This window comes from Corvus cornix, chromosome 1 (assembly GCF_000738735.6).
Source record: "Corvus cornix cornix isolate S_Up_H32 chromosome 1, ASM73873v5, whole genome shotgun sequence".
Taxonomy (NCBI): Eukaryota; Metazoa; Chordata; class Aves; order Passeriformes; family Corvidae; genus Corvus; species Corvus cornix.
Genome location: NC_046332.1, coordinates 28498169 through 28610297, shown reverse-complemented (window position 1 = coordinate 28610297; position 112129 = coordinate 28498169). Strand labels below are relative to the sequence as shown.

At 44.5% G+C, this 112129-nt stretch overlaps 3 protein-coding genes across 4 annotated transcripts; 2 read left to right on the top strand and 1 right to left on the bottom strand.

Annotated features, from left to right (window-relative positions):
• The first annotated feature begins 5805 nt into the window (after positions 1 to 5805).
• CLCN1 (chloride voltage-gated channel 1) lies at positions 5806 to 41638 on the top strand. Its single transcript, XM_019283893.3, has 23 exons — positions 5806 to 6112; positions 12382 to 12535; positions 13056 to 13187; positions 14692 to 14820; positions 14924 to 15057; positions 15852 to 15929; positions 19392 to 19470; positions 22224 to 22349; positions 25779 to 25863; positions 28302 to 28403; positions 30170 to 30254; positions 30658 to 30807; positions 32224 to 32293; positions 32845 to 32955; positions 33081 to 33294; positions 33994 to 34127; positions 34600 to 34814; positions 34936 to 35041; positions 36437 to 36519; positions 37275 to 37313; positions 37947 to 38051; positions 39870 to 39956; positions 40461 to 41638. Exons 1-23 carry the CDS (start codon positions 5900 to 5902, stop codon positions 40854 to 40856), a joined length of 3027 nt encoding a protein of 1008 aa, XP_019139438.1. The 5' UTR covers positions 5806 to 5899; the 3' UTR covers positions 40857 to 41638.
• Positions 41639 to 47855: 6217 nt separating this feature from the next.
• On the bottom strand, positions 47856 to 80329 carry FAM131B (family with sequence similarity 131 member B). Of its 2 annotated transcripts, none has more exons than XM_039560944.1 (7): positions 80248 to 80329; positions 62179 to 62288; positions 60733 to 60768; positions 58125 to 58218; positions 57327 to 57533; positions 56859 to 57002; positions 47856 to 56440 (listed from the first exon to the last, which is right to left on the bottom strand). In XM_039560944.1, exons 1-7 carry the CDS (start codon positions 80273 to 80275, stop codon positions 55896 to 55898), a joined length of 1164 nt encoding a protein of 387 aa, XP_039416878.1. In that variant the 5' UTR covers positions 80276 to 80329; the 3' UTR covers positions 47856 to 55895. The 2 variants fall into 2 exon arrangements, with proteins under 2 accessions (XP_039416878.1, XP_039416883.1); XM_039560949.1 differs by having other exon boundaries at positions 57327 to 57524.
• ZYX (zyxin) lies at positions 80250 to 109502 on the top strand. The gene is given in 11 exon segments (XM_039560909.1): positions 80250 to 80334; positions 80337 to 80423; positions 100522 to 100782; positions 104409 to 104608; positions 105591 to 105683; positions 105985 to 106491; positions 106807 to 106948; positions 107032 to 107201; positions 107359 to 107537; positions 107799 to 107919; positions 108314 to 109502. Coding segments are annotated over 11 exon segments (1941 nt in total). The 5' UTR covers positions 80250 to 80264; the 3' UTR covers positions 108425 to 109502.
• Positions 109503 to 112129: the final 2627 nt, after the last annotated feature.

Genomic DNA, 112129 nt, shown 5'->3' with positions numbered 1-112129 from the left:
GAATCACCAAGGGAATTGAGGGCTGCAATTTAAGAAGAGGGGCAGCTGTAGGGGAGGAGGCATCCAAGCTGAGGAGATATGGAAACAATCTCCTAGGCAATAGAGTGTAAGCACAAAATTTTAGCAGCTCAGAAGGTCATCAACTTAATTGCAACCAAGGTCACAGTGGGTGAGGGAGAGTTGTGTATAGACTATATATTTATTTCTGTGCTTCCTGACTTACATGCTGGGAAGTTTTCTCTATTTAAAAGAATCAAATAATCTTATTTTTATTCTACTAAGGGCTCTTCTGTTTTGAGTTTTGAAGCCTGATGGTCTTTACCTGAGAGCTCACCAGGACAGTCAGATTCACTTTAAAGCTCTGAATGTTTGGATCCATTTATAAAACCTAATTTTGCTGTCTTCTCTTTCATCTGTGAAATCTGTGATTTTCTGTGTCTTACTCTTGTTGCTGGGTTTGTTTAAGTTCTCTCTGCTTGTTATTTTTGCTCTGAGGTCTAACCTGTGACCACATTGTGGTGTAGGACAAGAAAACCTCAAGTTAACAAGTAATTTACCTGAGGTGGCATCATCGACAGGGATATGGTGCTCTGTGCAGACTGCCACAGTTGGGTTGTTTCTGCAACTGGGACATAACCCTGCCCCTTTAAAGCTCATTTGGTTTTTGACAAGTCATGGCATATCATATTGTCATATCATGTCATACTGCACTGCCATCATCCCCTACCCTGATCTCTTCAAGTTTCCTTCCAAATGCATCTATTCCAACATCTACTTCAATGGCTCCTTCAGGTCCTTGTGTTCCTGTAAGTATTTATCTGATCTCAGTTGTGAGATTTTTTTCCCCCATTCTGCCTCTTTCTACTTGAGTTATCAAAAGCTGATGATTCTCAAAATCTGCCCTGTTTCTGTCAATTCTGCTCCACTCAGTCTAGTATTAGTCAGTACATGTCCACTTGAATATCATCATATTATCTTGTTATTTCTCCATGATGAAAGCCCTTAAACTTTCTGGTCTTTTTCTTTTACTTTTTATTGTGAACTCAACCCTTCTTTCAAGTGTCCTCTGAGAGTTCTCTGTCATTGTGTCTCCATATTCAGCCTGGCTTACTATGTGCCCCTGCACAGCTTAAATTTCTATCTTTTGCTACTGGTAAAGCATCAGTCCATGATCTGTTTCTTTTTTTTTACTATAAAAGCTGTCTTTTCTTCCAGCCTCCCTCCCTCTTCCTAACCCTTTACACAGCATTCTTTCTCTCCCAAAGCTCTAATTGCCTCCTGTAGCTCTTTGAAGCCTCCATGGGTATCTTGTCTAATAAAATGTCCTAGTCAAGAGCTTTGTTCTCATCTAGAAGCCACTGCCTTATCTGACATCTACTGAAGTATTTTTCCTGCCTTTTCACTCTTTTTTGCTCCATCTAAAGGTATTGCTTGAAGCAAAATATGCTTGCTGTATCTTTTTCCTTTCCAGATTCCTATCCCCTCATGCCCTTCAGTGCTTTTCTTATTGCCTCTGTGTTTCTCTCTTGGAGATTGTGTTACTGTTAAGTAGTCATCCTTTTGTCACCTTTCTCCTCTTCCTCCTTTAAAACTCCCTTTTTCACCTTTACAGTTCCTTTTGTCCCATAGACTATCTTTTATATTATCTTCTTTGCAGACATGTGGACCTCTTGGGCTGGGCTTTCTTAAGCACAGAATATTATTTTTGCTTTGTTCTTAAAATGACTGTTTCCCTATTCTGCATGCAGGGTTCTAAGTAACAATAACTCTGCCTCAGCAAATTCCACTCCTGTCAGTCTGGGGTGGCAGAGGGCTCTGCATGATCATCTGCTGTAATGTCTGCATATGCAGTATTGGGGGCAGCTGAAAAATAGATGTGGTGCTTTGCTCCAGAGGAGCTGAAATCTGCTGGTGGGCCGTAAGGCTTGTATACAGTGAGGTCATGAAGTGGTCTAGATCTCTCAGGATGAACCTGTTACAGAACAAACCAAAAAAAGCTCTAGCATAAGCAGAAGTCCCAGAAGTTAATATGGTATCTGGTAATTGTGCGGGCAGGGCATAGGGAACATTGAGATTGTCACTGTTGATTAATAGCACTGGGATTTCAGGTGATAAATCTCCTGGGACCAGACCATGGGGGGAAATGTGAGTCTTCAGTTATCCTTACCCCCCTCCCTGCCAGCCTCTCAGAGCTTTCACTATAAAGGCAGTAGGGTGGGAAGGCTAGGAATTATATTTCTGCATCCTGAAAAGCATTCAGGAGAAATAAATAAATAAATGCTAATAAAGGGAGACCTGAGAGAAAACTGGGAAGAGGAGGGAGAAAAATAGATGGCTGACTGGAGGAGAACCCATCTTGGGTGACAGTTCTTCCAACTTCTTTCCTTTACTGTCACTTAGTAACCTAATTTGGACTAAAGCTGTATTTTCATCTATCACAAACATGTCCATCTTGAAACACAACTTTGGAGTCCCACTAGGGCAAAGGAAAAAGAAAAGGTGTATGAGCAGGTGGCGTACCTTTCCTCTTGCATGCCATGGGGGAGCCTAGAAACTTTTGTGAGCTTTTAGAAGAGGCTTAGGTGGACCTGAGGAGTGAAGCCATGTGTACAACTCATCTGTGTTTGTGGCTAGTGCAAGATGGTTACGACATCTTCCTCTTATTTTCACATCTTCCTCCAGCTCTGTGCTAATCTCCCGAGTCTGCTGGTAACCTCTGAAGCAACAGCAGTACTCCATTGATGAGTCCTGGTGGAAGTGCAAAGCAAGGCAATGGTAAGCAAGACAGAGAGGCAATAAAGAAAATATAAAATGAAGAGCTGTGGCAGGAAATTACAGGAAGAGTGATAGGGGAGATTTGACAGCAGTTACTGGGCAGCAGCAGTGCAGAAAGGCAGATTTTTTTTTCAGGATGTGCTCTGTATTCTGTGTTTATGGGACTCTGCAGATCTGAAAACATGGAAAAGACGATGAGTAGAGCCAGAACTTTACCTTTCATTAGGTCAGCGGTGCCAGCTGGAAAAAGTGGACAAGCTGTTGGTTCTACAAGTTCAAGTGTGAAATGGAAGCAGCAGATCTCAGAGCAAGTACAAGTTGAGAATAGCTGCTTTGAATTTAACTAGAGTAGTGTTAGTGAGGCTGGAGGCTGTGACAGAGATTATTGGTACATTATGAAATAGCAAGGATTGTTAATAATTTCCAGAGAGCTCACAAAGCACTTTCACCTCCTAGGGGAATTAGGGAGACAGATGATTTATAAGCTGAGTAGCACAGTAAGATTAGTGTTCAGGACACATGAAATACTGTGACATAAATCCAGTATCTCTACAGATTGCATATATTTTGTCATGCACTGAAATGATGAATTTCTTTTCCCTGGTAGACAATATCTGGGTACAGAGACTAGAGGCAGAGATATTGTTTGATGAGAAGTGGGAATTAGTTGAATACTAGGTCCTTAGCAAGAGATGAGCTAGGTCTTTCCTAGTGCATAGGTACCACCACGCACACAGTGATTGTTCAGGTTCAGCTGTGTAGTTATCACTCTACCATCCCATGCACTGGCTGAAGTGTATTACACTGTGGGAAGCACGAGTGAGGGCTCAGAGGGTTTGTAGGATGTCTTGCTAATGAGGATAGTAAAGGTGTCTTGTTCAAGTAGCATCTGGAGTCATTTGGTGAATGTTGGCCTTGGGGTCCTTCATGCTTTTATTGATAAGGTGAGTGAGGCTGGGGCCAGTTTGGAAGATGAGAGGGACAGTTCTTGGAAAAAGCCTTTCAGGGTAGAATCATCCTATTTTAGGCTATTATTATATCATTATTTCCCATGGAAATGCCACAACAATATCATGCAAGACAGACAGTAGTGTTTGATTAGCTGGCAGTAGAGGGTTCATTTTCATACTGCAACAATTTCTAATGCGCCATTCTTTTGCCTCTTGAAAAACAAGAGCTAGAAGAGGAGTGCACTTTCAGATAAAGGTTCTCATTAGTTTTCTGCAGTGGCTGTGATGAGTGTTCTCCTCAGTACATATAATAGTGACTGAAGATCTGGTGCTGTATTACAGCTTTGATGTTTGCTGGGCCGTACTGTGTTCAGTCTTTAGGCTTCCTATACATGATGTACCTTACATTTTAGACAGTTTTTTATATTTTATACACTATATACTATGAGCAATGCATCATTTTTTATATAAGCCATAGTGGCAATGGTCTTCCAAAAGCATCTCGATAGGTTGGGAGCAATTAATGCCTGTGTGATGGTAACCTGTGAGGGTATCCAAATGTGTTTTTCTGATTTCATAGGCACAGTCACTTAGAAACTCTTCTTTAAGGTGATTCATTACAAGTTTTGTCCTACCTATGGGGCACAGTCTTCCCCCAGAAAATAGTCCTTGTTGACAGTAAAGTGAGTGCTGGTGAGAATGAAACAGGAGAGCTGGTAAATTTTGGGGCAGCACTGATGTTGCTTTTGTAAATATTCAGTGCTTGCCTGGCCTGATACCAGTTGTGGGTTGTACAGACTAACCTTATCCACATGGATATTACTGCTAATGGATATCCATATCTTAGCAGGAACATTGGAGAAGGTGGTTTGTGGAAGAAATTAAGTGTGTCTTCCTCTTGGAGACTTTCTTTCTACCTTACTCTCAGGTTCCACGCAGACTAAAAAAAAGCAAAAGAAGAAATGTTTTACAAGGGTCTGCAAAATGAAATAAGGAGACCGCTATTCTGGACCCAAAAAAGGGTGTTTTGCTCTTCTCTCCACCCCATCCTGCCTGCAAATCTCTTACTCAGTATGAGTAGCTTGGCATGTGAGTTCTTTTTTCTTGTATACAGTTTCTGGGATCTTGAACTCTCTGCTCCTCCTTAATTAATAGCCCTCAGAAGACATATAGTTACAGGCAGCACACTGACAGTACTGGGAGGTGTCTCTAGGCCAAGTTGCTGTAACGTGCTTCTCATTCCTGTCGCTGGCTGGTAGCTCACTGGTGTTGGCTGAGCTCATTGCTTCTCTCCCTGGCTGAGAAACAAGTGGCAGAGTGGAGAGCAGAAGCTGTTGAATGCTCTAGTCTGTGGAAAAGTGAGCATCAAGAAGAATTACGTTTCTGCATACACCTATAATTGAGTACCCACAGAGTTGTTTGGTGACATTCTTCAAAGTGCAAAGTGTTCCACATAAGGACACGTGGGAAAGCTGAGATTAGACTGCAACATTCAGCAGTTCACAGGGATGCCTGACTTCTCCATTAGGGCTTGCTGATGTGGACTGTGGACTTGGAAAAATTGTCTTGGGACACGGAGTGAACACCCATGTCATTCCATCTCACCATAGCTGCTGGCATTTTTATGATTGTTGCTCAGTCTTTCGGACACCTGGTATCTCGGGAGAAAATGAGGAAGCCCACTGACCTTTGTTCTCATTGCAAACAGGGAGTGCGTGGGATGGGGAGCTGTGAAAGAAGAGATATCCTGGATAATAATGTCTGCTTCCTCCTGTCTGCTTTCTGTCTCTGTGCTTGTAGCTCTGTCTGTCATACCACCTCCTTCCCCCTGCCCCCTCCCTCTCCTTCAGGAGTTCCCCTGTTGCTCACACCTGATATTCAATCCCAGCAGAGTTATTGCCTTTTGCTGAGATCAAACACGGCACTGGGGAATCATGTGGCAGGGGAAGGTTGCTATAAATATAGTTGAACCCTTTGGGCAGGAAGGGAAGAAAGCGAGAGAGGCACAAGGACAAGGAGGAGGGGCAGAGAGAAAGAGAGTACAGGAACAGGACAAGTTGGAGTGGTCTGAGGAGAGAGAGAAAGGAAGGCTCAGCAGAGAATGCGGAGGCCATGCTCTCTGCCAGAACACGAGGTGGTTCTAGGTAAGGCCCAGAGCAGCAGCTCAGTTTCAGATGAGCGTGAGGAGGAGTAGAGGAATGGAGAGCTCAGAGAGCAGGACGCAGGAGCGCAGCTCGAAGCCAGCTTTGTGGGGGGGCACACCGCAGTACGACTATGTCTGCTTTGAGAGATGCACCCGGTACGGGATACCTGTGGAGGCAGGACACGAGGCCGGGGCGACAGGGGACGACCTGCGCTCCCTGGAGAACTCCCTCAGCTACCCACAGGTAGGGCTGGACAACGGGATATTTGTGGCAAGACAGGTCTCCCTGGGATCACACAGGCTCTGGGGCTCTCAGAGCAGCACTGGCAGAGCACACATCCCTGTCCATCCCCAGTCCTACCGGCTCTCCCCTTCGCTTGCTGACTCCCAGGTCAGGCTTTGACATTCATGGCTGTACTTCTACCTAGGAGCCTACCAGTAATTCAAGTCCGAGCTTATTGTCACCTGCCATGGATGCAATGAGACTTGGAATGGGCAAGCTGGGATGGGGAAAATTAGCCAGAGCATTAATGTGTTTGTAACAGCAAGGAGCAGCTGCAGCTGCCTTTGGCTGCATAGTGATATTAAGTAGAGCAGAAGAGTGAGTAAAATCAAAGAGAACAGTGAGGTATATAGATGGGTATCTGTCTGCACAGCTGTATAGATGAAGTAAAGCTCTCTTGTGACTTTTCTCTGACCATAAAGCACTTCATGGTCATAGATCCATACATGTATATTCGTATTTTTGGTAACTCTTAGTGGAGCTGTAAGTGAGGGATTTCCTAATCCTTAAACTTGACCTGACTCTTGCTCTGGTTCGTATAAGCACTGGTTCAGAAAAATGTCTGGGACATAGATGTACTCTGGTTATGGCTTTTTGTTCCACTATGCTCTGTATCTCCTTTACCTCTTCTTTTGGGACAGCCTCCTGTGAAGGAGAGGGTTTACAGCAGAGTCCTGGTGTCTTATTTCCTACCACTCTGCCCTGACTAAACTGACCTAAGAGAGCTGTGGTGTAATCCAGTCAAATTATGAGGAAGAGAGCATGTGAATGTGAAATTCGTAAAGTGGATGTTTCTCCTTAAATGAATACAAATCCTCTTACATGGATGGTGAATGAAGGAGATTGCATTAATTGTCTCCTAAAGATTACGTGATGTAGTGATAGGCAAAAAACCGTATTTGCCACCAATTCAATCTCTTCCAGTAGATAAGCATCCCAATGAGGATTGTTATGTGTCACACTGCAAAAGATCAGAGAATCAGTTCCATGGCCATATTCAGGGGTTTCTCTTCTGAAACTGCCTAAAATATACGAGAGTTTGCATGTGTCCTACACTAAAGTCTTCCAACACCACCCCACTGGCAGGTTTGAAAGCAGCAGCCCAGATGGACAGAGGTCTGACTGGAGCAGTTTAGGCTTTATCTGCACTAACGCAGGCAGTGCTTTGGCTGCAGCAGCCACGCCAAGAGGGTGAGCGTGGGGGTGGGATGGGGTGGAGAGGTAGGTATGCCCATCTGGGGCTGAGCTCCACTGGGGTCACACCTGCCCCATGGGGTGCAAACAGGGCTGGAGAGCTGAGGTGGGTGAAGGAAATGCACCTTTGTGCGTGTGCCATGAACCAGTAGGGATCTGGAGTGTGGGGAGCTGCGAGATGCAAACCCTTTCTCCAATAGAGCACATCCATGCACAGAAACATCCCAGTTCGCACATATCCACCAGATATGCCAGTCCCACACACCTAAAACCACTCTCCAGCAGGCACAGATGACACAGTGAGGCAACACCATCAGCTCTGTGCTCGTGGTTCCTGACACCAGAGTGTCTCTGTGCTCAGTTCCAGAGGCGTGATGGTCAGTGCATGTAGATAGATGATCTCACATACAAACAAGAAGGCCATCAAACCTATTCCCATGCATATCTTCAGGCAGAAACATCCCCAAGAAAGCAAGCAAGCATTTGTGAAGGCAATTTGCAATCTAAAAATCAGACAGTTGTATTTATAGTTTTACTGAAAAATATGTCCTAGAAATATTTTATTTAAACAGTCGTGTACACATGTGCATGTACATTTATCATGGAACTTTGCATGCAGACATATTCTGGCTGAGCCAGGCTTGCTGTGGATGTGTATATTTTGCTAGTCATTCATGCACATGCAGATAAATTATAAATATGCATGCCTACTTTGTACAAACATGCACAATTATTAGCATGTTATTAGCATGAAGAACAACCTGTTGCACATGTTTTCATCCACTTCCAAGCAGAGTAATCATTAAGATTTCTTTCCCCACTGTCATGTGAAAAAACATTTGACAGAGATTCTGATTCTGTTTTGCTCTTTTCTTTTGCTAGGTGTTGCCTTCTGTTGTACACAGGATTTGGTTTGGTTTACACAGGCCCCAGAATAGTGAAATCTTGGTCTTTGGCCTGGGACCCTCAGATAATTGATAGTCAAGAAACATATAGTCGCTAATAGATAATAACATAATTGTAGTAGGATAATAATAATAATAATACACATATATTTTTCACAATTAATATAACAGATAGTAGACATATGATAGATGATGTAATATACCTTGATAAAAATATGCATTATCATACACTCTAGGATTTTGTATTGTTTTCTTTCTGCATGAGAAAGAAGCTACAGCTGGTGAAGTATTTAAAAGCTGTGCTATTTGTGACTATAGAAAGGGTGCTCCTGGCAGGGAGCTCACTCAGCAATACACAGATGGGTGTAGTGGGAGGGATGTGCAATAAGAAGTCAGGCAATGCAGGAACACAGAAGAGCAGGCTCACAGAGAGAGGTAGGTGGGAGGGCCTCTGGAGCTTTCCAGCTCAAGGGCTGGCTCCAAAGGAAGGTCACCTTGTCCAGAGCTTTTTCTGTTCTGAACATCTGCAAGACTGAGGATTCCCCAGCCCCACTGGGCACCTGCTCCTGTGCTGAACTACCCTCAAGTGGGGTTGGATGGGGACGTTTTCCTTTGCACGGGCTTTACTTTCTTGCAAGTCGTGCTTTTTCCCTTTTGTCTGTCACTGTGCCCCTCCAAGATATCTCACTCTGATGTTTCCCTCCAAGCCCTCTCTCCCTTCAGGTAGCGGAAATGCTGTTAAATTTCCCCTTGGCCACCTTTTCTTCAGGAACAACTATTATTTTCTTGCTGTCCCCTGTCCCTTACTTGAGCCTCATTGGCTTTATGTCTAAGCCGTTGACCAAGACATTTCACTGACATTTAAATTTACTTAGAGAGTGCGTTTTGGGAGGTTTCACCTTTGAGGTCAAATATGGCTTCTCTTTGGTGATCCATCAGAAAAAAAATCACCTAAGGAAGATAATTTCAGGAATAGCAAGACATCTACAAGGCAGGAGTGAGAGGGATGAGAAGTACATGCCAAGGTGGCCTCAATGGCCAGGAGCAGCGGATCATAAACAGGATGCACTGGCCGAGCTGGGAATGGGGATTTAAGGACTGGAGTGTTCTGTAGGGAATGTATTGTTCAGTCTGAATGGCATGGGAAATATCCTAGGCTTTGGACTGTGGGAGGAGGGCAGTCTCATACAGGTGCTGACCCCTCAGAAAATAGCTCCCAGAAACGTCTTGAGATTGTGGTGTATTTTTTCTCCTGAGATTCTGTGCAGCTTTTCCTCTGTTACTCAAACAATGAAATTTCCCCAATTTTTGGAAAGACAAACTCTGCATTGATAAATGCTTCTTCTCTGAAAATGAGCTTTACCTGGTTGTGCTTTCTCCCTGGATGGTTTGGTTGGTTTTTTGGTGGGGTTTTTTTTGTTGGTTTTTCTGGGGTTTTTTTTTGGGGGGGGAGGGGAGGGGGATGACACGATAATTGTATATTCCTCCAGTCTATCCTCAGTGGTATTTATACCTTCAGCTGTTTTTTGCACCATTTTGATGCTCTCTCTCATCATTTAGCCAAGTAGGCATGACAGTACCTTTTCTGGTTCAATCCTTAGGTGGTAACTGAGAACTTATAAAATTGCCTTCATTTTTTCTGGTGCTCAGAAATCCTGTGTTCCTTGTGTTAGGGAGCAGCAGAAGAAGGAACAGTCAGAGTCCTACTGTGTTATATTTTTAGATTTACATCTTCTAGTGGAGTGGATATTTCTTGCCTAGCCTAATTTTGCTGCAAGGTCATCTGCTGATTTCTGGATTCTTTCTGTCCCACAATCTCCTGCCATTTTAGATACTTCCAGAATCCTGGAGAAGCAAAGCACATGTGTGAAGCATTCTTTAAATGCTTTGAGACTACCTGGTTTGCCAGTACAGCAACTCCTTTTTTACTCCTCCCATATCCTGAGTGCACCATTTTCCAGCCAGGCAGAAGCAGTGAACTAGGATACCATATGAGGGCTTTCAACATTCATGCTATTATACTGTCACACTGTTCTATCTGGCAGATGGAAGATTCTAATTTGAATCTCATACTTGACATGGGTTTTAGCTGTATTTGACATAAACCCATCCGTCATGACCATTTAACAGCAATGAAACACTGCCTAAGGTGATGTGAAGGTGTATTTGTCTAAAATCTGCTAGTACTTGGCATTTTTGTCTGAAAGACACAGGAAAAGAAGAAATGAGCAGTTTGCTGGGTAGGAGTGCATTCTGTATGTGGCAGCTTACCCTGTAGATTAAATTCTTCAGCCTGATGTTTCTCTGTCCTGTCTGTTTTAAGGGGGTCAGAGCATGGCCATTATTCACTGCAAAGAGTCTGCACTGCTTAATTCACCTAGAATGTATTGGTAATCATGTGGTTAACAATTGCATTAAATTTGTGTAGCTTCCCAATACAGTGATGAATGGAAGAATACTTTCAGCTGTTCAGATAGGGTCAATCTGTTTAAGAGGCAGCAGGTGAGCCATCTTTAGAACAGGATGATTTTAAAAAGCATAGATACGTGTTCTGTGGAAAAAAAAATCACTAGGATTTCCAAAGGGAGCTATGGCTCAGGTGTCTCTTGAGGAATATGTGCAAATAAATAAAATACTTAGGACCTTCAGTCATATTTGTTATGTTGAAATATTAATTGGTAGAGCACTGAAACAGGTGCTCAGAGAAGCTGGGTAGTTTTTACCCCCTGGAGATGTTTAGGAGTTGCCTGGACAAGGTCTTGAGTAGCCTAATCTGGCTTACCTGGTTTTGGAGTTTGCATGCTGTGGGCAGAGGCTTGGACTAGAAACTTCCAGAGGTGCCTTCCAGTGTAAGTCTTTCTGTGAGTCTCTGTATCTATTTTATCTCAAGGGAATGGGAACATCACTTTTGCTACCTTGAAAGGTGGAGGCAGGAACTGTCAAATAGAAATGTCTCCTAAGTGTGTGGTAGTGCTTTATCTCTGTCATGCGTCCCGTCATTCTCCAGCTAAAGTGTCTGATTTTGCTGATCTAAACATGGCTCATTCTTCTCCTGCCACTCAGAAAATCTCAGAGAAGCAGATGTTGTACTGCAGAGGGAGCAAAGGGTCACCTTCTCACAGGTGGGAAGGGCATCAGGTGGTAACCTGGTCTGAAGTAAAGCCAAAACTGGTTCACTGAAGGACATGCAAGGAGGAGAGGCTTATTCTCTGCTTCTCAAATGCACACCTTCCCCACCCATACTCTGAAAGAGTGAGGTGTGATAGCTGCTCTTAAGGGAATCTGGTAAACAAACATGGGGCACAGTCAGGGTTCTTCAAACTCCCTTAAGATGTTGACAAGACAGCACAACTGCCCAGTTTACTACAGACCCATGTAAGAAATGTCCTTGGTAAGCATGTGCAGCTGGTTGTGAATTGCATATAACCAACTGTGTTTAGTATCTGAAGAAAAAGACTAGATTAAGCAATTAGGAAATTCAGAGGAATTGGAGACACATGAGGGCTTAAAATGCTGATTTGCGTAAATAATGGTTGGAGGTGTGCAGCAGCCTGTGATATTTCTGAGATGATGCTGCTTCTTTTCCTCCACAGGCACCATCAGTGGCTGTGTGCCCAGTTAAGCATTCCTTGGCAGCAGGAGGAACAGATGCAGGACATTCCTGCAGCCTGTTTGAGAGTGTAATGCCTCTCAAAACCTTCAGAGATGTTTTACAGTGCTGCTGAAATCTGTGAGACAGCCCTGAGGATGGTGGCCTCATGTGAACTACTTTGACCTTCTTTTGTACCTCCAGAGAGCTGTCTCTTAATGTTCAAATGCTGTCTCTTAATGTTCAATCTCCCTTTTTTTTCCCAGGACATTAGAAAATAATGGATGATCTGTGGTCATATCTTGTACTCCGAAAAAGGAGGTGAAAAGGTTTTGGGGAGATTGGAAAGAAGGAACTAGAAAGAAAAAATAAATGAGCTGCATCTGTCTGAGATTTTCTGTGTCTCAAGCTCCCTGCTTGGGTACATTTGGGTCTGTACCTCGGACTGTTGGTAGATCTGCCTTGTCATCCTTAATGCTGTTTGTGAAGGAGCATTTGCCTTACCTTTTCCTTGTGATCCCTCTTGTTTTCTGCTCCTCCAGCTTTATGGCCGATACGCGGATCAGATAACGGATAACATTTCAGAGAAGGAAGCAGCAAAACTACTGGAGAAACAGGCCCAAAGGAACAATGGAAGAGCCCTGAAACGTGACAGTCAAGTCCAGATCAAAGAAGAGCACTATTCCAAATGTCAAGGTACGGACAATTCATCTTTCATTACCCTATGACACGATATTGGGTAGGCCAGCAAGAGAGGAGGAATTTAAGCAATTGTGACTGGGGAGATGCAGAGAGGGAAGCAAAAGGAATCAAACCTCATTGGGTTGAAAAATCTTTTCTAAATGAACTTTGATCCTAGAAAGAGAAAAGATATGTTTGGAATAAAAAACAACCCCAAGTAAATAATTTTTTCCACAACAGATCTCTGTAATGGGAGGAAAAGGACCCCCTTATGTCAGACTTTTGCTGCTAGTGTACAAGATGTTGAATTCCACCCTGTGTGTCCTGCACACACACACACCCTTTTTAAAATGTTTTTTAAACTACAGAAGATGTTACAGAACTGTGTAAGAGAGGGATGGGTACCAAGCCTTCAACATGAAGCCCATGATGCTTCCAAATAAATCCTTGTTGTAATCAGTCCTCAGCATAGGAGAGACAGACACAACTTTATCTATGCTCACTCCATTTTTCTGGTCCACTTTTCCCTCCACAGACTGTGCTAAACGCGTCCAGAAATACGTTACCAAGAAGCTTGGAGAGGACTGGATTTTCTTGGTTCTGTTGGGTCTGGTCATGGCGTTGGTGAGCTGGGGAGTGGATTATGCCAGTGCAAAGACCGTACAGGGTGGGTCCCATTCAGATGTTGCAAAAGCAGCCAGTAAATGATACAAGTGTTTTACAAAGCCCAGTGACCAGTGTTGCTCATCCTTTAATATCAGTGTCCCATCCTCAACCCTTGCTGCTTGGGAAGTTTGAAGTTCTGGCAACACAGTAGAGCAAAGGTTAGCTAGGGAGAGGTTCTTTAAAGGGATGGCAGGGGAAAATTTAGAAGTAAGTGGGCAGAAACAAGGGATATGTGTATGATGAGTCAAAGGCAAACAATTATTTTGAATCCCTTTCCTTTCTTCTCCCTTGAATATAGAGGAGCACAGGGAAATTATACTGTGGCCTTTCCTGTTATATTGCTTCCCTTTCTCCCCAGGAATACTAAGAACATGGGGCATGGGGAGAGGAAGGGGCTCTTACATGCCCTCCTGACACTGTTTCTACTTTTTACCTCATTTTTTCTTTTCCAATTTTTACTTATACACTGCCCTGAATTTTTCTGCTACCTGGGCACATAGTGCTCTTTCTTTTTGCCCTTTTCACAAAGATCTCATATTCCCTGTTTTATATCCCTTCCCTGCATTTTTCCTGTGATCTGTCTCCCTTTGCCAGCTATAAAAATTACAAGACCTTTCATTCCCCCATCCCGGCGTGCACACATACACCCCCCACTGCCACATCCTGTTAACTGCACTGTTCCCCTGTCCTTACCCTCAGTGTCCCAATCCTGACTGGCAGACACATACACCAACCTTTTCCTCTTGGCTGCTGATGTCCACCAGACACTGCAATTCCTCACAGCCCCCAGCATTCCTTCAGCCCAGCATTCCTCCCTCTAGAGCTTCCCCATCTACCAGTCTACTGGCATAACCTACTCTGAGGTTTCCTGTCCTTTATGCTCCCTGCAGCTGAGTCCTTTGGGTTTTTTTTTCCTTTGCCAAGTCTCAGCCTCTGCTAAGGCTGTGTGGGGAGTCAGCCCAGGCAGGGAAGATGCACTTGCAGAGGAGCTGCAGCTCAGTTTGGATTCTCAGCAGCTCGTGCTGTTGTACCTGTCTGAGCAATGGTACCGCTGCTGTTTTAAAAGCTGCTGGCACAGCTCCCTTCATGCTGCTGCTCTAGAGGGGAAATCACAATCAGAGCTTTTAAACTAGTTTTTATGAAGAAATGTTTGGTGGACCACTTTATTGTCCTCCAGGACCCACACAAGACCCTCAGACTGCCAAATGAAAAGACACTGCACAGTGATTTGTCCTCACAAGTGCATGTAACACACCTCTTTTTATGCCATGCTTGTGCACAGATATTAGTAGTGTCTTCTATCCATTCCTGCAGAATGCCTGCTTTATTGGGGAACTCGTACTCAAAAACGTAACAAGGGCTGTCTTAGGAAAGGAGCATTAGGGTAGCATTTCTGAAGGAGATTTAGCATGGGCACGTTTAGCAAGTGTGTGATTCTCTGATGTCTACCAGCCAGTTTGGAGCAGCTGTGATTCCTGACAAGTTCTTTGTTCATATGTTTACAGCCTACAAGTGGACATACAGAGAACTGCACCCGAATGTCCCTCTGCAGTACGTGGTGTGGGTTGCATTCCCTCTTGGTCTTATTCTGTTTGCGGCCAGTTTCTGCCACTTCGTCTCTCCACAGGCTGTTGGTGAGGGCAGAAGGCATGGCAAGATCTGTTTCTGTCTGTCTTGTTTTTCTTGTTCCATTTGCCTGCGGGTTTTGTTCATCCCCGGCTCTGCTGTTGTTTTCAGGGTCTGGGATCCCAGAGCTCAAGACCATTATGAGGGGAGTGGTCCTCAAGGAGTATCTCACTCTCAAAGCTTTTGTGGCCAAAGTTGTGGCCCTCACAGCTGGGCTTGGAAGTGGCATGCCTGTGGGGAAAGAGGTAAATATTGCTGATTCCATGTGCAGTAGTGACCAGGGTCTGGAAGGTGGGAGTTGTCTGTGGAAGAAGAATCTATAAATGTTTTCTTACTTTCATCACCATTCCTCTTCTCAAAACTCTGCTTTTTCCAGTAACACCTATCTTTCACTGGCCATTTTCCTTCCACTTTCAAAGACATGATATAGGAAACATCAAAGAACTCAAGTCAGGTGGTCTTTGAGAGGGAAAAAATTAAATGGAGATCAGAGAACTGAGGAAGATTGGAGGGTCTGGAGCACAAGTCTTATGAGGAGCAGCTGAGGGAAAAAGGGTTGTTTAGTCTGGAGAAAAGCAGGCTCAGGGGAGACCTTCTCACTCGCTACAACTTCCTGACAGGAGGTTGTAGCCAGGTGGGAATTAGTCAGTTCTCCCAGGTAACCAGGGACAAGACAAGAGGAAATGGCCTCAAGTTGCACCTGGGGAGGTTTAGATTGGATATTAGGAAAAATTTCTTCAATGGTCAGGTTGGTGGTCAGGTTCCAAGACACAGGTATTGGAACAGGCAAGTGGTGGAATCACTATCCCTGGAAGTGTTCAAAAGGTGTGTGATTGTGGCACCTGGGGGCCTGGTTTAGTGGTGAACACGGTGATGCTGCATTAAAGGTTTGGCCCAATGATCTCAGAGGTCTTTTCCAATCTTAATGATTCTATTGCCAACTGAGATGGCCAAAGAGAAATCATGAGGCCTGCAGTAGCTAAATGGTTGTCAGTAACCAGCAGGCAACCCTCTCTGATTTTCTCCTCTTCTCTTGCAGGGTCCTTTTGTGCATATTGCCAGTATCTGTGCTGTGGTACTCAGCAAGTTCATGTCAATCTTCTGTGGGGTGTATGAGGTAAGGCACATGTCTCTGCACACAGCTCTTCCACAGGCTGAGCTCCTAAGACACACAGGATAGTATGGATAGGCCACAGAACACAGAGGAAACACATGGTTTGAAGTTCCCTGTACTGCTACAGAGCAGTAAAATACAAGCTGAACAAAAGTAGTGCAAGGCCAGACACACAGTCCAAATAACTGGTCAGGACCACCAGTGTTACCCAGCAAGTACACAGAGACTGGTTAGGAGTATGTGTTTGAAAAGTTTTCAATCTCATGATTGGTACCTTTGCACTGTGATCATTGACTGTATAAAAAAATAGCTGCAGACAAAGATCAATTTGTCTTTAAGCCAAGTTTATACAGCATTGCTAATTATAGACACTGACGCCTACGCTCTTGCTATCGCAGAACAGCCTCTGCAGGCTGATCGCCGTATTGACTGGTTGTATAAAAAATCTATTAACTGCACATATAGATAAATGTAGGAACTCCTTTATGTGCAAGCTCTTAGCAGAAAGTGACTGTGTAATACAACTGAAGGTGCTGTTTTACTTGAGGGGATCCTGTCTGTGCACAAGGACCAGGTGTCACTGCTGAAGACCAGCTGACAGTACTAAAGACTGCACTAAAGCGTCTAGAGCCTGCTATTTGTAATAGCAATGGCTGACTGTGCTGCTGGCTGTTGCTTATTTTCATTGTTCTGGGTCCTAACCCCCGGCTTTGCTCCCTCTAACCCCAGCATGCCCGGCGCTGGCTGCACTCCCTGTTCCAGAATGTGCATAGGCAGCTCGACCTCCTGGTGCCGGCTTGCGCAGTTGGAGTCGGATGTTGCTTCAAGGCCCCTCTTGGAGGCAAGTGTCTTCCTATATGTGACATTTAATGTACAGTTCCTTTAGCCTCTTGCTGGGAGACTTCCTGCTGCCATGGAAGGTTCTCCACAGATACCTCTCCACTTTAGCAACACAAGTTCTTTCTTTTCACGTGTAACTGGTGGCAGCAAAAGGAAGGGATGGTTACAGGAAAAGTGACACCTATTGAAGTGCTGGTTTCTAATGATGCAGCTTGTTCATCCCTGCCAGCCATGAACATTGTTCCACCTGGAGAGTACCAAAGGCTGTCCACAAAGTCAATAAGGATCAAGTAGAGAACAGAAGTAAAAAAAAAAAACCTTGCAAGAGGCAACAGGCACAGATTGCAACAAGGGAAATTTTGACTCTGTTCAAGGAAATTATGTTCTTCTCTCCCAAGGGTGGTCCAGAAGTGGCATAGGTGTTCAGAGTGTCCAGAGAATTTCCACCCTTGGAAATGTGCAAGACTCACCTGGACAAGAACCTGATCTAGCCTTGGAATTAGCAGAATTAACAGCTCTCTGAGCAGGGAGACAACTTCAGTGGTTCCTTCAAACTTTCCATGATCCCACCTGGAGGAGAAATCTGGAAATTTATGTGTCCCCCATGCACTTATACTAGTCTTGTGATTCACAGAATTTCTTTAAACAAGGGCACATGATAACTTCTTCCTAAAGCAGTGGAAATATATTCATAATTAATTTGTCTTTCATTTCACTTCCCTCTCTCCCCATATGCTGCCCTGAACCTCTTTGCATGGTTATTGTGCCCAAAAGTGTAAGGAGTTTTAAAATTCTATGGGGTTTTTTTCTAAGCTGGCTTTAGTTCTTCCATGCCCTACTTTCCTGTTAGCCTTCAAATGGATGAGTTAGCTGACAACTGTAACATGGTCTAGCATCAACAGTAATACTGATCTTTGTTGTGGGTGACTATTAAAAAAAAAAACAACAAGGAAGGAACATAGTTTGTCAGCTACAGATTAGAGGTTCTTCAGCTGGTAACTTGAGAAAAGATGCCAGGAAGAAAATCAGGCTAAGCAAGAGAGAGGCTGAGAACTGTGCGTATGTGGGCAGTCTAGCAAGATGTAGACAGCCTGAGCTGAAGCCTGAGGCTTCAAGGCAAAATTTGTCAGTCTGCTAAAAGCCTTGAGAGAAAGCAGTTTCAGAACCAAGGATCAGACCAGAGTCAGGTGGAACCATTGGTAGTATACAGGAGAATGGTATCTGTTTTAATGGTAAAAAATTAAAGCAAAAAAAACCCCAAACCCAAAGACCTCTGTGGAAGTCTGTGCTTCTTGTTCCCTTCTCTGTACCTGGAATTAACATAGTCTCAGAGACTGCAGGATTCATCATACGCAGTTCACTGGGAGATGCTAGAGAAGAAAAGAAAAGGGTAAACAGGGAGTGATCTAGCTGCTGCCTTTGGGAGCTGAAGGAGATGTCAGACAAAATAGCCAAAGTCTTCTCAGAGAACGGTGAAAGGACAAAGAGACAACAGCCACAACTTGAAACAAGAGAAATTCTGTCTATGCATGAAAAGAATTTCTCCCCTTGTCCCAAAAGTGGTTCAGGGTGGCACAGGTGTCAGGAGAGGCTGGGGAATCTTTGCCCTAGGAAGTGTTCAGGGCTGCCCTAGTACCCTGATCCTGAGCACTCTGATCCTTCTGCCCTTGATCTAACCTTGGATTTAGCCCAGTTCTGAACAGAGAGATAGAGAAGCATTCAGAAACACAGGACTAAAACTTGCTGTGAGTCTGTGATAACATTGTAGTGTGGGAACAGAAAATTATCATAGTTTCTGTAGCCCTAGTTCCTCTATTGGATTTACACCAAATTGCCAAATGTGGTTTCCATTACCTGGAAGTCTTGTGATCTTCATCTGACCTTGGTCCCAGATATAGCTCACAGTTTCACATCATATTGCCCTGGTGCATAACTTCTGGGTGTTGTTGCAGGTAAACACCACCCTGTGTATTAAGAAGGATGGATTTGAAAAGCCAGTTTAGCCCTTGACAAGCAAATGGTGCCCAGCCTCTGAGAAAGACTCTCCCTTTTATACCTTCCAATTACTTTTATAATGATGACAGTTTTCACCAGGACAGCACAACGCTTTACTGGGTGATCTGTCACCCACTCACCCACCCAGCGTGGAAGGACCTTCAGGACCAGTCCACACTCTGTTCTGGACATGCATGTGCCTTGTGCACACTGACTCACGGGGAGGTTTTTGGAGGCATTCTGTGGCACATGTGCATCCGGAGATTCCCTGCCAAAGTAAAAGAGATGGAGCGAAACCTACTTATGCTCCTTCCACCCTCTGGAGGAATTTCCATGAGACATTTCATTTACAGTGACAGGAATGTGTATGTTTCAAAGGAAAATGAGATGCTGCCTTCTTCACATGTCTTGAATGTGTGATTCCAGGTATATGCCTGTCCTGTGCCAGGTCTTGCCTTTTCAATATTTTGAAGCCATCCAGAAGTAAGATAAACCTAGCTATAACTCTGAGACTGGTGACAGAGCTGGGTGACATCATGCAGTCTTACATGCCAATTTTGTTACTCACTCTCTGCTTTCTTTCCTTCTTTCTTCTGTTTGTCTGTCTCTCTTTGTCTCTTTCACCAGTAGCAGCCCTATTATTACACGGATGTCCTGACTGTGGGGTGCGCTGTGGGTGTTGGCTGCTGCTTTGGGACACCACTTGGAGGCAAGTGGCTGTTCTGTTTCCTTTTCCCCAGGTATCTAAATCCTCTCCTGCCTAGTCCTCTTCTCCTCTCCCACTCTCCTGCACCACATTTTTGATGTGACATTTACTTTGGACAGAGACACCTACCTCTAGCATTTTCAACCTCCCCAGCATCTTGACAGTCTTTTTTCCACGTTGTCCACTTTCTGGAAACAAGAGGAGAAGGCTCTCTAGAGCAGTGGTCTCCAAACTGGGGTGGGGGTACCCCATGGGATACACAAGGTGATCTATTTGGTGTGGGAAGGAAATACTTTTTTTCTATTTTTTTAATATAAATTTCTATATTTTTTTAATATAAAAAAATAAATAAATTGAACTTCACTAGTATTAAGTATATGTATTGGCAGTGGGGCCCTAATATGTCACATGGCCACTTGTCACATGCAGTGCATGAGGTGTAGAGGTACTCCCAATGCAGAGGGTTGACCATGGTGCCCTCAATCATTTCCTCTCTTTCAGCATATTCCAATGAATTGCAATCAATATGTGCCCACACTGGATTAAGTGGATTTATGGATTATATTATCTAGTGTTAACTACACTAATCCTCACAAATAGGAAAAGTGGCTTAAAAAGGTTGCTGCAAAGAGGCTATGGATTGAAGATAATACTAATAATGTGAGCGAGAGAAATGACAAGAAAGTGGCAGAGCTGACACTTCTAGAACAGGCCCTTATTCAGTCCCATTACAAATAATACAGTACAAATAATGGCCAGCTAATGAGATCTGAGAGGAAGTTGGACAAAAAAAAAAATTAAAACTATCAAAGGCTATTTTAAATGTGGATCTATATCTGCTATCATTAACAATGAACCTCACCCCATGTGTGTATCATGCTTTGAGAAGTAATGATGGTATTAAGCTATCAGAATTAGCAAGACATTTAAAATCCAGGCACCCAGAACATGAAGACAAACCTCTACGTTTTTTCAGCGATGTTTCAAGCCATGTGACATTCAATTCAGTACTTTACAAAATTTCACTGGACCTAATGACAAACGTGTAGAAGCCTCCTTTGAGGTCTCTTGCTTCACAGCAAAAGAGAAAATGCCACATCCCACAGGAGAAACATTTGTATTTCCTGCCATTAAACATAAAAATAAAGCACAGAAAGCAAGAGAGCAGCAAATTAAAATGTAAGCACTGCTGGAAGACACCTAGCGGACATTGCTTAAGGTTTGAAGAAACCAGCATCTGTACAAATTACACAGTGGGAGCGGCTTCCTGTGCAGCTGGATTAAGCACAGATGTTTCTAAAATGCCTCAGATGATGGTATTTTCCAGATTCTGTTTCAATAGTGAAAGGCAGAACTTCTTTCTGTGAGACACTGAAAGGAAGCTCTATCACAGAAGCTGTATTCTCAACAGTGAATTACTTCTTCAATAAAAAATGTTCTATAGAAGAGCTGTGCAAGTGTAACAACTGGTGGAGCAGAATAAGAGAAGAACTGGGTGGTAAGGTTACCTAGACAAAACTACACCTGGGATTCGTGCACTGCAGTGTTCACAGACGAGCTATCGCAGCAAAGAAGTGGGATCCAGACATGCACAAAGTGCTACAGGATGTCATTGATGTGGTTCATTTTGTAAAAACAACACCCTGAAACAGTAGAATCTTTACAGTACTTCATAATGAGATGGGAAGTGACCAAGAAAATCCTACAGGCAGTTGCTGGTGATCTCATAGCCACTGAATTTAATGTCCAGTTGCACATTTTTCTTTTACAAAAAGACAAGTGTTCTGAATTTGCTGGTTTTTTCTGTGATGACAAGTCTCTGTCAGTAGATTGCTACCTAGTAGTTATTTCTGAAAAAGTAAACATACTTGATGTACTTCAAGGTGAAAGTGATGTTCTAGCAGTGGGTGAGAAACTGCTTTTCAAAAGAAACTTGTGGAGGTTTTGTGAATCTGTTGCCAAATACAATGTAAGTGTCTTGGCTACAAAAATGCTCTCATTATAGATATGCTCAAAAAACTTGAAAACAAGAATTTCTACCTGTTTAAAAATCGTCAAGATTATGATTTTTTTGTGGGTTTTAAACCCACTTGTTAAAAATATAAAAATTCAACATCTTCTGATCATTTTGCAAGAACAACTGATTGACATCAGGGAGGATGAAAATTTACTATCCAACTTTCACAAAATTCTTTGCATAGGTGGTGGGTGGGATTGAAAAAATAGTATCATGATTTAGCCAGCACAGCCAGTAATACATTTCTTGCATTTGGATCTATGTGTCTTTGTGAGATCCTCTTTTTAGATATGACAGCCATTAAGACCAAGCATCAAAATAAATTGAACATAGAACCAGACCTTTGAATCACCATGTCACAAAGCGTTAAACCCAGATTTTAAAAAATAAAGTATATTACTATTTCAGTGAGAACAATTTTTTTTGTTCCATTAATAAATAAAACAAATAATCTTTAAAATTACGTTTATTTCATCTTTATCTCATCCTTGTTTAATTTCTATTTTTGTGCATGTTTTATATTGTACACAATATTTTAGTACAGTAGTACATGCGTATTATATTTAAATAAATACACATAGAGGGGAGAGGGTACATGCTCAAAAACCTTTTATGGGTAGGGGTGCATGATCAAAGAAGTGTGGAGACCACTGCTCTAGAAAGCTAGTTAGAATCCTCTCTCATGCTTCTAACATGACACTTCTTATTTTAACTTTGCTCCCTTTCCAACTCTTTCTAGGGGTTCTTTTCAGCATCGAGGTTACCTCTACCTACTTTGCTGTGCGCAATTATTGGAGAGGCTTCTTTGCAGCTACCTTTAGTGCCTTCGTGTTCCGAGTCCTTGCTGTCTGGAACAAGGATGCAGGTAAGCTAAGAGCTGTTCCTGCTCTCTTTGTACAAAAGTTCCTCTGTTAATGCATTATTTTCCATCTTCCTCAAAACCACGATATTTTTATGATGCTTGAAACGTCTGCCACAACATGTGACTTCCAGCAGCACAGAAGGAAGGAGAAAGGGAAGTGTCTTGCCATCTCGTCTCTTGTCTAGCCCAACCTATTCCTAGGAGTTCTGGGATGTATCTAACTGACAAATGACAGAATATGAGTCCTCAGCAAGCAAAAGGGACCCTGAGGTGGGATTTTGTTGCTTCTGCTCAGAATAGTGTCCAGGCTGCAAACACAGAGATATCCTCTCACAGAGGATGTAGTCCTTGCTGGAAAAGCCATGGTCTGCTTTGGTCACCTCTTGACTGAAAATGTTAAAACAGATAGTCAAGAAAATTGAGATGATTAAATGATTAGGAGGCTACAGGTTTGGTAGGATCTGACTGAAGGTCCTGAAAAAATAAAGTGTGTCAAGTGACTGAAAAGCATAAGAGTGACATTTGTGCAGACAGAAAGAGCACAAGTCAGGCTTGTTCAGTAGAGCATCTCAAACACTGTGGGAATAGAATTCTGGTGCAGAAGGCTGCCATTTCTTTGTAAACTTCTTCCTTATAATACCTTTATCTTTTATTCTTGCATCTATTTTATTGAGCTCCATGTGAGCAGTTTACTTACTTAAAACTGCTATAACATGTCTCTCTTGACTTCAGAGGGATGGATTTTTTGGGGGGTTGAATATTCTCTGGAATATAGAAAATGACTACACCTTCTACCTGAATGTAGAAAGTGGCTACATCTTTCTTTATGTAGCACTGCCTAAAAGTAAATCTGGGGTATTTAACCATTAGGTCTGTCACAAAAAACCCAAACCCCATATCTGTCTGTTCTTTCCAGAGAAAAATATAAGAAACTCAAAGACATAACAGGAGATAACTTCCTTCACTTTGTCTTTTCTGACTCCCTCGTTGATCTCTCAAATCACTAGAAATCACTAGAAATTAGTTTAATTTCAAATGACTAGAAATTCGCTTAATCCTGAAACTTCTTGACTCCTGTCCCTTCTTCAAAATCATCCAGACAGCTTTAATACCGATATTAATGGCTCCTCAAGTTCTTCTTCATTGACAGTCTCGGTTAAAAACTTCCATGATTCAATTGGCTATGAAAAATTGTTCCTTTTCACAGTTCTGTATTTTCTTTGTGTTGTCAGTCTCCTTGTCCTTGCATTAAGGAACTAGAAACGTTTACCTAGCTAAGTCATTCATTATTTTATGATCTTTTATCATTTCTGCTCTAACTTGTCTTTCATGTCTTTTCTTGCTCATTTATTTCCCTTGGAAAGTTACACACCCGGTCTTCTCAGTCTTTTATCATGCAAGGTTCTTCTATTATTGCCTGCTACCAGGAAGAAGCAGGTAGGGAAGTGATCACATCAGAGTGACAGATGCAAATAAGTTGTGTAGTATCTCACCAAAATTCTTTTATTTCTTAGACCCACATAATCTTTACTGGCTTCTTGTTACTCATGGCTTTGTCAGCTGGCATTACACCATTATCTGTACTTTCCAAATAACATCTGGTTATTTGCCAAACCACTCTGGTTGGTTGCTGCAGCTTGAGCCCTTCTTTGCCAGTCATGGAAGGCTCGAGTTCTGCAATTTGCAGGATTCTTGTTTTACCATGTCCTGGACTTTCATCTTATTTGCCATAGGGTTTCATGCCTTGCCTTCCTCCTGCTCCTTCTGATCTCTCCTACACATGGCTCATTGTTATCTTAAAGTTCAAATCTATTTTTAAGTAGACTTCCCCATTAAGAAGCCTTTCCCACTCCTTTCTACTTCTAACTTTGTAAGAATTGGACAGATACTCTAGTACAGTTTGTAGCCAATGGAGAGAAAAGGGCTTAGACATTCAGTTTCAGAATGGCTTAGTCACTGGGGAAAGAGGATGAAGATAGGTGGGATGAATCTTTCTGTGGAAATTTTTTTCTGTCCTGTGGGAGTAGAGGGGGAACCTAGAAAGACTCAGACTAAGCACTGTGACTGTTTCCCTTTGCTCTGGTCATCTATGCTGCCCTGTGGCAAAACTCTTTGAAAATGGGCCCTACTATACTTTTTTAATGCTCTGCCATTTAGTGGCTTGGACTATCTGTTTCCTTAAACTAAATTGAGATGATCCCTTTCTTGGGCTGATCTAACAAAAAAGAGGACATCCTGCTTTTCATCATCTTCCATCCCTGACTGTTCTTCTACCCCTGCCTTGTACCATCTCTGCGTTCGTTGTTCCCCTTGATTCAACTCACTTCCTTGGCAGAGGAGTAACCCAGGGAAAGAGCAGATAGGTTTTCTGGCAGGTTTTAATAAGGCAAAGGAACTCACAGAAGGCTGTGATGTGCCAGAGTGGGCCCAACGGGAGAGGAGAACAATAGTACAGCCGGGAGGGAAGGAACAGGGGGAAGAGACAGGGAGCAAGATCATCCCAATTTGGATAGTAGAATGTAGTTTTAGGCTTAGCTATCTTAGGTAATGTAACCCACTGAGACCTCATTAAATCATTACTCTAAACCTAGTTCTGTATGACCAAATAACGAGTAGTCAATGCCTCCTGTTATTATCATATAATGCTAGATTTTCACTGCTTCTTTTATTTCCTCATTGAACAAATAATTCCTTCATCAAGGGCAATTTGGGATTTATATCCATCCTCATCCAGCTGCACTTCCACCCTGTATTAAATTGCTAATTTATCCTTCACCTGTTAGCATACAGGTGTTTACTGTTTCCACACAATAATGCACCTACAGAGAAAAGCAGGACAGGTTTTAACATTTCATTGTAGCAGGGCAGCACTACCAGGAGAGGTGAGCTGGAGAAGATGGGGCTAAGCTGATCTTTTCCATCTCTGATTTCTAAGCCTTTCATTTTTTTGGTACCAGTCAAAAATTTTGAAGCTGTAACTTCAGAGAGGATCTGTGTTTTGTTTCTGGAAGGCAATCACAACTATGAGAAGTGACACAGCTTCTTCAGATGTGCAGGCACTGCCCACCTCAGCAAAGAGACCTCTCATTCAGTAAGGATACTGGGAAGAGCTTTTTTTTTTAATAGGGAATGGATGGTAGAAGACAAGAAAGAAAAGAAAACCCTTTAAAAAATCAGGGATTGTAGCTAAAAAAAAAAGCATACATTTTCTGAAAACAAACCTAGGCTATCTAGAGTGCCAGGATTGCAAGTGCTCAAAAATAGGACCTACTAAATCGGAGCAGTCTGCCAATCTGTAATAATGTATATAATGTCAGGAAACCACACAGGAGCATGTATAAACTAGTTTCCTTGTCCCTACCCCTAGCTTTTATTATCTTTAACTTCTCAACTCATTATTTTCTTTCCTCCTCTACCTTTCTTCTCTCACAGTTACCATCACAGCACTGTTCAGAACAAACTTCCGTATGGATTTCCCCTTTGATCTGCAAGAGCTGCCAGCATTTGCTATAATAGGGTAAGTTCCCAGGAAACTAACTCCTTGCTCTACAAAGGTTATAGTATGATCTGTGTTAGGAATTCTTCTGCGAAAAAGTTTCCATACATCACTTTTAGTCACTTTGGTTGTAGCAAAGTGGGTTTCTGTTTGTTGGAATTCTTCCTTCAGAAATGGTGTCCACGTATCACAACAGCTAAGGAAGGAAATACAGGTATTATCAAGCTGTTTGTTATTTCCTTTCCATGTATCTTTTTCAGAAATTAAGCTTGGAGGTAAAAAAAAAAGTAAGTCTAAGTTGGTCAAAGTACTGGGAATAGACTTACTGAATGGCCTTTTAACTGTTTTGACATTATCCCCAAAAGAACAGATCCAACAGGTACCCTTTTCACATGACCAAAATGGGACAAAAGATTTAACCTGAAGTTTCATTTTCACAAGGTCAGAATGATTATCCTTTTTGAGAGAGGTTGGTACACCCAACATGGTGACAAGGGTAGCCAACCGTAATTGGACTCAGTAAGAACAATGGTTAATTTGGAGGAAATGAAAGAATGAACTTAAAAAAAAAGAAAATTGGGAAATACTAGAGAAAAGATGAGTATGGAATTACTGTGAGGAAACATCTTTGGTTAGAGCTTGAGAGAGGCTCCAGGGAAGTCACTGCAGAGCATAATGAAAGGAAAACACTATAGGAACAAAAGCCTGTGCTGGTGTTGTGAACATACTCTGTTGCAAAACCTGCATTCAAGACCAGAAATATATTTGTGGGTTTTTAGCTTCTTTTAGTAGGCTGCCCTCCTATTAATTTACTTGACTATGAACTCAAGTGGGATTTTTTGAAGACATCAGATATATTGAAAAATCTATGAATACACAGGAGTTTTTGCTAGTAACAAGTATTCACTTAGTTCTTCCCCTTAAACAGACTTGCCTAATGAACTTGGCGGAATCTATTGGTTTAGATTGGCAAGGAAAAAAATGTAATCCTTGCGATTTACAGCTGGTTGTTAGAATGCAAAACTTCTTGTCACCATGTTTTGGACAGAGTTGACAGAGCTGGCATTTTTCAGCCCTGCACATAGGCTGGGAAAGGAATATATGACAACTGCAAAATGCTTTCAAATGCCTGGGTGTCCAACATGGTATTTAAAATAAAAAACAACCCTAAAGACTTGGATAGTCTTGGATAAAGTCCCGATGCCAACTTGGAATGCTCCAAATTCTCTTAACATTAAGTCTCAAAGTTGAACTCTGCTTCTACCCAACATATTTTTTCACTTTCAGGTAGGGCAAGCACTGCCAATAGGTAGATCTTGTTTTTCTGTGTCAGCAAATGTTAATTTGCATAATCTATACAAGAGGAGCACTTCCAGTTTATTGATAAATTGATAGACATGAATGGAGAGATCTATATTTTAATATGAAGTATTACAAAGCAATTCAGTTCACGGTGCAGTCTTTAGGCTTATATTGCCTAAGGGACTGGTCTATTTTAGACACTGTTCTAATCAGTTAAAATACTTAAGAGTAATTCATTGGACATGTTTTTCTGTGAAAAGCTTTCTATTTAGTTTAAGCATGTTTCTCTGCAATTTTTAAATTATAAAGCAGGATTATTTTCAACATACAATGTTTTAAGTACACTAAATTAATCATTGAATGAGATTTGGCAAAAACATGCGTGACATATAACAAAGCAAAAGTCCATTAATTTTAGAAATTAATAGAATGAGAACATTAACAGTTTATCCTCTGTATTATGTGCATTAATTACTTGCCACATACAATAAGGCTTCCCCTTACCAATTCTAAATGCAGTCTTTTTTCACTCTTCCTTTTTTTTTATTTCACATTCGAGTATTAGGCCCTATTTATCCAAGTCTTATTAAGCTACAGAGCCTAAGGATCACACCAATTCTTAGACAACTACACTTTTTTTCTTACTTTATTAAGATCAGGAACATAAGCCTAAGTGATTAGGATCATAGAGATGATATACTTTGCTTTAGGCACAAGAATTCCTATTACTACTAGTATTTGTTGTAGGCATATAATTTTACTGAATCAGACTTATAACTCTCTTCCTTTTTACTATTTGCTCTTCCAACCTGATGTTTAAGTACTGACAATACTGGTCTTTGCCCAGTTGCTCTTCACGAGCCCCCACTGAGAACTGTCAGTCTCTTTTTATGGATTTTTTTAACAGATTTTTATAGATGAGATTTCCCCCTCTCAGCAAGAGAAAATTGGTAAAATGGTAGTGTGTATGACAAAGAGGTCCAAAATAATTTCTCCCCTTTCATCAGATAGGGAATATCTTCAAAGGAGCTGCTGTAGGAGTAATCCTCTAGGTGACATTTTAAAGGCTTCACAAACAGCTGAAGATTAAACCACTTAAACTCATTTGCTTGGTTGATGTTGTTTGTCATGCTTTTACTTCTTTTTCTCCATTTTAGCATATGTTCTGGATTCCTTGGAGCCTTTTTTGTTTATCTCAATCGCCAAGTGGTCCTGGGCATCCGACGTCATAAAGCTCTGAGCCAGTTTCTCACCAAATAGTGAGTGCTTGTGAAGATACTCTCTTTAGGGACCAGATCCTTACACTCCACTGGTGTTGCATAGTAACAAAAGCTTTCTGGGAGATAGTAGAACTATTTCAAGTGTAAGATCGTAAAAATATGAGAAACTGCTCCTATATGAGAGTAAGATCTCTGCAACCATCAAGAGAATTTTTCTCACACTGTATTTTCTTTTTGATCAGCCTCAATAGTTTCAAATGGCTTCTTGATTTAGAAGGAATACTCTGCAATATTTGTTAGGAGGACAAGGGAAACTATTCATTGGACAGAAGATGTTTTTAATTAGAAAGTCAATGATCATGCTTCTTAAAATCCTGATGTTTATGGCTTGTTTGGGTTTTTTAGGATCTGTGAAAAATTCTACATCATTTATATTTCAGGAAAATTAATTACAGCTGAAATCTAACTATGTATTTAAAATCTATATATTTGTTTTTTCATCAAAGTCTTGGCAAAAATGTAAGGTATGTGCTGCATACTTATGAACCAAAAGCTGAAACCTAGTAACCAAATGGTGTGAAATGCAGCATGGAAGAGAAATGCAAAATAAAATCAAAGTCTTGACAATGAAGTTTTCACAGGACACTTGAAGATACTGTTTTCCCCTCTCTAATAAAGTCCTAGCCTCCAAACTTCATAACCTGAAGTGGTGGATAACTGTAAATGTCTTCAGTCTCTTTACAGAAAAAGATCTGATGCTATGAGAATTTTTGATGTTGAGAGGTGTGGAGGACCTTATTTCTTATCAAGTTGCAGACCTGAGCAGAAGAAAACCACTAGATAAAAAGAAGTTCAAACTAACTTAGTTTCTTATGTGGAAGAAAAATTGTCTTTCTTCATCATGTAGCCTTACCCACAAGCATCAGCAGTGCTATCAAATCGATTTAATAGAGAAGTGGAGCAAAGCCTAAAAAGTGGGAATTTACTTTTCACTTATTTCTCAGAATTTTTTAAGTCCTTAGACTGAAACAAATTAAACATTATATTTTGTCTTCCTAAATCTCAGCCAACACTTCCTGTAGGAAACAGTAACTTGCCAAGTGACACATGACAGGATTAGCCCAGCATGTGGAAGCAGTTTAGGCTCAGGTTGTCTTAGTGCTTGTGAAGCGTCACAGTTTACCCAGAAACCCATCCCGGGACTGGACACAGCAGCAGGAAAACACAGATGGCTTCAGCCTCTGTCCAGCTGTGTCCCACTGGCCTGGCACTGCTAGACTCACTGGCTACCAAGGACACCTTCTCCAAAATTGTGACAGCCAGGAATTCAGTGGGAAGAGAAGCAGTTTTTCCCATAAGAATTAATCCAACAGGGGGTGCCTGCAGAAATGTATGAAAAATCCTTACATTTAAATCCACTAGGACAGGATACGTTGCATGGGGGGTGAAGACTGTCACAATCAGGACAAATGGGGAAAGTAGAGGCTTTTGGCAATAGGTCACCACATCACTGCAAACACACATTCCTCCCACATATTCAAGTTTGTGCACGTTGTACATCCCTCTCTTCCTCCATCCCTCCCATTATATTCATTCTGATGGGAAAGAGGGCTTTGCTGACAGGTGAACTTTATGAATTATGATGATCAGTGGAGCAGGGCATTAAAACGCCAGGAACAGCACTCCAAAGCCATGGCTACAAATACAGAGAGGCTTCACAGTGATAGCATTCCTAGTCCTGGATTGATGGTGCTACAAGAACAGAACGTGAGGCCGTATTGATACAACTTTTTCCTTCTTTACAGCCGACTGATTTACCCTGCGGTTATAACCTTCTGTATAGCGTCTGTGACATTTCCTCATGGATTTGGGCAGTTCATGGCAGGAGAGGTGAGACTGGAAAGCATATTACCAACTCTTTTCAGTTCTATGGAACATTATCTCCTTATCCTGAGCCCCAATAACCTTGTGTCATGGAAAAGGGAAGAATGAGATGGAAGGAGTTTGGTTTGAGGAGGCACTATATGATCTCTGCTACCTCCCTCATAGAAAACTTGAAAAAGATCCACTCTTCTAAGAAAATAATAAGGAAGATGTTACCCCATGTGTAAAAGTAGTTATCTTTTCACCTGCTTGAGTAAAGTTCCCTCTGTCTTCCTGAAGATTTAAAATGTGGATTAAGTCCCATAGTCATGAAATACCACAGTAAAAATCTCCTCTGTTTCCTTGTAACAGAAGTAGAATATTTACTCCATCTAATCTTATGACTCATACCTGTTTTTTTACTGTTTAGTTGATGCCACGGGAAGCCATCAGCACTCTCTTTGATAACTACACCTGGGTGAAACACAGAGGGGACACTGAGATCCTAGGGAAATCTGCTGCCTGGATCCATCCTAAAGTCAGCGTCTTAGTCACCATCCTGCTCTTCTTCCTCGTGAAGGTAGGAAGCCCAGCTCACCATAGCCCTTCTCCACTCAGACTGAATGTTCTTGCCCTTTCGTAAAACAGTTTGTGAAGTGCCAATGAGGAGTTGCTGGGTATTGAATGAAGCACTACAGCTGCAATGGATTCCTACATCTTTTGATGTGATGTCTGTCTACCTTCAATGCAACATTACCAAAATTATTAGGGAATAGCTTCCTTAATTTAGTGGCCTCCTTTTCTGCTCCCTAGGTCATCCTCCTCAAGCCTCCTGCTGAATGACCTTTGGTATCCACAGTATAGTAGCTGGTAGGGAGGACTAAATTGTGAAAGATTTCTCAAGTTCCACAAAAACAAATACTTGACTAAAAAGTCTCCAATAATTTGTTTGATCTAAATGAAGTCTGATACAGTCTATTTTATATTCCTGACTTCAGATAGGAGACAAATAGGAATATGCAAGCACAATCTATAGTAGTGTGATGCTTAAGGATTTGCTAGCAGTACATCAAAACTTGATGGAGAAATGCAGCTGGAAACAGTTTTGCTCACTTCTCAGAAAGCAACAGCAGATTAAAAGTTCTGACCTGACATGGTCTATGGGAGTTCATGGTCTGTGCAACTGCTCAGCCTCTGAAAGGATCAGCTGTGCAACTGACACAGGACAGAGAAAGAAAAAAAGACATTTGAAAGAAAAAAACCCGTCATATTTCATGTAGCAAGAAAGAGGTTTTCCTAAGATGAAAAAAAAATATATATAGAAGGATAAAAATACCATAGAATAGGTGCTAATTCTTTTATTATTTATTTATTGCAAGGGAGCACAAGAGCTGATGCCACCTTGCAAGGTCAGTTGAACATTTCAGTAGATGAAGAATGGCTGCCAATGACTGATTGACACAACTATTTCCACCTAAAGTAAAACACTATCAAATTTCTGACAGGTAGTTAAGGGTTCTCCTTCTGTGATAATTCTTATTACAGTGTACCAAGCAGAAAAGCTCTTGTTTACTTGAAGAGAAGAGGGGTGGACTAGATGTTGTGTCTGGCCTGAGCCCATCTGTTTGCCTTTGGGAGAGCTGTATCCTCAGTCACTAGATGCATTGGCATTGTCCTAACTAAAGGCATTCCCTACTCACTAGATAACTGCTCGGAGCAGTCAGTTTTCTTCAGCATATATTCAGCATTGGGATAGACCACATCAACAAGAAACTGCTGTTTTTACTCTGGGCAAAGGCTTGGCCTGATTCTCCACTGCAGTATAGTCAGTTTTCAGCTGTATTTGGCCAGGTTTGGTACTGCAGAGACAGAGCTTGGTTAGCAGCACTATGCCTCTGCAGCTTTCTGGTATCTGCAGCCAGGCTAGGCACAGAGTGGGGCACCAAGAAATGCTATTGCTGTTCAGTAACAACTGCACCCTCTGCCTCTGTTCTAGTTCTGCATGGCTGTTATTGCCACCACGATGCCAATCCCCTGTGGAGGCTTCATGCCTGTTTTCGTACTAGGTGAGTTTCAGTTTTGCGTTGCAGCATATCCATCTGGCAGGTGGAGAGAACAGGAGAGACACTGCCTACACACCCAGTAGGGTTCATCTGGTGTATGAAGAGTCATCACTTGATGTCTGTGAAAACCTGATTAGCAGTCCACAGACCGGCCTCTGGGTCTCTGCTTTTAACATTTCCCCAACCCCCCATAACCAAATGCCAAGTAGGAAATCCCTATCCTTTTACATAAGGAAAGCCACACCTGGGGAGACAGTACACAGTCTGAAAATATGTCTTCCAGCCTGGGAATCACACGTACTGCTGTGCCTGGTGTTCCCAAGTGAATGAATGAGGGGTCAACTGTATTTACCTTAGTACCCTTTCTTCCTCTTGGAGTCTAACTCCTGTATTTTGTAACTGAGAACTACTCTTTAGTCCCCGGTGCCATTTTGACATAAGTTTTGGCTTTGTTTCTGTAAGAAAATATCCAAGTGATTGCCCAGCACACCTGCACAGCACAGACTGGATGGTCCTTAAATGTTGACTCCGTAACTGTCAGCAATATTTTTCAGGTGCTGCATTTGGACGTCTCATCGGGGAAATCATGGCATTGCTTTTTCCCAATGGGATCCTCTTTGATGATATTCTTTATCAAATCTTACCTGGAGGATATGCTGTCATTGGTGAGCCTCCATGTCTTCCCTTTTCTTCACCTGGTCCCACGGCTGTAATTGTCCTGGTTGACATGACATGCTGTTTCTATATGACAGTCTCCTCCTCTCCCTATTCCTTCTCCTACCTGGGAAAGGTGCAGCAGCTTTGACAGGAGCGGTGAGCCACACTGTCTCCACTGCTGTTATCTGCTTCGAGCTGACGGGCCAGATCTCTCACATCCTGCCCATGATGGTGGCTGTCATTCTTGCCAACATGGTGGCCCAGAGCTTGCAGCCCAGCCTCTACGACAGCATCATCCAGGTGAAGAAGTTGCCCTACCTGCCAGACCTGGGCTGGAATCACATAAGGTATAGTAGGTGGAAACAGGGAGTGGCAAAGAAATAAAGCAGGAGAGGGTTAAGACCTCAGGGGAATAAAAGGTTATGAAAAGGAGACAGTATTACAAAGGAATTAAGAAGGCAGAAAAGGCCTGTAGTAACAAAAAACAGGTATTGGAGTAGAATTAGGTTTCTTACACAAAAATGGAGAAAAGTCCTCTTCTTTTTTTTTTCACTGAAAGCACAAGTTTGAATGACCAGCAATGTTACTGAATTTGTATTAATATTTCCAAATTGCTTCAGCTTAAAAATTTAAAAATCAGTAATCTCATTTATCTAAATTCAGTGGGGTTTGGATATTTTTTCCCCAGCAAATGTTTTAAACACTTTATTTGGATATTTTGCTTGAAGCAAAATTCAGTTATTCCTATATATGTCTTCCTCTCTCTAGTATACATCACACACATAGGTATGTATACAAAAACCATCTATACAGGTGTGTATTTTATGGTGAGGGGTAATGGAGTGGAATACATCTGTGATGGAAATCCAGTTAATCTCTGTTTATACTCTTGGAAAGTCCTCTGGTTACTCTCACAGGAGATCATTTGGCAGCTGTATTTTGAACAGTTTTTAAAGAAGTGGTCATTTATGTATTTCTTTAGGGAATTTATCTGCTTGACATTTTTAATATGTTAACTCTTCCTCTTATCGTCCATAAATTCACAGCAAATACAATATCTTTGTTGAGGATATTATGGTCCAAGATGTGAAATTTGTTTCCTCCAACTGTAAATACCGAGACTTGCAAGCAGTACTCCAAAGCACCACAGTGAAATCTTTGCCTTTGGTGGACTCGCCAGGTAAGCAGTGTGGAGAAACTGGTCCTTCCTGAAGACTGCCTCAGCTTGGAGAAACTAGCTTTCAAATTGCACGGCGTGAAGCAGGCAGTGTGACCTGCCACATAAAAAAATAATTCTTAAAAATCTCCTGCTGTGGATGATGTATGGCAGAAGGCTGTTTCAGCTGGCCAGACAGGTAAGCTGGAGCGTGGGCAGTGAAGCAGATCCAGCACGTAAGGGAGGTGTGTGGGATCCTGCATGAGCCAAGAGCATGCCTCTGCTGTGACACTGAGGGGTGGCACAGCTCAGGACAGTGAGCTCCCTTCCCACAGCCTAGGAGCCACCACAGGGCTGGTCAATGACTCTTGTACAGCACTAGATGGTACGAGCCCGAGCACTCAGAAGAGGCTGGAAGGAGGAAGGTGTGGTGTGTGGAAGGGGACCTTCAAAACCTTGAGGTGGCTTGATGGCTTCCCTGCTCTGTGTTGTGCAGAGACCATGATCCTCCTGGGGTCTGTGGAGCGATCGGAACTGCAGGCTCTCCTCCAGACGCACATCAGCCCAGAGCGGCGACGGCTCCTCAACAGAGAAATGCAGCAGAAGCTGAATGAGGCACCCTACGATGGACCCTGGGCAAACCTGCCAAAGCTGAAGCACGAATCTTTCGCTTATGTTGATGAGGATGAGGATACAGATGAGAAGGGAGAGGTGAGGGAGAGAAGTGGGCAGACTGCAACACGGAGACTGCTTAGAAGCAGTCAGGCATTCGAGGAGGCTGAGAAATAAATGGCATTAAGGTGGACTTTATTATCTCTCCTTTCCATAACAGCTGCCTCGGCCCCCAAGTCCCACTCCCAGTTACCCAGAGGAGCCAAACGGCCCAACAAGTCCTCTTAAACAAATGTCTGAAACTTTGGAGCCCCAGCAACACTCAGGTATGGTAGCTTCTGTCATGGCTCAACCATAGCCAGCCTGGGGAAGCTTTCATGCTAACTCTGTGTACCTGCCCCTGCGAGGTGCTGGTTTCCCAGAGACTGAGAGAAGGAGCTTTCTCTGCTGTTCCTGTATGAAAGACACTTTGTTAGTGCACCTCAGCATCAGTGTAATGTACCTGGAAATACCTTCTGTCACGATCCCTCAGAGAGCATGGCAAAACTAGGCCCACTAAGGATGGTCTCTCTCTGTCTCCCTGCTCCATTCTTTGCAATAACAACTCCTTGGACATTTTCTGGAGAGTCTGCATGAAAGGGTTCCATCTCTTGGCTCCTTCACCATGTGAATGAATTTCCCTGGGGAAAGCACAGTATCTGAGAGCTAAACATCTGCACTAAGTTTTTGAGTAGCTTAGGCTTAGCTCAGCCATCTCCAAAACTGAAGGGCTCCTCCCTTGGACACGCATGTCTTTGATTCAGCTGCATTAATGTGATGGACAAACACTGATGTATTGTGTTCTTTTGTGTCACACCCCAGCCTGTATTAGCTTTGCTTTCAAGACTGTACTCATAGCTCATTTCTGATTCGTAAGTATATTTGATGCAGGATGGTGGGTTGTTTTTGTCCTTTATGCATCCTGAAATATGCAGAGAGTGAGTAAGCACAGAGATGTAGCCCAGTCTTGAGAATGAGGGCTTTAGCTCGTGCTTTTAGGCACCCAAAGGTTACATGCAACAGAGCATATAGCATATTCTGGTCCATTAACACATCTCATGTATGACTGTAAACCTCTAAGGCATAAAAAAGTCCACTTTATGCTTCCAGAGCAGTGGGGTGGTGGGCAGCCATCCACCTATCTTACCAAAGCAGAAAAAGAACCACATATGAAAACAAGGACGGTATGTGAAACATTTTATGTGAAGCTAGAACTGAGTGACCCAGGAATGACAAGAGGAAGTGAAACAGGAATGAATTCATGAGACCTTCCCTTCTTTTTCAGTTTGGCTCACAGCTATCCAGCTATCATTGTTTCTGATCAAACTTCCTCCAGAGCCTTGTTCACAACAGCACCAGGCTCTGTCTCCTCCTCTTTGCTAACTCCCTGCCTGGGAGTAGAATTCTGGTCTCTTCTATTCCCATCATTCCACTGCTGGCAGAACCCATGGACTCCTCACCCCTTGGCACCTGTCACATCCAGTTTGTTGATATGTTTTGTTGCATGGGAATATTCATTCTGGAATGTCCCAGACACCATTTTACAAACTGGCTCAGTTCTATCATGTCCCTCATAGTATTTCCCAGCCTGCCTCGAGTAAGAGGATGGGATAGGCGTGGGGCTTTGTATTTTTGTCTCTCACTTGTTCTTTCTTATCCATGTGTTTGTTCTCATCTTTCAGGCAGTTTCAGGAGTCTGAGGCAACTGATCCAGCACCTCTTGTGCCACTGCAGCCGTCCACATGAGACAGAGAGCACCATCCAGGTTAGGGCTACAGAGAACCTGGTAGTACCCTGAAGAAGGAAGGGAATGCACTGGAAATAGAAACTACTACTCGAGACATTCAGTATTTGGCTAAAGCATGGACACAATTACGAACTCTGACAGCATCAGTGGGGAACTCCCTCCAAGGAGAAAGTGTGTGATTACTGTAAGGGAGTGTGCATCTTCCTAAAGAGTCACCTGTGCTCAGCTGTCAGGCTACCACCATGACTGAGTTTGGGCATCTTTTCTCAGTGAAAAAAATTACTGATATTTTGGCTAAGATGTAGTAAAGAGCAGTTCTATTCCATTTGGCAAACAGTTTTGGACAGATGGATAAAAAGGAAAAAAATGCTTTTGGCTCTTGCCGTGTTAAATGCCCTTGGTTATCTGACACATCTGCACAAGGTTTGGGGATAACAGACAGAGCTTATGGGAGACCCATCCACTCCAGGGCAGTGGTTGGACCCCATGTGGGATACCCTGAGAGCATCTAAATCACTATTAGATGGCCATGTTTAGGCACCTGAATTGCTCCACCAGAACTCCATGGTGAATTGTCACTGGCAAGGGAAGCACAGCAAGGGCAGAGTACACTGTATAATGGATGAGTATAAAGGAAATCTAAGCCCTTGGCAATACGCTATCTGGAACAAAAAGGGGACTGCATGGGGTGAGGAGGCTGTGCAGATTTTCCCCTTCTGTATTCTGTGAAACTGTGGGTGTTTGGCTGTCCTGAACAGTGTTTTCTCCTACAGGAGCCCGTGGAGGTCATTGAGACAATGACACCAGAAGAGGTAAGACCAAGTGCAAAAAGGGAGTCAGGTCAAGTAAGTGCTTCTTTTACCCATTTCCTATCACTTGCAATACTCCAGGAACCTCAGTGATTGCCACGTAAAGCCATAGCCAAATCCATTTTCTTCTTGGAGTGGCACAGTGGGCAAGTCTCACCCATAAGAGAAGAGATTGTTTGGCTAGATGTGCTGATAAGACTCTGACTAATCTGATCTAGCTTTGAAGTCAGCCCTGCTGCAGCAGGGTTTTGGACTAGAGACCTCCACAGGTGCCCCCTCATCTTCATCTTTCTCTGGGCCCATGTTGTTTCTTCATTTCTTACACAAAGGATCAATTATCTTGCAACAACAAGGGGAAGATGCACTCAGAAAGGAAAGCTAAAGATGTTCACTCCCTCCTTAAGAAGAAGCAAAACCCCACCTTCTCAGAAAATCTCTGAATTGCCCTGTTTCCACAGGGACTGGAAATCTGGCAAGAAAGGGATGGGAAACCCGAGGGGTGAGACATAATGGATGAGATGAATGATGTACACAGGAAGGAAGAAGCATTAACAGGAGGAGGGGACTAGTTTGGGTACACAAGATAGCAACCCTGCAGGTAGCTGTAAGAGTGATTCCTCTTCTTTCCTGTGTCAGATAGATGCTTGGGAACAGGAGGAGCTGAACAAGAACGTGTGCTTTGACAGCTGCCGCGTAGATCCCTCCCCTTTCCAACTGGTGGAGAGAACTTCCCTTCACAAGGTGAGTGCAGATGTCTCCCTGAGGTATACATCATTTTTCTCCACTCTATCATTCCAAGTTCAGTCTATGACTTATTTCTTCCCCTTGTCTCCACCTACAACTACTATCACCATCCAGCTACAGAAGTGAGCTTGTTCCTGTAATCTTCTGTGTGTACCTCCAATCTCCTGCAAAATGAAAGGCTTTGTGATAAGAACTCTGAGACAAAAAAATCTGCTGCATTAAAAGTAGCACTGTGTGCCTTGCTGCCGGGGCATTACACTGAGATTTACACTCTGCCCTGTCAGTGTGCAGCACTGGAATGAGCACTCCTGGATTTCTCAGGGTGTTCTGTCAGGGTGTAGAATCTGCCTGTAGCATAGGCTCTTCATTGAAGTGAAGCACAAGGAAAGAGGAAGCTGGATCATACAACATCTAGAGTCGGCACAGGATGACTGGGAATTAAAGCAATCGTATATCAGGAGGAAGATAGGACTGGGCTTTCACTCACTGGAAAGGGAAAGCAGTCTCCTGAAGCAAAAGTGCACAGTGCATGCTTTTATCAATACTCATTTAATGTGAATGGTCAGCACAGGCCTTACATTAAAATAATTAATTACTGTTAAGATATCAGCCTTGAGCAAAATGAGAACAGGTTAGCATATAGTTCAGATGGGTTTTCTAAAGGGGTGGCTGAAGTAATCTGAAAACCACTAGCATTTATCTTTGAGAATATAGGCCTACAAGAAATCATACCTGAAGGCTGCTCATGGGGAAAGTTTTGTACTTGTCATACAAAAGAGTAAGTGAGAAACTCTAAAATAACAGACAAATCAACTTAACTTGGATGCGCAAAAACCCCAGGAATAAATAATCAAACTATCTGAAGTATGAACAGCTAGAGCTAAATGTGAGACTACTGCCAATGGCAAGAATATCACAGTTTATGGTGACCAAACCATATTTAACCAGTCTGGTTTTCTTTTACACTAGAGTAAAATGTCTTGTTCATGAGAAATCAGATTTCTCCTAGTTTACACTTGAACATGACGTTCAGTATCTCAAATGATGCTAAAAAAAAGGTCAAACACTAGCTGTGACAGAATGATTTCATGTAAGGCCACAGGTAAAAGTCCAGCTAGAGCTTGGCTTCAAGAACTTGAAGTCTGGAAATACACCAGAGATGAGCACTGAGAATGTGGAAAGTTTTAGAAAGCCAAATCTGTGAATAATAGTAAAATAATGGGGTATATTTAGGCTGAAGAAAAGAAGACTGATAGCAGTGTGGTATCTGTCCTTTCAAGGAGACTTTGTAAGAGAAAGGGAATAACTTGTTCTCAGTGTTCTCACTGCACTGGATAAGCAGCAACAAGCTTAAGTTTTCACAGAAAATATTCTGGGACAGGAAAAAAGAAATCCTCTATTGCTAAGGAAAGCACTGGAATAAATAACCTAAGTGGTTTTTGACTTTACATATTACTATACGGTAGTTCAGTTTCCAGCACCAAAATGAAATAGGATCTGCATAGGTCTCCAAATGCACAACACAGAGTGCTGTATGGGATCCTCCACCAGATGCAGGATGAGAATGACCTTGAGAATGTGCTCTCCATCACCAACACACTCACAACTACAGCTGCACAGCAGAAGGTGCAAAGCATAGTATTTGGCAGATACAAAAGGGAAGGAAGGGAAGACGTAATTTCTCACTGGCATAACTGCACAGTTGTGTGTCTTTCTGATTTCCATTTCCTAATCCCAAGTCCCAGCTCCAGCACCAAGTACTGTGTTACCATTTTCCAAAGTCCCTGCAATGGTCTTTTGTGGTTTTGCTCCTAGACGCACACATTGTTCTCGCTACTGGGCCTCAGCCATGCCTACGTAACCAGCATGGGGAAGCTGAGGGGAGTGCTGGCTTTGGAAGAGGTGAGTACAGATCCTTTGCCAGCCTCTTAAATAACTGCAAGTGTCCTGTGGATCACTGCAGTAACTCACAGGTGCTGCAAGTTCCAGCTGGGAATATATATAACTGCAAGTGCTACATTTTCAATCCAGGGTTGAATTCTGAGTCAGCTCTTTGGAAGCTTTGTAGGGGAATGGATGACTGCATTTCAGAGGAGGCAGCAGGTGTTGTTTACAGGGATGTTAGAAGGTTCATCTTTATCATGAGTGTAGGGCTCTTAACTGAGGCTTAATAGCCACTCTTAACTGAGTGACTATTACTGCTTCTGAAATTGGTGTGGAATTTGTTATTTACCATGGAATTTTTCATTACATCACCAGCGTAAAAGATTATCTCCAGAGGCTCCAGCAGCAGAGCTGTGACTCTATTTGTGATCCCTTTAACATGGGGAGTAGACGAACTTCTCCTGGGTAGGGCTGGGCCAGCCTCCCTTTCACTTTTTTTCTGAAATTTTACTCCTTTTCCAGCTCCAGAAGGCAATAGAGGGTTCCACCCGCTCTGGGGTTCGTCTCCGACCACCCCTGGCCAGTTTCCGTGACATCAACCGGACTTCCACCAACAATCAGACCGGGCAGGGCCCTCAGGCATGGAGCCGGGAGGACAACGGCACGGTGGCAGCACAGCCAGCAGCAAACCTGGGCACTGAGAGCCCTCTGCCTCCCTGCTCACACTCCCCACAGCCCTCACACTCACAGGAAGAGGGGGAAGTCCCCAGCTCCGCTTACGCCACGGATACTGAGTTGGAAGAGATGGAGTTGACAGGGCCAGTCGCTGAAAACATCTCAGACATCCTCAAGGACATAAACCTACGCACCACTGACCTGGATGAAGATGAGGATGAGGATGAGGATGTTCCCTTATAGCTGATGTGAGGGTAGTAGTCCATCACACTCTTCAGTGAGCCAGTCTTCTTGTGTTCGCTCCTCAAAGAGAAGCTTTTGGATGTTCTTTGCAATCCCCAGAGAGGGATGATTCAGCTGGGAGGAGGGACATCAGACTGAGCCCTTCTGCTGCTGCTTTCTCTCTGTGCAGACTGTTAGGCTGCTGGACTATTTGGGCGTGTGCAGGTGTCAGATGTGGACTGCAAGATGCCTGTGGCGTGCACTGTAACAGGACATGGACACTGCTGGACACAGTCAGGATCAATGTGCCATGTGGAAAGTGGAGGGGGATCAGCTCTCACTCGCTCACTGGTGCCATCCTTCCAGTCACACCAGGCCTGCACACAGCAGTGTAACACAGCCAGACCTCCAGCCTAGAAGCATACTGCTGCTTCTACCTGCCACCCTGTCCACGTTGCTGCAGCTCCTTTTCACTGCCCCTTATCTTGCACCCCCCCAAAACATTCCCATGTAGAACATTTTTATTCTTTCTCAATTTTTACTCTGGGATTTTCCTGGATGGGGATGCAGTTAGGAGCTTCTCCTCTGTCCTTGTAGCTGAGCCATGCCCTAAAAACAGATGGCAGGAAAATATTTGGTATATGTCTCATGTCTTGAATTCAGCCAAGACTTTAGAAAACACTGGAAGGGAGAAAAGCTTGTTTGTTTTCCCACCATCTCTGGGTTTTTTAAGCAGAATGGGAAAATCTTAAGTGAGGGCATCCTCAGTGCTGGGGGAAGAGGAGTAAAATAGCATATATGTACCTATATTTCAAATAACTGTGTTTGTCTCTCTGAATCACTGTTCACAATTTTCCACAGCTATAGTCTTAAAATACAAGAACTCAAGAAAAAAAATAATTATGGAGTATTAGCAGGCTGCCAAGAAATACAGCAGAGGGAAGACACATTTTCTACACTTTGAAAACAGGTTTCTTTCTGAAAACTCCTGCTCTCTTCCCTGGTAATTCTACCCTGCCTACTTTCCACATATTTCTGCATACCTCAGATCTGAGAATTCCAGCTCTCGCTTTTGCCAGCTTGTCTCTGTTGTGACTAACAGCAGAGACCTCAACCCTTGTCTGCAGCATCCCTCTGTATTCCAGTTCTAAATCTGGAGCAGATCTGCATCTTGCAAAAAGACGTCTTGTCAGTTCGTGTCATGCATGCAAAACCTTGGCATCCAAAGATAAGATGCTGCTTTGTTTAATTCACCGCTCTTGTGAGGTTTCCTCAGTAAACAGGCAAAACCAAATTCTGTGTATTCTACAGCTTCTTCTAACAGTCTACATCTCTTTCTACCATATTTTTGGTGTCTCATGGCACTTAGATGCAGGCCCAAGCAGCCTATTAGATGTGTTTCCACTTAACAGCAAGAGAGAAGAAATCCAGGCTCTGAAAATACGTTCTTGGGGGTATTCTCATTCCCTTTCCTGGTATTAGTAAATCATTATCTAACTTAGAGTGACCAGTTTCACTTCAACATGTAATTTTCCATAAACTGTCTCACGAGCAAGTCAAAAATATCATTACCTCTAACCCAGTCACCAAAGGAAAATTCCCTCCTGGCTTTAATTCCAAGGATTGACCTTGCACCAGTTCCTCTCTGATGATGCTTATGGGCGGGAGAATCTGTGACAAGCTTATAGTAGAAGGAAATCTTCCCCGCTAGTCTCTTGAAGAGAGAGAAATTTATTTTTGCTGTCTGGAATTCAGAGCCCACCAGGTCTGTTCTGTTTTTGGCACATGATCCCCCTTTATAAGCGAACTGGGGACAGCCTTTCCCTGCCTTCATGATCGTCGGTCCTCCGGGAGCCACCCTGCCCTTGTGAGGAGACAGTGCTGATCTGAGGGCAAGGCTCTTGCACACGACAGCTGCTTGCCTCCACCAGAGGGGCACGTTTGTGTCTGCCAGGCATCAGCACAGCCTCCCCACTACCTTTGTGTCACCTTCTGCTGCCTGCAGGGAAGAGGCAAAACAACTGCTTTTTTTTTTTTTCGGGGAACTGTGGTAGTCCCTTATATAAGCAGAGGAGAAAGGACATTCCTTTTACAAAAGCATAAATATGCAGTGAGTGACAACACTGAGACCAAATCTGATCTGAGGGTCCAAGCACACTCAAGAAGGATGAGTTTCTCCAAGTCATCCCCAGCCTTACTGTGCAGACTTGCATTTTACAGCTTAGCCACATGCTTCCACTGAGACAGATGAGACAAGGAGAAACTTTAAGGCTGGAGTCAGTACACCTCCCCCTCCTCTCTCCTGAATACTCTCCTCCAGTCCCACACTTCTCCTACGGTGTGTTACAGAAGAACTGGGAAGTGACTGGCTGAGAAAGCAGATGGGAGTCTAAATCAAAGCCAGCGAGCGTGTGAGTCACGACAGACAGATTGTGAGCTGGGGGAGATGAAGCTGGAACAAAAATGATGCACATGGAGAGGCTTGGGGAGCTTGGAGTGAAACACTGGCTAACCTGCAAAGCTTCTTGAGGCTCGTCACTTGAGATTACAAGAAAACACATGTGTGCCCATACATGCACACACAGGCATCTCTCCATTCCTATTACCTTTAGCTTTCCCAGGGTTACTGTGAGGAGCTGGACTGCTCTCTGGAGGGCAGCTGAAAGGTGGGGGCAACTGCTGCTCTTTGTAGACACTACTCAAGATCCATTCCAGGTATTGCCTCCACCCATGGAACAGAAGCAGTGTTCATCTGCACCATTTTCTCACCTGTACTCATACATGAAAATGCACAGGGAGCAGGATGGGACAAAAAAACACTCTGCAAAGACGGTTTGCAAAGGCTGAATTGTTTCCACTTCCATCTTCTCAATAAAATCTTCACTGAGCTGATGCCAAGTACATTAATAGGTGCAAAATGTGCAGTAAAATAATACTAAACCTACCTTTGTCACGGGAACTTAAAGTTTGTGCCCTCTCAGGCTATCCCACTACACCCCCTCAAAGTTTAAACTTGAAACCTTTGTCCAGCAAACAAAATCACACTGATCTGTCACTCTAAAACCTGCATCTCCCATCCTATCCAAACAGCACAGACTTGATTACCTACAGGGGAAAATCATTTTTTCACAGCCCAAAATATCCCCAGAATTTGTATCAGCCGTGAAGCCGTCCCTTTCAGATAGAAATTCACATCTAGCAAAAAATCGAATTCTTCCTTTCACATGGCACTTAGGGGTGAAAGCAGAATCTTATTTTTAAATGCATCAATATAAAGAATTGAAAAAATAGGGAAGACTTAAGGTTGGTGAGACGACAAGTAGGGCTTTAGGTAGTGATGACAAGGCTAAGAGACTTGGCCATGAGCCGCATAAAGGAGAAAACACGTGGAGATGGACTACTGAACAAGAAAAATCTGCCTCAACAAAGTAATGTTTTTGGTTGCCAAATTATTTGAGACTAAAAAAAATCTAGTTTTCTAAGCCTATGGACAAAACCCAATTAGTACAGGCAGAAATAGAGACACAGCTAGAGTTCATAAACATAACATCCCCCTTCTACCCAGTTATGCAAACACCATATAGAAGTGTGTGTTTTGTGGCCAAAGAAGTGTAAGACCAGCAATAACCAGCCAAGCAAGTAAAGATCCCTCTTTGCCAAACTAATCCAAACCCAGGAAGGGTATAATTAAAAACACGCCATTAAATATATGGTCACACCAAGCACTAAGTTATTCACAGCCACATAAGCAGGTGTCTGGGCACAGCTTGCATAAAAATTTAATCAACACTAGAGACCAATAATTAAAATTTGCACATAAAAGCCATGCCTGAGCATTAGGGTTAGGGTCTTCAGACATGTGATGCGAAACTTTTTAATGCTCAGTTTGTGGGAGACAAGCTTAAACTGGTCCTGACCATGAGCCACTGGACAGACAACCCTGTGCACGTGCACTCACACACACAAACATCACCTCAGGCAAATCACGGCTGTGCAGTAGCAGAAAACCCTCCAACTCAGTTTCCTGTGTCTTGAGCCACATCTCCCCTTCCCACAGCTTGCTGGACGTCACCAAGTCCCAGTGCAGCCTCATGGTAAGACAAACAACTAAAGACACTGCTGTGGACACTGCTGGGATTAGTGTGATGGCTAAATGAGGCAATCTCACCCAAACCTATTACTAGTTCAAGGAGCAGTATTTCAAATGAGCATCTGCTCCCATCCCAGCTTTTTGTAGTGTGCTGCTAGTGCAAATATCTTGTGCTCTGAAGTAAAACCAGTTACTGAAACGTATCTAGACAACTTGAAGAATTGCACCTGATATGGAGAACAGTGTCCAGCTGAGGAAAGTCCAGTAGCAAATTCATAACGGAAACAGAATGTAGAGAAATGAAAATGTGAATTGCCTACTTTATATGAACAACAATCGAAGCACTGCTAGTATCTGACTATTTACTGAATGGCTACTCAGTGTGAAGAACAGAAGGTAAAGCTAGAAGCCATACTGAGATATATTCATAATTAAAGTCACATAAAGTCACATAAAGTTAGAAGCTTTTCAGTTTTTTCCACACAGAAACAAATGCAAAAGACAGTAATGGAAGGTTGATGAGAAATACATTTAAAAAAAAAAAAATCTGCTTTTCTCTCCCTTTCTGTAGTGCACTTAAGCAAATGGGCTGTGAAAAGAAATGGGAACTGAAATGGCTGGATTATGACCAAACATGTCACAGAATCTTATGCTTAACTCAAATTTGCAATTTCTCTGGCACAGAAGATAGGAGCTGTCTGAGGAACTGTGTAGAAAATACCCTTGCAGCCGGCAAAGTGCAGATCCAGTGAGGTGTGCAGCAAGAATGCTCTTATGCCCTTTTTAGTTACTGTTTTCATTAATCACTTAGAAGTAACATATGAGAAATTGTAGAACAGTAACATGAGAGAAACATATGGCAGGTTTGCCATCTAGTCTAAACAGAGAAATAAGCAGAAAGTGGAGATCAGAGCCTCAGGCAGATACCATAGAATGAGGTTCATGCTGGGGCTAAGCAGCTAAATCCAGTGGAGATGAATTTAACTGAGGGGTAAGTCTAGCCTAGTATGATGACAAAAGAGTTCTTTTAGGAGAAGCACTCAGCAGCTGGACACCACCTTTGCAGCATAATGTGAAATTAAGAAAAAAAGACATTTTTCCTATGCAGAGGTATTGATGCCATGATGATTTTTGCCTTTTCTTTTATACTCCTGCTATACCTTTTTACAACTTCTGTATTCTTAGTGCTTTTTGCCTACATTTTTGGCCTTGTTTGTTCAGCTAGGAGACTAAACTTTTTAGAAGCTTCATAGTTAGGGATCAGTGTGCCCCAAACCCCAAGGTCCCCTCCAGAACAATTTGTAAACTAAGATAGAACCATCCAGGGGAAGGCTCCTTGGGGAGGGGGAGGCTCATTCAAGCCTCTCATTGGGGAATCTTTGATAGATATGCTAATTAGTAAGGCCTAAAATGTTATACCCAATCTTTTGGGGGGGGGTGCATTGTGGTGTGCATTGAGGTGCATTCGACCTGGATGTGTGCACCTAAGGATCCTTAAAATAAATACCAAGGTAAAACCCCTTTTTCCCTTCTAACCGTGTCTGACTCTTGATTTTAAGACCAAGAAAAGGCATCAGTATGGCTTCCAAGCCCAGAGACATTTCATTCCCCCAGGGACTCAAGTCTTAAATATACGCAGAATAACTGATTTCATTTGACACACTACATTTCAAAAAGAAAGTAGTGACAGTTTAGAGGCCATTTAGAAAAAAACCTACAACAACAACACCACAACCAAAAAACCCGAACAAAAACCAAACAAGCAAACAAAACAAAACAAAAAAACCCAACAAAAAAGCTGAACAAAATACCAGCAAACAATCAAAAAACCCCAAAACCAAAACAAAACAAACCACAAACAAACCAAGGAGAGAGTAAAGGGGGGACTTACAAGGATTGACAAAAATAAAATTAAAAGAAACCTCAAAAAACAGCCAACCAAAAACCTGAAGGAGTTAAGTAAGTGTGTCTTACGCAAGTCACAATTAATTATATGAACATAGTTATGCAGACATACATACCAAGTGGTGGGTGGCAATCTACTCAGTAGGAAAAGCAGCTAAACTGGAAAGAAGCAAATTAACTTCAAATAGAACACAGAAAGCAAAGATCAGTCAAATAGCTCTGTTTGTAAAATATGTTATGCCTTAAGCAGGGCAAGAGACACTGCTTAGCTCCTGGAAAAACCAGAGCTTGAAAAGCAAAAGTATCTTGACAAGGAAATAACACCTTTTATGGCTAGAATTTAAGAATCATATGGCAAACAAACAGCTACTGGATCTGCCTAATGTCCTACATCAGAAGCAGATGACACAACAATGTTGGAAGTGCAGAGATGTTTCTTTCCCTCTCAGTGGACCAATTCCCCACTCTGCTACGAGGACAGCAGGCTGAGAAGCATTTAAAACTGAAATGTGAACCCAGAGTCGTGCTACCCAATGTCAGTGCCTTTTACAACCTAAGCATCAGATGCCTTTCTGTGTACTGTCCTAAAGGGCTTTTGTGGAATTTCTGTCCAACTCTGTGCCAGATGTGTTTGCATCTCACCAGTATTGGGACGAAACTTGTATGTATCACCTGGAAAATGCTTACTCCGTAGAACAGGGAAACTCACTCTGTCCTAAACTAGAGGATTCTGTTGATGTGATGCTTTCTATCCTCAAATCCGGCCTGGGATTCATGTCCTGGTAGTCACAGACACACTTCAGATTTTAGCCTTGTAAAGTCAAGCATGTGATGTTCTCATCTTCTTAATGGGAAATCAGATATTTCCTACTCTGGGGTGCCTCTCCAAGCCACCGTGGATCCTTTTTGATGTGCTCCATCAGACTATCTCCTTGAAACCCACCCCCTCTTCCTAGGATCCTCCTTCCTCAGACGCAGCTCCCCTGGAACCAGTCCCACAGAAATAAAACACTTCCACCAGCCAGGAGGGCAAGACCACATTCTGTTTAATAACAACTCCATAAAGGACTGTACATGCTATTTTGAGCTACCTCCCCTCCTTTACTGTGGTTGCTGCCACATACAGGCATGGAGGTGTGTAGTGCCATATAGTTCTCTAAGTCTATATGTAATGTGTGCACGTGGATGTAGGTGGTTGCACGTGTATGTATTTATATATATCTTTGTAGAAGTGTTATCTCGTAAGTCACATTATCAAAACATGCGAAGTATATCCAACAAAAATTTTCAGGCAAACATGTTTTGGAGCTGGAAGACCAAAGGCAAATCAGACTCATTTTAGTTATTAAGGGCTAGTGTGGGACAATGTAAGGATGAAAGCTTTCAGTAGTGGGTCCCTTTCCCTTTTTGTTTTACTTCCATTCAGTACCTTCTCCCCAAACATCAATGCACCCCTGCAAACACTAGCTTGAAAGAATACATATAATCACCATGCAGCCTCCCCACTACAGAAAACACGTACAGGCTTGGGGGAAGCCCTTGAAAATTGCTTTGCAGCAACCTCCATTGTCCCATACGCTTATGCTAAAGTAGTTTCAGATACTGAGAATACAACGTCTGAAGAGCCAAGCCTTTAGTTATTTTTACACATGCTTCAGGAATCCATTCCACATGCCACCCCTGAGACTCCCATCCACCACCCTTGTACCTCCCAAATCCTCTGCCTGTACCCACCCACACCTGAAAAGAGCTGAAACAAGAGAAATCCTGTTCCCTGTAAAAGTACCATGAAGTCCCAATTTTATAGTGTAGGGATTCCCAAAGACCTCCAATCATGCACAACATCCACAAATCAGAGAAGAAAAATTAAAGCCAAACAAGAATATATACCTGCAAAAGAGCTTCTGGCTTGCTACATTGCTCAAGCATGCAGTGTCTGAAGAGAAGGGAAGTCCACCTACACCTGCCTCATGGGAACGTGGCAGAGCTCTGGAAGAGGGTTCTTAACCTTGTGGCCTCCAATCCAATCACAACTAGATTTCCATGCCAAATGAAAATGAATCCAGAAGGCCAATGAATCTGGACTACATGCCTTTATCTTATTAGAAGCAAATCTTGATGCACAATCTTGTTTCCATAATGGACAAAAGCCTTTTTAGATATTTTTGTCTTGCAAGCATGGACATTTGATCCCTCATGGGAAAGCAAAAACAAGACTAGGTTTCAGACGGCATTTAAAATGTCCCCAGCTGAAGGAGATGAGGAAGATCCTAGCAGGAGCATTCTTTCCACAGAATACTGCAACCCCTCTCTTCCTAGAAGACAGCAGCTACTACATATCAGTAGGTAACTCCTGCCCATGGCAGAGGGGTTGGATTTGATGATCTTTAAGGTCCCTTCCAAACATTCTGTGATTCTGTGGTATCTGCACTGAGAACATTCTTGAACAGGTCTTTACAGTTTTAGTAAACACACACTTTCTCAGGATCACAGACTGACTAAATTTTTCCTCTTCCAGCAATTTGTACCTGCACTGGAAAAATACATCATATATTTATTTTCTTTTGTGCAGACCAACACTGACAATCATAGAGCTTTTCATTTCCAAGGAAAAAGTAACACTTTGATCTGCCTATGCTGGGAAAAAATGTCAGTGCAAGTGTAAATAGACCCTGATGTTCCAAGTGCAGATCTTCCACGGCCATTTGTTAACAAAACAACCTTCATGCCTTACCCCGGTCAATTCATGGAGCTGGCTGTGCTGCTGAGAGAGGACAGTGTCCCCAGGCTCCATGACATATTCTGAGACAGAGAGAGACACTGATCTGGCACAGAAGTCCAGCTGTTCTGCTTCTGCACAGGCTCACTACAACTTAGCCTGGGAAAAACCTGTGGTACAAAAGAGGCACCTGACATTGACTTTACAGCTTGCAATCATATTTGGGACTGTGCTTTAATGACTGTAGGCTGTCCTACACATACATTTAGTTCTAATAGGCACTATTTTACTCACATTTTCCCTGTTTATTTTTCCTTTCCCTGAGCCATGGCATAGAAATCTTTCCCTGTCAGATTGATACAGGGGAGGAAAATCAAAGATGAAAGTATTACTTATTTACATTTTCCTAGTTGTAAAATGCTGATAATCTCTGTATTGGACTTAATTATTTTTTCTTTCCTTTCTTTTCTTGTTTTTCTTTTAGAAAAAGTCAAACATTTAGTTAAAAAGATAAGCCAGAGTTGTCTGCACAAGGAACACTGGAAAATCCACCTGGGAGAAATTAGAAGGAAGAGCTTAGACTTTGCCAATGTTGCTCTGCTTTTTATAGCATTTAGAGGCAGATTATCTGAGTTTCCTTCTCCTTCTAGGCAATTATCAATATAACAGTTAAGGCAAACTAAGCTGAATTTAGGTACTTTGGGTTTCCAGTGAGATCAGAACTCACATTAACTTCATTTGGGCACAGAGTAAGTTCTTATTTGGTGTATTTCTCATATGATTTCCCTGAAGAACTAAGCACACTGTGAACTGTTTTTTCACAATGAAAAAGAAGCTAGCAGGTACCCAAATTCAGGGAGGTCTCTTTCCTATCACTGTCTTAAAAAAAAAACCCAAAAAAAGCGTGGCTTGGACTAAGGAGTACCATAAGCTGCAACAATCCTGGATCTACAGCTTGTTTAGCAATTCTGTACCTCAATCTGCTGGGAGTCTGCCATGAAGCTTCTCACCTGTGTTGTGTAAACAAAAGGCATGAAGCTTTTCTTGACCTTTTCCCAAGCCTTTCTCACCACGTCTTTCCCTCTCTGGCACACACAGTTGTCCACAAGCCCGTACTGTTGCACACTACCTCGCCTCACCACCATCCCTCCCACCTCCGTCAAACAAAGAGATCAGTTTTGTTCTCCAGTTCTCTTCTCCGAGGCTGCAATTAACATTTCTCACTGTTGCTGTACACAGTACAGCATGCACAGACTCTGCCTAGGTGTGAAGTACTCTTCTGGGTCTCACACTAGACTGGAGCTGGCCTGAAAATAGGGATAAACATCACTTCCAACAGCTATGCTTCACTCTTGAAAAAGTCTCCTCTCCTGCAGTTACAGGATAAGACTTATCAGTATCTTTAGCTGCCACAGAGTGTAATCACTGAGTGCATACACAATTTGTGCATGCTAATTTTATTAATTTCATGCATATATCAAGTTACTCATGTCCTCCTGCCCAATTTCCAGGGTTTACCTCAAAGAGGCCTGTGGAAGGCAGCAGTGAGGGAAACAACAGGGCACAAATAACAAAGACCAAATTGGATAAGAGCATACTAGAAATTCCAAGGAAAACACTAAGGAAGAAAATGGGGAACATGTCCTTCCTGGTACCCCAGCAGGACTTACTCTTTTCAGACAGACATATCAAAACCAGCTTAAGCCAATTCAAGTTGCATCTGCAACCAGTCTTCCACAGGACCATCTACATGTTTCACCAGCCCTCAGAGATGCCTGCCTCACCAAGTGAAGCAATATGAAGAGCTCATCCCTCTGAAAGTTTTATTTAGGTAGGGGACTGGGTTAGTTTTCAGTGGGGCCAGTTCCTGAGCAGCCAAATGAGTGTTAGTGCTGGTGCTTTTTAGGCAGTAGAAGTACAGAGCTGGTGGTGGTGGAAGAAGGCAGGCAGGACAGCTCCTCTGAGCAGCTTAGACTCATCATGAAGATGCTATTTCAAAGTGCACTTTCCCAGTTTCTCTAACCTGATATAAAGGAAGGTCAGCTGCTGAGAACAACACTCTCTCTCCCTCTGCTCACAACTCTTCCCTCTTCACTTTTATAGCAGGGTAAAGTCCCCGGCTTGGTGTGGGTCAGCTGAGCATCAGCACCTGCACAAGGGTTGTGGAAGGTGAGCATGGTCAGAGCAGAGCTCCTCCTCCTTCAAAGCAGCTCACCACTGGATCAGCTTAGAAGCATGGCTAAACTCTGTTCTCTGCTGCAAGCCTGTCCTGAAAGGCGATCTTACAGTTTTTTAAAGGGGGAAAGCAAGTGGATGACTTGTCAGAAGCTTTCCAGAAGAAGATGATGATTTAGAGGCACAGAAACTGAAAGAAGCAGATTAACTTTTCTGTCCCAGAGCCTGAGGTAATGGAATTGGAGAGAACTCAGAAGGCTTGTAAAGAAAGCATCAGATTTATATAAAAGAAAAACTTATGAAATAGTATAACTAATCAGGTATGAGCAATCATGGGAAAAGGAACAAGAGAGAATTTTCTTGCAGTGGAAGATTTTAAATCAGGGTCACTTCTGTATAAGCCTTCTTTGATGTTTAGCACAATAATTCCGACAAGTTCCTACCGAAGACAAAGGTTTGGGGTAAAGATGGGAATCTTCTACCTCCACTACTTCAAGAATATCCAAAATTTTCTGTAGTAAAGCTTTGTTTTATACAGGGTTTGTGGAAACAAACAGCAGAGCTCAGTTTCTTAGTAACTGCAGATCAGGGATACTGAGCTTACCCCTCCTTCTTTTTTACAGCCTCACAAACACAATTTGGGCTCTGACTATTTGGCTGGACTCTGTCCAGCTCATCCCTCCTCAGCAGGATAAAGGGACTGCAGGCCAAATTTCGCTCACAGAGCACCTGTGCCTCCCATACGCTTGAATAGGTGTATCTATATAATAACAGCTTTTTCTCTCTCTGATATTGGATACACACATGCAGCAGGCCTGTTACATAAGAAAAGGCCAGATTATACAAACAATTTTCCACTTTCAAAGAGATTCAAACTGCCTCTCCAGTTCAGCTCAGGCTGCTCACTCAGCAAGTGTGGACAGGAAGACCTGCTCTCTCTGGTCAAACTCCTAGCAAATAGCTCTTTTGGATTGTGGAGAGGTATGGAAAACAGCCTTTTTCTTTCTTTCAGGAAAAGGCTGAGATTTTATTATTCACAGAAAGTTAAGACATTTATGAAAAAAAAAAATTACAGAATTTAGTAAGCTGGAAAGTTATTACAGAGAGTGCTCAAACCAGTCTGTATTCACAGAGAATGAGGCTATCTACAGGTTTCTAGACAGCAGGTCATGGAACTATACAGCAGGGTATAATTCTCTATCCCAGTTCCACAGAAGCTAGAAGAATCTACAGATAGGTTTTCTCTTCCTATTGGACTCCATAGAATTTTCTATAAGGTCAATTTTTTCACACTTTTATCTATGTAGATAACCCCCTGTCACTGCCTTCCATGGAGATAAGGAATATCTTTTAGACATCAATCAGACATCTTAGTAAATGTACCATACGTCCATATTAAAGAAAAAGAAGCCCTGGACAAGTTGACCTACTTGTCCCAGTCCTGTAAACAACACAGAGGGATCATTAGAAGCTACTCTGAAAGTTACTGTAAACATCCAGATTGGTCCTGGAGAGGCACATGGGAACAAAATGGTTTGGAGAAAGAAACAAGTCACCCAAATCTTCCACAAAGGTACACACCCCAACCATTTTTGTTTCCCTGAAGACCTCTTTGAAAAGAAATAGCTTTAAACTTACTCATTTACTCATCTGCTGAGGTGCTCTTGGCACTTGCCTCATCTCCCTTTTCTGGCTAGTGTGATTTCCCAGGCCCTGCTCCATGGCTACACCCAAGCCAATCCAGGACAATGAGCCACCACTGGCCCTGCAAGAACTATAGGAGATCATTTTTATCAAGTCCTGCTGCCCAGGGGAGGTTAGTACCTGAACGTGCAAACATCTCTGAAGGGATATTGAAATGTCATCATTCAGGAGAAGAGCCACCTCCTTAGAGAGATGTAAGCAAGACCAAGGAAATGCATAAAAAAAGATGGGTCTCAAAAACTTTTCTCGCTTACCTACACCAAATTACAAGTCTTACTTAAAACATCCCAAAGGTCCTTCATTTAGAGGTGCAATGGACAGGGAAGACAGATCTGCTTGAAGCAGACTTGGCTAGAAAGACTTGGGTATTGAAAAAGGAGTCCCTCTTTATGCAGCTGTGTCAGTGGGAAAAAGCTGAGTGGGGTGAAGTTCTTCCTGAGAGTCCCATTCCTACTGTTCACAATTCCTGGACATCGTTTGCTTTGCTTGCCAGGAGCTGTCTGAACTCTGAGACTTGATGATATTCCTTCAGTCACATTTTATTCTCCTTAGACATTCTTCCCTGAAAATATGCAGGAACTAAACCTGAAGCAGGAAAGGAGCACGTACCACTCTCCTGTCATCCAAAAACCACACCAAGCCTGAAGAGGAGGCAAAGAAGATACAAATGTATCATGAATTAAACAGAGCAAATATGAGTCAGAGTAAGTGAGAAAGAGTTGCTCCTGGAACAGTATGGCAGTGTCCAGGCAAATTCCTTTCTCTAGCTCATCAGATCCAGCATCTGATCTACATCAGCTTTGTTGATGTTTCCTTGCAAGAGGTCTTGCAATTAAAACTCTGCACTTGGGTAATCTCTGCTGGTTCTATTCAGTCCTCCAGCAAAATCAATAACCTTATACAGTTTTTGCTTTTGTCCCTGTTTATTTTCTGGTGAGAGCCAAAAGGAAACAATTACCTTTCAAAACTTCTCCCTCCCAAAAGGAGGTCTGTAAAAAAAGGCGAGGAATTGCAAGAGACCAAATTCCCCCTAATCAGAGAATCATGTTTTTTTTAACAAAAAATATATAACCCGTACAAATAGGGAAAACTCCTGAAATCAGCCTTCTCCACACCTGAAAAAGAGATGGGAGGGAAAAACAAACAGATCAAGTACTGAGCATTATTTACACTGCTTGGGGGAAGGAAAACAAAAGAAGAAAACATAGGCAGGAAGAAGAAGAAAAATAGGAGGAGAAAATTTCCTCTCACCCCTTTTCCTCCAGCTCTATTTGGCACTGCAGGAGTGGCAGAAATGGGAAAGGTGCAGTATTTCTGTTAAGTCATGACTGGAGTACAGGCCTTTCCTATCACTAACTGCTTTGTTATGAACACTCATCCAGCATATAAAAAGGTTAAAAAAAAAGCACAAAAACTGAAAACCCTATTGTAAACTACGTATCTGTGATCTCATAGCTGTACACACTGTTCCTGGATCTGCTGCCTACTCTCTGGGTCTCCCCATACTGCTGGCAAGAAAAAGACAGGACACAGCAGCAGCACCAAGATGCACCAATATGGACATGTTCTCAAGCCCCCTGCAAGAGTCAGCTTTTTTGACTGTCTCCGTAGCTGAAAATGCGCTTTCCACTGGCCTCCAGTGCCCACTGCCAAAAAGACACACCACTCGTGCCAGCTCCTGGGAAGGTAGAAATGTCAAAGAGAGAAACAAATAAATGAAAGAGACTAAAGCATGAATATCTGAGAGCAGGGTTAGATTCGTATCTGTATCCATTCTTCCAGGCCACAGCAGAGCCATGCCCACAGAGCCACACTGGCAGCACAGCCCGGGCCCACGGAGCGCAGTTCGTATCCATCAAACCTACAGCTTTGTATCGGGGTGCTATTGAGGATCTGGTTACACAGCACATCTCTCATCTCAGTACGATCTGTATCGAACACGGCCTGCTCCTCTGCAGCAGCCACAATGGCAATACTAGTGCAAGCTAGATTTGCAAAGCCACATCTTCATTTTAAACCAGTTTATATTCATATATTCTATCAAAGGGGGTCATGTCCACAGAGCAACATCCATTCTGCCAAGATGAATTCTAGCCACAAAGCTGCTCCCTACACCAAGCCTGTCGCATCAGCCACATCCCCAGTACCAGAAGAGTTTGTATCCACAGCCAAGACTTTGTATTAAAAAGATTTAGAAATTATTTACCAATCCAGATCTCTCCAAGCACATCACATGTTGCCCAGAGCAATGAAAATCCAAAATATGTGTCCATGGGGGAGGGGAAGAAAAGGTTTTTATGTCTCAATCACTTTGAGATTTTCCTCTTGTTTAAAAAAATAATTAAATGTCAGGTATGGAAGGTGTGTCTGCTTTGAAACATGGGGAGATGGAGAGAAGAATCCCTGTAATTGCATTCCTTGCCACCCCTCTCTTTGTTCAGCAATGATGAGAACTTCACAGAAAGCATCAGTTGTTTGTTTCTCCCTCTTCCTCATCAAAGGACTGCACCCCAGAGGAGGTGACATCTGAGACTTTGCGGCTCAGTGCAGCATGTTCCACCTCCTCTCGAGGAGACAAAGATTCCAGGTCCCGGCACACTGCATCATCCTCCTCTGGAGAGGGCTTCTTGTTTAGGAGAGGAGCCTTCTCCAGCCGTGGGTTCCCTTCATCCTCAATGTGGTCCTCCATGTACGTGCTGGACTCAGCTCCACCCCCACTCTGAGCAGTCTGCAGGGGCCACACGTGGACCAGCCCCGTGCTCTGGACGAAGTTCTGCTCCTGCCGCTGTTGCTGCAGCTGTTGCTGCTGGAGAAAGCTGCTCTGAAGCAAAATGCTTTCCTGAAGGTTTGTCTGGGATTCATCGAAATTCTGGCCTAGGTAGGAGCCGGTTGCTGGGGAGGCGATGAGGGACTGGTCACTGGCCTCCCAGGCGTCGGATGAACCTAAGCAATACATGCCCTGCGAGACGTAGGAGTGAGGCCAGCTATCATACTGTGTCTGGGCCATATGCTCTGCAAGCAAAGGAGACAAGCAACACACAGTCAGACACTCTCCCTAGGCCGAGCTGCCTCATCCAGGTAGCCTGTGTGCCTGTGCAAGGCACTGTACTGCACAGGGCAGATGAAGCCTTTACAGGGAAGGAGGGCAAAGAGAAAACACAGTTCTGGGCAGTAGGCGGGTGACCTGGATTATACCCACAACTGACTGTAAGAGCTGGTAGCTTTAGTTGTGCTCTAAAAAGGCAAAAGGAACTGGGCTTTGGAGCCACAGTGTTAAGATTAGATTCCCTGGACAGCTCCACAAACAGGGATGACTCTAGCAGATCTGACTGGGACTACAGAATAAAACAGGGCAGAGCAAAAGAGAGCAACGTGACAACAAGAGCAGGAAAGGGGTGTCTTAAGATTAGCAAGAAGCACTGGAGCTCACCTTGGCTCTCCATCAGCTCCTGATAGTTCTCAGAGTAGTTGCCTGCTGGATTGTCCTGATTTGAGTTTACACTCACATCCTCACCATCCATGGAGGACCAGGCCATGAGAGTCGCTTCAGAAATAGCAAATTGCTCCATCACTCCTGTGCCAAAGGAGACAGGGAAGGGAAGCAGAGATGTGTTAAAGTCTCCACTTCTCACCATCGTCCTTTACCCCATCTTCTGGTTACACTGTCCCACTCTGGTCCTGTCTCAGCAACACCCATCACCCACAGCTGGCCCTCACCCTTTCTACTTTGCATTCCACTGGCAATACTCCAACCATCAAAGTCTCCCTCTACTTCGGTCACCTGAAGCACCCATAGCCTCTCCTGAGTGGTTTTTTCCAAGCTTCTGCACTTTGGTCTCTCCACTCCGGGGCATCCCAACCCAATCCAATCCACGTGCCAACACAAAGGCATCGCTACCTGCAAGGAAGCGGGCCTCCTTCTCGCCGTCGCTGAGGTCCGAGTAGGCGTCGGCGTCCTTGCGCGCGGTCTCGTGCGTGTGCTGCTGCTGCTGGCTGTGGGCTTTGCCCCAGCCCTGCCACTCAATCATGTGCGCCACGCGGCCCTGGCCCATCGCCGTCGGCTTCGTGACGTGGTCCTTCATGCTGCGAGATATCCCTAAGGGACCAGACATTGGAAAACAAGGGAGGGCTATTACACAGCTCCAGCGCTTTCTGCCATGCTCTTTACCTCTCTTAGAAGTGGAGCTTTTCCCCTCCTTTCCTGGGCAGGATGCATGACTAGGGCTGGGTGTCTCCTACCCTTCACTGCATCACTCTCCAGGGGAGTTTCTCCATCTTTCCTTGGACAAACTCTCAGAAGGGGGAAAAAGGGGAACCCTAAATATGAAAGACCATTTCCTTCCTTGCCTAGAATCCATTTAGGTTAGAGTTGGGCATGAAGGATGAAGCCTGGAAGTGAACAAACTAAGAAACAGAAAATGGGGTTAAACCCAAGACTGAGGGGAAGCAACTGAAGATGTCTGAGCAGGGGTGCACAGTGAGAAGCCAACAGGAGTAAGACAAATCTGTTCTTTGAAAGGGCAACAACTGTGAGATTTCTGTATTTAGAACCATGGTGGTGGAGACTCCTCTAAGGCCATGAAAAGGCGAGAGCCAGAAAGGAGCAGTTGTGAGAGCAACAGAGAGATATGGGAAGAGGCACAAAGGCCTGTGGAGAGAAGCTGCCAAGGATAAAGTCAAATTTTGAGGACCTCACCAGAGAAAGATGATTTAGCCAAAGCCCCAATCCCATAAGCATTGGAGTTGCGTTTCAGCTTGGGGAGGATGGAGGTCGTATCTTCCATGGAGAGCTGAAAAGAGAGAGAATATGAAGAAATGATATACAGGAAGGAGAAAAGGAAGTGAATTGAAGTGAGAAAACAGTAGGTAGTTGGAAGATGAGGAGCAGAAGCAAGCAATAAGAACAAAAGAAAGAAAGGAAAAATTAGAGGCTATTTAACCAGGACTGGATATTGCACAGCATTGGGACTGAGGCAAGGACAGAGGGAGAGGCAGAAAGAGGCTGTGAGAAGCCTCCCATTGGCAGCTGCCCGTCCTCCACAGACATGCTGCACCATTCCCAACTCTTTGTTAGAGATGCAAGACATGGCTGAGGGACAATTCAGGGATCTTACAGTGGGGAGTTGTCAGTGCAATAGGCAAGACACAGCAATGTATCACATATGCATCATACTACCAATCTTTTTATGTCACTTTGGGGTTTTTTTTCTTCCTATATGGTCTTAATAAAATGAACATGACTATATCAGTGATGGGCCCTGTTTCAAGCACCTACATCTGCAAAGAAATGCGGTCTACAGCTCTGCTTAATTTTCTTGACTGTCTTATCTGTGTTTATCCTCAGACCCTGAATAACAAGGAGAGGGCACTACTGGGACAGGCAGCCGTCACAAACATCATCACAAAAATAATCTCCCAAGATGAATTCATCAGGTTTCTTCAGAGATGCCAGGAATTGCATATGAGGCTTAATTTTCACAACGGCTAAATAAGCATTGCTTCTGCTCTTCATTTCAACCTCTCTGAAAATCAAGGCCAGAATGTTTCAAACACAAAGTTACTCCAAAGTCGTGACTATGACACTGGAAATTTTAAATCCTGACACAAAGCAAGCATTTGGTCAGAGGCGCACACTTCATAAAAAGCGTGTGGAGCAATAACTGGGCAGTGAAATAATTGGAGGCAAAGGAAGGCATTGTAAAGATGTTGAACTGCATAGAATTCCAGTCAATTGCCAAAATATGAGAGGTGTTTTTTTCTGGAAACTGTATAAATGCAGCAGCTAAGGCATCCTGTAACTGTGGAGCCAGGAACACGCCATGTGTAACGTGAGCTGAAGAAATCAGAAAGCAGAGGAAGAACAGTAAAAAGTGAGAACACAGCCCTTGTTCCATGATGCATTTCCTTTGGTGATGAAGCTCGTTGGGGAAAGTCCATCTATGCCCCCACTGGTCATTCCTGTCTAGGTGCTGCTGCTCAGTATCCACCCACTTGTTCCAAGATGGCCTGGGGGCTGTGCTGTGAGCTGCTTCATGGAACCCATCCAAAAAAGAAAGTAAACTGCAGAGGGTTCCTACTACTGCAAGGTTGGAGAGCTGTGACATGAAGGCAGGAATGAATGGGAAGGGAAGGAAACTCATGACCCAGCTTCTGTACAAAAGAAGATCTATGGAATTACACTGGGTAAGAGCTGCATTATGAAAGAGCTCCATGGATTCTGTACGGGCTGGAAAATGGGAAACTGCAAGTAAGGAAACTGTCTTCTACTTTCTTTAAGGAAATATGACCTTGTGTACTTTGCTTTCAGCTAGACAGAGGTGCAGCGAGGAAAAAACAAATGACAAATTTCTTCCAGACAGTTGCTGCGTGCACCATTATTATCCCACACAACTTGTTCCTATAATTGATCCTAGGCAAAAGATCCCAAAATGTAAGTGCCACAAAGACAGAGATATCAGCAGGGTGAGAATTAGTTAAAAATATGTCCCCTTGATATTCAGTGTCCCAAGTGCTTTCAAATCACAGAGAACCAGAAAACTACAGGCATTTTAAAAGTTTTCAAAGTATCTGGAATTAGAAAATATTTATCCTACTCAAAATGGAGCTGCTAATCCTGCCCTTAAGTGTACAAAACTATAAAGTTAACTTACGTGAAAGTATTTTTTAAGTACCCTTAAAAAAAGTCCAGTAGAACAAATATTTATTAATCCTTTCTCAGGATGCTGTTTCTGCATTAGTGAAAAAGAAAAAAAAAATTTTTCATGGCACAGGTATTAAGAGCAAAAGGAACACGTGTAATTAAAATGTTTGCTTGTTTCTCATCTGCTTTTTAACTGAAGTTAACTGGTACTCACCATCTACCCTAGGAGACATTAAGAATACTTTTACCTCTGTGTGCAACTGAAAATGAGGGAGACATTTCTCCCAAACTACTGGAGAAGATCAAATGATGCTCTTATCAAGGACTACTGATTTTTTAAAACATGCTGGGCAGACACCTTTCTTATGTAGCAGTGCCCAGAATTCTCAAGAACAGAACATACAAAATGGCACACATTTGCCCCAAAAAGGATGAAAGCAATTCAATAGCCAACTGCAGACTGAAATACCTGCCAGACAGCAAAAGACTCAGAAGCAAACAAAAATCTATCACCATCCTCTGAATCATAGACAACTCCCAGAATTTCAGTGGCACTAAGGACTTTCAGTCATGTTCCCATTCTGGCCTCCACTGTATCCAATGTCAGACAAATCCTGGTCTTCCTGTGACTAGAAATTTGACAAGTGACACAGTGCATACTCACATTGATACCATCCCAGGAGAAATCTGTCCGTGTTTGCTAAAGAAAGCAAAGAATGGCACCAGATTAGTGTAACAAAGAACTTGCAAGCAGCCATGCAACTCCACTAGTTTGCCATAACCAACAGGCACTACTTTATGGTATGTTATAAAAAACGTGTGTCTTTCAGGCTGGTTTCATTCCATGCTGGTGATTATGGTGCCCTGTAGGCGTCACGGTGTTTGAAGGTGGAATAGTGAATGGCTGGAATAGTGACAGAGTAAGAAAGAGAAAAGCACCTTTTCACAAGGCTCCCAAGTGTGGGTTGCACCACTTTGAGGTTAACACAAGGAGGAGCTACACCACCTTTGTATTTTGAGTGTCCTACAGCAAGCAACAGAATTCTGCTGAAATTATTTCCTCCTGCAGTGCTTCGGTTTGTCCATTCTGGCTCACCCCACCCTTGCAAACCAGAAACATTTGCCATATCAGCCATCACAGTACCAACTCCCAGTGTGTTTCCCTCAGCTGGGAGGACTCACATCTCAGCATCTTGGGTTTGGGGATGAAGACACTCAAGGAAATTTAGATGACTCATGTTATACCTATGGTATCCATTCATATAAATCAAAATGTTCACTGAGGTGTAGCTTATGCTCATTGACTTTTAGATCTGCTTTGATTTGACTGAATTCTCCATACAAGATCAGGCCCAACAATTTCTGCAAAGACTCCATGAAACTCTAAGTGTCTTGAAGTTACATTCCAAGCCAGCAAGGTAGACAAAATAAAAATACCTATATATATATATACCTATTAACATTTTCCAAGGTTTTGCAAACTGTATGTCATTTGTTAAGGTTATTTGTGAACATTATTTGTGATTCTTCAAATACTACACATTCAAAATAGATTTTTTTTTTTAATTAAACATCATTGCATACCCTGAACCTTACAAAGCTGAAAATTCAGGTATCTAAGAATGCAGAAGCTGCAATAATTCAATGAACCAGCCCTTAAGATACTGCATGGTAAGTCAATTGGCAGTGAGTTACAGGTGAATGCAGCTCTAAAATTCAACATGAAGACAAATGTGCTTCTTCAAAAGATTTCATGGCTGTGCTGCTGAAGCTGGGACAGGACACAGTGCTGGACATCCCAGTGCAAATCCCGTGTTCAAGGAATGCAGACTACAGGCTTCTCAGAACTGTCACTGTTTTTCTCATGTTGTGTTCCACTCCCGTCATGAGTGGTTAAAAAGCACTTTCATTTGCAAATTCTCACTCACTATGGATCATGTGAAGGGACTGACTCAGCTCTGTTCAGAGCAAGCCAAACTACACAGGTATGATCCTCAGGAGCTCACTGGCATTCTGGTCCACTCGCAGATGATGCACAACACCCATTTCTGAACTCAGAATTCAAACTTCCTGATTCCCTTGGCCAAGTAGCTCTGGGCCACACACTCACCTCAGTGGAAGGTCGATGGAAGCTGCTGCCATGCAGTGAACTCGTGCTGTCCATATTGATTTGGTCCACATCTTTCAGTCCCTTCCAGTCTACTGCAATCACCTCGTTTCCTGTGGGAACACATCTGGTCAGGCTTCTTAATGCCACTACAATTTGTTCTAGCAGTCTTAAGCCAACTCAGCTAAGCAAGCAGGAGAATCATTGAGTTTAAGGCCACAACAGACTTAAATCAGACATTCTGTTTTTAATCAGACCACCTGTACATCATCAACAATTATATTTCACACAGATATCTCCATATGAAGACTAGTCACTCATGTTTTTCTCAGGCATGATGTATGCTTGGCTAAAGTACAGATTCATCCAGTCATGATGTGTGACTGGGAAAGAACCAATTCCTTTAATATCCCCTTTCAGTATCAAACCATCATCCCTTAAAAAGACATTTGTTATGGTTTGAATTGGTTGACATCAGCTTAGAGCTGCTGGCTCCTTTGCTTTGCCATTCTCAGCAAGATTAAACACCTTTTTAATACACTTCAAATTTTAAATATCGATAGCCAGGTAACCAGGACGGCTCTGTGCAATCAGCAATTTACTGTGCCTTCAGCCTGGGTGCCATCCTCAAACTAGGTTTAAAGTTGTTTGCTCCCATGTCACAGAGGAACAATTGTACTGTCCTTACATCTGAAGCTCCTAGAATCTGTCAAGAAATGTAACCCCCAAATGATCATCTCTTCCTGGGATCAATTCAGCTGTGTCTGCTCTGTTTGGATTGAATGTGAATGGTTCTACTTTCATCATCTTCTAACTTGTTTTTACTCTTTATAGCAAATTTCTCCTCCACAGGCATATGCAAAGCCCCTCGCTCATTCTAGCAGCTCTGGCACATTTATAGAGTGCTCATCACTGCACTTCCCAGGTAGAAATCTTCTGACAAGTGAGAGATGCTGCACTCCGCCCCACAGAGGCCTGCAAGAGCCATGGAGGCACTTAGGGGTGGGAAGCCTGAGGCATTCATCAGCTAGAATTCAAAATGCAAAAAACCTGATTTTGTCCCCTAAAAAGGCTAAACATAGCAATACAAAAAACATCAGAAAGACAATGCTATTTGCATATTGTGGGGTCCACCACACCTTCACATCTCAAATTTATGCTGTGCAGGAAGATCCCTTTCTGAAAGAACGAAGGGATGTTTTTTCCTTCACATCCAAAGTACGTTTCTGCTCATCAGGATCATTAGAACCAAGTGCTTTAACAGCATCCTCCACATGCTTCTAAGCAGGCTGAGTAAAGCTGCTGTTCTCTGAGTTGCAGTTCCTCGCAACTCATGGAACTCAAAAGAAAAAGGATTCCTGTACTGTATGCTACAAAGGTGAGCACAGGTCAGACACAGCCAGACTTCAGGAGGAGGCAGGACATGGCTATGATGAGCATGACAAACACCACCCTCCAGGGCTGTGATCCTCCTAACTGGTTTTCCTGACAAGCACATGCACGTATTGGGACTCACTGAGCTCTTGCTGGCTTCACTGCCACCGACTGGACTGGCAACCTTCAGTCCAGCAAAGCAAGAGAGGGAGATTTGGGGATTTCTGTACTCAAGCAAGAGGAGCAAGGGCTTAATGGGCCACTTGTGAGTTGCCTGTTACCACCGTGGCTGGGAACCTCTTATATCTGGGGTCCAAGCAAACCTTCTAGGACTAGAATCATCTCTGGCAAAGGGAAGCTGCAGGCAGAGCTGTGAAAGCCCAGCTGACAGTGCCAGGTGCACCAGCTGTAAGGTTTGGCTGTGGCTTGGAACGGAATATCTCGTACTCAGTCCCCCTGAACAGGGAAGGGGTAAAGGGAAGAAGGAGGGAGCACTACCGGGAAGTGCAAATCTGGAGAGGAAGGAGTGGAGGGGTTGACTGTTACAAGGGTGAGCTGAGGGACCAGCACAGGTCAGTGGGAGGAAAAAACTGGTGCAAAGAGCAGGGTGGGAGCCTGCCCCTGCATGCTGGGATCCAGCTGCCTCTTCCTGTCTGTGCTCCTTCCCTCCACCTGCAACCCTTCACACTAGAAGGGGAGAGCTGGGGCATTGCTGCCACAGAGATGAACAAGAGAGGGATGCTGGAGAGGCAGGAGAGATGTTACCCCTCCAGAGCACAAGGCAGCTTCTCAGAACCCTTCAGTGCAGGTAACAGTGTCACGCCTGTTTCATCTCCATTTACCTGAAGCCTTCCTCCTGTACTCTCAGCTCTTTCTGAGCATAATGCTGTGGCCCTTCTGTAAGTCTAGAGACACCCTGGCCCACATTGCAAACAGGCTGCAGCACCATTCTGGGCATGCACTGCAAAGACACCTCCACCCCAGCCAAAGAAGGAGGAGCCTCCTGCTCAGCACAAGTGACTTGACAGCCCCAAAGTTCAGCAAATGACACTCAGCCTCTGCTCTCAATGCCACAAGCCCACTGATGGTTTCCTTGGAGTGTTAGAATATGGAAAATATTCATAGAGCCACACAATGGTTTGGGTTGGAAGGGACCTTAAAAATCATCTAGTTTCACCCCCCTGCCACAGACAAGGACACCTTTCACTAGGCCAGGTTTGCTCAGAGTCTCATCCAACCTGGCCTTGAACACTTCCAGGGATGGGACATCCACAGCTTCTCTGGGCAACCTGTGCCAGTGCCTCGCCACCCTCACAGTAAAGAATTTCTTCTTATTATCAAATTTAAACCAACCCTCTTCCATTCTGAAGCCACTGCCCCGGTGCTATCCCTCTATGCCCTTGTAAAATGTCCCTGTCCAGCTTTCAGGCCCCCTTTAGGTACTGGAAGGTGCTATAAGGTCTCCCAGGAGCTTTCCCTTGTCCAGGCTGAATACTATTCTGTCAGATGGCAGCATCAAATGGCTGAAGAACATCAAACAATTATTTGTCTCAAAGTCCACACCTGTTCTGTAATAGTAGAACTAAAGACCTACAGAATTTATTTACTACTGTTTCTTTCCAGTTGAAACACCTCATCTACCTAGTTCAGGGAGAAAAAGTGAGTAATATGTGATTTTGCATGCTCTATAAAGACTGAATAATTATTGAAAATAAATTCTTGGTCTAAACAGTTTCATGAGTACTAAGAGAGAAATATATTAAGAGAAAACAACTCTTTAACATCTGTTACATGCTTTTAAATGCAGTCATATCTGCTGAAAAGTTACAACATCAGACTGGTTGAAAAGAAAATGTATGTGCTCTAACTGATGTTGCGCCTGGAGCAACATTACTTTCTCTTATTGAAAGTTCGGTAAAGGTTAGCGGCTTTTTTCCTCTTCTGCTAGAAATAGCAAGAGCAACATTAACCCATGTTAGATCAAGACATGAAAAAACCGAGTTCTGCTCTGACAGATGGAAGGAAGGAAACACAGAAAATCAGAAGAAAAGTATGGAGAGTGAAGTGGGAAAACAGAAACTGAAAGCAGTTCTTAGCAAATTAGTATTCTTTTTATCCAGTCTCCTGTCAACCTCTTTCTCCCTGCAATTAGCACAGAGGGTTTTTTTTCTTTTGTAATGGTACATTTCTTCTCCAATATAATTTATTTTCTCTTATTCATCTTCCATTCCAGCTTCTGCTAATCATCATGACTGTTCCATTTGTAATTCTATGATCAATCACCTCTCACAGAATAGTATTTGCTCTTCTCCGTATCGAGCTGATAAGAATTTTTAAATGAGTGGGTCATAAAGCTAATTTTAAAGTGGAATTTTTACAAACATGCTATCGAATTTCTCATTTAGATGTCCTGAAATGAGGTGATGAAAGTTGAAAGATAACTGGGTTTCTGATTTCCTTGTCACTGTTTCTGTATGGTGTGTATAGAAAGGATATAGAGGGGATTCATTTTCATTGAACTTTTAAAAGATGTCTTCATTTTATTTTAAAAATTATTATTTGGTTTGGGGTTTTTTAACATCATAGATTTCATCCTTGTTTTGGAAGAGTTAGTAGATGGCTGAGGAAAAAGGAGGAGGCTGATTACATGAAGCAGAAAGGGAGAACGAAAGCAGTCAAAATACATAAATACATTAAGCCAAATTCTTTCAGATCATGGCTGCTTTGTATTTTCTAACACAAATCAGATAAAAACAAACACTGCAAAAACACTCATAAGAAAAAGATGTCTCCATTACAACTGACATAACATTCCAACTCAAGTTGTTTAAGCCTTTGGGGGAAAGTATCAGCCCTCTTTCTCTTACACTACTCTTATGGCAAAAATCAAGACTTATTTTTAAGTCAAGCCTTTCTAAATAATAAAGATGAAAAACATTTAAAGAGGAACAAACATGGGGAAAAAAATACCCTTTTCCCCAATTCTTGCTTTATTTTGGTTTTTTTGGGCATCATAACTTTGGACTCTCAGAAATTAGGAAATGTGTGTAGTAAGCATTCAAAGCAAAGTGATCCTTTTGATCAATGCTCCAGAAAAATCAAACACCTGGATGACTGCACCTCACCTTGCTGATCACCTTGCTGAGTAACAAACTACTTCTTTACTACTTTTGTAGCTCATTTTGCCACATACCTTAATTTACCACGGAAACACAGAGTTTCTTAGTTGGACATATTTTCAGTTTCTTTGCATTTCTGTGATCGTAAGAAAATCACCTTGCTTTGAATTACTCAAAATTTAATCTAAACAAGCCCATTCTCCTTGGGTTTCCTCGACATTTTCTGGATTGCTGTTACCACTGTGCATTAATTGATTCTATACTTGGTACCTGTACCAGTATGTTGTTCATTTACCAAAGTCTATGCTTCAATCAGGCTTCTGCATCGATGGCTTTAAGCTGTATCTATAGCCTTTAATAATCTATTGTGTTGTAACTTCTGTGCTGGATGTTAAACATCATCTCCAATTTGTCTTCTCTATTTTGTTCCACACCAAGTAGATGAACAGAGTTTGAGAGTCTTGAATTTTGTTTTTCCCCTCTGAACATCATGCTGGTGAAGATCTACACCACATACCAAATAAGTATTTGTGTTATTTGCTTTCTGATGTGTCATGCCAATTAACACAAGAAACATTTCAATTAAGCAATGACTTTCCAGCACTGCTATTATCCCCTGTTAGCACACTTTCTTCTGTTTCTCAAATGTTACTTTCCAGCAGAGAGCAGAAACCTTGTCATTTGGTATTGGTAGCCAACGTTATTGTTGGCAAAGATGAATATTTAGAGTAAATGGTCCAATTATTCTTTTCCATTCCTTTTTTTTTTTCCCCAAACAACTAAGAAAACAACAAATGTAATTGCAGTAATTATGATCAGTCTTTGGATTGTTCTTTCCCTGATACCAATTTTCATGATACTCGTGGGAGTGTGTATCTTTGTCAAGCACAACATCATCGTGTCTTGTCAAATGTGGTTGAAATTAAAGCAGTTGAAGCTACCGGGAAGGACTAACAGATGGGTGGCTAGAATAACCATAGAAACATTTTTCTTCCCTGCCTGCTTTACACAGAGCCAATCAAAGCTACCCAAAAGGTCATCAAGGAAAGGAATAAACCTCTGTCACCAGAGCTGTCCCTGAGGTGAACCTCTGAAGGAAGCACTCAAATTCTCTCAGGTAAAGCTGAGAAATCTGTCAACCCAAGTTATTCACATAATTCCGTAAGAATTCTAGCTTGTACTGCATAAGGAAACATAAAAATTAGTTATCTGCTGCTGACACCTGCCAACAGGGTCACTTGTGGAAGAGAAACTGAAAAAAAACCCTGTTTTTGTGGAGGAGACAGAGCTGAACAGGTTGGTGCTCATCAAGGCACAGAAGTGTCTTGGTCTCCACAGAACAGATGCCTTTCAAATTTCTGATGAAAAATGGAAACACCTAAAGCTCTGACATGCCTGTAAGATTAGGAATCAGCTGGGCAGTTCTCAGGATCTTTGCTTTGAACTTGGGTAATTTGAATTTTCCAGACCATTCTGCCTCTCCGTGCAGGTAGGTCCCTTTTCAGAGCTGTTTAGGAGATAGAATTAATGAACAAAGCTGCAACACTTACATTTTTCTTCTTGACTGGAAACACTTTCAAACCAATACTAAAGGCTACTGCGTATCTTCAAGTAAAAGGAGATGAACAGAGAGCCTAATGCTAGACACAGGCAGCTCTGCTCTGAGAAGCCACCATGTCACTTGGGCTAAGGAGGTACTCCAAAACGAAACACATCCAATTAACACAAACTTTAAAAACCCCAAACCTCAGAGCCCTGCCTCATTTGCAGAACAAGTATCAGCCAGCATGAACAGCAGCGATGGGTTTATCCTCATTCTTCACTGCTTCTCTGAAGTGCAGAGAATGTGTCCCCAGGGGCCTTGCTCAGCACAGTGAGTGTGGAAATGTCAGTATGAACCAAGGTAGCAGCCCCTTCTGGCTGGCCCATAGCCAGCCTTACAGAAGTAATATGCAGCACGCAATTTCATACGTTGCTCTCCATACATGTTTAAATTTTAATCCTTCTGTAGCCAGCATGTCACATGGGCACTGTCCTGGAGCATTAGAATACTATTAGATGTGCCATCTTCATGCTGTAGTTCCCTCCTTAACAGTGGGGAAGAAGAACCACGCCCAGAACTCCTCAAGAGTCAACCAGCAGATCACAACGCACCTTTCTCACCTCAGGGATGCTCCTGGTCCCCCTTTGCGGGGTGGACAAAACAAGAGCCTGCTCCAAACACCAGCACATGGGGGCAGTGGCAGCCCGGGAGTTTCAGGCTCCACTCTCCTTACCTGCCCCACCTCAGCTGTAGGGTATCAGGCTGGCAGCCCCAGAGGGTACAGCCAGGAGTGTACAGCCAGGTGGCTACACCCTTCTCCACCACAGCCATCGTACACTTGGTCACAGCCCTCACCAAGCATTTGGTTTGGAACAGCAGCAGCGGTCAGAGCCAGCCAGGAGGCATTGAGGCTGCTGTCTCCCTGTCACCCCTCTCCCCAAAAACCTAAGTGCACACCTCTGCCTTCTCATCCTTTGTCACTGTTTTTCCCCCCACAACCCATAAAGGATGAAGATTCTCCTTAGCCCTCCTTTGGCTGCTTATGCACTTACAGAAACATTTTTATTGCCTTTTATGGCAGTGGCCAGACTAAATTCTGGTTGGACTTTGGCCTTTCTAATTTTCCCTCTGCACAACCTCACAACATCCTTGTAGTCTTCCTAAATGGCCTGCCCCTTCTTCGAAAGGTGATACATTCTCTTTATTTCCTGAGTTTCAGACTAAGCTCTCTGTTCAGCCAGGCTGGTCTTCTTCCCCACCAGCTCATCCTTCAGCACATGGGGATGCCCTGCTTCTGCACCTTCAGGACATCCTCTTGAAGAATGCCCTTCCTGGACTCCTTTGCCCTTTAGGACTGCCTCTCAAGGGACTCTCTGAAAGTCTCCTAAACAAGCCAAACTCTGACCTCTGTAAGTCCAAGGTGGCAGTTCTGCTGATGCCCCTCCTTACTGCTCTGAGAATCAAAAGCTCTCTCATTTTGTGATGGCTATGCCCAAGACAGCCTCCAACCACCACATGACCCACAAGGCCTTCTCTGTTCACAAACAACAGAACCAGCAGGTGCCTTCCCTAGCTGGCTCACTCACCAGCTGTGTCAGGAAATTCTTACACACACTCCAGGAAACTCCTAGTCTGTTTCGTCTCTGCTGTATTATATTTCCAGCAGATATCTGGTAAGAGAAACTGTTCCCAATCCTAGAAAGTCACCACCAGGGCTTCAGGTGTCCTCACCAGACAGAGCTCCACAGTTCCCTAAGCAATTGGGGAAAATGACAAAGAGCTGCTGGCACTGAGACTGCAGGGGTTGAGCTCACCAGGCAGAGCTGCAGGCACTGAGTGCCCAGCCCTGCACCTGCTCAAGTGAGGCCACACCTCACCATCACATCCACCCCTAATCCCACCCTACAATTTTCCCTGCTGTCCCTGAGGGCATCCACACCTGCATGGGGTACTCACTGTTCACAAGGCTCCTCTAATCCCCCCAAGGGCTACCCCACTCCCTCTGTTGTTTGTCCTCATGTCAAGGGAACAGTCATCAGTCTCTGCCAGGTACACAAATCATTTGTTCAACCTCCTCCTTAAGCCCAAACATGGGCTTAACAACCCCTTAGACCCATGATACATGGTTGTAGGACCACTCATTGTCAGAAGACAAAGAGGAACCCTCGTGGCCAGTTTCTACTTCGAGTTAATTGCATGGACCATGGGGAATATCAGCTGAAAAAATCCTTCACCAAGCAGAAAGCACAAGTTTCTTCACAGGACTCCCCAAGTCATGCCTTTTCTGCAGTCAAAGGGAGACTGGCACACCACACATGACAGTCTTCTGTCTCCTCCAGAAACTTACTATTTTGATTCCAACTGCACTTCTCACATCTTTACTTGTACAGTTTCTATCCCAAGACCCACTAAATTCTGGGTCCTCTTTATCAGCTGTCCTGTTTCTCACCAAGCTGGCTATGTCCAGCTCCAGGAGTTACCCAGTTACCCAGTAACTAACAGCACCATTTCTAGTCCCATGCTCTGGGCAGGGCATCACTGGGCAGCATCTACCAGTTCCTGGATATCATGGGAACACAGGGGTGCTCTGCTCACTGTTCGCCCTTGGTTCCCTGTTTTCCAGGTTTTAGCCTCTTAGTCTGTTCTCTTTCCTTATTGTTTTCTTCTTCCTGCCCCCCCCCTCCCCCCCCCCCCCCCGTGATTGGGTTTTTCCTCTCTGGTTTCTTTTCTTCATTCTTTTCTTTTGGGAAGTGGTGGGAAAGGAGTTATTTAGTATTTGTTTGGGATCAGTATCAGCTTGTCCCTGAAGTGCATGTGTAAGAAAGACTATTCAAATAGGGGAAACAGCAGCGATATTTTCCCAGAATATTTGTCCTAGCCTGTCACAATTTACACCTCAAGTAGTTCCCAAGACAGACATTGCCTCTGTATTTAGTCATCTTTAAAGGATTCATCTGTTCACTTCTAAAATCAAAAAAAAGCCTTTTAGTACCCGTAGTATCCTATGTCAAGTACTTCCACAACTGAATTCTGTGTTACATGAGGAAGCGCTGACTTTTGCTTGAAACTTGCCACTTGCTAGTTTCATTTGATGTTTAGATTCTGCTTTGAAATTGATAATGAAATAGGCTTCCCTCATCATTTTCTCCATGCTGTTCCTATCCCAGAGAAAATTCATGATTTTATAGATACGTCATATCCTTAACCATCTCATTTCCATACTTGAGAAATCCCTGTCTATTTAAATGGCTCCTTTCATATTAACCACACGATACCCTTGATTGTCTTTGCTGCCCATTTCTAAATCTTTTCCAGTTTGATTATGGCCTTTCTGAAATGGGAATAGACCATTAGGGACAACACATTATATTCGAAGTAAGGGCACCGTATGAATATTTGCATAGTAAAATGCTGTTTCTCATTTTATTCTCTTATTCTTTTCCTAATTGCCAACATTTGGTTGGCATTTTTAGTGGTACTAAGCACTAAGCTACACATTATGACCCCAAGATCTCATTCCTGCATGGTAATAGTAAACTCAGAACCTCCATCATTGCAAATGAAACACTAGAAATGCTTTGCCTGTGTGCATCACTTTACATTTATCCACATCAAATTTCACCCATAATTTATGTCATTTGATACTGTGAAATCAAATGACCTAGTAATTCAATATTGTGAAATCCTTTTTCAATTCACCACATGCAGTTTTCTTCCTGCTCCCCCAAATGATTATTGTTATTATCATCATTTGTTACCTCATTATGTAACCCCCCCCCCCCTTCTTGATATCATTTATGGATATGCACAGATCTGAAAAAATATCCCTATGAAAAACTGATGTTCCATGATAATCCTTGTTTCCTATCTTTACCCAGCTACTTGAGGAACTTCTCTGATTCAACAGAGATTCATGTCTTTTAACAGCCTGGGGTGAGTGACCTTTACAAATGTGCTTTGCAAATCCAAGTGGACTATTGCCACTGGACCTCCTTTGTCAATATTGGTTGTTGACCCCTTCTAAGACTTATAAATTGTGATATCCACTGACAACAGCACGGTTAACTCTTTCTCAGTACATCTTATCTGTCCATGCATGTACTAATTCTGTTCTTCAGAGTAATGTTTATTAGCTTGCCTATCTTGTTTACTAGCTTACAGTTTTCCAGATCTCAAAATCATTTTAAAAACTGGCATCACATTATCTACCTTCCAATCTTCTTGTACCAAAGTAACTGGAAAACATTACAGATAACAATCTGCAGTTCAGCTCTTTCAGCCTCAAACTTCCCCAGAAACCTTGCATGAATACCATCTGACCACTTTTTCTTCTACCTGCTCTACAGCCTCACTGAGGCTTTGATTTGAAACTGATCCGATGCATCTCCAACAAGGAAAAGTTCCACTGGATAAAATTCCACAACTTTTTCCACAATGAACAGATACAAAATTGTTGGGATTTTGAGGCTGGGGGCAGAGGGTGGTGATGTTCTCCTATGGTCTTAATCTCTCTGAGTCACCTGAAGCCTCTTTAGTAGTAACACCCTGCACTAAGTCCTCCTAATCAATGCAAAAGTCAAGTTACTTGCCTTTTACAGGTTCTTTGAATAGCTCCTGAAGCAAACATTTAATGTGCAGCCTGTCGAGGTTCCTGCCTTCACAGCCTCTTTGATCTTCCTCTGGCTGTCACAGCCTTCTTTCACCATCCTGGCCAGCGAATGTAAGTGGTCAGTAGTATAAACCCTAAAATTCTCTTTCCCATGTGGAATGTCAATCCACATGCTCACCATTTGAGTCACCAAACTATTTTCTGCAGCATGCTTTAGAGATTTTGAACAGAAACTTTCCCCGTGAGCCACATCCGATCATCATCTACAAATACAACCACATTCATTCCAGAATATAAAAATTATGTTTCATTTAAAAGTCTAGTATACTCCTGGACTTGGGAATATGTAGCTTAAACTGACAGAGAAACATCCTGATTGTCTATTCTGACCCCCTTAAAATAAGAGAGGCTAAAGGTATTTCCTTTGTTAATTATACTTTCTGTTGCTGTGCTGGAACTAGAGCATTTTTTAAAATCTTGATTTTATTGTGTTCATGTGACAGAGGGCACAGTACAACTCTTAGTAAATTATCCCAATAGTTCAGTATTTTTACTGTTTGATTTTTGCCTCATTTCCAATCTGAATGTATCTGCCATCCTTCCATCACATCTTAACAGTTTTCTACTTCTAAGATCTACAAATCTGAAGAGTCAGATGACTCCAAGGTGTTTTTTTTCTTCTGTCAAACACTTAAAGACTGTCATCAAGTCACTTCTGTAAGTTTTTATTCATGGTTGTGTGTTTATTTTCTTGTCATTCTTCAGTTTTGCAGTATTTCTCAAAGTGATAATAATAGAATTAGACAAAGTAGATGAAAAATATTTTTTTTCACAAGTGCCAAATGCAGAGGAAAATATGCTTTTCTCTCCTCCTATTCAATATTCAAGATCAAGGAACCACATCAGCTTCCTTGGCTGCAGCATCTCAGTAGTAGCTGTTGATCTACTGATTACCACTTCCAATATCTATAAGCTTATTTAGTGTGACTGCTTTCTAACATAAGAGCTCTGCTCCTATAAACACTATTCACACTCTGCCATTAGATATATGAACTGATATTTGGTTAGATTGGAACACACACTGTCTGTCAGTTCTCAAAACGAATCAAACTGTTCCATATCAGTGATTCATCACTTTCATTTGTTACTGTCATTTTCAGCAGTTCTTCCAGTCGTTCCAGATACTACCAAGTTTATCAGTATTTTTGACCTCCCTCAGGATTTTGAACAGCATGTTCAAATCACATGGTGCTTGGTAAAATTAGAACCACAAGTTTTTCAACAATGATTCTTTGCTTGTTACTATTTTGCCATCTATTGAATTTAGATGCACTTAAAATGTACCGTACTCATATATTGCTAGTCAAAGAATAACGTGGTGCTAAGCTGGTTGCTAACTGATTAGAGGTTTTATCTTTTACCTATCTCATATTTTACCTCCATTACCACAATTGTAAGTAAAGGTACTTCTATCAGACAAGTGCTTGGTTGCAGGGAGTCTCATAAAGTCATGAAATTAAGTTAGCTTGACAGGCTCTGTTTTGTATAAGCCCATTCTCACTGGTATATTGTCCTTCTAATATTTTATTGGAAATTTTAACAAATTGATAAAATTAAATACATAGGTCATCTCACAAAACCTTTAGAGTTGTGCTAACACCCCAGCTTTTCACTTGAGACCTTCCTCACTACTTCAAGACTTTATAAAATAAAGCTCTGACTTTTTATCCCAAGTGCTTAAAAACTCATGAGTGTGAATTATCTTGAATTGGTTTTTCTAAGTATCAGTCTAAAATCACAGTTGTTTGCTGTTGGAGAGCATAACCTTATTAAATGAGCTGAAAACTATTTTTTCTACTTCCCCCCAAGAAAGCAGGCCTAAAATACTTATTGATTAGTTCACTTTTTCTGCTTCAATACACATCAGTCTATAGAATTAGGACTCCCAGTTCTGTCATGCCAATGAATTAATTACTTCCATCTTTTCATCAGCTCCTCTGTAATTTCTCTCATAATTCTTTCAATATTGCTGCCCATAAGAGTTCACAAAGTCAGAATGCTCTTCCTCAGTTCTGTTCCTCAAATCACATCTGTTGCACTGTACACACACACAAAAGTCTTAGGTCAATCAGCACCATGCCAAAGACCGTCTTCTGTTACTAATGACTGCTTTTGACACACACTTACCTTGCACACGTTTTTTTAGGACTCTTTCCTTATAAAGCCAGGCTTATGCAGTCATACTCCTTGCTAGCCTCTCCCCACCACAACTTTGAAACCAGTCACCTGTATTTCAGAAACCCTGACGAGAGAGGGAGGTCTCAGAGATCACCTGGATCACCTGTTTTGTACGCTCTTCAGGACAACTGGCTGCTAGGTCTGGGAGATGGTCTCCATTCAGAATCTTACTGGCAGAAACAAATTCTTATCCCTGAGCTCTTTACTTGAGTTTCTAAAAGTGATCATATTGAGAACTGCTCCAAAGAGGAAAAGCCAGACTGGGAAGAAATACAAGTAGTGAAGTGAGACCAACCACAAAGCAGTCTGATCTGGAAGGAAAGGCACGGCTTTGTCCCTGTGTTGTGTTTGTCTCTATCCCAAGTAAGAGAGGAACAAGATACCCAGATGCCCCTTTTCATGTATTCCCACTCTTTTACTCACATCACCTACAGTTTCTACATGGAGTTCTGTGCTCCTTCCCCTTCCACCTGTGTGCATGCAACTAAATGAAAATATCCCTACTTTCACAACTCAGTTTCCTTCTGCATTACCATTTCCTTTCTGAGGCTTCTCCCTCTCTTTATTCCTTTTCACTGACTCACTCAGATGTTGAAGGTGAAGGAGGGAGGAACTGGACACCTTGATATATACTTGACATGTGTGAGGTACGTATGCAGAGTGGATGTCTCACTTTTTCACACTCCAAGTGTGTAGACCACACTTGCCATTCCAGATCTCACTCCACACACCTACAGATCTGTGGGGGGCATAAGTAAGGAGAAAAATGCAGGGGATGTTTACTGCTTGCTCCAGCTGCTTTACCCCTCTCCTGTCAGCCTCCTACCATGCTCCCACTCTGCTGAATCTAAAGTGCCTGGATTAGGAGTGGGTGGTCTTTGGCTCCATCTCTCCTGCTGCGGGTGCTGTGAGCCACTCATTTACCCTCAGCATAGAACACCCAGTGGGAAAACAACGTAGGAAGTATGTACTCCTCCCTCTGACAGGACAATGAGCATTCCTTTGAAAGGGGAGCCCAGCAAGCCAGGTACCTGGCTTTGGCACACCACATCTGACACAGAGGCTGAAAAATTAAGAGCACTGCCTTTTCCAGACTGCATGGTCAGTGACTGATACTTGGTGCATGAGCCTAGCTGTCACTTGGGCTGTTTCTTGCAAAACTGCCAGACCAAAAACACATGGAGAGGATTTCAGGTGACAGCTGGGGTTATCACGGTGAGGAACTCTGTGACACATAGCACTCCCAGTAGTTAAAGGAAAGTGGTGATGAGGGAAACATATAGGAGTGTACTAATGACATGTAGAGACCTGGGGTCCTCTGGAGGCGCAAGGCTGAAGTAGTGGGTCCAGCCCGACTCAGAGAGGCAACCACTCCAGGCTTTAGCTCCTAAGCATAGGATCTAAAAGCATAGGATCCATGAAGGTTGGAAGGTGCCTCTCAAGTGCAAACTTCCTTTTCAAAGCAGAGTCAGCTACGAGGTTAGACCAGATTACTCAGTGCTTTATCCAGCCTGGTCTTGAAAACCTCAATGAATGGATACTGAAAAACCCCTCTGGGAAACCCCTTACAGTGCTTGACACTTTTCACAGTCAAAAAGTTTTTTCCTGACACCCAGTGTGAGCAACTCTAGTTTCTTTTCTCCCACACTCCGAAACTACTATTAGTTTTTAATGTCTTGGAATATTTTCCCACCATCTTACGTCACATTCACAAAACACGTTTGCTGCAGCCTTCTGTGTGAAGACGTGAGAGAAATCAGAGAAATCACTGGGAAAAAAGAGAGAGCAATCTTGAGCTTAACAGGCTTCAGCTTTCTATTAATTTAAATCCATTCAAGGAATTAAGAGAAACCTTGCCACACTAATCAGAACAGCCAGTGTTAGGAGACGTCTCAGCTGCAGTCAAAGGTACACTTGTAATGAATTCAGATACCTATGCAGAGCTGAAACCCTAAACTTTGCTAACTCAGTTACTGACCACAATCAAGCTGATCTTTGGCATTGAGTTGGTTGGTACTTAAATATCTACAAGTTCCTAGCTGGATTTTACAGCCTTAGCTGTCCAGCAACCTCAGTGAAAATTCTCCTGTACATTCGCTGAAACTGAGATGTGAGTCGCTAGGCAGCTCTCTAGGAACAATGACAGAGTATTGCCAATACACAGACCTGACCTTGTAGCCATTACCAGAGGAAGAAGCCTCCAGTTCTCATTGTGTAATTGCTACCATGCCTTGTTACACAAAGCACATGTATGACATTGACATGTGACTGGGTTCAGCTGTGGAGAAGATGATTGTATATCAAGTTAGTCTTTTAAGATCACTTTTCAGCTTTTTTCATACCTTAGGAAATCATAATATGATCACTGCCATTCTGGTGTCCTCTATAAGATTTAAAGATGCTCTATGACTATTTCAAATTATCACATATGGAGCTGCTCTGTTACGACCCTCTCAATTACTTTTCCCCAGGGAGAAATAACCAGAAAACTCATATTTAGGAAAGAAAATGTAAAGTTGCACATCACTAAACATGTGTAAGCTATGACATCTAACTAGATCATAGTAAAACATCCCTGCGGGAGATGAAGAAATCATGTGGCTTGCTTAAAATTGGAATGGAAAAAGGCCCGGAGCAAGCTCAGGGCACAATCCTGCACTGGCCCTTGTGTGGTGAATAAACTAAATGTGACTGATTATGACGTTTCTATCACTAATTAAAACCTCTTGAATTCTGAATTCAAAATCTGCTCCATGCAAATTCCAAGGTAAAACCAATACAAGCATAGCACTCCTTTCTCTAGGACCTACCTGGTCTTGGAAAGGCAATACAGAGCTTGCATGCTGAACTAATTCTGCAAAAATCTAACCAGATACACTTGGGAGAGAGAACACGAAGCTCTGCTCATGCTAGGGTGTTAGTTTCCAACCACATCCTAGAGCTCAGACCTAGTACTTCAAAGCACTGATTTCCCAGAATATGTCTGAAGAATCCTCTCAATAACTTCAGGAAGGCTGGAGCCAAAAATCTAGGCTGCCAGGTAAGAATTGTTCTGAACAAAATTCCTTAGGTGGAGGAGTCCAAATAAAACTCAAGGATCCCACCTTCACTAAATCCAGCCTCTAGGACTGAGAACAGAATAAGCCCCTTCTAAAGCAAAGCAGTGTAAAAGTTTCACACGAAGCAGGCATCAGGCACTACTACTACATTCATATCTGACTCCCACAGAGAACAGAATCATAGTTGTGCAATCCCCCTGAGCACACGCCTTCAAAACATGAGGGCAAGAAAAATTCCTCAGTTAACTGTACAAATAGGTCCCTAAAGTCCACCATGCTATCACCATCAAGAATGAACATATATCACGCCAACTAAAAATCACTATTATATGAGAAGTCAAATATCTGTACCATTAAGGTCTGTATTGAAGGACTGCAATTTGCAGACAAAGTAAATTTTCAGCTATCATCATCCCATCGACATTTTAATGCATAAATGCTATTTTATGTTTTCATCTATGCCCATGTAACTGTATGACATTTATAAATATATATATAAACATAAATATAATCTCATATGAGAACGACACTTGCAACAGCTCGGTTATACAAGAGGTTTTTTTGTAACACAGATTCCAAGTCACAAATCATAAAAACGCTGCCATGCCCAGGAACAAACACCTGTAGTTTGTATGACAGCTTAACCACATTTTGGAGTGGAGAGTGGATGTTACTAAATGCATGTTTGTTCTTTATTTCAGCTGCGTTGTGGGAAGACAGACCAAGAATTAACGCTGCCAGTTCAGACACACATCGATAAAAGGCATATTGATAATTACCCAGCTAACAGGATAATAATGTCCTCAGCAGTGTGAGTGTGTGGAGGGTAGGGGCAAGGCAGGAGATGAAGGCAATCCATGTCCTGATATGCTACAGAGACAGTGATCCAGGTGAGCTTGAAGAATCTCAGGGGAAATATTGCAGTGATCTTTGTCATGTGGACATTACAGAAGATGTAAGAGATTTCTCTAGGTCATGAGGACATTTGAGACTGCTAAGAGACATAGGCTAGATACAGGAATTAATTCCCAAAGTAGAAACTGGATTCTGTAGTTTAAAGTTTGCTGCTGCAGGAGTAGATGGTTCCCTGCAAGTGCTCACAAAGGGCTTTCCCACTGAGACAAGAAGTGTCACAACACCAGGCTTTGACAAAGTCCCTCAGATTTACTCTGGGGTGACACAGTCCCTCTGTTTGAGGTGGTGGTGCGATTCTGATGTCCTCAGAGGTCTCCTTTTTCCACAGATCCCTGTGTACTCTTGGGAGAGACAGAGTGGACCAGCCTGGGAGAGAGACGTTCCACTAAGCAAACTGTTTTGCTCTCAGAGATTCATTTGGCATATTGAATGACATACCCCATATAACTGATAGCTGTACCTGTGGTTTGCACAGAAAAGAAAATTTCCTGAAGGGAAGAAAGTGTGCCCAGAATGCTGTGTTTACCTGTAGATACCTGTGCTTAAAGATCAAGGGACCTCTTGGTATCTGCATGTGTGTAGGAGGGGAGAGCTGGGTCACATAGCTTGAAGGCTTGGGATCCTCTGGTTAAAAATGTTCATGGCGTGGCCCAGTGGAAGGATGCGATCCCTCCCCCTGTGTCCCCTCGCAATGGCTCTGCGAGAGGGAAGGGATTCAGTTTCGTTTGCTCTTCTCCATTGAAGTCTACGCAGGGGGAAGGGGCAGAGAAGAAGACGTGCAGATCATGCAACGTTATGTATCCTCGGATAACAATAAACCCTTACCGAGCAAAGGAGGCAGCCGCCGGCCGCCTGATCCTGCTTCGGGAGGCACGGCACGGCCCGCACCCACCCCCTTCTCCGGAGGCGCCGCACTGACCCACATGTTCCGCGACCTTTCGTCACGGGTGACACGGGCAGACGACCCCCGGCCCCGGGCACGTCCCGCCGCCCCGCTGCCAGCACCTAGGCCAGCGGCTCCGCGGAGCCCCGCACGCCGCGGGAGACCGAGGTGGGGAAGGGTCGCACGCAGCTAATGGCGCTGCATGGGCAGCGGGGAGGGGGGCTGCGAGGGGCGACCCGCCACCCGCCGTGCCGGGGGCTGCCGTGCCGGTACCGGGGCGGGGGCCGCGGCTGCCCGAGCATCCTCTGACGCCGTCCCCGCCAACGCCTTACCCACGGTGCGGGATCCGATGCAGCCCATCACTCCGGCGGGGCTCCGGGGAGAGGCGGCAGCCTCAGCAGCGAGTAGGCGGAGAAGGGAGGGAGCGGCGGAGGTCGGAAAGGAGCCGGTCCCTTCAGCGCGAAACGCCGGGGTGGCCCAGCGGGGACCGGCGCGGGGTCATGGTCAGGTAGGAGCGGGGGGTGCCCCCGCCGGGGCGAGGCGGGCGAGCGGGCGGGGAGCCCGCGGGCCAGGCTGTCATCTGCCCCCGCCGCGGTCCGCGCTTTGTTCCGCGCCCCGCGCGGCTCCCCGTCCGCGGCCGCGTCCCCCGCCGGTGCCGCCGCCGAGCCCCCGCGGCCCGCCCGCCCCCCGCTCCCGGCTCCCCGACGGGGGGCGGGCTGAGATTGGGTAAACAGCTCGGCCCGGCAGCGCCGCGCCGATTGGCTGCCGCCCTCCGCGGCCCGGGGAGGGGAGGCAGCGCCGGCCGGGCCGGGCCGCCCCTGTGCCCGCGGGGAGCGCGGGACGGGCCGGCGCGGGGCGGAGGCGAGAGTCCCCCGGCGGGCGGGCAGGCGGAACGGGACAGGTGTGGGCGGCGCGGGATGCGCACGGAGCGGGGGGGCGGTGCGGGGCCCCTCCCGCCCGCCGGGGGAGCGGGGCGGGGCGGGCACAGGTGAGCGGCGGGCGGTGCCGCAGGCCGGGAACGGAGGGGGGAGGCGGGTGGGCAGCGGACACGTCCCCGTAAGAGTAAAGCAAGTGGGGACGGGGAAAGGTGGGTAGGCAGCGGGCGCGTCTTCGTAAGAAGCAGTAGCAGCGAGAGGCGCTGGGGCTGGATGGATGGACGGATAGATGAATGGATGGAGGGAGGGAGGGATGGAGGCGGGGCGGGCGCGGTTTCCCGGTAACTACACTTGCGGACCGACTCGGTTACCGGCAGCCCCCAGCGGCCGCGTCGCGCCTCTCCCGGGGCGCGCCGGCGCGCTCCCGCGCGGCCGAGCCGGCCCGGCGCGGTGCCGGTGCCGGTGCGGTCCCGCCGCAGCCCTGCCCGCAGGCACTGCGGGAGCTGCCGAGGGGCAGGCGGCCCGCGGAGCGGCCCCAGCAGCGATGCGGCGGGAGGACGGTGGTTCAGCCCCGTCCGATCCGCCCCCGGGGCGGTCTGCGGGGCTCCGGGCCGCGGGACTCGGGCGTGCGGCGCCGCCCGGCCTCTGCCCCTGGCCCCGCATAGCCGTGAAGGAAGCAAGCCCAGCCCTGACGATGATCGCTGAGGCCTTTCCCACGTCCTCCCCGCTAACATGGCAGTGAGGAGTGATCTCTGCAGATGGAGGTGTGGTTAGGTCAGCTCCCTTCACAGCCCAAATTCTTCTCACCTGATGGCACCAGCAACAGGCACTGTCCTCCTGGCCCGCTTCCCCAGTACCACGGACTCTCCCCAGTCTGCTCCTTCCACCTCCACTCTCTGAAATGCTCAATTTCTTCCTGGCCCTTTGTGCTTCCTTCACCCAAAAACCCTCTTTAATCTAGCCAGCATCCTTCCACCCATCTCTAGTAATGGCAAATTGAATTTTGCTGACCCCTTGTGAGCCATTTTGATCTCATCCTCGTGCCTGGAAAATTCAGTTCTTGTCAGCATTGCTGAGAAGTTGCTCAAGACAGCTGATCAGTCTTCATTAACAGCAGTACCGTGGAATAGGTAAGTTCATTCATTTTTCCATTCACAATTTACGGTCAGCCTAAGGAAGGGAAATAAAATAAAGAAAAAAAGGACTTCAGGCAACATATTTTGCCTGACCCTCTGGAACAATAAGCAGGAAGTCTACTCAGAGAAAGTCAATTTACAGAATAAAATCTCTGTAGGAAAGACAAAGGCAGAAAAAAACCCCAAAACACTGTCTGAATATATGCAGCTATTTTATCTTATTCCTTCTTCATGATATTGAAGATATTACTATGTATGGTGAACATGACACTGCTGAAGTGTAAGAAATCATAGTCTCCTCCTCTCTGGTGCCTGAGGCCAGTCTGCTCTGGTGCTACAATGCTTATCACTGGGTACAATGCATCAGATCTCTGCTGAGGATGAAGTTTTTCCACAGTTCGAATTCTTTCTCTATTTCACTCATTCTACCTCCCCCATATATCTCCAAACCTATCAGTTTTCATCTCGTTTTTCTGAATGGCTTACTAAAGATGCTTTTCCCGACATGTCTACACTCTTCTAATCTAGGTTATAAAAATACTGGAAAACAATAGGCAGTATGTTAACCAGAGGTGTTCCACCATCTCTAAAAAGCAGATCTCCAGGGCTAAAAATGCAAGGAAAAGAGAAACAAAAGCAGACTGCAATGGCAAGAGTGGCATATTAAGACACGAGTCCTGTTTGGGGTAAATGTTTTGTAAATTAGTGGCTGCCCAGCTGTTGCCATCCACAGTCTCCGGTAGACTGATCGATCAGGACAGCTGTCCTCAGCAGTTTTACCAAACCCCACCAAACAGCATTTGCACCTCACGCTGGCCTGAGAAGATGTATTCCTGACACAGCTGTGGGCAATTTCTTTTCCTCTGTTCAGAGAGTCTGATTTCATTTTAATCCCCTTCTCCCTCTCACCCACCCACCCAATCTAAATCTGTTCCTCTGTGAACCTTCTTTCTGCACTGAGTGAACTCTGCTGTGGTTTCCTTTTCAGTGAAGATTTCAGACAAGTCAAACTGACTCTTCTTACTTTATTCCCCCTGAGCTTGTCTATCACTTTATCTCAAGCTCAAAGTCATATCCCAAGTCCTAGCAAATGCACATTTGGCTTTCCTTTCATTAAGCTACAATATCATCTACATCAGCCTGCCCTGACTTCTGCTTCAGGGTGTGATTCCACAGGCAAGTAAACAAGTCCTAGCACTTACCCTGCCTGAAAAGCTGCTTTCCAGTTCTTCATGGGTTTTTCTTCTGCTGCTTTAGTGAGGTGGTAGTTTACATAGGACCTGGCAAGCACCCATGCTGCTGCCAGACATGCACAGCAGAAAAAAATAACTGGACAGAAGGATTATACCCAAGTGTCGATTCATTCATTCCACAGAACTATTGGTCTGTCTTGTAGCTTTCTCACATGTCCTGATGCCACCAGCTCCCTCATTTTTTTAATTTGAAATCAATATCACTTAGCTGCTAGAAGCAATACCTGTCTAGGCACCTACAGCCGTGCTTCATCTGTCATTTTTAATATAGTCAGTTTAATGAAAGGATAGACTTCACCATCTTTTGGTTCTTAATCACACGTTTATTTATTATGTTTACGTAATATTATGTGTTATTTATATTTACATAAATCTCCATATTTAAAGTAAATTTCATTCTCATTAGAAGTTGAGAGGACTTTGTTAAGACTCAGCTTTCACCCTGTTGCTCAGCTCTTCTGTACAGTAGGTTCTATGCAATAGGGAATTAATAATCAGTGAACAGTTTATAGTTTTTATCAAGTCAATAACAAACTTTCTAAAATCAGTTAAAATATGTTTATCATATAGTACCATAAGAAAAGTAAGTATTTTACATTTTGAAGAAATACATGGTTTAATGAGAATATGATTTCATGAGAATTATCTCGTAGGAGGGAAGTGACAGGACTAAATCTCTGAACAAGGGACTGAAACAGAGCATAAATCTAACTGTCCCCCACACTTTCTGTCCTTGCTCTTCCTGAGCAACTGCTCACTTCCCACTGCTGCTGCAAGGAACTGGAGGTAAATGACAGAACATAAATGGTTTTGTTTTCTTTGAAATACACTTTTTGACAGGCTCTGGAAATTTTCTCTGAGCATTGTGGGTACTTTCTTAAACAATGAGGCACAATTTCATGTAGGAAATTGTGTACAAAATTTGCTTGATAAGTGCTGATTTAAATGCTGGTCTGAAAGATCTTTGTAAATTTAAGTTTTCATACAGGTTTGGGAGAGGGAGGTATTTAAATATCTAGAGAGAAACATGGATAGATCTTCTACATAGCTGGGTATTTCGGAAGGAAGGAGCAGTAGGAAACAGCCCCTTGCAACCTCCTAATTTATTTGTATGATGGGTGAAATTATGTGCCCCTCTGTTTATTGCAGAGCTGAAAACCTCCCCTTCCCCAGCCCCTGTTGTGAGGGGCATGCTGGCAAAAGGGAAGGAATGTTTGACTTGTGTTCTGTAGGTCACTGCTATTAGCAACCTCTGTTTGCAAAACAGAGCTTCAGTGCTGCCCAAACTAGGTCAAGGATGCTGCTGGAGGAAGTGCAACATAAAGATCCTCTGACTTTCTTCTTCCTCCATTCCTGCAGTTTTGCCGTGAATGCAACAGAGAAATTGAGATGCCGTAATCAAAAAGCATGTGGCAAGGACCCCCTCTTTCTGGGGTTTTATGCCAAGGTGAATTTGGAACAGACAAGGATCCATGCCTCCAATGGTCTCTTCCCCCCATGCCCTGAACACAGAATGAACAGAGTGGTCATTGTAAGTCTGGGCAGGGATGGGTGGGGAGGAAAACATAACTCCAGCAAAGCTAAAGATAGTCACCTTGTGACTGATAGAGTCACTAGCCTGATAGAGGGGCTGATAACAGCACATAGCAGAGCAGTTTTAGAACTAGTCTAGTTTTTAACAACTTGTTCTAAACCCACCCTGAGGCTTCCATCATACCCCTGAAGACCAGCTTACGCTGTAAATTGTTAACTGTTTGTATTTTAAGAGACAGCTGTTCAACAGTGTTCATGTTTTCCATAAGTCATTGATGAATCTATTAAAGCTGTTTTACCAGATGTTCCCTATATCTCTATATAGATATAAAGATCTTATAAATTATAAATACTGGAACAGCATCTTCCAAAGAAACACTGCTTATAAAATACAAAGCTATTGTCACTGTCTTACCTGCTGAGTAAATTTATTCTTTTCATCAATTAATTATCATGGATGCAGATGATATCACAGTAGGTAATGTGCCCCTGTCATCTGCCTTAGCTACCACTAAAACCAGCTAAAATGAAAAAAAACGCAGTATAAATCTTGCCAACTAACGTCCCACTTTCAAGTAAACATCACCAAGCACCAAATAATGCAAACTGTCTTCCTTTTGTCTATTCCTGTCCTCAGAGGTGTCATTGGCAACCATGTCTATCCTCCCACAAAAAGACTCTGGAAAATGAATGTCCACCGTCTCCTTCTCCAGTTCTTTTTAAAATCCTTACGCAATGTCTTGTGACCAGCTACTATCACAGAAAGACATGGAGAAATTTCCTACATGTTTCTTGCAAGATGTGTCTTCAGCTGTGGAAAATATGCAGAGGCCTATGAAGTTCATGAGTAGGAGATGTTTACAAAAATAGTATCTGTATCAGATCTATAGAGGCAGGAATCGTCCTCCAGGGACTGTTGCTCCAATATGCTTCACTGCTGGCCTCCTGCCACTGGCAGTTTGGATTCCCCAGTAAAAGCTACTTCTGGCAGAGATCTCAGTAATTGCTTCATAGAAGTAATGTAGTAGATGCCATAAGAGTTAATTCTACATCAAGCTGTATTAGCTACTGATAGGATTTTCATGTGGACCGAAAAGGAAATGAGATAGCAAAATGACTCATGCAGTTCTTCTTTCTTCAGAGCTCCTTTGCTGCAGAAGACAAACAGAAGGGTTTTTTTATGAGGTTTTAAAGAATGAAAAAAAGCAGTGCCGACATAGTTCAGATCCTGAAAGTGGTGCAACTTATCTCATGTAAGGGAAAGGCTGGGTCCTTTTAAGCTGGGAAAATATTTGAGGTTGTGTGAATCAACTGAAGGGACAACAGGTGGAGATAGGTAGGATATATTTACATTACATATGGTGATATAAGCTCATGCTTACCTACACTCACACCCTAGCAAACTTGATCTTGTTCTGCCTGTACCCAGAGACCATAAAAAACTTCAGGGGAGCACATTAGTTCAGTGCTGAGATAGAACTAATCAACCCACACCCTCAATAGTGCGTTTATCAAAAAATCCTCCTGGGTATGTTGTACCATATTGCTGAAGAGACATCCTGGTGAGCGCCAAAATATTTTCTCCTCTTCTCCACATGGTGAATTCTCAAATTGACCCGTGCTGCCATAGTAGAGACATGCTTGGGATATCCTGGCATCATCTATTGGAAACTGAGCATTTGACAGTGTCCCAAATAAAGGACAATCTTACTCAGAGGAATTAAATACTTTGATGTTAGCCAGATACCTTAAAAACACACTTATTTCAACAAAAGGTGAAATTAAAAAAAATATTTCTGAAACAAATTCGACTTTCTACAGTGGGGAAGTATGTGTTCCCAACACATATAGCCCAGGCAAGCAGTGGGCCAGCTGTAATCTAACAACAAACAGGACTCCCATGCATGCTTTGCTGCAAGAGCCCTGTTATGTGACCTCACTTAATTGGGCAGTATTTTATTAAAATGCCATCAGATTTGTGTGTAACACCTGGGTTTGAAGTACTGGTACACAAATAAATGTTCAATACTCAGTGTTCACCATTCTTTTCTCACCTTACCTTGATATTTGCCTCCCATTCGTTTTTCTTAAGAATTTGTAGCTTCATGGTTTTTCAGAACAACAGTAATGGTTTGCAGGTTTTTAGCAAGTGTAGTATTCTCTCAGCATCTTCATCCATGTTTGGTTTTTATCCAGAGTCATGCAAAAGTGTCATGCTGAGTTCTAGGATCTCATTTTTGTACAGTTCCCATTTCAAGACTTTACAGAAGACACAGGAAAGGAATTTACCATTTGGAACTGTGGTGGTGCAGCTTGCTCTGGTAGCATCTCCCCCACACCTTTGTAGCACACTGACCTACTGCATGTGACCATGCATCACCTGCCATTCGAGCAGGAGACCCAGCACTCTCTGGAACTGCAGCTCAGCACCAAAGAATTAGCAAGTCTAGGCTGCCTCATCTGTCACAAACTTCACCCACTCAGCAACACCATTCTGGCAAGTATCTTTCATAAATCCATTCTGCATCCTTGTATGTCCTTACCTTGTGTCTGAGCCAGCTAAATGCCTGCTCACACAGAGTGAGACTGGAGGTAGGCTGGGCCGTACTCTGAAATTCCAGTTTCTTCTGCCATGGCCTGGGGCTTTTCCAGCAGCAAGTGAAATGGGAAGATCAGTGAGTTCAGATAAGACACTCTTTCCCACTCCCTCCCTGTCAGGAAGAGCTCAGCAGATGCCAACATATGAGGAGGAAAAAAGAAAGAAACTTCAAGGAGTGTAAAAAAGGAATTTGTTGAACCTCTGGCAGTCACACTGAGAATGCGAAGGTTCCTCATCATCAGGTAGGTAGTGACAAGAGGGGAGGTCTGAGGAGGTTGCTTTGGAAAATCAAAAAGGCTACTTGATATGCATTCAAAAAGGACACGCCACCAATGACATAAATGTGAGATGTATATTAGGGTGCAAATATCTTTGGTGCAGTGTGAGTCTTATTTTGCCTTTTTTAAAACACTTACTTCATCCTCTACTGAATGTCTTGTTTCCCAGCAGTGAAGCATACAGCAGCTCCTTCTCCTAAATGTCAGTTGAATCTATACTAGTGGTGTTGCTCAAACTGCATTTTTAAAAATAATCTGCAAGCAGTTAATGTGCTTTTTAAATTCCCAGTGTTATGTAAAATGGCACAATATTTTTAGCCTTACAAAATATCAGTTGTCATCTCCTCACTCTCTCCCTTTCATATATTGGAGATGGGGGCCTAGAAGCTCAGAGACACTGTGGATACTAACTGTTTTAAAAATAAGGTGGGGAGTTTTTTTCTGCAACGTGGTTCTGGAGTTTTACAGATCTTAATAAAAACATACAAAAATACCCCAAACCTTAAAAGCAAGTCTGAACGAAGAAAAGTACTTCTTATTTTAAAAGCTACTGGTTCTGTCCTCGCTGCCAAATTTTAATGTCTGGAATAATGACAGTATAATGTATCCTGAAGCAAAATATCAACTTAAACTGTTCACTCGTGCACTGACATAATGGCCCTCATATTTTAAAAAATCTCCAGAAATTACTCTCTAGCATAGAGCACACAGCTGTTGTGAGTAGGCTCTGGCAAATCAACATTGACTCAAACTATTTTTGGAATCAAGTCAGGCCTGCTGCTGTTTCTGGAAGATGTGAATGCATCTACCTGCTCTGCTGTGCTGCAGTCCATAAGGAATATGGTGGGATCCAGAATGCTTCCTTCTGTGCTTATTTGGAGATGACCTTTCCATTCCCATCTGTTTACAAGTCTTCTGAGGTCTAATGTTTTTACCTGCTGGCAACCACCTTGATAAGCACATTTGGACCTTGCTGCTTTCTGTGTTCTCTACTGAAATTTGAGGAACAGGGTCTCAGAAGAGGCTGCCTCACTGCTTTTTCTTCTTGCTGTCATGCAACACTTGACATCCTGATGGCACTTCTGGCTGGGAGGCATCACCTATCAGCAGCAGCTCAGGAAAGAAGAGCCTCAGACTTGCTGGGATCATAGCTGATTCTTGAAAGAAATCCACCAATGCAGTTCAAGAGATGGCTACTAGAAGATCTTGGAATAATTATGTTTATTGTTGCAGCACACGGTCTGGGCAGGTACTATATATCAATACTGGGCTAAGGCAAAGGCTCTTAGCTTTCATCTGCTCTCACAGAAGGCTGCTCTTCCTTTCTATCTCCCCAAAATTTGTTTTAATCCACAGTAGGTAAGATAACGTCGTATCTTCCTATTTACCACTTCTTCCTCAGTTTACTGTCAGCTGGGAGAAAGAGTTGAAATTATTGTAGATGAGGAGAGTTCTGTTCTCAAGGTCCCTGGAGTCACATAAATAATTGCTATGTTTAGGAGAGTGGAATTCTTCAGGCACCAACTATGTAACTTGAAATTCCATTCCTTGCTTGGAGGTGCAGGGATTTGGAGAACAACAATTTCTGAGTCAAAAGCAAACACAAGTGGAGACTTGGACTCTGGTATAATCTGCTAAGACAGCAAAGCAGGATGCAGCGTACTGTAGGCTTCTCATCAGTGTAGACTGAAAGACAAAATGAATTCTGAGGCTAATGAGGGAGTCATTCCAGCCTCAAAACCAAGCCAGGGGCCTGAGAATATGCAACATTAAAGAGTAAAAAAGTCTACAATTTAGTGTGTCCCTCTAATCTTGACCGGAAGCTAAGGTCATTAAGTTGAATTTAGGCTTTTGGCACCAAAGGGCTGATATCTGTCTGCAGTGATATCATCTAAGAAGTTAGAGGCAATGAACAGTATCAACCAGACCTTCATCCATATTCTTCACAGATGAACTGTACCCTCTACCTTTCCCAGTCTCCTCCTTCAGGAAGACTCACTTGGCAGTGTGTAGTCTAGCCCCTGTGGAAAGCCTCCTTCTGAAACTTCAGAGGGAGTGGATACAGACAGTATCCCATATGTGTGTTTAAATTTGGACCTCTTGGCAGATTTCCTCTTTCTTGGATCAGGAGAAAATAGGAGCTATTTTTTACTGCATTGGAGAAATGCAGGCTGTCCAGTGTGTCCATAGCAAGTGACGAGTGGAACTAAGGCAGCTCATTCCCTTTTCAGGGTGTTACATCTGAGGTTGCACTGCTTGTCTGTACTTTGGATGTAATATGTGTCTTTTGCACAGTTTCAAATTTGACACACCCTTACACAGATCCACAATATTTTCTGGTTTAGTTCAAAACCAAATATAGCCCTCCTTTTTTACCAGACCTCTTTTTTTTTTTTAATGTATTCTTAAGATAGAGGCTTGATGACCACCTTGGGAGGAGAGAGTTTTGGAAAGTGTGGCCACAAAGGCTAAATAAACAGGAAGCAAAAGGATAAGTGCTGGTAGGACACAGTAATCCTTCTCATGGCATTGAACACTATGTACCAAGGTGTTGGGAAGAAGGCTGTTGGTGGGAAGCCCAGGAAAAGCAACACTGAAATAGCTTTGTAAACATCCCGTTCGTTTCCTTTGGCAGCAGCAAGTGTAACACTGTCTCTGAAACCATCAGTCGCTCTGTAGAAAATGGTTTAATAAGGCTTTCCTCATAACCTGAGCCTATTTTCATTAGCAACTTGATGAGATTCTGCTGGCTTAGTTTCTAGGCATCTTTCACTACCTGCTGCTCCCAACTTCTAGCCAGCACTGTCACAGACATTACCTGGGACTCAAGAATCCCAGGGAAGAAGTATATTTGCATGTTAAGCCTAAACACAGATGACCTTCACGTAGATTGCAGCTGGCCAAATGCATATCTAAAGTGGTTTACATGGAAACTGAAGTATTTTGGGTAAGGTTAAAGGCTCCAAATGACTTCTTTCATGAGCCATGAAAGCAAAGGGTCAGGAGGTTTGCCAAGTACTGTGGTCATCATGTTGACCTTAATCAAGGCAACTGAAGAATGCCTTGGTTGAAGGAAATACATGTCCAGAAATGTGCCGATAGTCATTGACATACTAATACAAGATGGAACACTTTTTGAGGACCTCTCCTGCGTTTTGAGCGATAGCTGTGGCTACTGATCTCTCAATATCACTTGGACTAGCTACAAAGCACTGGCAGTGGTGGCCTGTAACCACTACTACCCTGTTCTCCAGTCAGTGGCTTTCATACAGTGCTCAATAACTTTGCTGGATACAAAAGGAACTTAGCACAGATCTTTAGTAAGGCCTGTTACACCTTATATTTTCAACCTACTGGAAATCATACTCTGCTTGAAAACCAGCTCTCTCCCATAAGCTGTCACTTGTCACGGACTCCTAGCTGCCACTGGAAGGACAGTATCTCCACTGCAAGGCCCTGCTAATTTTCCTGAAAAACCCATGAAACAGTCAAAGATTTTTGTCTGGCCATTCTTTTATCAATACCATCAGTAAATTAACTAGCAAAGGTACTAGTAGCCACATGTACTAAACCTGGGAACTGCAGGATACTTCATATAGCCCCACACCTTTTGCTTTTGGATAACTGGAAAGCAAGGGCTTGGGGGGCTGCACCTCTTACAGCTGTACTCAAATGGTGGTTTACTGTGCAGCTTGTGGATAACATTTGGCCTTTTTTGGGGGGGGGAGGAAGCAGAGTGTTGGACCATATGCCTGTATTGTCTGGTTGGTTGGTTTGTTGCTTTGCTCCAGGGCCTTGCTTCCACGATCATCTACACTGTGTACATACTAGGTTTTGCCAGGACTCCAATCTGGAGTTAAATAATTACTTGGGTTTATGAGGCTGGTTTGCTGCAGGATCCACACCCTGTAGATAATGCAGGCATGGACTACACCAGGCTTCATTCTTCCTGACCAGAGCAATGTGCTTGTGTATTCCTAATGTGCTCACAAGTCCAGCATGCCCTGGCATACGCACAGCACACCTTTGTAGGCATGCTACAAAACATGGAGTTAGCAGTTTACAAAGCCTGTCCCTGCTTATTTGGCTACCTCAGTTTTTATGCAAGAAAATAGTAGCACTGGGGCAGACAGGTGCCATGTAGAGACTGGAGTGACCAGGATCCTGTCCCAGGTTAATGCTACTGAGACTGTAGCTTGGCATCTCTCTCCCTCCAGTTCCAAGCAGCTGCACCAGGTACTTCCCTGGGAAGCCACAACAGAACTTCTACTGTACGACATGGGAGGAGGCTCAGTATGAGATCAAGGGAGTTGAGAACCTGCTTTTGTCTCTCAGCTTTGTTACAGGGAGGATGGGGGGAAGAACCCTTTTCCCAGGAAACAACACCCTGCCCCCAACACATACACACACTGGAATTATTCCTGGGACTTTTTGTCTTAATTGCCGTGGATGGAGCACCCAGAAGTACCTATGTCTGATTACACTCGTTTGTAGGAAGGAGGATGGCTTGTTTGTGCCATGCTTACAACTCTACGTAAGTGAAGAAAGGAGACTTCTACCATGGGAGCGTGGTACTTGGGTGGAAAGAGGCTTGCAGCACACACAGGAACTCTTTAATTAGCAGCCTGACAGATGTGTTTCTTTGACAGTTCTGACAAGCAGTAGTATTTGCCACAGAACAGCCAAATAGGTCACCACTTGTCTTGCTGGTGGCAAGGGGTGGGGCATACAGTTGGGGAAGTGGTAAGGATGCCTTGGAATGTGGAAATGGCAGCTTTCCGAGCAGAATGGGCTCTGGCGGCCATCCATACTCAGCCACACACATGGGCATGCCCCAGGAGCCATCTCAGTTTTCCAGAGTTGCAGAACAGGTCATACAGCACCTGAGGGAAGAGATATCCACTGGGACAACCTGCTTGCATCCCTTGTTCTTTGGGCACAGAGCCCAGCAGCAGAGAGCAGGAGGTGTGGGAGGGCTGTGTGAGGGGAAGGAAGCCTGCCAGTGAGCCAGCCCCAGGAGCCATGGAATTGCAGGCTACTGCCTGCTGAGAAGCAGCAGGAAATTTTGGTGGAAGGAGATAAGGAAACAGCAGTGGTAACTCATCTGGGAGCTGCACCTCCTGCCCCAGAGCCCCTGTCATGGCTCTGTCTAGGAGAGACCTGCCAGCATTGCTGGACATAGAGCTTTTCCCTGGACAGACACCATCCCAGTGCTCTGTTCTCCTGGCTGCTCTGGTGCCCAGTCATATCCTGGCATGACCAAGGTCATACCTCAGAGATATTTTGCTCCCTCTTATTTGTATATGACTGATCTGCCCCACTAAAAAAACTGTTTAATGACACAGCAAGGTTCTGGGGGTTTTTTTCTGTTTAAGCCTTTGGCCTATTCTAGTGTTTTAGTCAGGACAATCTGACTGTACGTGTGTGGGTGGAATGCCTTTTGAAGTACGTACTTACGTGCGTGTGTACCATGCAGTACCTCCACAGTGGGATTTGAGCTCCCACAGTGGCCCTTTGCAGAGATCACAGCTCTCCATAGCTGCTGAACAGCTCCCCTTCTTGGGGAGGGACACTTCTGATGTGTGCTTTGCACTGCAGACTCAGTTCTCTTCAAAACACTCTAGCTGTATGTCCTGGGTAGCCCTGGTCATTCAGGGACGTCTCCAGAACTCATGACCTTTGCAAATAGCGTTCCTGACTGCGTGCCAGTTGCACAGAGGCAGGGAGATGACGAGGCTTGTAAGGACTGCTGTCTCATGAGGCTCTGGTGTCCCCAGCACAGCTCTGTGTGTGGCACCCAGCTGTCAACACGCGTCCCACAATGGCGCTAAGGCACTCCAACTTGAAACTGCTGTTTGGTCAGGAAAAAAGACAGCTCTGCACACGTCATGGCCTCCACAAGGGGTGTGAGCAGCAGCCTGGCAGAGGACAATCTGTTCCAGATGTTGTCTTTCACATGGAGAACACCCTGCCCAAGGGAGGGAGCGAGGAGCACACCAGGAGAGGCTGTGCTGTGGGAGCACAACAGATCCTAGGAGACCTCTTACCAGGGTGAATTACATAGACTCATAGGATTGTTCAGCTTGGAGAAGAACTCTAAGATCATTGAGTCCAACTGTAACATCTGTTGGCCCATGTGGATGCAGGCGATTTGCTGCAGGTGGCCCTGCCCTGCACAGGAGAGGAGACCAAAGCAGATCCATTATATATTCCCAACCCTCCCAGTCGGCCCAGACGTAGTTTTTAATACAGCATGGGGAAAGCTGATTAAGTAGCAATTTAACATTAATCAATAAAACGTGGTTAGACTAAACAGAAGTTATGTGACTAAAGAAGCATCAGAGATTCAACACAGATAGGAGTCAGAACTTTTCATTGCTTAGGAAATACATGGGATCCTGCATGGTGTCACTAATTGTTAACTAACTCACGCTGAGATAAAATGGCACTAATTGATCTGTTGATATGGATGGAAATTATACAGATGCAGACATTTTGCATTATTAACGCAAGTAAAGCACCCTGTCCAGATTCCAGATTGCTTTCCTCTGACCTTAAACATGTATTTAACACAAAGATTCCCATCTGCAGCTACCTAAATCATACTTGGCTATCAAAAAAGATTTTCTGCCCAACAAGTTTAATTCCCTGACAGTGTTCTTACAAATAATTCTTCCTTTTGTATTCAAGGACTTGTTTTTTCTTCTTACATCTATTTTTATTTTCATTTTATAGGCACCTAACCAGTGCTAGCACACACCTCATCCCAGTGCAGTACATGAATTTGCCACACCACTTCCGCGTGGTCTTATTCTTTATTTACTCATTGCATTACGCAACTGAATTGCCAGCAAAGATTCTCTGTAACTGTCTCCATTAAAACTTAGATTAAACTCCATTAAAACATCTTTCTGAGATGGCTGCCTTGAATTCTAAGCATTTCTAAGCTTTGATTTGATGGCCAGTAGCAGGCCTTGCTTCCTGTCACTTGCCTCAAAAGAAGCACCCAGCTAGAACTGCATATTCTAAATCCCTGCAGCACCTGCTTTGTAGTGGGCTGTCACTTCACCCATGGTGACAGTAGCATTCTCACCACACTATACTCCAAAATACCAGGTCACTTTTATTCATGGCACGGAACAGCCGAAGTGATTTATGCAGAGGACTGCTGCTAATTCCAGAAATAACAATGTCTGGCACAAGCTAAGTATACCTGCTGATCCATCCCCGTACCCAGATAGATAAATGCCTCTTCAGGACTAATATTTTGCTTCAGCTAATGAGTGTGACTACAACTGTGTGCATCTCAAGGCTCTAATTTTCTTGTGCAGCAGAAAAATGCCTACTCTTTCAAGCCAATAATTGCATGAAGGACGATTGTTAGCATAAGGAGATTGTTATTTTCTTTCTGGAGGAATCAGAACTAACAGGGAAGTTAGTTAATCTCCATTTCCAATTACAAAAGCACAAACTTTAAATTCACTACGTGGCAAGCACAAAATCAGATTAGTTTCCCCCTGTGTATTCTGATGTATTCTGATTTGAGAATTCTAGCTTTCACACGTGCAACCTGCAAAACATTTGTTTTGTATTTGTTTCCTCGTAGTGAGGAGTTAATACAAAATGTCTAAGAGGGCTGCTTTTCTTTTTCTTATTCCCACTTTCCTTGATCTGCTTTCATGAGCTTTTAACATCAACACACTGGTGAGAAAATCAAACCTGCAAGCATCTGGATTTATGGGGATGTGACCAGAAAATATGAAAGCGTAGATTTTTTTTCATATTCACTCGGCACTTTTTTGATCTTGGTCTGAGGCATTCTTTGTTTTCTCTGAAGTCAGAGCTAGCACAGGGAAGAGTGGCAGAGTTCTCTGACGTCAGGCTCATTGTGTAAGGTGCGTTGTGATGTTCCAGAATTTGGTTCGCAATTATGCACTGAATTCTTTTTAGCTCTGCACTGACATCTTTACCTGAACAAGAAGGAAGATGATTTTCTGCACTAGAAAAGTGACAGTGTAAGAAGACCCATCACAGAGACACATTCTTTATCCTATATAATTACTTTGTAATTATGGGAGGTAACAGAGCTGATGCCATGCCTACAAAAGCAACAGTAAACAGGATTATTTAGCACCCACAGAAGAGCTATATATCTCAAAGAAATTCAGAGCTATAGCAGTGGTTCCAGCTGTGTAAGGAGTGAGATGCTCAGTGCTGTGCATTGCTATGGGTGGCATTTTCATATGGTATGTACAGTGAAAAACCTCAGACATTTTTCCAGCCGTATCATCTGGTTAAATAAAAGATACAATCCCTTTGTACAAACTTTACGTGTCAAATTAAAGATTTGTTTACACTGGATTTAAACCTTGGATGAATCTCTTTGCATAGCTCTCTAATATGAGCATTTTGCAGTAGTGCAGACTGGGAGTGTCACTGGTGTGGTTCGTGGCTTACCCACCCACAAGTAAATTATCAGTACTGAAAGGTACCTGTGTTGATAGGTCAGTCTTTGTAGCAGACAAGCCCCAAGTCCCCTGGGGATTACCAAATACAGTAATTCTCCAGGGAACTTGCAACAGCAGGGGTATTAACCCCAATATTAAGGCCAGATTCCAAAGTCAAATACAACGATTGCACAAAGCACAGGAAGTGTGTTTATTGGTGCTCCTCCTCTCTGAGAGCCTCTGAAGCAAGGAGAAGCAGCAAAAGCTGGGGTTGAAAATTACGTTCACTTGGGCTGGGTCAGGCTGCCCCTGTTCTACAGCGGGCCGAGCCCCCAGCGAGCACTGGGATAAAAATAAAACCGATGTGCAGCACTCAGAATCCAACAAAGCAATTCATGTGGATAGCGTTTGATATAAACCAGCTAATAGTGCTTGCCTTGCAGCCAGTACAAGGAGAACAAGTCGCTTTTCTGCACGGTGGAGTCATCTGATGTTTGCTTTAATTTCTGGCAGATCGGGGCAGCGTGAGTCAGATGCTCTCACAGCTGGCTCGGGCGGGGAGGAGGCCAGCAGGGACCCTGACTCACCCGAGCCGCCGCATTCCTTCCGAAAACCCAGCTCAGCGACTAGAAGTGAAATCACGGGCTGGGGGCAGCTCCAGGGTTAGGGAAGGCGGGAGGAGCAGGGCTCTCCGTGCGGGTGGCAGGCAGCGAGCCCGGCCCAGGGTGGGCGCCGAGGGGGCCGGGAAAACCCCGACAGACCCGTCTCGTTGGCGACCGCCGGCGGGCAGAGCGCTCGCCCCCTCCCCGGCCGGCAAGGCCCGGGGCCGCTGCCCCGGCAAGCCCCGGCCCCCGTTACCTCATTGCCACATTCCCTAGCGAGTGAGCTCAGCTGTGCCGCGGCCTCGCGCCTTTTATGGTCAAACAACTTTGCCTGGGCGAGGCTTTTTTCGCGAGTTGGGAGGAAGCGCCGGGGCTCGGTGCTCCTCCGCCTCTCGCTGCTGCTGCTGCTCCCGGCGGGCGGGCCGGGGCAGCCGAGGAGTCCGGCCCCGACAGCCCCAGCGCCGGGGGTGGCATTTCCCACTCCCCTAGAGGTGAGTCTCCTCGCTCGGCTTGGCGACGCAGCCTTTGTCCTTCGCCCCGGGGATGGCGCGGGGCGCGGAGGAGTGCGGGTTTCCTGGCGCTCCCTCCGGCACGGCTCTTCGCCTCGGACACAGCCCTGCGCTCTCGGCGAGGCTGACTACGGTCGTGGCTTGTGGGGGTGCTTGACCGTCCACAAAAAAAAAAAAAAAAAAAAGAAGCAGGTTCGCGTGTCTGTGTGGTGAGTTTTGTTCCCTCCCGGCGGAATGGAGGCGGCTCGGCGCTCCCGCACAGCCCCAGCGGCGGGGGAGAGGGAGGGAGGGAGGGGGTGCTGCCGGGCTCTGCTCGGGACAAGCTCTCTTTTGTGTGCGCATGGATGAGCGAGACACCTCGCGAGCCTTTTTCCAGATGTGCTTGAGAGAGGAATCTGGGGCCCTTTGTGCATGAAATTTGCCTAATGTATGAGTTTCTGTCTCCCTGGGAGTGCCCTGAGAAAGTGCTTGCAAAGTCGTAAAACTTTCTGACGTTTTAAATGTGTTTGCATAGCTTTTTGGAGTTTTCTTCCGTCTTTTTCCCCCCTCTCTTGCATAGAGAGGAGGCAAGCCCAGCATCTGCGAGAGAACTTTGTAGCTGCGAATAACCCCCTCCCCCCAGCCCGGTTGCTTTAAGGCTTTTCGTTGCAGCTTGCATAGCTGATAGACTTTGCTGTCTTTGAAGCTTTGTAGCTTTGGGGCAGGCTGGAAGAACTTTCTGGATGGAAAGCAGCATAACTCCTGAATCCATTTAATTTGTGGGGGTTTTTTTGTTTTGGTGGGTTTGGTTTTTTTTTGGTGGTTTTTTTTTTGTTTTGTTTTTTGTTTTGTTTTTTGTTTTTTTTTTGTTTTGTTTTGTTTTGTTTTTTGTTTTTTTTTTTTTTGTTCTCCTCTGACTCCCTTCAGTTGGGAGGAAGTTGGCCGATGGGGGAAGTACAGATATGATGTGTGGAGCTACAGTGTTGGGCTGGCTTTTACAGGGGCTCCCAGTGTGTCTGCTGCCAGACTGCTTTTACCAACAGAAGTGAAAAATGTCACTCGGCTCTCTGCTTCTTCAGGTTCCTCCTGCTTTTATTACCCCGGGAAAGAAGCAGAGCTGGTGAAAGTGGTGTCATGGGATCAAAGAAGTGAAAGCTGTCTGGATGCATAACAGGTGGCAGACTCACCATGGGACCTTCTGGGAGATGACCTTCTTGCTGAAGGAGGTGTCCCTTGGTTCTGTCCTCCTACTTCTTGCTCTCAGAAGGAAACAGTGTATGAGGCAACTAGGTATCCCGACTGTGTCCTTTGGGGACATCTTTCTTCATAGCTCCACTTGAGTCATAAATGCTGTTACAGGAGGTAGAAAAATCTCTCCCCTCAGGGAAAATGTGAGGATGAGAAAGATTTGAGATTAGTTCTGTTGGCGTGACACTCCCTCTCCCACAGCTCTCACAAACTGCGCCACAGGAGCCGTGTGAGCTGCGTGTTTCTGGTAAGGCTTAGATGGCATTGGCAAGGCCCCAGGGCTGGGGGGGTGACTCTCTGCAAGGCCAAGCTTTCTCAGCCAGTTTGGTCTGTGTGTGGGTGGACTGATAACCAGAAGTGAGGATGGGCAGGGGCAGCTGCTGGATGGAGACAGCCCTGAGCAGAAAGTGCCCTAAGTGCGATGCAGCATACCGGGAAATGGGCTGCTCTGGGTTAAGGGAGATAGCAGCTGCTGGTTGCAAAGACAATGGTTTTTTCTGCAAAGCAGCCGATGTCCCCAGACTGTGTGTTGACTAACCCCGTGATTAGAAGTGACATTGTCACTGTAGTGTTCTGCTCATAATGCTGTCAAATCTGGTAGAACTACTGCCAAGTGGTTCATTACACCCTAGTGAAATAGTGGAGCATGAGGCAAAAGTCTGTAAAGAAAGGCTGGAGGCCTTCTTAACAGCTTCTGAAGGTTGATAGGAACTGCAGAATGGAGGGAGTTGGTCAATCCCTTCTGACTTGTGAGTCTGTTGACCCCTAAAAGTTTGGGGGAGTGAGGACAGACCTTGCTAATTACTCTTCTGCCTTGGCCCTTTCCCATTCTGAATCCAGGGGAAATGCTCAGCACAGCTCTTTGGCTCCTGCTTATTGTTGTGGCCTCATTCTCCTTTTGAAAATCCCAGAAGGGTTTGTCCAAGTGTATGCATCTTATCAGCACTGCACAAAGGGAAGGAAAAGTTCAGCAGCATGGACTTTGTTTGTTTGTGTTGCCACACGCTTGTGACCTGGGGAAGCTGTGACAGGTCTCTGCTCTCTATCGCACGCTGCACTGACTCATGGGACTCAGTAGAATGGGGCATGCAGGTCTTATCAGCAGCCAGGGGTTAATCATGGGTGGGCGGATGTTTGTGGCACCAGGGCTGTCTGTGGCAGCAGCTGTTATTGTCCGTGTGAGAGGCCGGCAGTGTGGAGGGGCACTGATTGGGACATGCCAACGTGAAATGCTGGCACGGAGCCCCTGTGCTGACGGCAGCCCTATTGTGCTGGGGTGTTAGGAGGGCTATGGGCATGCCAGGCTTTACAACAAAGCGTCTGGCTCCGTGGAGGCTTCTAGCACGGGTGAGATTGCTGGCCTGGATCGCAGGAGCGGGGGAATCCTAGGGGTGCACGTCTCCTCGGGAGCCCTGCCGTTCCCCGGACAGCCGGCCCGGCGGGGTATCCTGCGGCTGCCGGAGCCGAGCGAGCGGGGCCGGTGCGGGGGTCAGGCCGGCGGCCGGGGCTGCCCGCGGGGGGCGGCGGCGGGGCGGCATCCGGGGAGCGCTTCCTGGCGGGGGCGGAGCGGAGCGGGCGGCGGAGCCCGGCCAGGGCACGGAGGAGACACCGGCTGGCATCGCCCAGCACCGGGAGACCCTCTGCCGCCCTGCCGTGCGGGCTCCGGCGGCATGGAGGGGCCTGGAGGTAAAGGGTGGGGGTGCCGGGGGAGAGGGGGCATTGCTGGCGCTGTCACAAGCTGAGCTCGAGAGGAACCGGCTGGCGTTATCGGGTAGAGGGGGAGAGGAAATGCTCACTCCATTTCCAGGGGCTTCCTTTGGGGTGCGGGGGATCACCCTCCTTCTGGTCACCACAGGTGCAGGGCTCCGGTGCAGTGGAAATCTGGGTTTTCTCCATGGCGAGAACCCATTTGTGGTTAATGCCATCCTTAGTTGAAATGGTGAAGTGTGATGGCTCATTTGAGCTGTCTGCAGTTTCTGTTCCTCCTTTTTCCTGTGCTGGTCTTGTAAGTGTGCTGCTTAGGCACCTCAGCTTCTGGCCTGACTTAAATTCCTGTATCCCTTTGTTTCACATATTCTTCTCCATTAATTTCCACTCTGGCTCAAGGATGACTTCATACAGGTTTCCTCCCTCTTCTCTCCTGCTAGGTGCTGAGAAGATGGCCTCCCCAGGTCCTCCAGGGACCCGCATGACGTCCACAGTCAGCATCAACATTTCTACCCCTTCCTTCTACAACCCACAGAAGAAGTTTGCACCCGTGGTTGCCCCTAAACCCAAGGTGAACCCCTTCAAGGCTGGGGGTGCGTCAGAGTCATCGCTGCCCCCACCTCCTGGACCTGGTGCCCAGCGTGCTCAGATAGGGAAGGTGGGGGAGATTCCAGTACCACCCATGTCCCTGCTGGCAGAAGGTAGGTGAAGGCTGCTATGGCAGATGTGAATATGCATTCCTGTATTCTTAGGGTGGGAGGTTTGTGACTGGGCTGAATATGAGAACCAGGGTCATAACTGCTGTAAGTGATGGATATTCTTGCTGTAGAGACTGGCAGGTTCCATAACGAGATAAATGGATTGGAAAGGGATCTCAGTCTAGGTAGTATCTCCATTAGGAAAGGAGGGGAGAGGCCGTCCTGCACTGCACTGAGGCTGGAGGAACGCAGTGGATTTTTCACAGTATTCCCTGGGTGCACAGTTGTGTAATTGCAGTCTGTTTCTGGCCAGCGTGTCTGAGAGCAAGTATGTTGCAGAAAAGTTGACCCTGATAGTGACGAATCACACTGTTGTCCTTCTTGTTGACTGGTCCCAGCTTAAGTTGGTTATCTCTGACTGTCCTTCTTGTGGACTCTGCAATTGCCATCGTTGGTGCTGGAAAAGAGAAGGGAGAAATAATTGGGTGAAAAAATAGTGGCAGCGGTGATAAACAGGAAGTGAGACTTAGAGTTTAGTTTGTATGGCTTGTACAGTTTTGTACTTTTTCCTAGTGGGTTGGGTTGGGTTTTCCTGTGTAGAGTGACTTCTTGTTTCACTGTGGTTTTCTTATTTCTTTCTTTCTTTTTTTGTGTGGCCTTTTTTTCATTTCCTGCAGTGCTAGAGTGGTTTTTATGTTCCATGTTTTCTTGCTTGGTTGGTTTTGTGTTCTTCAAGATGCAGGTTACTGGTTGTATGACTCTGTAGTTTGAACTCATGATCAGCATGGGGCCACCAGAAATTTTGGTAGGGACCCTTTGCTAATGATTGATGCTGCCTATTTCCCCAAGGCTCTGTCAAGGAAAGAGTGTGCCTCAGTCAGGACACACGTGTTTGGAGCATGCCAACTGCTGGTTTAAATGTCTTTTCTTTCACTGTTTAGCACAGACTGCAACACTGATGTTTTCTAGGTTAGCAGGCTAAGTTGCTGGGCAGATGACCTGATGGTAGGAGGAGTGGTCCTGGGCTTAGAGGAGAGAAATGATTAAGCCGTTTTTCCCATTTCTCAAGTCACAAGGACATGCTGGTGCTTCTGCCTCCTGAAATTATACCAGCTAACTCTGGTGACCTATTTCTTGTATGTTGTTGGCTGGAATTTTGTATCTGTGGAAACCACGGTCCCATCTTAGGATTTATCATTTTCTGCTATAGTTGTCTGGATTAGGGATGTGTCTGTCAGAAGGCCTCAGACTGACACAGATATTACCTGAAGTAGACAGGTGGATGTTAAAAATTATTTTTCGATGTACAGTGTGTGTGTTGGGTGTTGCTTGCTCTGCTTCTCTTATCCTTAAAGTGGGTATTATGGAGTAACTAGACAGAAAAACTAGCAAAAGAACCATTTGTCATAAGCTGCTGTGTCATCATTGGGTAAGGGCTGCCAGCAAGACAGCTGAGGTACAGATGAGCCACCAAAACTCAGTCATGAGAGAAATGCATCTGATTTGATCCTTCTCTGGTGCATATCTTCAGTCCTTCTGTGCCTTCCTTATACACTCCCCAAACAAAACTTATGATACAAAGCTATAGCAGTTGGTCTCTCTGTCTTAAATGACAGGATGGCTAAGTTAGTACTCCTGTAGGAATGTTACATTTAGTATTGATCATTCTGTAAATCTGGTATAACAACTTCGTGAGGAACTTTCTTGTCCTGTGAATAATTCATAAAACAGGCTTTTAGTGCATCTGAAACAATGTGACAACAGATGAGGATTGTGTTTCCTATGGTTTCAATAAACCAAAAGGCAAGCATGTACAAGCTTGATCCCAAACTGTAATTTCAAAGAAAAAAAAATACATAGTATTACTGCCTCCCCCCAGCAGAATTTCTGCAGCACAAGAAGGCTTGGAAGAGGTGTTGCATACCAGGGCAGTTTACGCATTCCACAGGCTAATAAGATTTTGGCTTTAATCTTCTAAAGGGGCAGTATTGTCTCCCTTAGGTTACAGATGAGAAGTCCTTATAAAGCCTGTTGACCACAGCTGGATATGAAGATGAGAATTCAATTACTGGTGTTAAAAGTTGCACTTGGAATAGCTGGAGTGAAAAGCTTGGTCTTATACCCTACTGCTCATTGGGGCTAGCCTGGAAGAGGGGTGGGTGTCTAGAAGAAGGCACGTGGAAGTTACACCTCCTCATCTTTGATGTTCTTTGCTGTGTGGTCGATAGGAGGACAGTTCCTCCCCTACATGGTGAAGGGAGAAGGAGTCACATTTTTTTGTCTGTGTTGTAGTAGAAAATGGTTGGTTTTGCTTGTTCTGCATCTTGGGCAGATACAAATAGGTGGAAGCAATGGGGTTTTCTAGAAAACTCTGAGGCACTGTGGTGCTTTCCAGCCTGCTTAAAAGGGTTTTGGAAAATTTCTTGTGTCCTAATGTATATTGGTGTGAAGACACATTAGCCTCTAAAATCAGAGCTGGTTTTATGCCCCAGAAAAACAAAGCCATTTCAAAGATTCATCATACACTTAAGGGGTAATTGGTCCAGCTTGCTTTTTTCCCCCCCACTTGTTTCTTGTAGTGCTTACTATCCTGCTGTGAGATACCAGCTTATTTTTGTGTAAAAATACAGGCTCTCCAAGGTCCTGGGTTGTCCACTGGCGTTCCATCTATGCTACCCTGTGTTCAATAATCTGAGCCAGTTACTGGCAAGACAAGGGTATGCTGGGGATCAAAGAATGGGACAAGGAGCGGGAAAGAGCATAGCAAGACCTGTTTCCCAAATATACAAGAACTCTGCTCAGGGACTAACAGCAGCAGCTACTGAGGAAAGATGAAGTGATTATGAAAAGCTTTGGACAAGGTGAAAAACAGCCTGTGGAGTTCAGTCATCCTTGTTGGGTGCAGAGGCCCTGTGGATACAGGGGAACCAGTGTGCCCTGACTGCCCAGAAGGTTGATGGCATCCTGGGCTGCATCAGAAGGGGTGTGACCAGCAGATGGGGATGGGATTCTGCCTCTCTGCTCCACTCTTGTGAGACCCCACCTGGAATGCTGCATCTGGCTCTGGGGCCTCAGCACAAGAAAGATGTGGACCTGTTGGAGTGAATCCAGAGGAGACCATGAAGATGATCTGAGGGTGGGAGCACCTCTCCTAGGAAAACAGGCTGAGAGACATGGGGTTGTTCAGCCTGGGGAAGGGAGGGCTCTGGGGAGAGCTCATTGTGGCCGCCTTCTACCTTAAGGGGTTATAAAAAAGAGGGAGATGGAGATTTTGTGTGCAGATAGTATAAGGACTACTGAAAGAGGGCAGGTTTAGATTAGATTAGAATTTCAGGAGGAAATTCTCTACTCAGAGTGGTGAAGCACTGGAACAGGTTGCCCAGAGAGGTGGATGCCCCATTTCTGGAAGTGTTCAAGTGTTCACTGGATGGGGCCCTGAGCAACCTGATCTAGTGAGTGGCATCCCTGCCCATGGCAGTGAGGATCGAACTAGATATTCTTGAAGGTCTCTTCCCTCCCAAAACACTCTGTGATTCCGTGATCCTGCTTCCTGCAATATCTTCAAGAACCCTTCTGGTTAGGAGTAAGAAATGATCCAAAGTTGCTTTTATTCTCGTTCTTCCCCATAGACCTGCCACTGCCACCTCCTCCTCCACCTGGGGAGGATGCAAGCTTCTCCTCAAACTGTGCATTTCCACCACCCCCACCGCCCTTTGAAGAACCTTTCCCACCAGCCCCAGATGAAGCTTTTCCTTCACCTCCTTCTCCACCTCCTCCTCCTCCACCAGTGTTCGATGAAGGACCTGTGAACAAGGTTCCTGCCCCACAGGTGAGTGAGGTCCAAGGAAGTGTGGTTTCTGTGATGCTCTGTGAGTTGGGACAGCTTCTCGCTATTGTCCGAGCTCAGCAGCGGGAAGTCCTGAGATCCGGGAAAGCAGGGAATGCTACCACCCCGTGGCCCAGCACAGGTTAGGGTCAGCTGGCTGGGCTGCAGGTCTGCGGGGCAGGACCTGGGGTTCCCGGTGGACAGTGAGGTGCGTGCGAGCCAGCAATGCGCCCTTGTGGCAACAAAGGCCAACCACACGCTGGGCTGCACTTGTGAGAAGGACAAGGACGGTGATTACTCCTCCCTTCTGTGCTAGCGAGGCTGCATCTTGGAGGGCTATATCCAGTCAGGCTTTCCATTGGAATGATCCCTGTGGAATACTGAACGAGATGCAATCCAGTGAAAGGCCATAGCAGCCTTTGGGGGTTGGAACAGAAGAGGCTGCCAAGGCAGGGTTCTGACTGAGTCTGCAATGCCTAAAGGAGGGCTGGAGAGAAGACAGATTCTTCTTACTCGGGTGCACCAAGAGACAATGGACAGAAGTTGTGGCAAGGGAAATTCCTCTTGGACAGAAGAAAACCCTGTTCCACTCCAAGGGTGGCTCACTGCTGGCATGGGTGCCTAGAAAGACTGGGGAATCTGCATCATTGGGAATGTTGTGAAATCACCTGGATGGGGCCCTGAGCAACCTGGTGTTGCTTGGGAATTAGCTCTGCTGTGAGCAGTGTTGGACTACAGACGTCCAGATGTCTTTTCCCACCTAAATCTGTCTGAGCTTCCTTGGGCTGTCGATTTTCCCACTGTAGACCTTTGAGATTGTGTCCTGTTCATCCTCACCAACTTGTTATCCATTCAAAGCAAGGAGCAGATCTGTACCGCAGTGCAAAGTACCAAAGGCTGCTATTGTAAGGGAATGATACACCCATTTCTCTGGCTGTTCCTGTAACATGCTCTGCTCCCTTTCTCCTCATGGATGGCGATGTAGGTACGTGGCAAGATGAGCAGCGTTGATCTTGAGATTGACTCACTGTCTGTAATGTTGGATGACATGGAGAAGAATGACCCCTTCAAATCCCGGGTGAGCTGTCCAGACTGTTGCAGGTGGAAGAAGAGATGACTGGTTTGCTGAACAGAGGTAGTGAGAAGGGTGCTACTGAAGATTAAAATGTCTGGATAAACCATAGTGTGGAAGTGTTGGTGAAGGACCGGAAAGCATGGATCTTGCAACCTGTCTGTACTGCTAAATATGTCACAGTGTGGAAACTCTTAGGATGCTGGGTCTGGGGTAGCTGCTGACTGACTCACTGCTACAGATGGCATATTTTCTCTTCCACCTTTCTGCTAACTGCCTGTTTTCTCTCTGCTGTTTCTCTTTACAGATCACTGCGGGATCCACAGGTCCTCTGGAGAAACCGCTGGCCGCAAAAGCCCCCGTGGAAATACCATCTGCACCCAAAGATACTCCTCATTCCTTTCCTTCTAAGTTCACACCAAAGCCAAGTGGAAGCTCATCTTTCAAGCCCCCTGGGGTGGATTTGAACCCCACCCCAACCCCATGGGCAGCCCCACAGCAACGCAAGGAGCCCCAGGCACCAGTCCCTCCACCCCCCTCTCTCCCTTCTGCTCAGCCTACCCCTAAATTCGCCCCATCTCCTGTTGCTGGCTCTCCTAAGTCTGTGTCCAAATCAGGTGACAGTGTTCCAGTGGCTCCCTCAAATTCTACAAGACACCCTACTTCCCTTCAGACTCAGTTCACAGCCCCTTCACCTTCAGGCCCCTCCTCTCGACCACAGCCCCCTAATTTCACCTATGCCCAGCAGAGGGAAAGACCCCAAGTGCAGGAGAAGCCACGTCCAACAGAAAAACCTGCTGCTGCAAAAGACACGGTAAGGGAAAGAGCCATGGGACTGGTGTTTTTGGACAGGCACATGGGGAGTAAAGTTGGGAGGATGAGGGGGGCATCTGCCCCAGGCTATGGGAGGCTGTTACCCATCTGAAAGAGAGATGTAACTATAGAGATAGTGGTGGAGAGGGGTAGGACTTCATGTGGAGGTGAAAAGGATCAAGCACAGTGGATGGAAGATTGTTCCTAGAGATGAACAGAGGGGACCTGTAAAGGCAAGAGAATTAGGTTTATTAGGGACTAAGTGGGAAGGAGTCTATATGTATCTTTTGGGATTGAATGTTTCCTCTTCCTGCAGCATAGACCCACAGGTTCCAGTGCAGATCCACCTAGGGGGAATTCCTGTCTGACAATGAAGGAGGTAGAAGAGCTGGAGAAGTTGACCCAGAAACTAATGAAGGATATGGAGCATCCACCCCCAGCAGAGGCTGCAACTTCTGGTGCGTTCCCTCAATGGCAGCAGTAAGATTAAGACTGTGGTGGGTTTTAATCTCTCCTGACCCCTTTCCTCTGCCATTGACAGAGCTCTGCGGCTTCTGCCGGAAGCCCCTGTCACGAACCCAGCCAGCTGTGAGGGCCCTGGACCGCCTCTTCCACGTGGAATGCTTCACCTGCTTCAAATGTGAGAAACAGCTGCAGGGGCAGCAGTTCTACAATGTGGATGAGAAGCCCTTCTGTGAGGACTGCTATGCTGTGAGTCACTGGGGTGAAAGCTGCTGGAGAGAGCTGAACTCGCTGTGGTGGTTCTCTCTTGCTTTCTCTTCCTCCTTCCATCCTTGCTTTCTGTGGTGAAGCCTCACAGGGGTGGGAGATTGGATTCATGTGTCTTATTTGTTTCCTTTGGGCTCAGAGCACCCTGGAAAAGTGCAGCGTCTGCAAGCAGACCATCACAGACCGGATGCTGAAGGCCACTGGTAACTCATACCATCCCCAGTGCTTCACCTGTGTGATGTGCCATACCCCCCTGGAGGGGACCTCTTTCATTGTGGACCAGTCCAACCAGCCTCACTGTGTGGATGACTACCACAGGTACAGAGGGAGACATGTGTATGTGGTGTATGAGAGAAGGCAGAGTCCCTCACACCTGCTTCTTTTTTCTGCGGTACAGGGTTGGGTTGCCCATGTCCTCTGTTGGACATGAAGTTAAAAATGAGCCAGCAAAGTATTAAGATGTCTTTCCATCTAAACATTTATTATCCCTCTGGTGCTAATGCCATTGAACAGCACTGAGAAGCCTGCCTTGAATGTCATCACAGTGGTCATGGTCTCCTCCATGGTTTTGTGTTGCAGGAAGTATGCTCCACGCTGCTCAGTCTGTAGTGAACCTATCATGCCAGAGCCTGGAAAGGATGAGACAGTGCGTGTTGTTGCACTGGAGAAAAATTTCCACATGAAATGTTACAAGTGTGAGGTAAGACTGGTGGCCCCACTCCTCCCATGTCTCCCATGCTCATCACCAGCAACTGGGCACCTTTGTTGTCTATGCTGACCAAACACTGAAGTTGTTCTGAATGAATGTGGAGCATTTCTGAAGTACGTTCAGAAAAAGATCAGACATTCCCAGACCATGGGTTCATGAACAGGGACTGTGCAGGGTTGTTATATTCTCTAACACGCCTAATATAGCAGCTGTATGTAAGAGGGGAACGTGCTGGGATTGCTCTCCCCTCAAAACAGTGTCTCCCATTAGCACCATCAGGGACAGAGCACTTAACCTGACGCTGTGGGGCCTTTCTGCATCCTCGAATGCCTTTACCCTGTTCTTGGCCATCACTGAGCTCCCTGCCTCTTCTTTTCCTGTCTAGGACTGTGGGAAGCCCTTGTCCATTGAAGCAGATGAGAATGGGTGCTTTCCTCTGGATGGGCACGTGCTGTGTATCAAGTGTCACACTGCCCGTGCAAAAACAGCGCACTGAGGAGCTCCGAGGAGGCATTCCCTCGAGTCCCCCACTCTCAGTACTCCTTCCCTCCCTGCCATTGTCCTACCCCTCTGCCTGACAAGGCAGACTGCTACCAATGGAGACTATGCCAGCACAGTTCTTTACTCATGTAGGATTCACTGCTCCTAGACTTCACTCTGCACACCCACCAAGAAAGGATCTCTTCTCCTGTCACTGCTTCCTGGCCACAGTGTATTCCAGGCTGGGGGCTGTGATAAGGTTAGTGCACAATTGCTGTTCCCTCGAGACTCTGGAGGATAAAGATCAGACCTCCACCACCGCCTGGTGGAAGAAGCAAGAAAGACCTGGTGGCAGGTGCTGGGAAGGGCTGAGAGCATTCTTCAGTTTTGTGGAGCCAAGAACAATGATTTGACTTGAGAAGGTGGAAGCCTGCATCGTGGCACCACTTCTGTCTTTTATTTTATATCTTGTGACACCTCGTTATCAGGATGCCTTCCTCTGCCTGCTCCCTCACCTGGATTAGAGTGTGGAGGCAGAAAGTAGTGGGAATCTGTTACTGTTGCTGGAAAAAGCTAACCTGCTATAGCTTTTCTGTCTCTAAAGGATTTTACTGATTAACTGTCTTGTCATTTTTTTCCTTAGCCAGATTAAACTGGCAGTGTTTGAAATACTACTCTGAGTTTGGAAACTTTTTTTTTCTAAAAAAATCTTTTTCCCCTTCCCAAAATGATTTGTTTCCCAGTGCGGTTTCTGGACAGCCAGGCTGGGCACCAGAGTAGCAAAGCAGTCCAAAGAATGCATGTTTACAAATAAAGACCGTCGTAAGGACGGGCAGCACATGGTGAGGAGGCGTCTCAGTGCATGGATGAGGATTCAGCAGACTGAGGAATGTCTCCTGTTCCAGTAGGGTTTCTTTCACTGCTGTCAGTGAAAGCTGCAGTGTAATTGCAATGTACTGTCTGGCTCTAAGTGTTACTGCACCGAGCCCCATTTCCTGGACTAGAAACTGTCTCAAACTGAACAAACCTTTTGAATAACAACACTGTCCAACCACTGTTTGCATTCAATAAAATGTGTGGTTTTTTTCCATTAACCTGTGTCTGCTGTATTTGTTCAGCCACCCGTGAGAGTTGCTGTCTTTGGCAGTAGAACTGCCATTGTAGAGCTTTTTTACACATTGCCAAATGTATAGCTGCTATTCTACCCAGCCTCCAGAGATCAGGAGTCTGAACATGGCCTTTCTCTCTCCACCTCTTGGTCTGCTTTCCAGGCTTCTATTTTTCTGTGCCTGAAGAGTAGCTCTCATTTAAAGCAGTGGAAGACTGCAGTTCAGTACAGCAATACAGTAGTCTGCTTCATGGAGCACTCAGAGGTGGGTATTCCAGTGAGATGCAAGTGGATTGGAGTAAAAGTGGACACTTTGTTTGCTTTGCCCTAGCTACTGCTCCTCAGTGTTTGTGCTTGCTGTTTACTGTTCTAAGCATGGTACTGTCATGGTCACTGCAGGTGAAACTCCTTTTTGTGGTGAGCACCAGTGTTTCTACACTTCAAAGACATGAAACCTACTCTTGATCTCTTGCCAGTTTGGGGCAAATCTTTAATGACTCCTTGCAAATTGATCCAGTAAATGTCTTGAGGTTTTCTATAGGATGAGTAGAGAATAAACAAATTGTACAATTACTTTTCTTACCCTAGTTGTTGCTAGTTTGTAGGCATTGTTTGAGAGGTTGTTTCTAGGCCATGCTATTAAAAGCTTGTGCCCACAAACACCAAGGAGTGCAGAGGAGAGGAACAGTGCTGGGGCAGAGAAGCACTAACTCTGCTCCTCCCAGAGGACCATAGCCTTGGTGTCTGGGTAGGAGACCTATCCCATGGAGTCAATGGGAAGGGATTACCTTGTGGGTTAAAGGGAGGCTAGTCCCTCTGAGGGGCATGGGGTGCATGGAAAGAGCATTTGGGGACTGTACAACACTTGTTGTGGGATGTGTAGGGAAGAGATCAAAGGCAGGAAAAGTGAGTGATCAAGGATGGGAAGCACCATGGGAAAAACTGATGGGAAAAGGGCACAGGAGGTGGCTGCACGTACACAGTACGCTTGTCTGGCCATGCCCTGTGTGTCATCAGTGTGGTCTGTCCTGTCTTCATAATAGCTTTTTTTTTTCCTGTTCTGTGTGCATGAAGTCTGTTCTGTGCAAGTGGATCTAAATGCCAGCAACTGGACAGACCTGAGTGCATGCATATTGTGGTGGTGTGTGTTATCGCCAGCAAAATCAAGTCAGAGTAGCTGGTGAGTAGGGCAAGAGATTTGGGAGCCGGCACATGGCATGGCTGCGGGTCTGGCTAAATGCTGTAAAGACGTGTGAGAGTCAGCTGCTCACGTTCCCAGGAGCTACTCTTGGGTCTGGAGACCAGCTGAAAGAGGAGTGTGCATCTGTGTGTGAGGACACCGGGGGCCAGGGGATCCTGGCGCCAGCTGCTGGGTAGAGCCAATGTCTTAGGCTAACTCTTGGAGGGCTCTGGGGTGTGTGTGCATGTCTGCATGCTCACTGTGCAGCATGGCTGCAGGCCTTGAGGATTTGCCAGCAACTGAGGAGACCAGCTCAGGCTCCAGGGTGTGGAGCCAGCTGCAGGATGGCTGGTCTCGGGCACTAGAGGGATCCATCCTATAGATGTATGTTTCCCTCTAACAGGTTCATCCTGATCAGCCAGAGCCAGGAAGAGGATTAGGCTGTTTGTGCTGTGCTTGCATGTCTGCTGTGCTCTCTGCCTCGGGCCAGTCATGTGCAGTGTGTGTGCGTTTATATACATGCATGCATTATGTACTTGGAGATTTTCTGTGCATGAGTGCCTATTGGGAATACATGCTCAGGCTTGCTGCTGGCTGTGCCCTGAGGACATGGAACTGAACAGCCTCTTCTCTATCAGGCCAGCTGATTCAGCAGCTCCTAACACTTGAAGTTGAAAGGGACCTCCCTACTCAGAGCCGGGTCAACCAGAGCAGGTTGCTTTTTAATACCTTAAAGGATGAGACTTGGATAATCTGTTCCAGTGTTAACAACTCTCACAATAAGTTTTTTCTCATCTTCCATTTACTGCATTTTGGTGTGTTCTCACTGCTACTTCTTTCACTGGATACCACTGAGGAGTGTCTGGCTCCTTTTTCACCATCAGGTATTTATACAGAATGATAAAAGCCACCCAAACATTCTCCTCTTGAGGCTGAACAGCCCCTAAGCTCTCTCAGCCTCTCCTTGTATGTCAGATGCTCTAATCCATTCAAAACCAGTGGCCTTTCACTGGACTTGCTCCACTGTCCATGTTGTCCTTTGTGCTAGGGACCCCAAGATTGGACGCAACACTTCAGGTGTCTGACCAATGCTGGAATAAAGAGAAAGAATGGCCTCCTTCCCGTTACTGGTGATGCATTTGCTGAAATGCAGCCCAGGTACTGTTGTGTTTCTTTGTTAAAGGGTTCAGGTGCAACTTGCTGTTGCAAGTCCTCTCCTGCAAAGCTACCTTCCAGTCCCCAGCTTGTACTGATGCGTGAGGCTATTCCTCCCCAGTGGTGAGGCTCTGCATTTCCCTTGGTTCAACTTCCTGAATCTCCCCTCTTCTCATTTCTCTCCCCTATTAAGGTCCCTCTGCATGGCAGTGCAACCATCTGATGTATCAACCACTCCCACTTCTCTATCATCTGCAGTGATAGGCCAAAATTTACAC

Excerpts from the sequence above, each read along its gene's own strand:
- CLCN1 (XM_019283893.3), top strand. The coding sequence starts at position 5,900 with ATGAGCGTGAGGAGGAGTAGAGGAATGGAGAGCTCAGAGAGCAGGACG. Across the intron at positions 25,864-28,301 it reads CCAGCATTTGCTATAATAGG|CATATGTTCTGGATTCCTTG; the intron begins GTAAGTTCCCAG and ends TCTCCATTTTAG. Across the intron at positions 32,294-32,844 it reads CATGCCTGTTTTCGTACTAG|GTGCTGCATTTGGACGTCTC; the intron begins GTGAGTTTCAGT and ends AATATTTTTCAG.
- FAM131B (XM_039560944.1), bottom strand. The coding sequence starts at position 80,275 with ATGGGCTGCATCGGATCCCGCACCGTGG. Across the intron at positions 62,289-80,247 it reads CATCGGATCCCGCACCGTGG|GAAACGAGGTGATTGCAGTA; the intron begins GTAAGGCGTTGG and ends GTGTTCCCACAG. Across the intron at positions 57,534-58,124 it reads GGCTAAATCATCTTTCTCTG|GTCCCTTAGGGATATCTCGC; the intron begins GTGAGGTCCTCA and ends TTCCAATGTCTG.